This window comes from Arvicanthis niloticus, chromosome 14, assembly GCF_011762505.2.
Source record: "Arvicanthis niloticus isolate mArvNil1 chromosome 14, mArvNil1.pat.X, whole genome shotgun sequence".
Taxonomy (NCBI): Eukaryota; Metazoa; Chordata; class Mammalia; order Rodentia; family Muridae; genus Arvicanthis; species Arvicanthis niloticus.
Window position 1 is genome coordinate 64,059,147 of NC_047671.1, and position 144,179 is coordinate 64,203,325.

At 39.0% G+C, this 144,179-nt stretch overlaps 1 protein-coding gene across 1 annotated transcript; it reads right to left on the bottom strand.

Moving 5' to 3' along the window:
• Positions 1–9,007: 9,007 nt before the first annotated feature.
• Positions 9,008–120,709, bottom strand: Asxl3 (ASXL transcriptional regulator 3). Its single transcript, XM_034518438.2, has 10 exons — positions 120,592–120,709; positions 118,973–119,081; positions 103,296–103,417; positions 93,024–93,141; positions 91,737–91,856; positions 80,611–80,774; positions 32,679–32,775; positions 29,787–29,892; positions 21,378–23,331; positions 9,008–17,295 (listed from the first exon to the last, which is right to left on the bottom strand). Exons 1-10 carry the CDS (start codon positions 120,667–120,669, stop codon positions 13,540–13,542), a joined length of 6,624 nt encoding a protein of 2,207 aa, XP_034374329.1. The 5' UTR covers positions 120,670–120,709; the 3' UTR covers positions 9,008–13,539.
• Between the last annotated feature and the right edge of the window lie 23,470 nt (positions 120,710–144,179).

Here is a 144,179-nt window from a genome sequence, read left to right on the forward strand (position 1 = left end):
TCTCTCTCTCTGACTTTCAGTACTACCTTTTCCTTCACTCCCCAATCATCAGGTCTAGCCTTTATTTGAACAGTCAGAATGGGGGGAATTTTCAGTGAGATCACCAGAGTACATGATCTACTCCTTTTCAGGAGCAGCCCTTTCTGAGGAAGCAGAATTAACATCAAAATACAAATAGCACCTGGGCAGCCCACAACACCACATTTTCTAGATTGCTCTGACCCCTAAAAGTGGGGACAAATTTTACTCCAATTACATTCAAAGTTCCTAAACAACAGGAAATAGTTCAGCCAGTACACAGTGCCCTGCCTCATCCTCACCAGCCTTAATTTTGATCTTCCTCATCTAATTGGGAAGCAAAAACAGGAGAAATGTTGGGAAAATGGGAAATTACTAAGGCCCTGACCTTTGCTTAACATCAGAACTAGGTTTCACAGACTGTATCCCTCCACATCAAGGGGTTGAACCCTTGATGACTTAACCACAATCACTGTACTTATCTACCTCTATGTGTGCAGGCTCCTGCTTACTTTATTTTAATCCCCATCCTGGCTCCACCCACTGCTGACTGTTTCCTACTCAGAGGCAGCCATTTTGTGTCTTAGTTTAATAAATCTCTAGAGTGAGACATTGTGTGTGGTGTGTCTCTGTGGTAACTCTTGAAAAGCCCAAGTATCCTTTCATTCTGCTTCATATTTGCAGGTAAAAATATAATTGATCATCTTCTTTCTCCTGTTATCAAGCTTGCTACTGGCTGCCATGCCTCTCTTATTATTTCAGAATGGTAAACCAAAATAAATTACTTTTCCCTTTAGTTCCCTTGGTCATGATGTTTTATCACAGCAACATAAAAGTAATAAATATATAATTCTAAGTGTGTCACAACAGAGTTTCTTGGACCATGTGGGTTCAAGAAATGAAAATTACATTTTCGTAGTTCTGGAGGGTGACCATTCAAGTGCTAGGTTCAAAGGTTGCTCTCTCTCTCTCTCTCTCTCTCTCTCTCTCTCTCTCTCTCTCTCTCTCTCTCTCTCTGTCCTTCCCTCTATTTCTCTCTCTCTCTTAGTTCCAAGGTTACTAATGAGGCATCTCTTCTGCCTTGTAGATGAAGGTCTCCTCAATGCATCCTGGTATGACTGGTCCTTCCTGCTCATGTAGAGAAACAGATGTGTATCCTCTCTTCTTTTTATCAGATTTTCAGTTCTGCTACATGAATCCAATCCTTAACATTTAGCAAATGTTCATTGCATCCTTTGGGTTTCTACCCCAGATACAGTCACACTTTTGGGCAGGGACAGAAAGAATCCAGTTCCAAGAGTCTTCTCTGTGAGCTCTGCCTTGAGAATGCTCTATACACCCTGTTATCAGATCTGCTGGGCCCCAGTTAACATTTTCAGATATATTACCTATGCTATGTACTTAATAAAACACTTGTTGCTTTGCTCTTCTTTAGTAAACTCAAAAATCACTGCTTTTTTTTTTTTTTTTTTTTACTGTTCATTGCAGTGTTTGTGGCATTTTTTTGACAGAGACTGACACTGAAGATGACATAGCATCAATATTTTCAATGTGCAGTAATGCTGTGTTGCACTTGATGAAAGTGGTTTGAGATACCAAATTAAATGAGATTTCATGCCTGTTCCTGGCTGCTTTCAGTCTATTGACATTTATGTGTCACTATAAACAAATAATAGATCTCTAAAACAATAAAATATGATTCAGGGGATGATCAAAGAGGAAAGCAAGGTCTCTATTATGCACAATCCAGGGAGACATTTACTTCCCATGCAAAGCTCATCAGATTTGAGTAAATTTATTTGTTGAACTACAAGTCAGGAAATCAGAGCTTCCATAAAAATTAATGTACATTCTTGGCAATATATATATATATATATATATATATACAAGCCAACTGCAAATCAGGATGAAAAAAATCTTTGTACTGAAGTGTATTTTAAACATCCATCACCACAGGCATGAGGTAAACAGCACCCATCCCTATGAACACAGTTTAATATTGAGCTATGCTAAGAATAATCACTCAGTCCTGCACTTTATTTCTGATATATTAGTTTGATATACTTTTCAAAAATATTTACTAAATTTTGACCATAGAGATTTCTAAGTCAAGAAGTATCACATTTAATTAACTTGGTAATGGGTTTTTGTTTTAAGCATTTTAGGTTTCATTAGCATCCTCTTATTAAGTTGAATGTAGAATTATTGGGGGTCATGGAGAGAATCTTTATTTTAAAAAACACATCAATATTCTTGTGTGGGGTCTAGAAACAAAAGAGCTCTAATGCATATTGCTGCCTGCTAGTACAATAGTGAACACAAAATGTAGCAAGCAGATGCTGGCTCACCTTCTCTGGTGTATCATGCATGGCATCCAACCATAGTCCTGAAGCAAGCTCAGCCATCTGTGCCATTTGTTCCAGACGGGCTGAAAGAAATGACAGAACTGTTCCCTATACACAAGGGTTTTCTCTCTTTGCATTTTCCATTTTAAATGAGAAAAGTGCAGTTTCCTCAAATATGAGACGTTGAAGAAATTTTTCTTATACTATATTGCTAGTTTTACTTTGAACCTGGAAATTAAATTGTATCTTCAAAACAGATTTATCACAGTAGTTACTCCCATCTCTATTGACAGAACATTGGGGAGAAAACTTATGAGAAGATTTGTTTTGTCTACGTGTCAGAGATTGTTACTGTGGTTGTTTAGATTCTAGTCCTTGGGAAAAATATAATGGTAGTGGTAGCTGGCTAAAGCTTCTCTTAACTCCTGGGTGGATGGGAAGCAGAGAAATAAAAAACATAGAAATGGCCCAAAGAAAGATGCAGGGCCAAGGTCACACCCTTAGTGGCTCACTTCCACAAAGTAGGCCACACCTCCTCCTTTTCACCACTTCCCAATAATGCTGTCACACTCTGAACTCATTGGGAGACTGGTCCATAGATCAATCAGAACTCTTGTGATCTGTTTGTCTCTGGGGGCACCATGGCAGATGACCATAGAGTTAAACTTACATACTAACAGAGTTTCTTCTCACCCCTCCTCCCCAAATCTTGAAGACAGGGTTTCTTTGTGTAGCCCTGGCTGTCATGAAACTTCATCAGGCTGGCCTCAGAATCAGAAATCTGCCTGGCTCTGCCTTCCAAATGCTGGGATTAAAGACGTGTACCTATATAATACCTCTGCTTCTTTTCTTCTTTTTTTTTTTTTCACATTTTATTGGTTCTTTGTTATTTCACATCATGCATTGCAATCACACTCATCTTCCTGTCCCTCATATCCACTCTGCACCCTTGCAACCTCCTCTACAAAATGAAGTAAAATAAAATAAAATAAAATAATCTTGGGAAGTTGCTGCTGAGCACTTGCAAGGAAGCACCTCATCTTAGCGATCTGGAGCAGTAGCACTTGGGGATCTGTCATTGGCTGAGGCTATCTATCAGGTGCTGAGAATGCTTCATTTGCATAAGGAGGAACCTCAGGTGCTTGCTGGGCATGTCCTTATAGGGAGAGAGCAAGTTTAACCTGTAATTTGGCCACCAGGCTACATGACTACCTCAAGCATGGTAGAGGTGGGGGGTTGTAAGGCTTACCTGGCTTGGGTTTTGCAGGGGAAAGGAGCAAGGAGGAAAATAGTCTTACTCCTGCTGGTCTCAGGATGAGATTTGTCTTAACCTCACTCTTGCTCTGACTCACTCCGAAGTCAGACAGCTTCCTGTCTTCACACATCATCAGAGTGAGCTCTCCAGCACTGTTCCTGGCTAGTTCACCAAATGTCACAGCAGGCAAGGGATAGTGTCAGCATTCTGGCTCTTTTCTCATTGGGGCTGGCTCATCTGCACCTTTGCCAAAGGGGGCAGCTCTTCTGTGTTCCTCAGGTAAGGTTCAGGGCTCACTCTCCCTAGTGCTGCAGCCAGTGAGATGATGGTGTCAGCACTCTGGTTCTCATGACCTTGGGGCCATCTTAGCTGAGTGTCACAGGTAGAGGGACAAGGGGGGCATCTCTCCCTCACCCTTCATAGAAGAAAAATTTTCTACTCTAAAAAGCAGATGCTTATCAAAGAACACAAAGGATACAAAACAGCAAATAGATTGGACCATAAAAGAAAGTCTCCTTGACACATAACAGCCAAAACACTAAATGTACAGAACAAAAAAAGAATATTAAACACTTCAAAGGAAAAAGACCAAGTCCAACAGACTGTATTGGCCGACTATCTATATGGTGGCGGCTCTGCTTAGCTCAGGCTGCCATGTTCCACAGCCAGAGAGAGCCAAGTACACCACAGCTGGAAGCCGCCATAGGCCACATGTGCCACAACTAGACCCGGGAGACCACGGCTCTGGCCAAACAGAAACACTGGCCCTGGCACCCACAAGATGCCAGCTTGGGAGATGGCTCTGCCAATTTACCATTCTGTCTCCACAAATCTTGGCTGAATCCCAGAATACCCACCAGGGTACCCAGTAGAATGAAGCCTCTTCCGCTTAAAGATTATCCAATATTACTATATCTGGAAATGCTCAATTAACATGATGCCCACACAATTAGAATTGTTAACACAATTAACTAACCTAGATATGAGTTGTTACCCAGGATTGTTCTTGATGCATCTGTAGTTCTCCATGGATGCTACACCTCCCCCTCTCCTAGCTCCTTCCCTTGCTTCTCCTCTTTTCTTCTCTCTCTTTGATCCTCCCACATTAGCTCCTCCCACATTAGCTCCTCCCACATTAGCTCCTCCCCAGTCACCATGCTTATTGCGAACAATGTAGAAGCAGCAGGAAACCATCCTGCTACACCTAACCAATGCAAGGAGGAGACTCTGGCTTGGAGGTAACAGGTTCCCTGTCCTTGAACTTGCAAGGCCTTCTAAATTTGAGATTCTTAGATGAGATATTCATATACTCTGTGCATAAAAGGGCCAGAGCTGGCACTGTAATTCCAAAGAGCATCCTGATGACATTCTCTTGAAACTGAAAATGAAGTATCTTTTTCTAAATATTTCCTACTAATAGGAAATATTGAATAAACAATGCTCATTAAAAGCATGGTTTTCAAAGTCATACTATCTGCTATGTATTTAAAGGCTATGTATTTGTGTCAAATTAATTTTTTTGTGTCTTTAGTTCAATTATTTAGAAATACTATGAATAGTAACAGCTTTCCCATAGGGCTGCCATATTAATGCATCAATATATACAGAGTACTTAAAATAGTGATTGGATCACAGTTAGTAAGTGCTGGGTGGTCTGATGCCCAGGCTTTGTATGCTACTACTCTTCTTAATGTAAAACATAAAAGTTCTGGATAGTTGATTTCATATCAGCCTAAAGTTCAGGTTTCCATAATTTTATTTGTATGATGATGAATATAGTTCAAAGGGTATTAAAAGTATTTTCCTTTAAAAATTTTAAGTAAAATAAAATGGAATCTACACTGTAAAAATAATCCTGAGAAAGTAGTTTGGTTGAGTATGTAGCTAAAATTTAAAAAAATTTATACAAAGATAAATATTTATGGATGGGAACAAGATTTGTTTATTTTTGAGATTGTATTTTAATTACAATATTTTTTCTTTCTCCCTCCTCTCCCCAAGCAGTCCTGTAATATATACCCCTCTCTGTTCTCCTTCAAATTCAAGGCCTCTCTCTTTTCTTCTTTTTTTCATATACTAAATTATTTTAATAATTATTTTATTTATTTACATTCCAAATGTTGGCCCCTTTCCTGGTCCCCCTCCCTGAGTTCATCACCCATTTCCCTTGCCTCTGAGAGGGTGCTCTACCACCCACCCACCTTCTCCCACACACCCCCAGTATCCCTTCCCTAGAATTTCAAGATTTTTTTTAAAAAGTTTTTATTTTTAATGTTGAATGCTTCCTTTTCAAGTTACCAACTGATTCCCCAAAGCATTTTCTCCACAGAGAAATCTTTGATATAGATTTTATATAAAAATGTATAGTATTGAAACAAACAAAAATATTTTATGTTGAGTCTACATAGGAAGAAGTCTTGTAGATAAAGAAAGGCTATGAAATACCTTAGAGGGTCCTTTGGTTGGGAAACTCTCCCCAGGCCTTCCAATTTATTTTGAGATTTGAAATTATAGGCAGATGTTTATAATATTTAAAATTTATGCCTAGTTAGAAACACGTAGTCACTGCAAGTTTCATGGGCTGAATATATTCAGAAGAAGTTCCTGTTTCCTCATTACTCAGGTAACCCCATTTTCTTAGGTCAGGAAGAATTGGATACCAGACACCAAAAAATTAAGCAAAATATTAGTAGAGCCTTGGTCCTGCACTAAATTTCCCTGTATTCCTTTATTAATGAAGAGTAGGAAGTCTCAACACTGTGTTCCTTAAGTAAGAATATGTCTTGGAATCAGAGATGGACATATGGATCACAAATGAAATCTATTTTCAACTTAAAAGCTTGTGGTAAATTCAGAAAAATAGGTGAACCATATGTCACTTTCAAGTGTCCATGATGTTTTTTGAAAGTAGCCAATATTCTTGACCTTATGAGGAGTCCCCAGTGTTTTACTTACCAAAAGCCCAAGCTGGAGTTTCAAAACATTCCATTGTGGTTTGGGAAGCTTACTTTGAACCATGCAGAAATAATTTCCTTCAAAAGTGAAGGCTGTGGAGGTGGCTCAGCAGTAAAGCTTACTCTGCAAGCATGAGGCCCCAAGTCTACTTCCTCAACACTTGTATAATTTCTTGGGCATCAACTGGCACATGTACACATGTGTATACTTACATACATGACTCCACACATGCAAAAGGAATACACATACACACACCACACATGTATGTACTTCTCTATCTCCTATCTGTGTGCCTTTATGTATGAAGGAGACATCTATGTTGTCTGTGTTGTGAGATAGTAAATGGTAATTGTTGCTTAAAATAGTAGTATAGACATTGACTTTTCTACTAAAACATACAATGCACACAGCATAAGGTCTTCTTACTGAGAAGTGTCGATACAGGAGACAGCTTTGTGCACACAGATTCCCAGCCAATTACACAGGTTTGGTGTCTCAGAGACATTGCTAGTTTTTTTTGTTTGTTTTTTGTTTTGTTTTGTTTTGTTTTGATACCTATTAGGATCGATCATTTCTTGACAGGATTAATGGTTACTTTTATCATCAGTTTTCCTTATGAAGAGGTACCATGTTGGGATATCAGTTAATATAACTACAAAACTATTTGAAGTAAAATGGCCAAAAAGGTAGCATTTGCCTCACAGGTCAGGGTACTCCTCTGACCAGTGAGCAACAATGATATTTAATTACACAAGCAACTTGGATAAAAGTGTTTTGTGGGACTAACAGTCACTGCTCACCCTAAGTTTCTGCATTAGACATTTGTGACAGCTTTTCATTTTTCTGATAATTCTGAATAACAGTGTGTTTGGAAGTTGAGATCTAAGTACTTTAGGGCAAAATATTCCAATTACTTCTGTGGACTGAAAAATATTCACTAGGAGAGCTCACAAAATCATTGTACCAATCACTTTCCTAGTGAGGGTTCTTCTGCTTCTCGTTTTGTGTGTGTGTGTGGTTTTTTTTTTAGATTTATTTATATTTTATGTGTACAACTATTTAGCCTTCACACATGTTTGGGTATCACCTATGTGCAGTGCCTGTGGATGCTAGAGAGGGTGTGAGATTCCCTGGTTCTAAGTTACACTTTGTTCTGATTACACTTGCTGGTAATCAACCTGGGTCCTCTGCAGAACAATGAATATTTGCAGACACTGAGTCATCTTCCTAACCCTGTGAGTATGCTTCCGAAAGTCTTAATTACCTTTGATTATAGTGAGATAGGCGCATTAGAACTAAAGCACCACCAGACACAGGTAAAGGCTATGATTTGACACAAATAATTTACATCCTAAGAAAGATTGTTACTGAAATCAGGCCCATTAATAATTAAAATATAGGAATGTTTACACAAAACTGTGTGTTCATATCCATCTTACAAGAATGAATAAATTAAAGTATGTAAACATTCAAGTCATTTTAGGTAAATGTCAACCTAAGAAATAATAAGCTGTTCAATTTCTAAGGTGAGTGTGTGTGTGTGTGTGTGTGTGTGTGTGTGTGTGTTTATATGTGCCCTTGGAGACCAAAAGAACATGTTGGGTCTGTTGAAACTTGAGTTACAAATGGTTGTGAGTCACCCAGTATTGGTGTTGAGAGGTGAAGAAAGGTCATGTTCCCTCCTAGAGCAGCAGGGTCTCTGTACTGTTGAGCTATCTCTCCAGCCCCATAGTTTGTTTAATTTGATATAGTGGATTTTGGGCTAGATTAGGTCTGTGAAATAATACAACAGAAGCACTTACAGAGGGCCACGATTGTAAATAAGATGAATTACATTAACTTTAACAGTTGCTGAAAATAATAGAGTGCAATTTAGACCCAGGCTCCAAAAGTAAACATCCTCTTTCGCCATCTGGTGGTGAAAGACAATGATTTCCACGTGCATAAAGCACCCTTGCACTCAGATTTAACAGCCAATTACGTTTAATGGTTTCTGATTCATTTTACCAGAAAGATATGCATATTTCCTTAACTTGATGAACATGACTGGAGTAATTTAGTTCTAATGGTTCATAGCACTGGGTACAAATAACTACAGCTCCAATCGCTCAGCTCAGATATAATATTAACCAGAACAACTCTTTCAAAGATTGCTTTCAGTTTGTATTATAAGTTAATTCTGGGCGTAACCATTTATTTACATGAATGCTTTTGATGTAAGAAACTAAGATGCTTATGACAAGACCCAAACATCTCTGTAGACTGTATGCTCAGTAGAACCATCAATCTGATTTTACTATGTTAACAATGGTTACAATCATATGTTGACAGTTCCTCACGCCAAGAATAAGGATAGATAATTCAGCAGTATATGCATGCTTTCCAAAATAGAACTTTCAAACCTCATAACTTTCAAAAATTAAAATGACAAGGATTTCATGTTTTCATTTCTTTATTTTCTCCAGAATATTTTGATACTGAAACCAAATTCTTACTTGGAGAAAGGAAGAAACATAGAAACATAGAGACAGACGTTCCATTTAACTTACATCATCAGGAGCAGTCACTTTTGTAGGCAACACTTTTTATTCTTTGTAGAAAAGAAGAAATAAAAAAAAATAAAACCAAACAGCACCATTAAAGAATGCATGATCCCTGAATTCTAAACAAAACACTGCCTAAAACTTTCTTTTGAAACGCTTGTTGCAGCCAGTCACATTTAGTCAGGTATCAAAGCAAGCATAACGCTATTCCGTTGTCGCAGTTTTATGGACCAACTGCACCTCCTCCTGAGGGTTTTACACACCTTTCTGAGTTTTTCCTGTGGGAATAATATATTCTTTGGTAGAGGACTGAAGGAGGGTTTCACTTTTCTCTATGCTGATAGGAAATGTCTGTGTACAATCAGGGCCTTGGCCCCCAGTCTGTGTGTGCCATGCGTGGTGTGTTCGGGTTGACTTCACATTTTGCTGTCACGCTGGAGGAGTAAATTCCGCCTTTGAAAAAAAAAGGCATTACACGGCTAATGTCAAACAGATGTAAACATTTAGAATACTGACCAAAAGAAGGAACAATACACACAAACACCTTTTAAAAATAAATGGTACTGAAAACATAAATGAGATCCGATTTCTGCGAAGCAAGGAGGGAATACAGCAGAGTCAGGAAACGAGGGGACCCGGGTAAAGCACTTTTCTGGAACATTCGTGAACAGCACAAACACAACAAATTCTCTCTACAGTCTAGATTATTCTGTGACTATAAAATATAGTTCAAAGCTAAATAGTGTATGCTATTAAAAAAAGCAGCTCCTTTAAATTATAGTAGAAATGCCGTTTGCTTGCCTTACTGTGACAAACATGAGAGCAGGAGGCAACACGATTCTTACAGTGACATTTTGGCTACATAGGCCCCTGACAGTTGATGAGTTCTGTTCCAGGACTCTTCACATTGTTCTTGGGGAACACGGATGGACTTGAGACTGAGCTGTGTGTGTTCAGTAGGGTAGGTATCCCCAGGCAGCTACGAGGATGCGAGGATGCTGAGCTTCCACACCAGGCTAGGACCATAAAGGACCAACCTTTGCTTCAGCATCCAACACCTGGGCTGCCTCACACCCCACCTGAAGACGCAGGGAGACTGGCCGCAGCAAATCCCTCTTTTGAAATTGTGCGAGTGTTTGTAAAGGAAACAGGCTTGCAGCATCATGTACTTTTAAAAAAAAAACAATATTTCTGACTACATTATAAAGCACCACAGGTACCAGGTGATTTCTCTATGCTTATTTTAAACCGAGCAAGAATATCCAGGGTTCAGAAGTAGGCTATGCCTCTACAGCTCACCTTGGAAATGGACATTGCTATGAAGTCTTTCTAGGTACCTGGCTCAGCCTCATAGTTTTCAAGTTTGTTTCATTAATGCTAGGCTTTCACAGGGAATATTCTATGTAACCGTGGTGCTCTGGTCACTGGATTTTGCATTCTTACTTTGGGGAAGGATAAATATTTTCATTTTGAAAATGAATTTTGCATCAGAATGCTTTTATTAACATGCCCATTAACTAGCTAAATGTTTTATACACCTCAGGCATATGCATATCCCATGGAGGGGAATAGAGCATGGCAGTTTCCCTCCCTCCCCTGCTCCAAAAGTGCTATTTTGAGAAATACATCCTTTGTGATTAAAAATAAATACATGTTACATGTGCACGTTCTGTTCCTGATAGGGGACTAATAATGTCCAATGATCAGGAAAACGCACACATGAAGTTTGCACATTACATCACCATAATCGCATAGTCAATAACATTGTCAAGTTGCACACACGCAGAAACATGTAGAATCAGGAAGCTGAGAAGCTGCTCGCCTAATTCAGATATGCTGGCTTTTTATATAAAGGTGAAATGCATACCTACAAAATACCTAGCCGACATTTTGCTTCTGAATCTCATTATTGTATTCACCCCGAAGATAATGTCTCAGGAAAATAAGCCGTAAGATAACATCAAGAATTTGAACTGGGGCAGAAAAGAGGAGGTTGTAGAAAAATTACCATCTTTGGACCTGGGTGACAGAATCCATGCACTATCAACATTTGAATTTCCAAACTTACTATGTGAAAAATCCAAACATACAGAAGGACACTTTTCTTTATTCCCAGGAAGCAATTGGCAGGCAGTACTCAACAAAGGTGCAATGACAATAAGCTCAATATCCCTTCAGCCTCAACTGTCCCTCTCATACAGAGTGCAAAGGCTTCGTAGACTTGGGGTTCTTTAACAGGTGTCAGGTACTGATGTTGTAGTTCAGAATCTGCTGGTGTAGACAGTATCTGACGCTGGAATAGCAGCGATTAAATAGGAAGGGGTTGGCATGCAAGTGTCATTGTGTATTGGGGGTGCCCAGCTGTGAGGCTAAGAGCACAATCTTCAAAATTAAAATGATATCATGCCCAAGCAGACCTAAGGGCATCGCTGATAAGCACGGCATGCAGATACACCCTGGCAAGGCAGGCAGCTTACCACCCCGGCCTTAAGACTGCAGTCCTGGGTTGTAGCTGGCTAAGCCCACCGCTGGCTTTCTCCATTGTCAATTCTGTTAGCTTTAATATGGAAAGGCAGTAACAGGACCAAAGCCCTGAATCAGCTGTAGGCAGGCCTTTCTTTGCTTTGTTGTCTTAAGATAAAGGATCTTTCACATTCAGTGATTTTTTTTAAAACAATGTCTCTGTCACCTAAAGAAATTTGGCAACATCACAATAATAAATTTAGAGGGGGAAAACCCACCATAGTTGGTTATATATGTTTTGTTTTTTTTTTTTTTAACGTGGCTTTTGTTTCTTTCTTGACCGTATTTTCTACTCATTCTGGTTAACTTTTAAGATGCGTTTTCAAGGAATGTCAAAAAAGTTTACATTGAAAAGATGATCCCACATGAAAATATCTTTCACTCTTACCCTGGACATGTAATTTTCTTCCACTCTGCATTCTTTTAATTCTATAGGCACAAACAATTGGCTAATGGCACTGAGTTTTGTGCTCTGAATCTGGAGTTACATGGGTGCACGTCTCCTTCCTTTCATCTTCCAGTTGTGAGCCTGTGCTTTTAAGCTTGCTTTTGGAAACTGAGCCTCGCGTCAAGCACAGCTGTCTCTGGAATGCAAGTAGTCAGTATACGGAAGGAGCTGAAATCCTCAGTTTTTACTGGATGAACTTTGAAGGGAACTATGGGAGATGCAATATTTCCTTTCCAGTTCCACTCTCTTAGGTGTGAGGAATGAAACAGCAGGAGGGAGCATTTCTGTTAAGTAAGAGTTATTTCAGAGTCAAAGACAACTGTATAGATTGTGAATCAAGAGGGAATAAATGGTTCTGAAAAATGTCACCATTCATACTGCCTTCCGTAGTCACTGTCATCAACGACACCTGTGAAGAGAGGTGGCCAATCTCTGGAAAGGCCAGGGTACCCTGGCATGACTGAGAGTTGCATCTGCTCCACATACCCCCAATTTCCATGTGGAATTGGAACAGAGTGAGTAGAATGGCTAATATTCTATATCATCAGCTCACAATAATGCATGTACAGCATTTTATTGTATGCTTTTAATATTAGGTAGGGCACAGATTTTCATATTTGCTCTTAAAAGCCACATGTGGAACACCACAATACTCTGGGCCCATGACGATCAGTCAAGGGTTCTTACATTATTGAATATAATAATTGTAGTCCAAGGGCTACAATCAGACCACCTATTGCATGAAGCCCAGTTGTCAAATCAGATGTAATACATATTCAAGCACAATTTGTGGACAAAATCCAAAGCCAGCTTAGGTTTTCTGCCAGTCTCTGGGAAAGAGTAGGGAAGGAGGAAAACGGGCTGGGACAGTGGACTCCACAGACACATCCTTCATGCACCTTCTGAGATCAGAGGCAACAGAAGGAATCACATTTTTAAAGCAGGCTCCCATTCCTATTATGACTTGAACCACTGGGTAAGGGTAGGTCCCCCAGAATCACTGCAGAAATGCTTGCTGTGATGTCGAAATTATGGAAGGACACATGGCCAGCTCAGATTATGCTTATCATAGTTTTTCAACAGCTGAATATCTGGTGATTAGACAACTCACGATGCCCTAACCGTCTAGGCCTGGGTTGAAAGAAAAAAATGTCAAAATTAAAAAAAAAAAAAAAAAAAAAAGAGGCAGTGACCTGTCTACACAGAAACACACCAAGCTGTGAATCGTGACTGAACAGGTAAAAGCCATTCACGCCCATGCTTTGTATCATCCCTGTATGAGAAACGTAAGAAAATAATCACCTAGGAAAAAAAACAAGATAACTTACTTCTCAAGGAAAATATGACGGCACAGAAGCCAGCGCCTTACTTGACTCCTTGCTAATTATGATAGGCTTTTCCGTGTTAAAAATTGGGGTTCAGGTTGGGGGTATTGAATCCTTCACTCTGCTCTTATCGGACAACCAGGCAAGCTACACAAAGTTTGGATGGACCTATGCAGTCATCGTGGCAGAAGGCCCCACAGCCTTTGCACACAATCATGGCTTTGAGCCGGCAAGAACATTTCAGCTCTAACTCGTCTGTGTTGCTGTTGTCTGCAAAGTTCTGAACCGGCATCTGGGTGCTCTGACCTGTCAGACCCGTGGTGGTGGTGGTGGCAGGGCTGGAGCCACTTCCCAGAATCCCAATGGACTTTTCAATGGCAGATGCTGCCCTTTTGAAATTTGTGCTCCCAAAGTGTATTGTCGGGTAACTTCCACAGAGAGGTTGTTGCTGGGGTACTGGTAGTTTTTGAGCAGCTAATTGGGTAAAAGGCTTTGGGGGCTCAGAGAGCAAGTAGGAAGAAAAATCTGCATTTTTTAATGCAAATGCCTTCAGCTGCTCTTTCACTTCATTCTGGTCATATGGAACCTGCTTCATGCCCAGTTCACAGCTGCTGCCTAAACCTTCCTCAAAAGAAAGAGGTTCTGATTTGATATTGCTACATATGCCGGTGGACTGGGGCCAACTAAGTCGCTTAGTGGTTTCCATGGTAACTGGTGGTTGCTTTTGATCGGATGGGATTTCTCCAGTGGGAATAGGTGGAGGTAGAGGAGGGGGTGGAGGGGGTGGTGGGGGCAAGGCCAATGGTGGAGGGGGTGGTGGGGGAGGGGGTGGTGGAGGTGGCAGTGGAGCATGGACCACTGCTTTGCTTGGCATTGTGTGTGTGGTGCCTCCCCCATCCTCGCCTTCTTTTATGGGCATGTTGGGGGACAACATATTGGCTAGTCTTAGCTGGTGAGGTGATGCTGTGGGAAGATTAACATCTCCCAATGCTTTTTGTTCAAGATGCCTATTGAAGGCAAATGCATTGCAGCCCACTGGGGTCTTGGGAGAGTTCTGTAACAAAGCAGCAGTGGGAAGGGGTCCCCTGGTAGCCATGGGCATTTGGTAGAACTGCTGTCTATGTGAGGTACCAGTGTCTGCATGGAAGCCTTCATTTTTGTTCACGTGGAACAGGTTCGGCTGGAAGCTACACGCAGGCAACAGCCGCTTTTGTTGTTTGACCTCAGGGCTGGGCATGATCCTGTTGGCCATGGAGGGCTTATTATGCCGTTCCTGCTTGAACGGCTGGCTGTGTCCTAGCTGACTCATGCCTGGACTGATGACGCAGGGGACCGCTTTGACATCAGGCTCCATTACCATCTTCCCTGGCTCACATTTAACTTGAGCATGGTCTCCCACAGTCCTGGCTGCTCTCTTTTTGGAATGGTTTTCTCGCTTTCTCATTTGGACTGGTGCTAGAGTCCCTGCTAAATAGCCCTTACCGTCTGGATTTGGAGAGCTGGAAGGCATTTCCACCATGCTTCTCTCCAGCCCTGTCTTACCCACTGAGGTAGTTTGAAGGGGCAGAGGGAGCCTGTTGATTTCAAGTTTGGCTCCCAATCTTGGCTGTGGTAACACCTTTTCCAGAGGCAGGTTGCCCTGCAGTAACTGCGTCACCAGTGGGTTATTAGCTTCCACAGAAGACAGGCGGCAACTTGAGCTGCCTGCACTTGGAAGTCTCTTCAGGGTATCTGTAGCCAAGGAAATAGCCTCTTCTACGGGGCTTGTGGTGGAAGGCTTCATGGCCTGTGTTTGTTGCACATTAGCACTGTTCGTCATCTCTGTGGCTGGAGGAGGACGCTCAGGGCCAGGAAAATCCTCAGTGTCCATTCGAAAGCCCTTGTCTACCTCATGAGGCTCGGGCTTCACGGGAAGACTGACATTCGCGATGAGATTCCTAGGGTGGAGATCTGACACGTGTGCATAGTTGGCGTGCTCCGTCTTCACAGCCTTCAGGCCAGTTTGCTCTGGTTGTTCTTTCTGTTTACTTGAGCCTGACTGACTAACCACAGGCTGTGCTGTGTTTCTCATTGGGTCTTCACTCCAGCAAATCCGGTTTCCTGGGTTATATTGATTGCTACAGGCTGTGTCTGTTTCATTCTTGAAAGTACTTGAGTTTCGTGCTTGCTCAACAAAGCCATGAGTAGGTACGGTCACTTCATTGAGTTTATCTGGAAGAGCAAGGGGCAATTCTCGGAGACCAGTGCAAGTGGCCTGCAATGTCTTACAGTCCTGTTTGGCCATAGGAGCAGCAATGAAAACAGAACCATGGTCAAGCCCTTCATTTGTGGCTTGCTCAGGTCTACTGATGACAGACACCTGAGGACATGTCACAGGCTGGATGGATACGTCTGTCCTCATCGACCTAGTCTGGGGCTCCAAGCTTGAGTCTCCACTTTCAATGGAGACAGTCAGAGACAAATTGGAGGTTAGTGTCGTGCTGTGGTCCACAATGACTTTACATGGAATTGATCTGTTTATGGTTGCTGGGACAAAGCCCCCTGGTGGCTGCTGAGGTTTCTCGGAATTGTCAGTTCTGTTTCGAGGCCCTGAACTGTTGTCCAAGCTCTCCCCACTTAGTTTGGGAGGACAGTTGTAAGAGTTTACAGGGAGCATGTTTCCTGCAAACATTGCAATGGGCGGGCGTGGAGCCAGTGAATCAGTGACAGCCACTGAGTCACCACAGCTGAGAGCTGTTCTCACGGTGCCACCCATGGACACGGTGGCCTGCTCTTCACTCCCAGGCATGGCTATCTTCTCGGAAGCAAATCTGTTATTAATTCCTGTGGGGGGAATCAAGACAGAGCTAGTGCAGAGATGGTTTGGCAAATTACTTCCAATGGTGGGAGCTGGCACAGAAGTGTACTGACTGGATATTAAGTTAGCAGCCTTGCTGCTGGGTGCAAGCAGGGCCTTCCCATCCATGGAGTTAGACTGTCCAGGACCTTCTGGAGGAGCTGAGATAGGAGTCCTGTTGATACATTTTGGTACAAGGGTTATGCATGGAGCGTCAGATCCCTGGATGGATTTTAACATGCTTATATTACAAGCAGAAATCGTACTGTTTGCACTGTCAACAGACATGAGGACAGAAGATTTGTCAACAGTACTCACAAAGGGATGCTCTTTAATTGCTCCTGACATAGCAGTGCTGCAGACAGACATAGGGATGGGGTTGATGGGACTTTTATTAAGAAGTATGGGTACACTGCTATTTTCTGAAGAGGTAGATGAAACAATTTTCTCAGTTAAATGTGACACAGGTATGCTGTCATCAGAACTATGCACAGACAAGTCAGTGGCAGTTTCTGGGATCTGAGGTGGATTCAGAGGCTGTTGTAATACAGTGGTGGTCTCCCGGATGTGTGAGGGCTTGCTGCTAGGAGATCTGCAGTTTGGATTGATGATAATGACTCCAGTAGAGCCTTCCATTTTTGTCTCAGGAGTAGGAGAGGCTTCCATGTTGAGAGATTCTTCCTTGGTGCTGACAGTAGGTAACCGGGACTCCTTGGAAGTCTGGAAGAGATGGACTCTGGACTGATGTTTTGCAAAGAGCTTAGCTTTGGTCTGCTCTTTGATGTGGGCCAGGGTTCTCACCTTCCCACCTTCTCCTGGGCTTCCCATGGCTCCTGAGACAATGCTTGCTGCAGCTGCAACTGCAGCAGCTGCAGCCGCCTCACGCTGGGCTCGGGCTTGTTGAGCTCGGGCCTTGATGTCTGCAAGGGTCCTGGCTCCTGTGTTCCTCCCACTGCTGACTGTTGTGCTAGTGGATGCTCGGGACTCTGCTTTGGAGACCGGCTGGCTCTTAATGATAAAAGGTGGCCCAATTTTAGAAAGCTGTATCTGAAAGAGGAGAGAATAAAAAAGATATTAGTATGCAACCAGTGAGGAGGGTAGTGGAGCATTACCTCAAGAGGAGGTTGAGGATTATGAATACAATTCAGTTGGTTCAGAGCTTGTCTAGCACGCATGAGGTCCTGGGTTATATCTCTATAGTCCTAACACTCAGGACATACAGGCAGGCGATTCTCTATGGTTTTGGATCCAATCTGGTCTACAAAACTAGTTTCAGGCTACACAATGAAACCGGATATCATCTTAGGGTATCTACTGAGCTTGAAGCAGGCTGGACCTCCATGACAACCTCTGCCTTAAAAAAATGGTAAGTGGGGTAGGAGTAAGCTGCATTCAGTTACAATGGGGACTGATATATGTCACAGAAAATGTACAGTATGATTGTGACAGTGAGGTTTTTCATCTATGAGGACATCAGCCAATAATTTCATTTAGCAAAATATGAATACTCTGAAAGTCATGTGTGAGTAAAAGCAAACATGTTTCTTGGGATGAGATTACCTTATGGTGGAACACTCTTGTAATCAGGAGGCCAGTGAGAGTCTGAGGCTAGCCTAGGTGACATAGTGAGTTCTGTGTCAGCCTGGGCAACACAGAAAGACCATGTCTTAAAAAATACATGATAGATAGGTAGATAGATAGATAGATGATACATACATAGATAGATGGAATATATATATATATATATATATATGTATATATATTCTTTCTTTGTGTATATATACATACATATATATATATAGAGAGAAAGAATAGGTACATAGATGATAGATAGATAGATAGATAGATAGTAAGAAAGACTTAGATACTTACTTTTAAAATTATCTTCCCTGCTAGAGCAAAACAAACCAACTGAGATGTTTACTCCTAGTTTAATCTTCCTTTATTTAATGAAAAAAAAAAACCCAGCTCTGGTCAAGAAGCCTGGAGACCACAATTCTCATCCTGGCTTTGTACAAAGGTGACCATCCTTTCTTTGGAAGATCATTGTTCTGCCTCAGTGCCTCTATTATCAGTGGGTGGCATAGTTTTGATGGACTCTCATAAATAATCTGACATGCTGCCTAACCTGTGTGCAGTAAGCATACAATGATTGTTTATAAACCCAGTTATTTCTTGTCAGCAGCTTTATGTAGACAGAGGATGCTGTACTTAAGCTGTGTATTGCCCTGACACTTTTAGAAGCAGGGATAGGTGAGTTGACCACTTTTGCATTTCAAAAAAATATGAGTTGGGTGATTTCTTTTAACATTGATCATCTTCAGGGACACTGGACCTGTCCCAGTCCAGCCTGTACTGCTTACGTAGTCATGCTACTTAATAGGCCAAAAAGGCATCATCTCACTGGGAGGCACAAGAGCTAGTGAGGCCCACACAAGAGCTCCCCCATGGTGAGGCTGTGATGGACCACTCACTAAGAACATCCTCAGTTTGGGGGCTGGAAGGGCTGGTTGCTGTTCTCATTTCAAACTTGGAAGTTACCTGCCCAGGGATTTGACAATCAGACAGTGACAGAGTCTATAAATACCTAGTTTGGTTGTTCACAGGTATGTGCTCTGTGTCCTTCTCCTCCCCACTTAGAATAAGACTGTCCTAGATTTATATATTTCTCCAAACACGTATGTATACTGGATTTATAATTCCTGGACAGGTACAGGATCTTTCTGTTATGGATAGCCCTGGTGTTGCTTGTATTCTGATGCTAATTCTGCTTTCCTGGGAGGGGCTGCAGATATAGGTGACTTGTTGTGAACTATCCCCTAATGAATAAGGCAACCAATCACTGGGTGAGTAGGCAGGACTTCTGGGTTGGAGAGGGGAAGAGAGGAGGCAGAATAAGGAGAGGAGCTTTTTCACTGGAATACCAAGAGGACAAGATGTAGCGACAAGTGTCTTCCGGTTTCAATGGTGAATCCTGGCATATTTACCATCAGAGGATTTGAGTTACCACTGTTTCTGAACTAAGTTTGTGTGTTGTTTTCCTTCAAACTGGGTTTCAGAGAGAAAAGTACTGCAGCAAAGCGTGCGTTTGCCAGAAGTGCACCACAAAAGACCTTAGGAGTTTTGAAGTATGGGGCTGGCATGGTATGACCTACCAGAGGGAACTTAGTGAGCTGGGTGGAGAAATGTCAGAGCTCTGAGTCAGAGAGTCTCCATGAAATGAGAACAGACTGGCTAGTGTCTGCCAGCGGCTGGCCGGCCAGCCTACCAGTGCCTTGCTCCTTATAGCACAGGATGGTACCACTTGTTAAAACATTTCCCACAACATCTTCCCTTTCTGGGGTGCATTTCTGAGTCTCTAGATAACTTTTCATCTCTCTGAGCAATTTTTTGCTCTTATGTACAAACTGCTTATAAATCATGTCCTCCAATTCATAGCCAAGAATCACCTATTTGCCAGACAGATTACATTTTTATTTTTAATATTTCCCTCAGTCTAAATCATTAAAATATTAAAATTCTAACTAAATCTGCTTAATCAAGAGGTTCAAGCCAAGTGCTAAGGGTATAAATTACTTTCTGACTTTTTGAAAACACATATTTATCATATATATCTACTCAACCTATTAATATGTATTTAAATAAAGTGCATAGCAGTCTGAACATCAGGTTTTTATTAGAAAAATAACACTGGAATAGCTAACCAAATATAAAAAGCATCTTTATGCTTTTTTTCCTATGGTTTATAAATTAGGCAGCAGAGCGATTTATTAATTGGTGTTTGCAGCAGACCTTTAAATGATTAGAGTCTTATTTAATAGGCACTGCTTTATTAAGTGAAATAACTACAACCACACTCTTAAAACTCAGCCTTGTAAAGATCCTGAATCATCTATAAAATTGTGTGTAACAGAGCAAAATAAAAAAAAAAAAAACTGTACTTTTTAAAAGCTTAAGATGATTTTAATTCTACAGTGACTTATGAAGAGGAAATTATCCATTGTACAAACATAAACTGGAATAGACAAATATGACACGGATATGACAGAGCATAGCAAAATCTGTAAAGAGAGATTTCTTTTGAATCAACCTTAATTTTCATTTTTCTTATTCACCTACAACTTATTTAATATATGTATCTTCTTAAAAGATACACTGATTCAGGACAAAAGTCAAAGTATCTAAAGAGAGTTATCTGTCCAAAAAGCTTTATAATTTGGTGATATCTGAGGGCTCTTATCTTGACAACAAAATCTTGGACTTACGGATGCATTTACTGCATTCTCTCTCACTTCATAATGATTTTTTTTTAATTTCTTAAGAAATATTCCAAGGTGCCCCACAACTTCTTTATCTGCAGCAGTGGCAGTAGGTGTTCAAGGTGTGTTGGGTCTTCACCTCTCTGCTCTTGTCCCAGACCTGTGGAACTTTAGCTGTCTTTTACACTTTCCCAAGTTCCTCGTCACACCATGATATCTACAAACTTCCTGACTTCTCCATGTTACACAGGGTCCTCTAGGCCCCTCCCTTCTCTACACTGTTCCTAAGTCCTGTTTTTAAACATATAGATAATTCAGATCTTCTTGCATAGACTCATTGTATAGCTTATTAAGGTTTTAAAAAATGTATGTGTATGTGTATGTAATGTATGTAAATGTATGTGTATGTATGTACTGCATTGTGCTTGCAAGTACCATAAACAGCAGAAACCTGTAGATCCTCTGAAACTGGAGTTAAAGGTGCTGTTGAGACACCTGATATGGATGCTGGAACTGAATATGAGTCATCTGCAAGAGTAGTTAGTGTTCTTAACCACTGATCCATCTCTGAAGTCTCTACTATGCAGTTTTTAAAAAAGACAACTTAATGTTAGAGTGAATATGAATAGATTAGATTATAGTTTGCTTTGTGAAACACACAAAAAAGAAGTATCTAATTAACTTTTGGAAATTAAGTTTCTAAATAAGGGTATATATATATATGTATATATATACACATATACATATCATATTTATATGATATATACATATATACATATACATATGATATATACACATATATACACACATATACACATATATATGTATATATCATATATATATATCATAATCTATTTTAAATTGCCATACCTTGAGAGGGGGAACTCTGGGCTCCTCTCTTGGAGGCTGCTCTTTCTCAGGAGGATTGCTGGATGCTAGGCTCCGGGCTGACTGATCGTCTTCTATCCTAGCTCTTTTTTCTTTACATATTCCAAAGCTATGCTCCACAGTTTTCCTCTTTGATATCTCTGACTCTCTATTTTCATTTCTTATCCCATCGGGTGACTTGGAGGGCTCTGATGTTTTGGAAGTATGTGAGGTCTCCAATCGATTCAGTGTACTGGTCTGCTTATGTATTTTGGTTCTTGAGCCTTCTAAAAATGTAGCCTTATCTACTGATGGCACATATTGCTTGTCCTGAAGTTTAGCCGGAGGAAGCTCATTTCCCTTGGTCTCTGTTTCCTCAGAAAAGACAGGAACTTCCAATGGTGGAGACACCCCTTTCTTTTCAGTTCTTTGCAGAACACTATGGTTTTTAACTTTTGTCATTTCCGTAGAAGGAAGTTCTGGGATGGAAGTGGCATAGAGCTTCTCCATTTCAACATGAGAGTTACAAGCCTCCTGACTTAGAGTCTGACTGTGAGGTTCTTCAGGTGGAAGTGCTTCAGACACCATGGAAGAACTCATGTTGATGGGTTCTGGAATGGCAGACAAAGGCTTTGGGTGAGAGACAAGGCTCTCTCCCAGGGGCTTGGTGGGGATGGAAGGTTCCTCCTTCTGTGGAGAGATAGCTTCTTCAGATCCTGAAGGTGACTTTCTCTGTTGATGCACCATTCTTTCATTCATGGAAGAATTAGAAATTGGAGAAGTCTCTGCAGGAATTGGCAAACTGGATACAAAAGGCGTCTCAGAGGTGAGAGGCATGGAAGACACTGAGGAAGTTTCTGACGTCAGTGGTAAATCAGACATTGGAGATGCTTCAGATGTTAGAGGTAAGTTGGATACTGGTGAGGCCTCAGACGTCAGAGGCAGGTTGGACATAAGCGATGCTTCTGAGATTTCGGGGGAGGTGGCTAGTGGGGATACTGCTGACACCAGAGACACAGGAAGGCTCTCACAGGCAGAGTTCCTCTGGTTGGACCTATCTGTATTCTCAGTGCTGGACACCTCGGAACAGAATGTTGTTTCCAGAGAGGCTGGAGTGCATGACTCTTCAGATGTGGACTGTGTTTCCCCGCCTGGGGATGGAAGGCTGGCACATGCTCCCTCTGGGCTCTCAGAGGAGAAGGAAGTCTCAGAGATGCAAACGTTTTCTGAGAGCTGCTCCTCAGGATCACTCTGTAGCTCCATATCTACAGCAATTCCCTCATTTGGAAGCTGGCTTTCCAGAGAAGATGGCCCTGCTCTCAGGGCCATAGCACTGGTCTCTATGGTGGTTTCTTGTCCCTTCTGTTCTTCATCAAGGACATGGGTGACAGATGAAGGGCAAGGAACAAGAGAGTCACAGATTTCTAGTTGGTCAATGACAACTGACATTTCTTCCTGGGGACATTCCAATTTCTCATCTATCTTCACTTCGATGTGAGGTAAAGTGTCTAAAATATCATTCATTACAACACAGGACTCCAAGCTATTTTCTGGGGCTGCTACTTGGGGTTCTTCACAAGAGGTGGCAGGACTTTCAGACTCCTCAGAAAACTCGGGAATTGTCTTAAGATTTTCATCTTGGCATTCATAGATACTCGTCTCTACCTCCTCTGCCACTTCCTCCTGAATCACAGATTCCTCCGGGATAAAGATGTCTTCTGTTTCTGATTCTGTCATTACATCCTTTACTGGAACCTCTAACATAGGGCTAACGGTAGTGCTGAGGTCAGGCTCCAGGGAAGCTGAACTTCCCATGATTTTTGGTTGCTGTTCTTCTAAAGCAGTCTGTGTAGAAGTACCAGGAATGCCAGAGTCCTCGTGTGAGGAACATCCTTCAGCTCCTTCATGGTTTGGTTCAGAAGTAAGCTTCATAGATTCTTCTCTGGACAGGCCCAATCTGAGGAAGAAGTAGAGACATCATTGTACAGCCATGAAATAAAAGGCTTGGATTGGATCTCTTACAAGTTCAGTATCCAATAAAGGTAAATGTATCAATTTAATCATACAACTATTAAGCCACATGATTAATTTATCTTATGTAGTTCCTGATATAGCCTCAGTGCTACCATTATACCTAAAAGATGCTATAGCTAATTAAGAAAGGCAATTTTTGTTTTATAAGTAAGGAGTTATGAATCTTAGCAAGTATTAGTAAAGGGAATTTAAATGTTACAAATAATAATGAATCAGAGAATATAGCTAGAATAATGAAAGAATAAATACAAACATAAGTGTTTTTTTTAAGTCAGAAGGCAAAAATATGTCTTTGTAATATAAAATTTATGGAGACGTTAAAGCATACAACGAAAATAATTAAATAAATGGGAGTTTAGAGAACTATATCAGATTTCAAAATTGAAATGATGTTCAAAGATTGGGTATCTTAGAAACAATCTAAGAAATGCTATTCAATCTTTATCTTACCATCTAATTGTCTAATTAAATATGAAGATAATAAAACAATTTTGAGTTATTAAAGTTATTCTACCAGATAACACTTGTGTCAATCAAATGTGTGTGCATGCCTACTATGAAGATCTTCCACATAGGATAGCAGAGAAAAATTGCAAGATTATCTATAGTAATGTTGAGTACCCAAGCAAGGCTAAGTCGATACAGTGAAATATGCAGTGAGTCACTGTTTTCTTCATATTAAGTTGCAGCATCAGCAGCAGATGGTAGAGAAACGTATTGTAAAGGAAGCCAAACTAGGGTGCAGTCAATGAAAAGGTTTGGATAGCAATATTCCTAGGAAACCTTAGAGCAATGAAAAGACAAATGGTGTTAGTCAACTGAGAGGAGTCTGGTGCTGTGGCAGATCTCCTCAACAGTGGGGAGTCCAGGTAATGCAGGAATAGCAAAACAGAAGCTGCTACTGCTGTTTGCCAACTCTCCAGTATGAATTGATAAGATAGTAAAGATCAAAGGACCAGTTACGTGATGTCATAAAGTTAAAAAAAAAAAAGAATAAAAACAACCTAGAAACAGTCTACATCACTGGTTCTCAGCCTTCCTGAGACTATGACCCTGTAATACACTTTCTCATGTTGTGGTGATCCCCAGGCATAAAATCATTTTCATTGCTACTTCATAATTGTAATTTCCCTAGTGTTATGAATCATAATGTAAATATTTGATGCACAGGATATCTGCTATTCAACGGTAAGACAGTCATTTGACCACCAAAGGAGTTAGGACCCACAAGTTGAGACTCGCCAGACTACAGCAAGAAAAGCCTCTAGGGTATGATCTTGTATGTCAGAATGTGATAAAGATTGTGGAAAGTTGTTACTTGTGGTATGGTAGAAGTCATCCGTGACAATGCCTCTCTATCAAGTGTGCTTGGGAATCTGGGAGTATCCAAACTTCGTGGATAAAATGTGCATGCATGTGTATTTTTATTATTTTTTAAGATTTATTTATATGAGTACACTGTCGCTGTTTTCAGAAACACCAGAAGAGGGCATCAGATCCCATTATGGTTTTGAGCCACCAAATGGTTGCTAGGAACTGAACTCAGAACCTCTGGAAGAACAGTCAGTGCTCTTAACTGCTGAGTCGCCCCTCCAGCCCTAAATAAAATTTTTAAAAAATAAGTACTTTGTTTAAAATAATAGAATACAATGCCTTCTTTTCTGGACAATATAGATCAGAGAACTAGATGCAATAGCTTATTATAGAATAATTTTATAAAAATAGCTACTGTCTGGTGGCTCAAGAACATTTTATTCTTCTAAGGGGGTTAGAAACCTCAGGAGTCAGGTGGAGGGGTGGCTTACATAATAGACTACTTGCTGTTGCATAGGCACAGGCATGGTGCTTACAACTGTCTGGAACTCCAGTTCCAGAGCATCTGATGTGCCCTTCTGACCTTTGCAGGCCCTGCACACACATGATGCACATACACATGCACACACACACACACAAGAATACTCATACATGTAAAATAAGATCAAGTCTCCTATATCTATCTTCAAAAGTATTTACTTATTTGACACTTACTTTCTCGAAAGTGTCCAGATACATTCCAACCTAAATTGGAGGTCCTTACAGATTCTATGGATGTGGCTTGGCTCTTTTGGCCAAGGGGTAATCTAAGAGAGTGTTAGGCAGGAACATCTAAGTCCTGAGGGCTAATCTGCAGTTGAATAGTGCAGCCAGCACCTACTAAGCCCACCTTAGACAAGCTACCTACTACTCCCAAGTCTCTACTTTACCATCCATTAATTGGGTGGAATTGCCAAATTTCTTTTTTTAATGGTTTATTTATTTTGTGTGTATGTGTTTGGTCAAGCACACCAGAAGGCATCAGATCTCACGGGACTACAGTTATAGATGTTTGGGGGTAGTTATACGGATGCTGGAAAATGAACTCAGGATCTCTGGAAGAACAGTCAGCTCTCTCAATCACTGAGCATTTCTTCAGCCTCCGCCTCATTTCTTTTGACAGAAAGAGGAAATACCTACAAGACAATAGCACCATGTCACACAGAGGCCGTGCATCTGTTCCAGGCCTTTCGTTTTCCAGCAGAAAACCCATTCCTTTTTATAGTCAACTGCAGTGGGTGTTCCCAACAGGCTAGCATTCAGGTTGTATCCTCATGCTCTGAAGTATCTGTTTTGCCTGGGGGCACCTGAACCAGACCCGCTGACAGTTATGGGTGTTGAGGAAGAGCTTAGACACACACCAGGGCTCTGATGACCTAAATGCTGTGGCCAGTGTTACCTGAGACCTACTTCCTCTTGTGCAAAGAATGAGGCCAGACCAGTTTCTTCCCAAGCCTTCCATTTGGAAGAGAGGCTGACCCTCCTGATGTTACATTGAATCTAGGCAATGGGGCAGAGGTTGTGAGGTGTCCTCTCATTACTCAGAGAGGAACGAAATGCTAGCCCATGCCCACTAAGAGGTAACAGGCTGCTAGTGTGGGCACTAAAGCTGTTTAGTTGCTGTTGGCCATCCCCAGCTCTGGCTAGCATCCTCAATAAAGGCAGTCTCGGAAGGCACCAGATCTTCCCTTCAGCCTCCACAGCGACTGCACACCAACTAGTTTACAGATTCCTGCAAACTTTTTTGTTTTGTTTTTTCCTTTTTTTATTGGATATTATATTTACATTTCAAATTTTATCCCCTTACCCCATTCCCCCCACCACCCAGGAACCGTTTATCCCATCCCTCCTCCTCCTGCTTCTATGAGGGTGTGCCTTCATCTACCCCCCACTCCCACCTCCCCACCCTCGAATTCCCCCCCACTCAGTGTTCAGCCTTCATGGGACCAAAGATCTTCTCTCCCACCTATGCCCGACAAGACTATCCTCCCCTACATATACAGCTAGAGTCATGGGTCCCTCCCTATGTGCTCCTAGGTTGGTGGTTTAGACCCTGAGGAGCTCTGGTTGGTTGGTATTGTTGCTCTCCTCATGGGCCACCAACCCTTTCAGCTCCTTCAGTCTTCTCTCTAACTTCTCCATTGGGAACCCTTGATCAGATCAATGGTTAGCTGTGAGCATCTGCCTCTGAATATGTCAGACTCTGGGAGACCTCTAAGGAGACAGCCATATCAGGTTCCTGTCAGCATGCACTTCCTGACATCCATATCAGCATCTATCTTTGGTAAGTGCACATGGGATGGATACCCAGGTGGAATGGTCTCCAGACGACCCCTCCTTCAGTTTCTGTCCCACACTTTGTCTCCATATTTGCTCCCTTGGGTATTTTGTTACTCCTAAGTAAGACTTAGGCATCCACACTTGTTCTTCCTTCTTCATGAGCTTCATGTGGTCTGTTAGTTGAATCTTGGCTGTTTCAAGCTTTTGGGCTAATATCCACTTATCAGTAAGTAAATACCACGTGTGGTCTTTTGTGATTGGGTTACCTCACTTAGGATGATATTTTCTAGTTCCATCCATTTACCTAAGAATTTCTCGAATTCATTATTTTTAATAGCTGAGTAATATTCCATTGTGTAAATGTACCACATTTTTTGTATCCATTCCTCTGTTGAAGGACATCTGGGTTCTTTCCAGCTTCTGGCTATTATAAATAGGGCTGCTGTGAACATAGTGGAGCATATGTTCTTGTAAAATGTTGGAGCATGCCTATTTTTATGAGAATCATTTGTGGAATTAAGATTTTGAACAACTTATTGAACATTATTATACTGACCATAATATTTAGCTCCACGTTTCCTGCTACCTATCTAACTTTTATAATAACATCCATGTGGATGCATCTGTGGGTGGGCTTCAGACTTATCCACACTTTTCATGCTTCCAAGCTTCAGGATAACCTAGAAAGCTTCGAACAATGTGATTTTCTGAGCTCAGCTCCTAGAGTTGCTCCATCAATACATTTCAAGCAGGTGTTGAAATCTGTGTATACGCTTAAATAAGTTATATTAATTTATCTCTACTTAGTTTTGCATATGTGCATGTGCATCTAAGAACCCTGCTAAAGAAATCAAAGAAAGAACTCACTGTTTAGAAGTACTATGAATGACGGCAATTCACAAAGGCCGGCCCATGCTGAATGAGAAGCTTCTTTGAGTAAGTAAAGAGTGAATGTGTATATGCATGGGTATGTTTTCACATGTGTGCAGCTACATGTGTGCACATGAGTGTGTATGCATGCAAAGAGTAAAGGTCACCCTCCAGTGTTATTCCTCAGACATTAGTCACATTGGCTTTATTATTTATTTATTTATTTATTTATTTATTTATTCATTTACATATGTGTACATGAGTGCAACATGTATATACATACATGTATAAAAGCCAAAACAAAAAAAAAAGACATCTAATCCCTTCGAACTTGAGTTATAGGTGTCTTCAAAATGTGCAGTTTGCCATGTGGGTATCAGGATTTTCATAGTTACATAGAAAGTGCTCTTAATTGCTGAGCCATCTGTCTGACTCCCTGGTTTCGCTGCCAGTGTGCTTGTAGGCTGTGTATGCACACAACTTGGGTTTTGATACTGTTTTTTTTCACTGACCTTTGAGCTTATCAAACAGGTAAGGCCAGCCGACCAGCAGCCCCACCTTCCCAGTGCTGAGATTATAAGTGTGCCATTGCAAATGCCATTTACATTCGTTCTGGGGCTTTACCGAGCGTCACATGTGCTTGGGAAGCACTTGTGGACTAGACCATCCCCCTCTGCACATTTACAGACACCCCCTTTAAGACAGATTCCTTCCGTTTGCAGAAAAGTTCACGTGAGATTCCTGGGGGTTATTTAACCACTGACAGGAGATGTTTATGAGCAGAAACTGAATGAAATAGAAGATGTTACCTGAAACCATCTCTGTACCTTTTATAAAAACATTAGTCAGCACAATTTGCTCTACAAAGACCTGGAGCTATAACTTAATAACTTCTGAATCTCCATTTCTAGAAATCTGGTTGTCTGAGACAGAGATTCTTCCCAAACAATGTCCGTCTGCTAAACAGGATGCAGAGGGAAAACTGCTTTCAGGTCCAGTTCCTACCATATATACATGTGGTTGCTATTGTGTACTTTTTAAAAGCACAGTCAGAGAGAAGGCTCATCAGGTAAAAGCCCTAACCATATAGGCATGATAACCAAAGACTGACCTTCAGAACCCAAGCAAAAAGCTGGAAAGAATGGGGGCAGAACCTGTAATCCCAACCCTCCTACAGTGAGATGGGAGGTAAACACAGGAGACTCAGGTGAAGGCTGCAAGACCAGCTAGCCTGGAGTATACAGAACAATGGCAGAGACCCTCGATGACTCCCAGTAGTTGTTCTCTGACCTCTACACAGGTGCTGTGTCAGAATGAACACATATATCACACACATATATATGCTAAATTGAAAAAAATAAACCCATGTGCATGCTCATTAAAAACATTAAGTCAAATTGCACTGTACACATAGAATGGAAGATGATATCTTAGGCTCTCTCCAACATGATAACTAAGCATACACTAGAATGGACACCTCAACTCACTATTTGCAGGGGATAAGAATGCAAATTAAATGTGCCTCAGTTACGTGTCTTCAGAATATTTATTAATGAAAATACTTAGATTAAAAACTAAGGGAATTTTTATCAAAATCCACTTAAGAAAACCACAATTGACTTCTTCAAGACTTCACGTGTAATTTTAGACCTAAGATGATTATTCATGCACATGTTATAAACCTTGAAAGTACATTTTAAAAATTTAAGTGCTGATATGCCACTATAATTTTACTTTCAATTTCGTTCACTGGGGGACCATTGCCTTTTCTCACAGGTTTATTAAGTTTTACAGCATATGAGGGTGCCATGGGAAGCAGAGAATTACATTTTCATTTCCTTCTAAGAGAAATAAGAGAAAATCTCTAGTACTTACCTCTCTCCATAAAACCTCTCAAAGAATTTTTCTTTCCAAGGTTCTGTTTTCTTTTCCTTCTCAATTTCTTGCCTTATTCGTAATTGCATTTCTGGGGTAAACTCTCCTAGAAAGAAATTGGCAATAAATTGAATTAAAATGTTCATGTCTTCTGTCAATTTGGAAAGACCACATGCCATTCAGATGAGTAAACTTCACTGGATGTTAAAAGTAAGAAGCGTAATGATCACATTTGTAATATTGCCCCTTTTATGAACATCGCTCAAATGCTCATTTCATGTTAGACCAACTCTAAAACATTTGGCATATGTATTACATACTGTGGGCTGGAAATGAAACTGTACATCTACTGTTCTGGAGGAAATCATCCTGATGGAAGCAGAAGGTGCATAATGGGCTATGAAATATTGTCAGAAGCCCTGTACAGGCCATAAGAATAATATATGCATTGAAAGTAGAGACAGGACAGCACTTAATTTTCCCTAAGTCAATTAAAGAGGATTTCACTTAGGAGTTGACTCTTGAGTTAGCTTTTAAAGGATGATCAGGCTTCTGTAAGTGATTAAATCACAAGGCAGAGAGACATGAATATGCATATTTATGTCCTTTTGAGTGGTCAATTCTTAGCAGAATATAGGATGAAATTAAGTAAGAAAGGAAGGCTAAAGCCAGTTACCCAATGCACACTCTAAAGAGAGATTAGCATTTTCTTCAGGACATAGGAGTACCTCATGGCCTGCCATGAAGGAAGAGCACAGACAGGTAAATAGGCTGGAAAGATAGGCGACAAAGTGGTGGAGAAACCAAAGTTCTCCTGCCTGAAGACTGCCAAACAGCATGGAGAGAAAGATGCAGGTTACAAGTGGGTCAGTAACAGTGGGGATGCTAACAGGTATTAAATTAAAAGTAGAGTCACAGGTACTGTCCAAGTTTTAGAGTCCCCAAGGGTGAGGGTAGGGTAAAAAAAAAGCAGAAGGAAGAAAATAAAAGCAAAGGGGAAATCCCGGGTTTAGTACACACTCTAAATTTGGAATTTAGAGTGTGTAGAACAAGCTAGTGATATTTATCAATGCTGCAAAAAGACCAAGGGTGGAGGGAAGGGATAAGTCAGAACCAGAAGGTTATATATGGTAGCATAGACCTGGGTGGTAAACAAGACTGCTTGGAGAAAATGTACTGTTGGAAAGAAAATGTTATGTTAAAAATGTCATTATTTACTATAAAAAAGCCATGGGAAGACTGTGAGACTACAGGCTTAGGGAATAATCTGATATACTACGACCTCTAAGGCATGTCGTCCAATATAAAATAGGGTTAAAGCAAAAGTGCAAATACAATAAGAATAAATGGCCGTGTGAGGAAAGGAGGTAACCTGTGGGGACTGAGAAGGCATGAGCTGGTCGGATTCACTGGAGGAGAAGCTTGGGTTTGCAACCAGGGCCAGCAACTCAGTGAGGGAAGTCATGTGCTGCACTGGGGTGCTTAATCTATCTAAAACTCTGGGTTGAGTTCAAAGGAAGGAAATGATGACAGGGGCTTTGGGCAAAAGGGGGTCCAAGTTTCCTTAGAATCCAGAGCATGGAAAAACACAATGGTTGAAACTATGTTGTAATTTCAAGGAAATATATTATATATGAAAATGTATATGTAAAGTCTATGGTATATCACAAAAATGTACAGTATTAAAAACGCTCTTCATCATCAAAGAATAAGTTTATTGCTTTAGAAAAGGAGGGAATTAAAAAAACAATACTCTCAAAAGAAAAAAGAAAAAAAACAAGGGGCTACACAGAGAAACCCTGCCTTGAAAACCAAAAAAAAAAAAAAAAAAAAAAAAAAAAAAAAAAAAAAAAAAGAAAAAAAACAGGAGGGGGGAGTTGTACTAAGTGAAAATGTGTCTCAGGAGGGAGTGGGGAAGACCTGGAAATCAGAGAAATATATAAAGCTCAGTACAGCATGTGAAGGTGCACTCCACAGTGTGAACATTCTACAGTGTGTACATACACTACAGTGTTCTACAGTGTCTGTGCTCTACAGTGTATGAGTGTGTTACAGTGCTGTGTGCCCCACAGAGTGTGTGTGCTCTAGCCATGTGTAAACTCTAGCAGTGTGTGTGTTCTCTAACAAAGTGCACCACTGCCATATGGCCTGTGGCATAGTATATACATTCTAACATAGTATGTCTGCTCTAGCACAGTACATGAATTCTAATGTATATATGCTCTAACATAGTTGTGGTGGCTTTACTCTGCTTGGCCCATGGGAAGTGACACTATTAGGAGGTGTGGCCTTGTTGGAGTAGGTGTGGCCTTTTTCAAGGAAGTGCATCATTGTAGCAATGGGCTTTGAGTTCCTATGAAAGAGAGCCTCCTCTTGGCTGCCTGCTTGAAGCCGGTCTCCTTCTGCCTGCCTTCAGATCAAGATGTAGAACTCTCAACTCTTTCTCCAGCACCGTGTCTGCCTGCATGTTGCCAAGCTTCCCACCATGATGATAATGAACTAAACCTTTGAAACTGTAAGCCAGTCTCAATTAAGTCTCCGCCCCCGATGAGAGTTGTTTAGGTTATGATGTCTCACAGCAGTAAGACCCTAACTAGTAAGACAATAGTGCATGCACTGTATCTGAGTGTGTGTGTGTGTGTTGTGTTCCCGCACAGCATGTGTATACTAACATAGGACATGTATTGTAGCAGTATGGGTGGATCTAACATCATACATGGTCTTTAGCAGAGCATACAGACTCAGCCTAGTGTGCTGTATGTAGTAAAACTTGTGTATTGTAGCAGTGTCCAGGTGCTCTCGCAGAGTCTGTACACTCAAATGTAGAACCTGTGTTCTAACACACTGCACATACTCTAGCATGTCACATAATAACAGGAAACTGAAATTTACCTTCTGCCAGTCGCTGTTTCCACCCTTGTGCTGCATATGCAAAGAATTCATTATTTAGAGCTGAAGTACTGAGGCGTAAAATTCCATCACTTCCCATCTAGGAAATAAGCAGACAAAACAATATTCCATCAGAGATAATTCAAAGTAAAAGCATGCAAACGAGAAGCAAAAACCGAGCAGTAGTGTGTGTGTGTGTGTGTGTGTGTGTGTGTGTGTGTGTGTGTGTGTGTGTGTTTGCGCGCATTAAGGGCTGATGTAGGAGGAAGGAAAACAAAAGGAACTCAACAAAAGATGACTCCTGAGTATCAATCACATGTATCCTGCTTGCTGACTTCCAGCACAGACACAATTAGTGCTGTCCCTGACTGTAATTGTGGGCTGACTATAGAAGATAAAAGGATGAAGCAGTGTCAGGCAGCTAAGCATCAAGTAACTGGGTATGAAGAAGGCTGAAAGATGAAGGCTGGGGGAAGGAAATGTGTGCAAAAAGTGGAAATGCTGTGGTGTTAAGAAAAAAAAGATGGGGTCTTTTTGCATCTTGTCAGCACCCATACAAGGAGCAAGCATTTAATTTTATCTAGGTGATAGAACAGGAATCTGTCAAATAATTTGTGTGAGTGTGTGTGTGTGTGTGCACATGTGTGTATATTTCTATGTGTGTATGTGTGTGCATGCACACTCACACAGAGCGTGTTGTATGCATACTTTGGTGTGGATGTAGCAGTCGGTGGCATGCATGGTTGTTTCTCTGCTTCCCCCATGTGGATCCCGGTGCTCAAACCCATGGCATCAACGAGTGTTTTTACTTATGTGAGTATCTTAATATTTATTCTTCTTTCTATACTTTATCTTCAGCCACATAAATGACGAGCATTAAAGAGTTAATGCAATGACTGCATGAATGTAACATCAGATAAATTATCTTTCAGGTGTAAAGAGGAATATGGATTCTGAAGGCACACAGTGTTTGTTCTAGGCTGGATCATGGAAAATCAAACTGAGAGAAGGCAGACATCAGGAATGCTGGGAATGCTTAGACGAGATCCTTATTAGTGTCATCATCCAGAAAGAAACTGGCAGCTACTAAATTAGCCAATGTTCTGAACACATTTCATACAAAATTACATTCACTCATTGTTTGCTCTTTGTTTTTAACACTATTTAACAGATACATTTTAGGTGACCAGTATGAGCTTACATATCCGGTCCTTGTGTGGGTACTAGCAATGAAGAAAAAGTCACGCTCCCTAAGTTCTCAATATATGGTATATGGAGCAAATGATTCTGTTTCTTCTAGAGCCTTTCCATTCATTTGTGTTTTGTGTGCTTGGGGTGATTAATACTAATGGTCACTTTGGTAGACTCTAGAATCACCTGGAACACAAACCTCTGGGCATGCCTGTGAAGGCGCTTCTAGGTTGTGCTAAATTAAAGAAGAAGAGTCATTCTGAAGTGTGTGGAATCAATCACCCATGGGTTGGATCCTCAATGCAAAGAAGAAAATGAGACGTGACTCAACATTCACCCGTCTTCCTCCTAGCTGCAGATACTTTATAGTCAGCTGCCTCATGATGCCACCATCATGATGTCTCTACTATGACTAACTCCGTGCTCAAGCTATGAGCCAAGATAAAGCCTTCCAACCTCAAGCTTATTCTTGTCAGGCATTTGGTTACAGCGATTTTTAAAAGTGTTATGGTAGCCATGATATACCTTTATGTATAGTCTTAACGTTTGTGAAAAATATCCAGCCATTCTGTCTGTTGACTGGATAATTATAGAATATCATTTTCAGAATTCAGTTTAACTACCGACTCACTAGTGCTACTTGGTGATAAGTTTCCAATGGCTAAAGTGCATGGATCAGAGAGCTAAGAGTAAAATTTGCTAGTACCAGGACCCACTTGCCTGTGCTCCAAACTCTATGTTCAATGAGATTAGCAGCCCACCTCCACCCTAGCTGAATCACTTCTGCTAGGACATGTTGTTCATTTTGATTCTACTGTTATTTATGATCATGAATGCCCTGTGCATTGTAGAAAAAAATTAGTAGCATGCCTAATTAGTAGAAGCAAGCCCTCTCAAACACTCCAACACACAGCATCTAAAGGTACTTTGAAATATCTCTAAATGTACTATGGAGGCAAAACCACGTTATCAGGATAAAAATATTCGAATAGCCAAAGCACTGAGTTAAGAACATTATGGTAGCTAAGCTTTGCCTGGATACCTTGCATCTTCTCTCATATGGTGGGATTACAATGCAAAGATCTACACAAATGGGATCATCCAGAGGGAGAGAGCTACTGTTCCACAGAGGGGCAGGCAGGAGAACTCCGGAAACACTGGGCATTCACTGCATATCTCCTGGTACATGCAAAGTAGGATCAGAGCAGTGACTAGGAGCAAGACAGCCATAGGCTCAGACGCCTCAGGAGTGGTGTCTGAGTCCTGCCACCAGATCTACCAGCAGAAAAGCAGGTCTGAGGATAGTCATAAATGGGACTTTAGGAAGGATGGAAGGGATGTCAGACAGAGGTTAAGTCCAGCTAGAGCCGGGCACAGGCTGTAGCTAACCCATAAATTATTGCCTTTGTCCTTTTTTTCTTCTTTCTTTCCTTCTTCCTTTTTCCTTCCTTCCTTCCTTCCTTCCTTCCTTCCTTCCTTCCTTCCTTCCTTCCTTTTTCCTTCCTTCCTTCCTTCCTTCCTTCCTTCCTTCCTTCCTTCCTTCCTTCCTTCCTTCCTTCCTTCTTACCTTCCTTCCTTCCATTTCTTTATTCCTGCTCCAGTAACTTGTGACAGAGTAGTCCTCATGTATGACACTGCAAGTGCTCCAGGAGCTAGAATAACCCCGGAGCTGGGAAGCTGCTCCATTGAGGTCCTGAAGCCCATGCAATGCAAATGAGCTAGGAAAATGATTGCCTGCCCTAGTCCTACCCAAGCCTGTAAAGTCTTGGACTTCTGCTCAAGTTCAGAGATCTGGAAAGCAACCTGCAGGAACAATCTGGGGGATAATTCAGGTAAGACATAAGCCAAAGATTTGTGGCTTAAACCTCTGCCCAGGACTTGCCTACTGAGTGCTTCTCAAGTAAATGTAAAGTTTAGGTTAGTGGCCTCCAGCTTCATGTGTCCCCTTTAATTCACATCTACATTTTATGATGTTTTTCAGCTTGATCCACAATGCAGGGAATCCATGAGGTCCTATTCTAGGTAATAGAAAATTCTCTAAAATGGTGACACCTCAGAAAAGTCTTAAAGATCTATGCCTGCAAAGGTGGTCATATGAATGTGTAAAGATGAAAAGGAAGAGTGGATGTGGAGTCATTATTGAATGGTATTGGAAGAGTTAGGGAACAGATGGTCAAAGGAATATAATTTATGGTGATCTTCAGGGCTGATGAAGGTCTTTGAGGTCAAGGAGGAAAGCATACTGTGAGCATGTCAGAAGGAGATCTAACACTTCCCAGAATCACTCTGGCTGGAGTAGGTTAAAGATGTCCACCCTTGAAGCCAAGCAGAACTTCCATGTATATTGCTAAGTATGTCCAGTGATGTGCCTCTAAGCCTGGGTTGTGGGTAAAGGTTGCAAGAGGTCCTCCATCTGTTGGAGAAAAGCTACTGCACAGAGAGATGAAAATGGAAGCAGGACCTTTGCTTCACAGGTGTATTTAAAATAAATTTAGCAGGAGCAGGTTAAGTTTCCCAAAAAGCAAGGGAACTTGTACAGTGAGGAGTCCATTTATATTAGGCACAGTGTGTAAGGTGTGAAGTGTTCTGTGTTTAGGGACATGCATGGAGTGGTTGCAGCAACAGTCTATGCAATGGAGAGAGTCTCTAGTGTTCTTCATAATGGTTTTTTTGCTATGCATATTTTGGTTAGTGAAAGATTTGAAATTTCTCTCTGGCAACAAATATACAGAATTTCTGTTTTACATATTCCACCAGGCTGGGGGCTTGGTTACTAATTTTAAGACACAAAGAAACAGCAGATCAAGATTAACTCTGACAGATTCCCAAGATCTGAGCACATGAAAATGCAAGTGTGATAAAAACACACAGTAGATCATGGAAGCTAGCCCTGGAGGAAAATCATTTTCTGTTCAAATAGAAAGTACATGAAAATTAAGCTTCCCAACCTATGTGAGACAGCACAATTAAACAGTGTAGCTAAAACAGACTTGAGAAATACATGCCAATAAAACTTTTAAAATACACTATTAATTTTATGGTCTTTAAAAATACTGTCTGAAAGATATAACACTTTAATGAACTAGAACAATAAACATTGCTGAAAGGTTAGTTATTTATTGATGAGCTATAAATTCTGTTTTTTATTAGCCATGATAGAAACATTCATTCTGAAAAATGTTGTCTCATGATGAAATGTCTAGCTAAGCTATTGATCAGCTAGCTGTGCTTCCTTTTAAATTAGCAAGAAAAAAACCCCAAACAAAATAATTTCTCTAGGCAAAATAGTAAGATTAAAGAGAAATGTATTTGTGCACAGATACTGGGCTAACACAAAGATTTAAACTCTTTCTTGATGAGTTTATCATTTGGTTATTAAAACAATTTAACTGGTTGTGTTAGTACATGCCTATAATCACATTATCGTAAGGCAGGAGGATTGCTGTGACTTTTAGGACAGGCTAAGCTACATAGTGGATTTTAGGCCAGCCTGGTCTCCAAAGTGAAAGTGCACTTAAAAATCGAAAAGCAAAGCAAAACAAAATACCCACTCAAAGCAATGAAAAAGACAATCAGGCAGGAATGGATGTATGGCAAGTAGAATTCAAAGCATTAAACAAACACTGCAATGTTATGAAATATTTGAAGTCATGTTTAATAAAATAATCTTTTAAGTTACTTGTGTGGGTGTGAGAGAGAAAGGGGGTTATCATCTCATATAGCCCAGGCTGGCCCCAAACTGTAGCTAATGTTGATCTTAGACTATTGTTCTCCCTCCTTCAACTCCCCTGCAATGACATCATAGACTACGAAACCTAACATATTCTTTCACATTATCTTCTTTATTTCTGTTTTTGTATCTTTTCCAGTTGATTTCCCAACACAGTAAGAACATATATTAGCAGAAGTGGAAGGAGGATACTGGGCATGGAAACTGATTAAGCAACAACATTGCATCTAGAAACACAATCAACTTAGACTTCATTCTACAGAGAGAGGAGAGTTATCCAATGTGAAGCCAAAACCTGATGAAAAGAACCAAGTTAGTAGGTAAGCAGCGTGCTGGTCTCCCTGGAACTCAGTATTAATAAGGAACTAACTGTGGTCACTCAGGGAGGATGTGGGGAACAGCAAGCCAAGGAATAAAAGCAGATGACTGAGCTAGGGAAGGAGGAGAGAGGCAGACCAATATTATGGGCAGCATGGCGGGCAACAGGACCTACTGTACCCTGGACTCCATGAAGCACTTAGAATGCCCACTGACAGAGAAAGCTAGTCAGGATAAAATCCGATATTTCAAAGGAACTGTTCAGACATTTTTTATGTGCAAATACATTAGAGCAGAGCTGACAGCAGTAAAAATAATTTTCATGTGTGAATTTAATTTTTGTCTCTTCATTGTAAAAGTCACAAGAAATATGAAGTTATTTCTAAGAATGCATTTATTTATTTATTTTGATCTATCTAAAATGTTATTTTAACATGTAACTAATTTCAAATATTATTTGTGAGATATTTTATAGTCTCCCTGAAAATTATTTGCTATTCAGTTATACATCGGTTCATGGCCTACACATACACACAAAACAAAGCCTCCACATCTCCAGTTATGGGCAGCTGTGTGACTGGCATTGGCTACTATAATGAACAGTAGCGCTTTAGACAAAGACTACTCAGATTCGCTAATATGTAGCGATTGCTATAATTCATGAGAAACATGATAGGAGCTGGCACTGGATGTGATAAATGGTATAGTCATCTACACCTGTAACCCCACCCACACGCCACCCCACACCCCACCCACACCCCACCCCGCAGACAGAGCGCCACTAGGGCTTGTTGCCAACCTAACTAACCCAGGTTCAGTGAGATGTTTCCAGGATGAAGGACACACACACACACACACACACACACACACACACACACACAGGTGCACACACACACACACACACACACACACACACGTAAAAAGGCTCAGTAGTTAGAAGGCAATTAGATTGGGGATTGTTAATTTTAAACAGTTATGTATGAGACTATCCAAGGAAGATTAAGCACAATAAAAGAGGGTTTCTGAAGAGCACTTATGATAAAAAATGAGGACAGGAAAGGCTGATGGGAGGATGAAACAACGTCAGGGAAGAGCCAGAAAACCAGAGCAAGCAGTATCACAGGTGTACAAGAGGGGAGCATTGGGGAGCATGTGCTAACACAGACGTAAGGGGGAGCGCTGGGGAAGTGATGCTGTATCAAGCACGTGGTAACACCCATCAAACCACTTAGAATTACCTAGGTCAAAATAGTATGCAGATCTCTGAGCAAGCTGTTGCTTTCATTAAAAAATAATCAATATGCTCTTTAGAGGAAAGGCAGCCCAGACAGTGGGACACTAAGCAGGATGCTGATTCTACTACAGGGTCATACTGGAAAGTGACCAGCTCTGATGAGCTGTTGTCACTGACTCCCTTACAGATGATTTGGTCGAGAACTCTGGTGTGAATTAAGTGGGAGCACTCTGTTTTCTCTAAAAAGTGAGTTTTCAGTTTTAAACCCAACCACTCAGTTGGATGTTGTAGACAGCTAGGGAAACTGACTATGTATGTTCAGCTTTCACTTGCAAGAGGGTTTTTTTTTTTTCCTTCAGAATTACATAAAGAGACATAAAAATTATGTTGTTGAAAGACAGAGAGGGAGAATCACTAAAAGAAATAGGATCCAGAAATAGGATAAGAATGTGCTAGAGCATGCTTTGAAAGTGATGTTTGAGAATTATTTTCAAAATTAGACTAAGGCAATATTCCCAAAACCGTGCATTCTAAAACAGCTAATATATTAGATAACTTTAGGTAAATGCATCTAAAAAGAACCCTTTTCTTCCAAAAATACAGTTTGTGCCTACTATTAAATTTCATTTGTTTTTACTATAAGCATTTTGAAATATACTAGAATTTTTTATAAGAACGAATTAGGCACTGTCTACAAAACTTATTGGCTTGTATCCTTTCTCAGAGCAATTATCAATAACTTATGGAACAATTACTCTTTGAGAATACAGTTGGGAAATGACACACAGCTATGCATGAGAAAAGTCAGGAGCAAACCATTTAAGTTTAATGAATATGGCTGTGCTTCATATGAAATCCCTGTTTAACAAATAAATGAAAACATTTTAAGATCTGGACTTGGAATAATTGTTAAGATATTACAAGAATGTCAGGATTTAATAACCAAAGTAATTATATGGACTGAAGCTACACCCCTGTCTACAGAGGCAGTTGATGGTATACAGGACAATATGGAGAGTCACTTTTCTTCAGGAATGTGAGCCCTGATAGGCTGCTCATGCTCTACTGGGCAGCCCAGACTCATGCACATATAGGCTGTAGTAAATGCACTCAGCAGGTTGTACAAAAAGGGAACAGGAAGTTGGGAGGGATGTTAGAGAGAGGGTTGTGGAGGAGATGGAGGGTGGGTTAGGAGGTGGATGGGCTAAAAAGACATTATACGTATGTATGAAATTCTCAACAAATAAATAAAAATACTTAAATTTCATTGCAGGCAATTTAATTATTTTCTATTTTTCCAATCTTTATGTGCACAAGCAGCTTCTTGAAAAATGAAAATTTCATTATACAGACATAAAGACATACAAGAATTTTTTCAAGTTATGTAATTTTCATCCTTTTACCCAATTTAAAAATAATGCACAGAGTCAAACTAAAATGAACAAAAGAGAGACTTTGGAGAGAAAATATTATGAAAAAAATCAACATGTAGATGGAAAAGTGGAAGGCTTTTGTGGCATAATTGTTATGACAGAGATTCAAGGCTGATTTTCATAATAAAGGCCTCCCCTGCTCCGTGCCTAGATGATTTCTTTCCTCCCCATAGCCTGCTGCTCTTGTGATAGGCACTCAACACCAGGAAGAACTCACAAGGTACAAAGTTCAGCAGAGAAGGTTGGAACTAGATCTGTTGTGCCCAGGAGGAGGCCACGTGTCACTTTGAACCAGAAGGAATTCCAGCAGGGGAGAGGGCAGGAGTACAGGGCATCTGATTATTGAGATCTGAATACATGCATTGAAAAGGAGCTCCGAAACAGAAAGAGATCCTCCGGTGGCATAAAGGAAATGAGACTCATGGAACATGATTCTCCTTATAATCAACAACATACATGTGTGCATGCATATTGTATGTACATATGTATGAACTCACATGGCTTATGCATTATGTGGGCATGCATTTATAAGCAGATATTATACACACACACACACCTATGTTTCCCTTTGACAATTCACTTTGTAAACAACTTAAGCACCTTGCTAAAATTATGGCATCCAATCCATGCATTCAACTCTCTTACGATGCTCAGCCAGATGTTGGGCAAGCCATTCCGTAGAACAAGACTTGTAGGATAGTAATTTGTGGCCTCAGTGACCAGGAAAATGAAATGTTTTTCTAACAGAACTATCAAAAGTTTTTCTCATAATTTCAGTTCTAAATTTCAGCACATACATAATGGGGAAATGGTTGTCTGAGGAACATAGAAACTTGCAGAAAATAAACTTGCTTTCCTTGAGCAAAGGAAAAGCTCAAGATTGGGTTGTAAACGGGCTTAGTTACTCAGCATCCACTAGGAAGTTTACATGGGGTTTAGTTACTTTCTACAGCAATATTATCAGAAACAACAAATACTGTCCAGTGACACTGTCCTATACTTGTAATATTCTGAGCCCCCTTTAAATAAATCATCTGCCCTCGATTTGCCACACAGTGTGTGCTGATTTCAACAGTGCCTCAGCAGCCAGTTCAGATGAAAAGTAGCCTGTGGGAGAATCAGTGAAAATAAAAAAAATAAAGACATCTAAAGACATACATAAACCCTCTGGCAGATGAAGCTTTAACCTAAAATTAGAATAGAAAGCTTTGATATTCATGGAACATCTACTCTTGACAAATCTGTAGATAGTTGTTCCTCACACCTTGGGGCCATCTGACAAGCATTTATGAAAAGTGATGTTTTCAAAATGACCAAAAGGAGATAACAAAATCTGAACAAATCTTAGCAAATATGAAAATGTGTACATATAACTTTCTCCTGTTTACTTTTTTGTGACAGGGTCACTTATGGACCCCAGGTTGGTTTTGAATCCTATTTATAACCAAGGATGAACCTGATCCTCCTGCCTTCACCTCCAGACTTCTAAGCTTAGAGGGTTACAATACCACATGTAGCTTGTGCGTAGTGAAAGGCAATATCCATTTTAATTTTTATTCAGTGTTCCCTCTGTGGGAGTAGAAGGGGGGAAAAGCAGACTTCAAACAGTCAGCCGTTAAACTGAACATGAGTGTTCTAGCTGGTGAAACGTAAGCTCATGTTCTCACAGAGATAAAAGAAGGTTATGTTATAATGTAGTGAGAACCAGTGAGTCACTGTTTCTATTTGTAATACTCTGAACAGCTGTGTTTAAGGGACTATCTATTAGTCACTCCTTTCTTTAACAAACACTTCATAAGCATCAACTACGTGCCAGGAACCATGAAATGGACAGACGGCTTCTGTTTTCACAAGAGTCTGGGCCCTGGAGTAGAAGAGGAAAGAATTCCATGCTGGCAATTCAAGAGAAGTCCTTAGAGGAGAATGGATATGAGAAGAAGCTCCTGATGTTGGCTCCACTCTGCCTGTGTTTCCTTCTTTGAGCCTTTAAAACATTTTCTTCCTACTGCATCTGCTTCAGCCTATGCCCAGTTTAATGATATCTCTTTCTCTTTATTGTTCAATAAAACCCAGAACCAATAATAGTAACTGTCATTAATTTAATGCATGCAACAACCCCAGTCTCATTTTGTATTCATGCCTATTACAAAATTCCATACACAGGTAGCTTATAAACAACCAAAATTGATTTCTCTATTTTGGAAGCTAGAGAGTCTAAATACACAGTGTCTGTAGATGTGGGTTCTAGAAAGAACCATTTTTTGGGGGGGGGGATCTTATTTCAGTCAATCTAACTTGATCATCATCCAATCATGCTTCCAAAGGCCACACCTAATGCCATCATCATTGGGGTTGGGATTTCAACATGTATATTATATATGTGTGTATACACATACATACACACACCCAAGCACACACATATTTGATATATACATATATGTTATATAATATAAACGTACAGGAAGGATGCAAACATTCAGTCCAAGCATCAACGCAGGATCTAGTCCCTAAAACGCTTCCTTCTGTATTATACATAAGTGCTCTTTTCAGTTAACATGTAGGTATTATAGATATTCCTTTTGGTTGTGTAGATGGATGTGCAAGGATCTGGGAATGCACAGTCGGGCAGGGCAGGGAGCAAAGGACGCTGGTCATGCAGAGCAAAAATGCAAGTGTGTGACAGCCAAGGGGCAGCATGGCAGCAGAGTCATCCTCACTGCTGCCCTTTCTTTAATCCTTTTTGGCTGGGCATCTGTAGCCCACGAAGCTAATCTCTCCACACTTCAATTCCATCATCAGTAAATTTGAATTACTAGTAATTTACTTCAAAGTTTTAGTGAGAAGTAAATGAATAAATACACACAAAATGCACCAAATAGCACTGGTTTATAGACCATTCTCGGGAAGCTGATGAAGGGCTAATGATATAAAAGCCTCAGGTAAACTGAGACGCTCTGGATAAAGGAGCTGACGTCACTGACCACACCTGTGGACTCTTAGGATCCAGAAAGCCTCTGTCATGGCATCTACCACTTTGCAACTGCAAGGATCTAACTGATGAGCTCTTTTATCTGAACACCTTTTGTCCTATAAAACCCAAGTCCCACATGTGACAACTCCTAAGGAGAGACTGGTACCACTCACTCATTGTCCCGAGTAAAGGGCAGTTTGCTTCCAAAGATGCGGCCTGCTTTCTTTTACTTCTATGTACACCATCAGTCCTGATGTAACCGGTCAGGATTATAATAACTATTTAGTGGGAGGCTAGGCAGGAGAAATATGAATGTGAGGCCATTGGTTACATAATGAGACTTTGTCTCAAATAAATAAATAAATAAATAAATAAATATTAACGAGAGGGTGTGGCAGACCTTCTGTACCATTGTAAAGTGCCTTTAATATAGTAGTTGTCAACCTTTTAATATAATTCCTCTATGTCTGGTGACCCCCCCCGACATAAAATTATTTTAACTGCTACTGTAAGTAAATTCACACTATTAATTGCTTAGGGAGAAGAGAATCCCTTTAAAGTGTTGAGGGTTTCACAGACTCAGGAAAACAATCAGTGCACATCTGATATTGTGTAAGGAACCTAGATTTAGAGTGTGTGTGTGTGTGTGTGTGTGTGTGTGTGTGTGTGTGTAGTAAGAAATCTTAGACAAGTTGGGAAACAGAGGGCAAATACCTGTAATAGAAAAACTGGAGGAAGAACAAAGCAGACAAACTCAGGGGCAGAAGCTCAAGGGGAAAGGAGCTTGTCCGGTAAACCCTACACAGAGGCCTCAGTTCTCCTGGGCCAGAGATACCACAAATTTATTTAAATTAAGCTCTTTTTATTATTTATCTTAATTTTTTTTTTTTTAATCTGGATGCCAAGGAATTTGCTGCTGAGTGTCTATGGCACTCTACAACTAGGCATACTTATGCATAGGTGAAAGTGAAGGATCCACTTACTGGCATATGGTATGATCCCGATCAGGTATTAAATATGGGGAAGAGGGTATGTTTGTGTTTTTTCTGCAGGATGCTGAAGGAGAATGGTGGCTGCCAGAGCAACGGGTGAGACATGCTGATGCCAGAACAAAAAATGATGCTGACCTGTGATCTTGCTGAATGACCTGACAATGGTGACTGGGAAGCTGTACTTGACATATGTTCCTGATCCACCATTGTTTACCTATACCCCTGATAGGACAAGCTGCCTTGCCTCAAGTTTTTAGACCTTATGAAACAGAGAATCAAAAAGAGAAATTATAATGACTTTTGTATTGTTCTTAAATGTGACCAATTATGGACTGGTCTAGAAATCAATCCAATATTGGAAATAGTCTTCATTTGGAAGGCTGGTTCTGAACATTTTCAGAGACACATATGGAAGTTAGCTGCAGTTCTCTATGATATTATGTTAGCAAGAGATAAAGTTGGGGCAGGATCTAGATTTCAAACAGTATTAGTTAGCACATGTGTTCAGGCCCTTTTAATTGTCAAGTTAAAATTACTTTTGTTTCTTCTACAGTATTTAATGTAAGTTGCATCGATTGTACACCTTCTAATTTTGTTTCTGTTTTGAAATCTGGCATGTCTGTTACAGAGGTCTATCAACCAGCTCTTGTTTTAGTGCCCTGAGTATCACAGAACCTTAGTATTCTAAAAATAACTTGCAAGTACTAGAAGACGTAAGTTAGGCTTTAAGCAGAAACAAGAGGGTAGTGGGCTTGATTATTGCTGTTATAACAGCTTTAATTACATTAATTGCTAGCACCACTGCTTCTGCAATTGTTTTGACACAAGAAGTTAAGACAGCTACTCTTGTTAATCATTTAGCAAAAAATGTTACTAATGTGTTAAATATACAAGAGGATTTAGATAGGCATGTGGAAGAATTGATTGATATCCTATCCTATCCAAATTATTGGAAGGAGGTTTAGAATTTAAGTGTAAGGAGCCATCTCAAATGTCATGCCAAATACCATTGGATTCATGTTAGTTCTAAAATTTACAGTGGTAGCCATTATAATTAGGAAAAAGTTTAAAGACACTTGCATAATTTAGCATAATTCTAACACCTCTCTGGAAGTTATAATTTTATATAGTGAGATTATGAATTTCAATAATGCTGCTCTGCTGAGCATTGATGTGGTAGATACTTCTAATAAAATTACACATGGCCTGAGGTCAGTATTTCTATTTTGGTCAAGCTTCAAGAATGGCATATATAGCTTGATCATGCTAGCCCTTTTTGTCCTAGGAATACTTTTATTCCTGCCCATTGTGTTAAATCTTGTCTTTAACAACACCAATAGGTTGGCAGCCAAAGTACGTGGCTTGAACCTGAAAACTCCCAGACAGAGTTATTAAATTAGCAGGCTGGCAAGCCAAGGATGAGTAAGATTCTGCTCAGAGCCTTACCAACCTAAGACAGAAGTACATTGCTTTGGATAATGCATATTCCATAAATAGTAAGAAAGGCACTCTTGTCTGAACAACCTAAGACAGACTCAGTCTTGTTAATTAAATAAAAAAGAGGGTGAGGCAGGGAGCTTTGGGGGCTACTTGGCAAGAATCTGACATGGACCAAGGACAAGGAAATGGGCTACTTGGCAGGAATATGACATTGGTCAAGGGCAAGAAAGTACACTTCAGGCAGGAATCTGACATTAGGCTAGAACGAAGAAGTAATTTCAGGCAGGAATGTAAATATTAGGCTAGAACAAAGAAGTAATTTCAGACAGGAATCTAAACTTTAGTCGAGAACAAGGAAGTAGGCTTCAGACATGAAAATGACTTTGGTATAGGACAGGGAAGTTGGCTCAGATATTTTGGTCATCCTGATAAGCCCTTAGAAACAGTGATCATGGGAGTGATTGCACAATTCTGTTTATTGCCTTGCTTATTCTGACTATTTGTGTTTATTGTCTTGCTTGTTCCTTGACTATTTGCATCTATTGTATTGCTAGACCATCAGCCTAGATCTGACTTTAATACATTCATGTAATTAAAATGGTATAAATGCAAAAAGGAGGAGAGTGGATGAGATAGGGTGTTCTAGTGAGAAGAAATGGGGAAAGGGGATGACATCTGAAATATAAACAAATAAATTTTCCAATAAAAACAAAAAAACCCTAAAAAAACCCCCAAAAAACCAAAAAAGCCTAGAACAATTGTATTAACAAATTTCTCTAACATTCTAAAAAACAAGGAAGAAAGAAAGAAAGAAAGAAAGAAAGAAAGAAAGAAGAGAGAAAGAAAGAAAGAAAGAAAGAAAGAACAATGGGGAAGGGGGAAGGGGGAAGGGGGAAGGGGGAAGGGGGAAGGGGGAAGAAGGGGGAAGAAGGGGGAAGAAGAAGGGGGAAGAAGGGGGAAGAAGGGGGAAGAAGAAGGGGGAAGAAGGGGGAAGAAGGGGGAAGAAGGGGAAAGAAGGGGAAGAAGGGGGGGAAGGGGGAAGAAGGGGGGAAGAAGGGGGAAGAAGGGGGAAGAAGGGGGAAGAAGGGGGACGAAGGGGGAAGAAGGGGGAAGTAGGGGGAAGAAGGAAGGGGAAGAAGGGGGAAGAAGGAAGGGGGAAGAAGGGGGAAGAAGAAGGGGGAAGAAGAAGGGGGAAGAAGAAGGGGGAAGAAGAAGGGGGAAGAAGGGGGAAGAAGGGGGAAGAAGAAGGGGGAAGAAGAAGGGGGAAGAAGAAGGGGGAAGAAGAAGGGGGAAGAAGGGGGAAGAAGAAGGGGGAAGAAGAAGGGGGAAGAAGAAGGGGGAAGAAGGGGGAAGAAGAAGGGGGAAGAAGGGGGAAGAAGGGGGAAGAAGGGGGAAGAAGGGGGAAGAAGGGGGAAGGGGGAAGAAGGGGGAAGGGGAAAGAAGGGGGAAGAAGGGAGAAGAAGGGGGAAGAAGGGGGAAGAAGGGGGAAGAAGGGGGAAGAAGGGGGAAGAAGGGGGAAGGGGGAAGAAGGGGGAAGGGGGAAGAAGGGGGAAGGGGGAAGAAGGGGGAAGGGGGAAGAAGGGGGAAGGGGGAAGGGGGATGGAAGAAGGGGAAAGAACAGACTTCTGAAGTATTTGCACCACTCCAGCCCTTCTGTGATCTCCATAGTTAAGTTACTCAGTTGTCACACTGGGATTGGGTTTACAGTAAGAAACATGTGCTGCCAAACTCACTTTTATATCTTCACCATACTCAGAAGACCCAGTGTCTTAACAGGTTTTTGTCCTTGTTTCATTATTCAAACATACACAACTGCAAAATTAATTTGCTTGAATTAACATTAATAAACATAAAACAACTTAGCATCCTGTCCAACAAATAACATCAGTATTAAATTTTATAAGAGTAAAATCACTAGTATTCATTTAGCAAAGGCTTGCTTTGTGAACTCTGTCTTTTCTCTTTTTTCTTTAAATATGTTTTAACTTATGAATGGGGCCACGCCAGGTGCCTCAGCTGCCATAATTTCATGATCACCTAAACTCTGAGCCTAAACAACACCCTTTCTTTATGCCATTTCTGTCAGTCATTTTGTCATAGCAACAGAGAAGTGACTTGTTGATATGAACAGTATTTGTTTTGATGATGTACCGAATTCCCTAGGATATATTTCCTGACTGCCTGCCTTCCTTTTTTCTTTCTTTCTTCTATCTGTCTGACTGATTGAATAAATGACTGTTGGTCTATCTTTCTTCTGTCTTTGTCTCTCAGTATCCATCTTTCTGTTTGTATCTTTTGTCTCTTTATCTCTCTCTAACCACCCCTCTCCCCAAGGGCAATGTCCTTTATAGGCCTGGCTGACCTCAAACTCACAGAGATTTTCCTGCCTCTGCTTCCCAAGTACTAAGATTAAATACATGTGCATCCACATTCAGGTCTTTCCTTTCTTAAAACGACATGGTTTCATGTATCACAAGCTGCTTTTGAATTCACCTTATAGCCCGGATGGACTAGCCATCCTCTCCCAGCAATTATCCAGGGTCAGTCTCTAGTTTGCCAAGATCACAGGTGTGCACTACCATACTGAAATAGTCTGTTTTTCCTTAAATCTCATAATTCTCAAATATGTCCATGAATCCTAACAGAAATGTGATACTATGTAAACAACCAACATATGGTTTGGATCTCAACAGTATAACCAGAGAGACTATCAAATGTTTCTGACTTTGACATTGATACATGATATTATCATGCACTAAGTTTACATTTGGGAACTGTGTAATTGAGTAACAAAAAAAATCACTGTGTTTTTTTTTTAACACTGTAACTAAATTTACTATTTTGTATTTGGCTACCTCAGTGGCATTGTCTGTGCCTTGAAGGTCCCCATAAACTCTTACTGACATAATGCTGCCGGCTATAGTGATTTCTGCTGTTAGGTTTTGAGTTTCTTAACTTTGAGTAACTCTGTCCTACCACCCAGGCTACAACGGATTGGACCAGCATTGATGTTAGTTCTCAGGACAAAGTTAGTCTAAGAGAGTAATTCTGTAATATAAGATAAGTAGGTAGTTACCTCTCCCATGTGCAGGAGAAAGCCACAGGGTCTAAATACCAGAACACAGGCCAGGGGAGTAATAGTGATGCCCTAGAATTAGACAGCTGCAGAGAAGGGGCCAGTGCATTTCTAGAACTCTACCACCCAGCAAATCTCTTTCTTGTAAATGGGCTAGACCAAAGTAACACAACCAAAAAGGGGTACAACAAATAATCTGTTTGAAGCTTACCACTTTAAAGATAGTGTACAGTTCACTGGAGTTTGCAATTCCGTTTGCAAAGGAAACTCAAAACCACAAAGAAAGTTGAACCAGAAACTAACAACAAACCAAGAGCCTAAAAATCTTATAGAGGTAAACATTCTCTGTCTCAAAATACATGTTTAAGTTCACAAAATCAAATGCTACTCATGTCAACAACAAGCAGCTAGATCATGGTTTTCTTGTGTAATAAGCTCTGCTTTCATTGGGAATAGAAACAACACATTATTTGATACCATGTCACAATTAGCACAATAACATGTTGTCAGGCCATTTTTCCTTTACTTCTTCGTTTCTCCAAACAGAACAGCATTCTGATTCTGAAACAGCATGTATGAGAGATGTTCCCAAGAGATAAGGGACTTTCATGACAAATGTCACTGATAGCATATCCCAAAGTTGGGCCAAGCAGATGTCTTAGCTCCCATGTCAAAAACCTGGGCATGGTGACCTAAAATGAGGTGAACTTGGGAACCCTGTAGAAGAGGGAAGAACAGAGCCAGGGCTCATCAAAAACATCACAAGAAAACCCACAGAACCAACTAAGCAGGGCTGATAGAAGCTTACAGAGACTGGACAGACAATCGGGGAGCCTGCGTGGGTCTGACGTAGGCCCTCTGCATATATGTTGCAGCTTAATGGTTTTGTGGGACTCATAACAATGGAAGCACAGCTGAGCTTGACTCTCTTGCCTGCCTTTGGAGGAAAAGAAGGAAGGGAATCTGCAGTCAGAATGTAATGTATGAGAAAAGAATAAATTAATAAAAATAAATAAATAACCTAAGCCTATTAAAAAGAACCAAAAATACAAAACAAACACACAGACCAAACCAAACCAATAACCTGGGCAGGGTAGCATATGTGTAGTCCCAGTCTTGGAGTCACAGAGTAAAGAGGGTACATGATCTCTTTGGTCAGCTAGCACAGCCAAGTGGGTGATCTCTAGGTTCAGTGAGAGACCCTGCTTCAAAAATAAGGTGCAGAATAATGGAGAAAGATAAAAAAGTCAATGTCTGACCTCCACAATCGCTTCTACACACATACACTTGTGTACACACAATACAAGCATATATACAGAGGGAAAGAGAGAGCAGGGTGGGAGAGCTAGCTCTGGATCTTTCCCCAGGAAAATGAATATACCCTTTCCCAAACTCTGGGACATTAGAACATGATTCTTCTTTGAATAAGCTTTAGAACTAGATGTTTGTTACAGAAAATATTACTTTAAAAAATTCAAACTATATCACGTTTGAAGCCCATAGAGTTACAAACCTAGAATAGACTCTATCAGTTAAGCACTAAATAGACATATTTGTAAACTACAATTTAATGAGCGTCAAACTATTAATAGCGAAATTAGAAAGCAGATCTTGAATATTTACAAAATTATTACCAGAGCATTATTCAATATTTTGACATTCTGATATGAAGACTAGTGATTCATTTTAAGAAGAACTGAGGTCTCTGTGCACAAACCATTTTGTTTGTCTTTTCTACTGTTTTTTTGGAGGCTCTGAAGTAAGCATGAAATCACGTGCAGAGTCTGCCCACGGCATTCATGACATAGGGGCTGCATCTGGCCTTTCTTCTTTATGACCTGATATTCCTCTCTTTGCCACTCTCTTAAAGTTCAATAATTAAAATATATGTTCAGACATTTTAAGTATAAATAAATCATAACTTAGAAAATTAAGTTTTAACATTTTAGGTTGTAGATATTTAGCTAAAAATTATTGTTTTTAAAACTAAATATAATAATAGGAAATTACAATTTTTTTGTCACACAAAAATGAGTAATCTTAACGTCACACTAAAATTTTCAATGATTTTACGTCCACATTTGGACTACCCACTCTGACTACATCATCTTCCCATACAGATGCTGTGGCTTCAACTATATCTGAAGGCTGCATGAGATGGGACCAATCTGTACATGTCATTTAAATTGAGTAATGTGACAAGGGAAGAGGTGTTTGTGAGGCTCTTTTAATACATGCATGTTTCTGTGAGGTGGTGGAACTGGGCAAGCCAATGTGTCAGCATTAGGAGTATCTTCAGGGAACTCGATGCTTCAAAAGCAGGAGAAAGAACAAAACTCCTTTAAGAAAGCATTTAGAGAAAATCGTTCTGTTCTTTTCTTTGCTTCTGATCTGCCAAAACTCTTCTATAAAACTCTTCTTCAACTAGCATGGTGGTATCTATCTGTATTCCCAGTAGCGGTAGGATGGAAGGAGGCAGGAGGTTCACTTTGAGGCCTTCCTTAGATTAGGCAGAGTTGCTCATGTGTTGTTTTTACTCCTAGCACTCAGGAGGCAGAGACAGGTGGGTCTGTGAATTCAAAGCTAGTCTAGCATGCTTAGCAGTGAGTTCAAGGCCAGCCAGGTTTACACAGAGAGACTCAAAGAAACAGTATCTTAACGTGATCCTTGGCTTAGAGCAACATGAATTGCCTGAGATGCCTTTCAAATAATGTGTTTATAATAATAATAAACACAAGAACTTGTTTCTGTAGACTCAAACAGATCTAGGATGACTGTGGTGCCTTTAAAGAAAATAGCCCCCACAGGCTCATAGTGAGTGGTACTTTTAGGAGGTGTGGTCTTGGAGGAAGTGTGTTACTGGGGGTGAGCTCTGGGGTTTCATATACTCAAGCCAGTGCGGCCCTCCCTTCCTGCTGCCTGCAGATACAGATGTAGAACTCTCAGCTACTTCTCCAGCACCATGTCCACCTGCATGCCACCAGGTGTCCCCACCATGATAATAATGGACTAAACCTCTGAACTGTAAGCCAGCCCTAATTAAATGCTGTCCTTTTTGAGAGTGGCCATGATCATGGTATTTTATAGCAGTAGAGAACCTAACTAATAAAATGAATAAAAACATATTAATACATGTAATATGTACAAACTACTCACAGTACTCAACAGAGAATGAACACCATGATCTTTTGAAGAAATGAAGACAAGAATAAATAATGACACCACATGACCTTCACATCCTCTCTTATATAACACCTACTGAAAGAGTGTACTAGGGACAGTGAGGGACTCTATGACCTCAAACCCTCCTCCTCCAACCACTTTCAGTAGATATCTGCTTCACTTAATATGTTCCTAGCTTGGACAATTATAAAATTTACCTAATCTTGTTCTCAAAAAAATGGACCAGAGACTCAAAAAGGTTCCCAACTTCCTAGAATAAAACTGACTCAAGGAGATATTAACAAAGACATCTGAGATAAACAGGCATGGGTCTTTGTGAATCCATTGTGTTCCATATGGGTAGAAGGGCCAATAAAGAGGAGGGAAGAAGAGAGTGAAGAGGCTGGAGGGACACTGTCTGTCATGCTTCCAGAGAGGACTAGTGACTCAGAAGAAAAGGCAGGGCTCTATAGCTGAGTGGGAAGGAATTGGTACAGAGTGAAAAGTTTGTCTGCTTTTCAAGGGACACATTGGAGTAATAAGAGAGACCCTTAGATTGTTTTAGAGCTAGCACCAACCACATGTTCTCAGGCATGTTGTTCTGACCATATGGAAGTAATTAAAATACAAAGCCCTAATGTTTCTTCCAGATTCTGAGTTCTAAGATGTAAGGAGAAGCACAAAGAGGACAATGAGAGTTGCTGGGTCCAAAGAAGTTTCAATAGAAATGGTGAAGTAACTGGGTGTATACATGGACAAAACCAAGTGCATAACTCAGGTGATTCTGTGACCTGATGACAAGGACGATAACCTGATCTGGGTCTTGTACTAAGACATGCAATGCACACTGCTAATGTAATCCTCTAGAAGGAGTTTCTACTGACAACCCAGAAGGCAATTATTCTAAGGAGAAAAGCTTTAGGAAAATGAGGAATGCCACTTCGAGGTATTTGTGGGAGGGTTAGATTCCAGGGGTGAGGTGGGTAAAGAGAAAGGAGAGAGGACCTGTGTTTACCACACAGTCACATACCAGAGGGAATAGCTTCATGCACCATATGCCTTCCAAATGACTCAGGGGATATGCATGCAAGTTAAATGCCTGCTGTGGTCAGAAACCAGAATAGAATTCATAGTTTTGCATGGGTTTGATATATACTGAAATTTTATGCTAGGAATGTATGTAATCTGTAGTTTTTTAAAAAGTATTTTGCTATATGTTCAGAAACTTTTACAAAAGTTTATAGATAATGATGTCACTGCAGTAAACACCATTGTAACATTATGGGTATATGTGTCTGTGTGCCTGAATGCTTGTGTGTGTGTGTATGTGTGTGTGTGTGTGTGTGTTTGTGTGTGTGCTATATGAATTCATGTGCATATGTGTGTCCAAGTGCATGCACATGTGAAGGCCAGAGGTCAAACCTAGGGGTCACCTCCTTACTTCTTGACCTTAATTTTTAAGACAGGGTTTCTTCCTGATTATGGGTCTTGCAAGTTCAAATGAACTTTCTGGCCAGCAAACTCCAAGGACTTGCTGTCTTTGCATCCCTAGCACAGCAGTTACACATGTTCTTTATAACACTCAGCCTTCACATGGGAGTAGGGGTCCAAAATCAGGCACCATGCTTTTAGAGCAGGCATTTGCCCCATTAAAGCATCTCCCCAGCCCAAATTATGGCATTTCTTTTTCTTTTTTCTTTTTTCTTTTCTTTTTTGTTGGGGGTGGGGATTGCTGATTTGGATGGAGACTCTGTTGTGTCATGTCATGTTTTTATGGAAGTTTTTTTTTTATTGGATATTTTCTTTATTTAAGTTTCAAATGTTATCCCCTTTCTCGGTCCCCTGCCACAAAACCCCTATCCCATTCCCCTCCCCTGCTTCTCTGAGGGTGCTCCTCCACTTTCCCACCCACTCCTGCCTCCCCACCCTCGAATTCCCCTACACTAGGGATTCAAGCCTTCAAAGAACCAAAGGCCTCTCTTCCCATTGATGCCTGACAAGGCCATCCTCTGCTACACATGCGGCTGGAGCCATAGGTCCCTCCACGTGTGCTCCTTGGTTGGTGGTTTAGTCCCATGGAACTCTGAGGTATCTAGAGGACAACAGTGTAGCAGATTATGAGCTACTCGGAGAAAAGACTCAGAAGTCTATTTTCTACCAGGTAAAGTTCAAAACCACCACGGTCATACACTAAAGTGAGAGGAAAATTGTTGCCATATTTTAGACAGCTTTTGTGTGTGTGTTGGGGGGGGGCAGTTTTTGCTATACCAACATAACCTGCAGCTTAACTAAAGGCACTCACAAAACAAGCCATCAAGTAAATGTGCACACACACACACACACACACACACACACACACACACACACTACTGGTTACCATTTCAGAAGTTTTTTTTGAAGCTCTGAATCATTTCTTAATACTCAGAGATAAACATTTTATGGTATTCTGAGTTAGTCAGGATATCTCAGGAAAACTAGCTAAGGAGACATCAGAGGGGCTTTTGTTTTGGAGCAGTCACAGGGAACCTCATTTTGTCAGCTAAGATTATAACATACAGGTGGAACAGGGGAACACTGTGCAGTATGAAACATGATTAAATGAGTGGCTTTCCCCCAGTGACCTAGATTCTTTCATAATTCTCATCTCCATTCTCAGGCCTGCAAGCAAGCAATCTTAATGAATGTCAAAGCTTATTTAAGTGTGTCACTATAAATACCAGGGGCAACAATCATTTAGACTCTAAAACTATAATGCTGTTTGCCTTTAAATGAAAAAAATATATCATTAAATACCATTATTCATATTGTATTTCTGTCATTAACTAAAAGGAAGATTTCAAAAGCCAACATTTTTATACGAAATAGATGATACATAAAATGAAAAGACACAGACATTCTTTATAATTAAATACCATGAAAAATATGTGTAAGGAATATGAAATTTTTAATAAGAAAATGGCAACCATAGGCTTACCAGTGAGTCTCATGTTCTGGCCAAAATATTGTGAATTTCCATTTTAATTATATATCTCACTTTAATAAGCAAAAATATATCTAAAGAATCATCTGTCACTTTATGAGAGCTTTATTTCACACAGAATTAAAATGTAAGAATGTGGGGTGGCGTTTGCTCCAGCTTCACTGCTATTCTTTTCCCCAGCTGCAGGAATGTATAGAATTTTAATCTTTTTGACAGGAGTTTTGCACTGCAAATGTGGCAGAGTGATCCCTCAGAGGACCTCCTGGGTCAGGGGTCTCTGAGCAATGCCGTCCTGTGTCTGCCCAGATACTCATGTCACTCCCTGGCTGAGGACTGGAAGTATCTAACTATGCCATGTGCTCTCACTCACAGGACACATACAATAACCTGACTGCGTGCAATCAAGTCATCATCTCATTTTGTTCAAACAATCAAGTTTGGGGATGGCTGCTAAAATCCAAGCTGTTTAAAAATCAGTTATCAGGCCACAATTCATTATCACCATAACTAAAAACTGCTTCCATTTAATTAAATAATAACCATGTTCAGACAAGTAAAGCATTCATCATTTGGGAATTTGAATTATCCATGATATGGTATTCATTGTGTAGTATGAATATAATGTAATTAATATAAACAATATGCATAATTGGGAGGCCAGTGAACTTTTGGAAGATTGTGTATATTTTGAAAGCAGGTTTCAGGCATATAGCACAGAATCAAATAAAAGAATTATAATGAAAAAATATTCATCAAATTTGCATATAAAGAATAAAAAGGATAGCAACTGTGAGTGTCTATAATGGACATTAGAAATAAAAACTAATTTATGTCCTCAGAGGAGTAGAAAAGTCATATCAATAAAACAAATATAAACATCTGTTCACAAAGTAAAATGTAATTTAGCTATTTAGAAATCAGTTCAAGGGAAGCCATTATATCTACATTCATTTTACATTGACACAATTGCTCTGTTAGGCAAAAATACAAGAAAACAAATGGAAAATCTAAATGAAATAAAACTTGCAATTTTTTAATGAGTAATTTTAACAATATGGCTTTTGAAACAAGACCTGAAGAAATATAATACCAACAGACATGCAAACATGGAAGGGGATAAATCTCAGGGGACCCTACCCTTAGGCAAAGAACTACCAGCCTAGGAATGCTGACAGTGTAGGAGAAATAGTCTCTGCCAGAGATGAGGACTTAGTTGCTTATCCAAAACCAAATAGTCAATCCTGAAATCATATGAATGCAACTAACACTAAAAAGGCTGAAGAGCTTGCATTTGTATATTTAGACACACATATATGTTTTGATCCTTCCGAACATTTAGTAAAAGAATTCTATGACACACTTTTAGAGCCAACGGGAACGTCCACATTGTGTTTGTGAGATGACCCCACTTTGCTGCCTAGATGATCCTACTCACTGCTATTGTAGTAAATGCAAGTAGAGGAATGTTCTACAGATGGTGCTTATCTGGTCTGATGCTCATGGGCATTTGGGGAGTTTCAAGTTTTGGCTATGGCACTGGTGTGCATGCTGCAGTGCTGCTTGACTCTTTTCATATTTGTGTAAGCATGAGAAGGCTCAACTGTAGTAAACACTACAGTCAAAGCACTTGCAATGCTCCCCAGGACTCTGACCAGCTTGTGATTTCTGTCCCTTTCTCTGGTACATGTACAATGGATGTGTTTCCACAACATCCATCCACCTGAGTAGGAAGTTGCCCTACACATTGTGATTTCATTTAGGTTTCATTTTTTTAAAAAATGTCAGCATCCAAGGGAAATGGAATTTGAGTAACGTATTACACATAATAGTACAAAATAGCTTTGAATGAATAAACTTAAGTGAAAATGATGTAAAATATAAATACTCATGAGTGGTTCTCAACCACTCAGCCCTGGGAATTTGTCCTCCAGAGTCCATGTGAAGGTGTTTGGAAACCATGTTGAACTGTTAGAGATGTAGGAAGGGGAAGCTATGAATATCTGGCAGGGGGTATGCAACTATGCTGTTAAGTAACCTGTCATACACTGATGAGTGAGTGCAAGCCCACATCAAAGAAATTCCTGGAACAAGATGCCAGTGCTGAGGCTATAAAACTGTAAAGTCAGACAAAAAGACTTATTTATCAATAGGGCTACTTTTCAATTCTTCAAATTATTTTTAAATGAACTAAATGTAACAACAGACATCAAAGTTCTGCAAATACTGTTGGATATGAATCTTCAAGTTCTCTGAAAATCTAGGTCTTGGTGATGTTTCCAGTGATTTTTCTCTTTGAAGATTTTGAAATGTTATGATACAAATACTATATAAATGTAAGCATCAAATACAATATATTATAACTCGTTTTAAGGCTGGTAGCCTAGGTCTGTAGTCCCTGCAGCCTGGGTGGCTGAACCAAGAATACAGAAAGTTTAGGAGGGTTCAAAGCCACCTTACAGGACTTGCTCAGAACTGTCTCAAAGTAAAAAACAATGCAAAAAGAGTATGGTTTGTAGCTCAGAGGTAGAAACCTTGCCTAGCATTCACTGAGACTTAGGTTAATCCCCAGTACAATTGAAAATGGAAAGAGGTCAACATTTTCATCACCAGAAACTATGAAGGACATAAGAAACTATTACAGGCTAATCTTTCTTCTATTAAAACTGTAAAACCCATGAACAAAATATTATCAGATCACATATAGATGTAGACTGTTCTTTATCATTAAGAACTAGAGGTTCATTCAATATCTAAGGAACAACTAGAACTTCTTAATGTTTATATAATAAAGGACAAAACCATCCAAACAGATGCATAAAATATTTATGACTAGATGTGTAAAACTGAATAGGAATAGAATAAAAATTTTATAATACAAAGTTTCTATTAATAGAGTTTGATTTAAGAAAGCATGTCTAGATGTTAATATAGCTCCTTATTGCAGAGACTTAAAGTTGTGGTCAGGGGCCAGTGAAAGCCCCAGCAGGTAAGGCCACTTGAAGCTAAGCCTGACTGTATGATTTCAATCCCCAAGATCCATATTCTGTAAGGAAAATCTCAGTAGCTGCCCTCTGATGTCCGCATGGATACAAAACACACCTGAACTTACAATCATACACATCCACATGTATAAACAGCAAGAATAATAAAAATTTTAAATGTTTGAGTTATTTTAGAAATCAATCCTTCTACTTAACACTGTGTTGAATATAGCAAAAGAAGGAAAGAAAAGTACAGACACAATGAATAAAATTACAATTATCACAGTTACAATAATCTCCTGAGAGAATTTACAACCAAAACATGTGTACTATTAAAGTAAATGGATTTTTAAAAAATCCCTAGAAAACTATAAATGTACAAAAGTTAGTGACTCCAGTAAGAAAATCAAGGAACAACTTAGAGTAACAATAAAGAAACAGCAAATCCATTAGGACAGATGTTATAAGATTCCCAAGACCTATCCCAAGGGAACTATGGAATAACACTGAGAGAAATCAAGAGAAATCTCAATAAATGGAAAGACAATTTACATTCATGGCTTCATAGATGCACTGTGCTTAGGTTTAAATTGTCCTGTTTAAATTCTCTATGTTATAATGGCTTTTCTAACACCAGTGTGTTTGTGTGGAAATTTATAAAATTATTCCAAAGGTTCTGTGAAGACACTAAGGACTACTGCTCAAAGCAAAGTGAACAGAACAGGTGAGCTCTCTCTACCTGACCACAAGCTCCCAATACGGACTTGGCTGCTTTGGTACACAATTGGTGTCTACAAATGGAAACATGAGTATATGGTCAGTTGTGTTTAGACAGGACTGACAGAATGTTCAGATGTGGGAACTGGATACTAATTTTGGGAGGCAGAAGAGAAGGAAGAGGGGGGAAGAAGAGGAGAAAGAGGAGGAAGGGGGGACATGAGAAGGAAGAGGAGGATGAGGGAGGGGAAGAGGAGAAGGAAGAGGAGGAAGAGGAAGATGAAGAGAAGGAGATTCTAGTTTTTCAGACTGTATACTTTAAATAACATGTTTCTGCAGCTACAAAGACAGCTCTGTGGTTAAGAGCCTTGCTTCTCTTACTGAGTTTGGGTTTCATCACCCATATTAGGGGGCTTGTGACTACCTGTAAGTCCAAATGTCAGCAGATCTGATGACCTCTACAGGCAGTCTCACACATGTGGCACATCCCCAAACAGACACACTCACAAATACATAGATAAACAAAAGGAAAACATTTTTTTCTAACATTTTATGCATCAATCTGTACTTTGGCATATGTTAAACATCTAGAGTTCAAAACTGTTTTGGGTGTTAACACAGCTCATTAATATAAGTTGAAGGCTTATAGAACTCACTTGATCATGACTTAAATTTAATAAAATGATATATATTACATATGTTAAAATATTTTCTTTTTCTTTCTTTTTTGGTGGTTGTCATTTGTTTTGTATGTACTCACCATGTAGCCTTGACTGTCTTGGAACTCACTATATACACCAGGATACCCTCAAACTCACGGAGATTTGCCTGCCTCCTGAGTGCTTACATTAAATGTGTGTGCCAGCTCAGCCATCAAGAAAGTACTTTTAACTAAATGAAAACTGTTATACCATATTTTCTAGTTTGGGAAACAAGTCTGTCTAAAGTTGGTGGAGTCATATGATATCTTAGAAGCCCCACTTCCCCGTTTCTTTTTTTTCTTTTATTGGGTAATTTCTTTATTTGCATTTCAAATGTTATCCTCTTTCCAGGTCTCCCCCTCCAGAAACCCTGTCCTGTCCCTCCTCCCCCTGCCTCTATGAGAGTGTGTCCCCACCCATCCACCCACTCCTCCATTCCTGCCCTGGCATTCTCCTACACTGGGGCATAAAACCCCCACAGGACCAAGGTGGGACTCTCCTCCCACTGATGTCCAAAAAAACCATCCTTTGCTACATATGCGGCCAGAGGCATGGGTCCCTCCGTGTGTACTCTTTCTCAAAGAAATATAACTAAACCAGATATCTGAAACAATAACACTAATATCATTGTTATAAACTTACCTTGTTTTCTGTGGTATAAAAGTTTCACAGGTATTTTTAAAATATCCAGAAATTTTAAAAAAAATCTGTATTTTTAAGAATCAAATGTGTTCATATACAAAAGTAAATTATTTGTATACATCTTATAGAAGCATCAACCTTATCAAGTAACCTCAGCATTGGCAATAGTTCATTTGATCCTATTTATTATATGCTTTTAAAAATGGTTTCCCTTCCAGTGGAATTTCTAAATGGATAGAGCATTGTGGGAAGAACTGAACACAGTTGTGGGAAGAATGTGAACACAGAGTACAGAAAGTGCCACACTGGAATCGATCCCAAGAAAAGATTAAAGAAAGTTGGGCATCTCAGTACTGAAAGCATTTCCTTGGTCTTTTGTCAATATACTCTACCTTTCATTCACTTATCTTTTATTTAATACATCCTTTAACAGCAACACACAAGACAGAAACAAAACATTGTCATTAACACACAAGCAATATTTTGTAGAGGCTGGATTCAAAAATGACACAAGGGAAACCTCCTCAGTACCGTTAGACTTTCTGATTTGGCTTATCACCAGAGGCAGCATGCTTCTGTCTCCTAAGTTACCACGCCAGCTTCTGACTCTCCTTCCAGGTGTGTTTTTAATTGCTCTCCATTGAGAGCAAGAAACCACAAGACTAACAGTCTCAACAGTTATCATTAGCAACGTGCAATTATGTTGTGACTACTGAAAATCTAAGAGAAATATCATGCTGTCAGAAAAAAATAATAGAAATTACCCCTCAAAATCATTGCCACTGATGACACAATAAATATACAATTAAAAAAAAAGTTCTTCTCAGACAAAACTAGCACAGCATTCATACACACGCTTATCATGGGAATCGTCACACTCATGAGATGTTTTGCAGATCACCAGCCTTTTAGTAACCCCCATTAGAGATTTCTGTGATATAAAATATATTAGTAAAACTAAAATGCCTCTTTGTGACATCTGAATGAAAACTATCCTCTGAAATGATGTGAAGAATATAGAGCAGCTTTGGGGTGGGTTTACTATAAATAAGAAATCATTCCGAATATCGTTCAAAAAATAATATTGAATACTGATTATATTACCACATATATAGAAAATAAGCACTCATTATTAATACGTTGCTTTTGGGAAAAGGGTGGTTTGTTTAGCAAATGGCCTTGGTGTACTATTATAAAAAGTTAAACCAATATTTGTTACCAAAAATAAAATGTAACATGACAAATCTCACTGATGTGTGGCTTGAAGAACTTTATACTGAGGTACCTCAGGCAAACCGCTGAGTGGTGAGATCTATTTTAAGGAATAACCACTTCGAGGCTTTAGAAGTATGCTGCTGGCATGTGGCAAGTGAAAAAAGAGTCAAAAAGAATCAGCTATATTTTGGTAACCAAATATACAGTCCATGTCCACAACTCCTAGGCCACACCCTCTGACAGGCAGGTTCCTGTGGGCAGGACTCCACTGTAGACATCTGTGCCTGGGAGGGCTTCTCTCAGTTACAGAGAAGCAAGGGGGCAAATGAATGAGAGAGGCCTCCCATTGCCCTTCTATCAACTCCAGTTTGTGGTCGCAGAAGCTGAAGTCTTAGCTGTTTCAGCCAAGTAGCCAGGAGTTCCTTTCATTCTGGAGCCCTAAGTTGTTCACTGAATAGAGGCTCTAATAAGACAGGAAAGTCACACTGAGCAAGGTCAAGGCTATCTCTACCATGGAAAGCCTCCTTCCCAGAACAAAACAAACAAACAAACTAGCACCTTTTGTTCTCAGCACCTCTCAGTACCTTCTCCAAAACAGACCATATAATTGGTCACAAAGCAGGCCTCAACAGATACAAAAATATTGAAATAATCCCTTGCATCCTATCAGATTACCACAGACTAAGGGTGGTCATCAATAATAACAAAAACAATGGAAAGCCCACATACATGTGGAAACTGAACAATGCTCTATTCAATGGTGACTTGGTCAAGGAAGGAATAAAGAAAGAAATTAAAGACTTTTTAGAATTTAATGAAAATGAAGGCTTGTCATACCAAAATGTATGGGACACAATTAGCAGTGCTAAGGGGAAAACTCATAATTCTAAGTGTCTACAAAAAGAAATTGGAGAGAGCATACACTTGCAACTTGACAGCACACCTGAAAGCTCTAGAACAAAAAGAAGCAAATACGCCCAAGAGGAGTAGAAGGTAGGAAATAATCAAACTCAGGGCTGAAATCAACCAAGTAAAAATAAAAAGAACTATATAAAGTACCAACAAAAGCAAAAACTGGTTCTTTGAAAAAAATCAACAAGATAGATAAACCCTTAGCCAGACTAACCAAAGGGCTCAGAGACAGTATCCAAATTAATAAAATTAGAACTGGAAAGGGAGACATAACAACTGAAGAAATTAAAAAAATCATCAGATCCTACTACATAAGCCTATATTCAACAAAACTGAAAAATCTGGATGAAATGGAAAATTTTCTAGACAGGTACTAGGTACCAAAGTTAAATCAGCAGATGAATCATCTAAACAGTCCAATAACCCCTAAAGAAATAGCAGGAGTCATTAAAAGTCTCCCCACAAAAAAAAAAAAAAAAAAAAAAAAAAAAAAAAAAAAAAAAAAAAAAAAAAAAAAAAAGCTTTTTTAGTGCAGAATTCTATCAGACTTTAGTGCAGAATTCTATCAGACCTTCCAGGAGAACCTAATGCCAATTCTCTTTAAACTATTCCACAAAATAGAAACAGCAGGAACACTACCCAATCCGTTCTATGAAGCCACAATTATGCTCATACCTAAACCACACAAAGACCCAACAAAGAAGAGATCTTCAGACCAATCTCCCTTATGAAAAAAGCCCTAATTTAATGGAGCGAGTGTGAAGCACAGCATGTTAAAAGCATAAAGCAATCAGACGGCAATTAATGGTCCCTAAGAGCTGGGTATGGTATCAAGGAAGAATTAAAATCTTGAGCCCAGTCCTATCCACCCAATGATTTAGCCCAACTCCCTGCCAAGGAAGGAGAATGATTGACGGCAGGATTACAATGTTCGTGAAAGTCAGATGAGATGACATTGAGACTATTGATAACCTCCTATCAATTAATTGTTCCACTTCCTCAAACAAATATAATCAAACTCCTAAAATGTCTTCTAAATAATGATAAAGTTAAAAGCAAAAGAAACATCCCCCTAGTGTGAAGAAGGGTTGTCTTAAGTAGTCATTATATCTATCATAGTTGTTGATAATTACTCAACAGGACATCAGATAAAAGGAGAAAGAATGTGAGGATGAGCATGCTAGAGGCTATGAGTGATGCATTTGCTAAGAAGTAAAGACAGTATCCCAGGCTCACACAGCAGGGAAAACCACTGCACTAAAATAGTCCAGCCGAGTCTTCAGAAATAAACACGAAAGGGGCTGATGGCTTAGTGGCTAAGCGCACTTGGTGCTCCTGCAGAAGACTATAGAGTTCAATTCCCAGCACCTACATAAGGTGGCTTACAATTGCCTATAATGTCAGTTCCAGGGGACCTGGGCCACTTGTCTGCCTTTTGTCAGCCTCTACACACGTGCCATGTGTTCACATAGACACACATAAAGAAAACTAAAACAAATCTTTAGAAGTAGAAATGAATAAGAAAATAGCAATGACCACAAGCCATGAAATATGCAGACAAAAAGATAATGAAGTGGGGTCAGGAGAGCAGGGGTACGAGGCTGAGAGAGCAAAGAACAGAAATAGGAGGTTCTTGGGATAAGAAAACTATTGTGAATAGTCTTGCTGTGGGACTTACCAGAAAATTGAAACAAGCATTGTTAAATGTTTTTTTTCTTTTTGTCTTTCTTTTTTTTTTTTTTTTCAATACAGGCTGGAGAGATGTTTCAGAAGGTAGGAGCCTGGGCTTCTCTTCTAGAGGATCTGGGTTCTAGTCTTAGCACACACATAGTAGCTCACAACCCTCTGTAGCTCGGGTTCCAGGGGATCTAATGCCATCTTCTAGTTTCTATGCATACCTGGCATGGATGTGGCACACGTACATGTGGGCAAGATACCATATATATAAAGTAAGTTAAAAATTTTAAATAACTAAAGCAAGTCATGCTTAACTATCTGAGCCACAATAATGGTGTCCTATAAATATATATAAAATAGTCATACTGAGACAGAGGCTATGAATAACTAAATAGAAATCCTAGATTGGAATGTAAGGTAAGCAAAATAAAAAAATTCTTGAGGAGCCCAATATTAAATTTGAACAGTAAGATGGAAGAAAGGTTAACACAGCAAACAGAGCAATGGATACTATGCATGTTTGGTGGCTTGGCCACCTCCCCCACCCAGGACAAAACAAAACAAACAAACAAAACCTCATGCTGAATTTATTTCTGTGACACTAAGAGGTAGTATCTTTTAAATTTTTATGTCATTTTTATGTGTACGGGTGTTTTGTAGCATTCATGTGTGTACATCTTGTGTGTGTGCAGTGTCCCATGTAGGCCAGAAGAAGGTATTGGATTCTGTGGAACTGGAGTATATAGGCAGTTGTGAGTCACCATGTGGTACCAGGAAGAGAACCTGGAGCTTCTGGAAGAACAACCAGTACCCTTATCCGTTGGGCTGCCTCTCTAACACCTGGAAGGTAGTCTTTGTAAAAGCTGATTTGTCATGCGGTATCCATCCCTAAGAATGAATTAAGTGCCTTTATCTCATTGAACACTCATGTGAGTTCTCTCCTATCAAATAAATTAAATGGCTTTGAAAACACACATAAAGAAATGTTAGAAAGAAGTACATGAAAGTTATAATCTTTAGTAAGTTAGTTACGTGGTTATTTCTTTATCTGGAAGCTTGAATCTACAATATAAAAAGTAATGAATTATCAATAACATAACAAAATGTCTAAAAAATACTTCAAATATAACTAACATACAGTGGAAGAAAGACCCCTTTGCATACACACACGAGTGTGTATGCATATATACATGTATATACATATTCATACATACATACATACATACATACATACATATACACCAATAGCCTCAATATACCCAATAAGAAACCTGGAGTCTACTACTTCATCCCCGTGTTTTTCTTCACATGAGGGATATTTAAAGAGTCCTATTCAAAACATTCTATTTCCCCTTTTAATAACTCTAATTTGTTCTTACTAGTTCACATCACCAGCAAACTGTATGTGAGAGCTTGTTCTTGGCTCTCACCTCATTGAGTCCACAGTCTGCATAGGAATGAGGGCATGTCGACTTCACCTCTCTTAGCTTCAGTGACAGCCTCTTTGCTTTTCCAGTCCCTCACTTAACTGGCTGTTGCTGTTCAGTCTTCTTTGAAAGGCCATTTACCTTTATGAAGTCATTAAGATATGGAAGACTCAAGCCATAGTCTTCCCGACTTCTTATGTTATTACCCATGTCATTTATATCCAAATGTTTCTGTTTGATTCTAGGGACTGAACTCAAATCCTAACACAACCCCAGACATGATCTATGGTTTTAAATAATGAACATATTTAAATTTTACCTTGTAACTGTAGTTTTGCATCTAAATATCTACAGCTAATTTGTTATTCCAAAGTCTACATAGACTTCTTAAAAGCAATTCATATCTATGTTCAAATTTGAAAACCTTCTGCCTTCATCCATCAGCGTTGCCGTAACAAACTACAGGAGACTAGGTGATATATAAAGAATAAGCATATTCATAGTTTTGGATTCTAGAAGTGTACCTCCAGGCACCAGCAAAGACAGTGCTGCTTCCAAGATGGTACTTTGTTGCTCTGAGGTTACTTGGTAGAAGAGGTGCAAGGGTGGAAAAGCCCTGTGAAACTTCTTTCACAGGGACACTAATCCCACTGACAAGGGCAGCAACCTGAGAATGTAATTACTTCCTCAAAAGCGTGTGCTTTTACTATCATCCTCATCATGGGGTTAAGGTTTAAATGTATGTATTTGGATGAACACATATACTCCAAACACAGAGTACACTCCTCCTCCAGGTTTACATATCACAGAAAGCTGCGTCATTCATTCATTCACTGGGACAAATGCAGCGTGATGGTGAGTGTAGGGTTACCAGAATTCATAGGAATGAGAGACAGTACTAAGTGTGAAGTTTATGAGCCCCTTAGCTGAGCATTAGAGGCGCTTCCTCCTGGAGTATATTTGCTGTGTTTTCTGATTGGGATAGGTAGCGTTCTTAGACAATGTTCCTACCCATTACAACAATGGGTAAGCTGCCATCTGAATTAAATCTCACCATCACACTACAATGCTGTTCCTTTCCACATCTGTAAAAAAGGCTAAGGGAAGTCTATTCTTCATAGAAGACTCTCATTTTCCCTTCCTGGCAAAGGTAAAAGTTAAGCATGTATGCATGAATATTTTACTAAGTGAATTAGAAAGCAAAAGGCAACTACGTAAATGGCAACATAAAGTATAGTAATAAAATATGGCAGTGGTAGTGAATTATACATGGCCAAGGATACCCTTGTAGACCGTGCAGTTACCGTACAGCGTTTGTATGTAAGAAGCAGAGTACAGTTTATTATAAGGAACTATATTTTCCAGGCTGAATGAGTTTGTGTTCCTCTGATAACCATGCTGTGCATAGGAATAAAAGAAGCTCGATTTGTTGAATTGACCATTATTTGTATTTCAGTCTAATCTATACATTATCTGACATAATTTGAAACTAGATACTGATTAATATAATTCAATGTTAACCATGAGTGAGCTAAAAGATAAATAATGTAGATAAAATCAGTTGTTTCTATAAGTCATTTCCATATTATTAAATAAGCTATATATACTCCCATGCTTCCCTTCCCCTACAGTCTGAACGGCAAGCATGGAAATTACGAGCCTCGGATTGCAAGGATATCATTGGGTATATGTGATTTAGTATCACCAGTAAGTGACTTAGGCAAGAAAGAATAATGGATTTCCTAAGTACTTTAAGATATGCTTTCAGAATCAGGGGAAAAGCCAACATGACCATTCCATTAAAATAATTACATTTCAAGTATACACTTACTTTTACTCAAAGGCTTAAGATACTAGTACTTTTCATATCTTTTATAAATTTGAATTTTATAATCTTTTAGGTAAATTGATATTTCATTATATATGCTATTTGTAGAATAAAATAACAGTATAATTTTTAAATCAATATATACAGTACATGGAATGATCTCTAAGAGGAGCCTGGCTTATTGAAAATGTATGAGCTATTTCCATGGAGGAAAAAGAACCAAAAGCCCTTTCCCATTTGCATTTATAAAGGCTTCTTTAAATATATACACTGATGCCAACATAGCCATCAGAAATCAATAAATCACATTCTCGGCTGCAGTAAACGCCTGACACACACATTCATTTTCCTGGTCCAAAATTCGCTGTAAAAGGACTGTGTAAATGTTCCATTTTAGTTTAATGACATTCTCCACAGTTAAAATTATGTGCATTACTGCCAGGGAGTGCAGATAGGATTTTAAAGTGCCTACACTGTACATATTCTTCAGCAGCTAGCCATTCAGCGTACCATAGACACTGGATACAGACTCAGGAAAAAAAATACACGCAAGGAGTCAGAATGGTCTGAAATGCTGCAATTACCGTTTGGTCAAAAATAACAGGTATTTATTGAGACGTTGTTGGGGGATGGTCTGATGAAGGTTTGCAGACAACCCTGTTTCCCCCAATGCCACCAAGTGGAGGTGGTGAAGATCATCACTTAAAAATGATTCAGGTGACAGGCACGGCAACAACGTATTCATCAGCGAGCTTCAATTTGAAAGTGTAATAAAAGCCTAAATATGACTCTACTTTAGGTGACATTTATTCCACCAGCTGCCATATATTTTTAAAAGGTCACAAAATTGTTCTATGTAGACACATTGATAAAGTGCAAATTCTTAAAGGAAGATTTGCCATGCATCATCAGGGAGCCTCTAAAAATTCTCCCAGCACATCTGCAGAGAAAGGCACAAGTGCACAGCTGGCCAAATAGTCAAGCATTGAGATTTCGGAGGCATTTTTTTTTTTTCTTTTTCATGTAGAGACTTGATGTAGGGTGGGTGATTTCCACCTCTTCACTTGCCCTGGCCAATGCTACCCTAGCCCTGACCCTCTGGGGTTTTCTTACTTGAAGTCAGAATCAAAGTTCTGTAACTAAAGCGAATTTCGTTTCATGTTTATTGAGCTGATCATATTCAAACTGCTCTTCTGAACTTGAATACTAAACAGTTAAGATATTTTCTTTCTTGAAACCTACACCCACTTCTTCCGTAGCCTCCATCCTTCCATCCTGCATTTGGTGCAGCTCCATCCTTTCAACCTCACTAGCCTGAGTCCTACAGTCAGTCAGTAAGTATTTCACAAACCACATCTCATCTTCTGCAAATCCATCGCTTAAGACTTAGAAAATTATCTTGCTCTTGAGAAAACTAAGTTCCAGCATATCTGTTACCAAGGTAACTTCATACACAATTCACTAGCATTGTTAGGATATAAACAGGTAAGGAGAGCTTTGTCAAGAACCATTTAACCTCACCATCAACATGACTCAGTTGGTATATTGAATTCTTATCCTGGTCCTTCATGCTGCCTTTCAGACCATCTTCACTCTCTGAGCAGACAGACTCAGTTTGCACTGCACCTCCACACTTAACTATATTCTCACTCTTTTACTTCTCCTCTTTGATTCCAGTAATCAGTATATGCACAGACATATGTACACACACACACACACACACACACACACACACACACACACACACACACTGGCTTTCCCTACCAAGAGCCTTCATTTTGGCTGCTCTGTGCTCTAAGCTATAATCTCAGCTACTAGGGGATATAGCAGAAGGATGATGGATCCAAAGCCAGCCTTCGCTATACAGCAAGCAACACTATCTCAAAAATAAATAAATAAAGTATGCCTGAAGAGAGTTCATGTGAAATGATAGAAAAAAAAAGCGTCCCTAACACCTGCCAGGCCCTAGGTTTAATCTCCAGTAACACACACACACACACACACACACACACACACACACAGAGTATAAAATTAAGTTTCCTTTCTATTGTAATTTAACCTCCTTGAATTCAGAAAGTTTAGTCAATAAATAGAAGCAGCTCTTCCGCATTTAATTTCCCTCACCAATAGCTTCAATTTTTAGTCTAAAACATGTGGAAGTTTACTTTCTCAAATGTACAAGAGGTCACATCTGATACACATCTTCTTCTCTTCTAAACCCGATTATTAAATACTCATGACTTTATTTCTAAAAATGCTGAGATTGTAACCACAATATGACTATTTTATAACTAAAGATTTATATTTTATGTATGCATATGTACATGTGTATATGTCTGTAATGTGTGCAGTGCTTGTAGAGGAAAGAAGAAGGCATTGGATACCCTGAAACTGCTACCCAATCAGAGTGTTGGGATCTGAACCCAAGTGCTCTGGAGGAGTAGTAAGCACTTATAACCACTGAGTTGTCCCTCCAGGTTCGCAGTGTGACTATTATTTAGAGACATGTCTTTAAGGAGCAATGAGGTCACCACAGAGATGTTCTAGCCTAAGATCACTGGAGGAGAGAGACTGTGACGCACTCTCACCATGTAGGCCTAAGTGTGCACCAAGGAGAGTGAGAGGCATTTGGAGAATCAGCTATACCAGTACCTTGGGAATGAACTCCAGTCTCCAGAATCACGAATAAAGATGTTATCATTCTTTGAGACTCTAGGCAAACAGCCATGAATTCACAGCAGCTGTGACTGCTTATGCTGGGTCTGCTCAAGGTTATACCTACCAGCCAATCATGGATAGAGGAAGAGCTTATAAGACTAAACTTCTACCTACTAAATTACTGTCTACTGCTGAATCCCTGGGGAGAGGAGTCTTTAGATGCGCACCCACAGAGGTTAGTTGCAGCCATGACCACTCAAGAAAGCCCTAGAGAAACTTAGTGGATTGGGTTACAAAACAAAGCAAAAAGTCATGAACATAGGGAAGGAACCCACAGGGAAGACAGATAAGAAAACACCTATCATATAACAGATAATAAAGAGGTAAGGAAATATGAGCTGGTGAGAGTCACCAGAATGCATGGTGCATGTGAAGGAAATTGTCAAGGAACAAAGTTAAATAATTAACAGAGAAAGACCTTTGTAAAACAATACCTTTGGCTTCTCATGGGGGGAGAATGATCTGCTCTTGCCAAATGTGACAGCAAACACATCAGAGCATCTAAGACAGGGCACACAGGCAGAAGGAAGAGAGCATGGCTGACCACAGCAAGGGTGGGGACCTCCATCCTCTATCCTCTGACTTCACTTCTCCACCAAAGCTCTTTGTAAAAACACCAGCCGATCCATGCCATACATCCACTAAAATATCCTCGTCCAATTTAAGCTGCTTTGGGGTCCTAAGGTTTTTCTTAAGAGTCTTCCAATTCACCTTTGTAGCCTCCATGTCCTCACCTGATATCCCAACCTTCCTGGGTGCAGCTAGATCACTCTGCCTTTTTTGCCTTTGTGTATTGGGAATGAGCAAGATTCTGATGGGAAATACCTTGAAGTGGTATTTGGTGTTCAAATTCTGACTCCCTGGATTGTGCTTGGAAGAAGTTAGATTGATCTGGGTCTTACCCTTGATCTTGAGATTCATGTATAGGAACTGAGGTTAAATGACACAGATGCTTTATTGTAAAGGTGAATGATTACATATACAGAAAGCTGGACATTGTGAGTGACCCGCACTATTGTTGATACACATTGCGGCCTCTACTTAGATCATCCTCCATGATTCTTTGGTACATATCTGTAGGAACATGAAAGGACAGCATGGTTTCTGGTCAAGCACTGGCTAGAAATCACCAGAGACCTCAGGTGATCCTGAGGGACAGTGTGCATTTCTCCAGGCTCCCAGACTCCAGGCTCCTGACACAAGGCTGAAGACTTCCTTAGAGTGGGGTCCTCCAGTCATGTAGAACAACGCCCCCTAGCCCCTCCACAGGTAGAGAGTGTGACTAAGGCCACAGAGCCTCAAGACAGATCTCCATATTAATGAGGTACCTAAAGTCCAAAGGGGCGTAGCCAATTAAACATTCCTTTTCAGACCCTCCTTCTTCTCCTTGCAAAAAGTATTTAACCTCAGGCCTGCCCTTAAAATACAGGGGTATAGTTTCATCCATTTTCTGCCATGAAAATAAATATCATAAGCCCATGGACTGTTTCTCTTCTTTGAAATCTGCTGTGGGTAACAGTGGAGCAGGTCTTCATCCACAGAACCACTTCCTAATTTCCCACAGAAGAGCTCTCTGTGTTCCCAGCCACAGAGAAAACCAACCCAGCCATCCAAGTCAAGCGAGCAGCCGCCACACAGCCAAGAGAGACTCTGTGACCAAGAACTCTTATCCCCATGAGACACAACCAAAGCTCATCCCTCCCTGTCTCCTCTTCGGCTGCAGGCCAATCAAGCCAGTATGCCCCCACTTCATTCTCAGCCCTTCCGCAGCTCCCCAGTGGCATCTGGGCCAGGGCCCAAGAGCCTGAGAACCAGCCGGTTCCTGGCTGCCTTTTGGCCCAGGGACCCGCAAGCCAAGAGTCCCGGCTCCCTGCAGTACCTCAGACTGTGCTCCCCACCACCAAGCAGAGTCCAGTGGCTTCAGATAGCCCAGTATTCATCGGGTGCCAGCATGGAGTGAGCATAGACAAATTCCTGCACCTCTGTCCCCACGAGAGGCCGTGGCCATGTGGTGAGACAGGGATCTACACATCAACCCAACAACAAGGCCCACGCACTACAACCCAACTCATATTCTGATTCTTTCTAGAGCTCTCTGCCCTGAGACTATAATTAGTTCCTTTACAGCAGGGTATAAACAACACCATTACAGCCTGAGTTCAGGATGACAGGAAGTGTGACTTTTAAACATTATATTACCAGTGCTTAGCAGAGCTTCTTACATAAATAAATATCAAATTAAAACTGGCTGAATAATTATTTGAATTATGTATCCTATTCCTACTCCAAAAACTAGATTGGCTTATGGACAAATGATTCAACTTCACACACACACACACACACACACAAAATGCCTGTCAAGAGCCTGAAAATATAAATCAGTTGTAACACATCTGTCTAGCATGTGTGAGGCCCTGAGCTCAATAGCCAGCAACTCATATACTTAAGAGTTGGGTCAGTCAAGAGTGCCAACAAGCATAGACGGCTCACCCAAGGCTGGGCCAGTAGAGGAGAGTAGTAGATTGAAGCAGCCAAGAGGGAGAAAACTGAAAAAAGAAGGCACAGTAAGCCAGGACTAAGAGTACCAAGTGTATGACTTGATGTGGTAAGAGGAATGCTTCCAGAATTCTGCAGAGAAAAGAGTGTGTGGGGAGGGCCTCCCTGCAGGGGTGTTCAAGGGACCCAGCCTGCACTGGCCACAGAGGGAAAGTGTGGGTATTTGATTCACTTTTCTTTCCTTTTTTTATGCCACAGCTTTGGATCTCAGACAATCAGAAAGCAGACAGCCTCCTCTTTTGTCATTTGAATAATTCCGGCCTGAAGTTTAGTTTGATATAAGCCCCCTACCCCTACCCCGTGTGTGTGTGTGTGTGTGTGTGTGTGTGTGTGTGTGTGTAGTGAGGTGAGGGGTCTATGTAGCACAGCACAGAATTACAAGCTAATGCATAGTGGGGTAGCAGTCAATAGAAACACTTGGACAGAAATGTCAAGTTTGGGACTGGTGAAGAAGCACCTGCATGGGGGGTATGTCCTGACTGCCGGTAGTTATGACAGAGAAGGAGCCTAAGTGAGGTGGGTGACTGGGTGGGGCCTGTCATCTAGTCAGGGCCCGAATGTTATGAGGACTCATTCACATAGGAGAGGTTAACTGGCCAAGGTAAAACAATGGCTGTCTATATAGAGATGACATCAAGTATTTAAATATATTAAGTGTAACAGAAGCCAATTTCTTTCAGAAGAATCAGAGAAGAGACAGGTTAAAAAAATAACACTAGAAATGAGCCACAAAGTATTAGATCAGGCTTGAATCCACAGTTTATGAGTTAAAGAGATTTATAGATTTATAGATAAATGTAGATGTGTACTGTGTACTGGTTATAAACCAGATTCACTGTTCTCTACAGATGCTCATTGAAGTAAATGCATAGTTAAAGAACTGTTCATAAACATGTGTAGGGACATATATGCATTTTGTGCCAACATGTATTTTCCAAATCTGCCACAGATCTACGAGAAGCAATGCCCCAAGAGTGAAGAACACAACTTTCATGAAGTCTGGATTTCTGGATTCCAAACTACACTAAAGAAAATCCTGGTTTCTTGGTGAAAGGGTTCATCCTGGACTGGTACTAAGAATGTACAAAACAAGATCAGAACGCCTTAACTTTGGTGTTCCTCATAGTAAAGAAGAAAGAGCTCAGGCAATAATGGGGACACGTCTGTGAGTACAGGAGCCATCTTTAATGGTCTCCTGCTGCCTGAATGTGGGACAATTTAAGCATAATAACCTATTAAAAACAAATACAAATTCGTAAGTGGGATGTTTGAACAACAACAAGATATTTACATGGCTAAAATTAACTTCCTTAAAATACTATTTAATTTCAAAGAGGGAAGGAGTAGTTTTTCATTAGTGAAATTGAGCATCAACATGCAGAAAAACAGATTCATTCACTGTCCTCCTCCCAAGTCTGTAATCTGATTCTGATCACGAGAAAACATAGCAGCCCAGATTGGCTTACAGTCTTCAAAGGTGTCATGGCAAGACTAATGTCTATTCCAGCAGTGGACAACAGCAACAATATTGAATAGACTCACAGATCTGTACATGACCTTGGTGATCAAAGGGACCTCACTGGCACTCCTCGATAAATTTGGCTGGAGCTCAATTCACAAAGAAACCATTACTTCTAATCTCCGGTTTCTGCTGCTTACACTAAGCTTACGGAAAGGAAGACTGTACTTCTGTGTTTTATCATACAGATATGTCATGGTATTTTTATTAGTCCCCACTGTCCTCTATACTCCTCCTCCTTGTCTCTGACTACCCCTCTTTCTTCACCTAAATAGTCCCCTTTCTGTTTTCCTGTGACACATATTCCACTATCTCTAATATCATAATACATTGGGTGAGAAAGAGTAAATTGCCAGGCTAGGAACACTCTGGAATGCACCTTCTGGAGGTTTATGACTATTTTAGAAAACAGAGGAAGAGAAGAGGGAGAATAAAAAGAAGGAAAAAAAGGAGGGAGAGAACAAGCCAAGAGGAAGATGGAGAAGAGTGCAAAGGGGCAGATAGAGGAGAGGACAAGCAGGAGGAGAAGGAGGAGGAACAGAATAAGGACAAGAAGAGGAGAGTGAGGAAGAAGAGGAGAAGGGTGACAGCAGTGCCTCTTCTCTCATTTACTTATGGAACAAATCAGAGTAAAGGAGTTTGAGATGCCAATCTGAAGGACAAGCCGCCAAAGATTCTTTACTTAGTCCTCATGTAGGATAGAGAGCCAGGGAAAGGACAGCGGTATGAGAAGGGCCAGGATTAAGCTCATTTGTGGTGTATCACTGAAAACACATGTGAGAAGGAAGAGAAAGTCCCTTAGCCAAGAGTCCAACTGAGACCTCTCACTGGCTGAAGAACTCTAGCATGATTAACATGTGCCACAAAGGCTGCTCACACAGAACTAAGATTCCTATGTAGGTGTTTATGTTAAAGTAGCAATGACTCACGCTTAACGCTTGACAGTACATGATTTGGGTGGGGTCCCACTCCTCATGATCTCTAACTTAATTTTGTTTAGAGTAAAGGTAAACTACCTTTCAGAAACCATTTCATCTTATCAGTTACTCAGGATTACACAGCTATAAGACAGTGCTCAAACTCTACCACACTGTCTATTCCTGTGAATGACTAAAGTGAAAGCAATGGCCAGAGTTTCTGCTTTGCATCCTGTTTCATTCTGAGCACAGCCTCCCCAACCTCCCAAATCCATCTGCTCATGCCCACTTTAAGGTATCTTTAACATAATCTCCAACTCTTCCTCATAAACCAGCTAGCTCTGAAGTCTTTTCACAGTCCACGCCCCAAAACCCAGTTTTCCCAGAGTAAATGCTTTTAAAACTCCAGGGGAACCCCTTGGATTGCTGTGGGTAGCAATGTGGAACCCCCTCTGTTACTCCTGTTCTGAAGGTATAGTACATTACTCAGGAACCATCCATTCATCCCTACTGTGCACCATCAAACAAAACTTTAGGAAAAAAAAAAAACCTTCGAAGTGACTGACCCTAATACAATCCTACAACTTCACAGCAGGAGCATTGAACACACGGCTCCAAGTGCAGGGTCTCGCTGATTCAAGCCTGCCTATGTCTTCTATTCTCTTGGCTAGACTCATGGTTCCACTGGAGAGCAGGTGACCTCAGCAGGAACCATGAGTGTTTTTGGGGGGTTTTGTTTTAAATACTGGGATAGATTCATTTTCTTCATGAAGGTGAGGAAAGAGGTAAACATCTTTATTATAGTGAACCTATCACAAAGGGACTCATACTTAAAACATTAACTCACTTACAAAATTCACTTATCCAAAAAAAAAAAAAATGCAGTGGCTCCTTCACAATAACTGAATCCCAAGATTAACAACCATAAACATACACTAATAAAGTAACCCCTGTTGCCTTATGTACCTAAACCAATAAATCAGTTTTAGGCTTTAGTCAGTTTAAGATGGATTTTCTGTTACTTGCTGTATAATATATGAAGAGTCACTTCAAATGTCAAACCAGATGTAACACTGTAATAAAACAATTAGCAGTAACTAATTCATGATTGGAGACAAATAGGCCTCTAAACAGTGGAGAAAAGACAGAACAGGATGGAGAGTTTGTCTTCTTAGCAGCTGGCAGTGGCATGACAAATGGAGAGATATTGGTTTGTATTTAAGGACAAAATCGTGCAATGACCTCTGCTTTGCAGATGTCAGAAGTAAGGGATCCTACAAGGTTGTTTTAGGCTAGTAAAAAGGCAGAAACTTGTAATATTTAGGGAAGAAAAACATGAGAGTTAGAAATTTCAAGCTTTGGGTAGAAGTTTTTAACCCAGTAAAACTCCCAGGGGTTTCATATAATTACAGACCCCTCCACAGGCTCAGACGGATGCAATCAGATCAGATTCCCATGACTTTTCTACTCCCATTAGTCCAGGAAACTGGCGGTTACAGCAATCTGGAAACTTTTTAGCTAAACCCAGACAGCAGTACCTTAGGCAGCTCGTATCAAGTCACCTGTGCATTAGCCTCCCAACTGACTGAGTAAAGGCCACTGTGTTTAGAAGAGAAAGGTGAGAGGGGGAAAGGAAGAGGAAGAGTGGAAGGAAGAAAGAAGGAAGGGGAGAGGGGAGATGGAGATAAATATGGTCCAAATTTCTCTCCCAAATGCTGACAAAGTCAAGAGCAGGCAATATCCTTCCAAATTCCTGAAGATGAAATCTCAGTTGTTTTAAGTGCTTTCAAGAACCCCCACACCACAGGCAACCTGCCATTTGAACTTACTCATTCTGGGGTGAACTATAGATAGAATTCTGTCCTTTGTGTTTCAAAGTTTAATGGCCAATGTCAGGCCACTATCTCCTATCCCAACAGCACTGTCTGTAGGCCAGTCCCCCTGGCCTCACTTTTCTGCCTGTCCAGTCAATCACTCATAGGGCTACTATTTCCTTAGGGAAAATAAACATTGTAGTTAGTTTAATAACCATCTTGTCCTCCTCTCAGTCTAGGCACTAAACTATCTAAGTAAGTAATTGCATGTGTGTATCGCTTCTGATTTGAAAAGTCTTTGATAGTTCCCACTGGTTTCACCCAAAGTTCCAAGAGTTTATGTATCCTGCAACCCAGTCTTTGAGTTTGCTGGGCAAGGTGTTCTTCTTCCTCACCCTCTAGAGATGATATTAATCACACACAGGAGGACTACTGAACCTTCATGTGTACAGTTTGTAATGTCATGTGTTCCTTCTGGAAGATGCTCTTTACTTACAAAAGCATGATCCGGTGCTCTAAGGCTTAGCTCCACAATGATTCCTCAGTATAGTTATCTCCAATACTGCATTTGGATGAACGGTTTTCATTCGCAATGATTTCAAGGGACTTTATGCTTCTATTTTGACACTTATGTGCTCCAGCCGTCTTACTAAATTTGGTGTACACCTATGCAGGCATTAATCTTATTCCCTAATTATAAAGAAAGCCACACAACTCACTGTCTCATAGTTTCTGCATTCATCAAGTAAACAACTTTCAATGTATGCTCTGTAAGTATTTCTTGAATAAATAATCTCCCAAAGGGCTAAATGTTATTCAAGAATGGGTATTGTGCCAAATTTATTTATATTCTTTCTTAGAGTAGCTAAAAAAAATGGAGTAATAGAAACTGCTGCAGTCTGAATAAAATATCAGGCTCACATCATGGTCTCTCGGGTTACTGCATCCTTGGCTAAATCTAGGACAATTCGTTATTTTTTCATTCCACTAGAACTTACTAAGTATGTAGTGTATGCTACATCTTAGTGTACACAAGATAAATCACATGCATGCCAAAGTGTAGAAAACAACTGTACAGGCCACTAAATGAATCTCCAAAGTTTTTTTTGACTCTCGAATCCTCAGTTAAACAAATAAAAAGACTATCCATGGCAAGTTCCTATACCGTCCTTTAAAGATAATGAAGCAAATTTGAAATTATATATATTTTAGGAGGAAGAAGAGGAGGAAGTAGAAGAGGAGGAAGAGCATGATAGAAAAGATGCTGATGACTATATTTTCTTCATTTTTATTTTCTGTGAAATCTCTCTAAAACCCTCCATTCTTAAACTTTGGGAACTGATTCTTCCTGACTATCTTATACTGGTTATTCCTGCTTTCATTTTCCCATGCTTGGCATTCCTTCTCAGTACTGGAAAATTACTGTCTTAAAAAAACAGTGTTCTTCAGATGACATGAGAGAGAAGGGACACTCTTTGGGAAGAGGAAGGCCACCAGTGCGAGGTGAAGGTAAGAATCCAATAGAGGAGAGGTAGGGACATGAATATTAGAAGCAATATTATATATATTCTAATATATAATATATATATATATGTGTGTATAGATTTCATAAGGAAACTAGCTCATCATTTCATAAACCAGTATACACTAGGAATGAGGGGGAGGAGAGGGGGATGTAACCTAACAAAACCAATATGGAAAAGTTTTTAAAAGCCTGATATAACTGTCTCTTTAGAGGTCTGCCAGAGGCTGACATATTCAGAGGCAGATGCTCACAGCTAACCACTGATCTGATTAAGGTTTCCCAATGAAGAAGTTAGAGAGAAGACTGAAGGAGCTGAAAGGGTTTGCAGCCCCACGAGGAAAGCAACAATACCAACCAACCAGAGCTCCCCAGGGTCTAAACCATCAGCCTGGGAGCACATAGGGAGGGACCCATGACTCCAGCTGCATATGTAGGGGAGGGTGGCCTTGTTGGGCATAGGTGGGAGAGGAGATCCTTGGTCCCACGAAGGCTGAACACCAAGTGGGGGGAGCAGAATTCGAGAGTGAGGAGGTGGGAGTTCGGGGAGGTAGGTGGGGGCACATCCTCATAGAAGCAGGAGGAGGTGGGATGGGATAGGAGGTTCCTAGGTGGTGGGGGGAATGGGGTAAGGGGATAAAATCTGAAATGTAAATATAATATCCAATAAAAATACAGGAAAAAAAGGGAAAAAAAAGCAATGGTATTATTAGACTACATTCTACTCAAAAGACCTCAGTTTTCACAGAAGATAGCCCAAGAAAAAGTTAAGACAGTGATTTGATACTTAGAAATATTCCAGAATGCATTCCTGGTGTCTTTATACAGTCATTTCTGCTATGCTTCCTATAATAGAGTCCCACCAGTGAACTCTCAATTTTTGTAATTCTGCATCTCTCTTCTGCTGGTATTTTTCTACCCATTTGACTCCAATTCTGTCTGCATCTGCAGCATAAAGGAAGAATCTTAAGTTTGTCTCTGATACTTCCATTTGCATTTGTGCTTAGAAAAGCACCATGGGCTTTTATCAGTCTCAACTTGTCTATTTCTTCTCATGCTTTGGTGATTTGTAAAAAGTACATGTATCCAAGTAGAGTGTATGTAATCATTCATGACATAGGCATTGATTAAGCACTTACTGTCTATTATGCTAAAGCTTCTAAAATATATCAGATTCGCCATAAAAGATTATGATCTTTTTTGTCAAATAGTGGCAAACTCCCCAATGAAATATGTCTGAAGTCAAATTAATCTTTTTTGGAAAAATGAATACATTAAAGAGCTATGTAAGAATTTTAACAAACTATTAGTTACCATAATGAAATTTATATTAAAAGATGGAAAAATTAGGAGAAAGCTAAACCATTCAGAAAGCTATCAAAATTATGCAGAGTGGTGTAGAAGTATGAAATCAATGTTTCCTAATTCAGTTCACAGATGGACCTATAACATATGAATTCATAAGCACACATATGCTGGTTAAACAATGAACTGAAAAATACACAGTCTCAGGGTTTATTAAGATACAAATTACAGAACTATGAATATTTTATGCCAATAAAAAGAATCACAGAGAAATGTTTTAAAGATAGCAGATAATAATTTTTGTGACATTTAATAAAAATTTATAAAAAGAGTTTTTTCCCTTTTCTTCCCTGACAGAACAGTTTGGAAGTTGATTGATGCTTCATTTACATATCTATATTTGTGTTTCTTTACTTTAGAAGCTTTCTAAAACTATATTTAGGACATCTGTAGTTATAAGAGGAAGATAAAAGGTGATTATTTTTAGACATCATATTATTGATGACAGGCTTGCAGAAAGAAAATGCAAACATAAATTTTAAATGCCTTTTGGAAAGAATCAGAGTAAAAACATTAACATAATTTCTCAGAAACCTTGGCTTTTTTTTTTTTTTATTACCAAATTTCAATATTCCCTCCAGGCAAAGGAGCAGCTACTTCAAAGATTTATTTGATAGTGGAATGTTTGATTTCTCTTTTTTTTTCTTTCCCAATATGAGTTTTCATTCTACCAGAGTGTTCTGTGATTTGAATTTTGAATAGGCTCATTACTAAGAATTTAAAAAATAATAGTTCTATTTTGGCAGACTAAAGAACTTAACCAACAGCAGCCGTCACTAAAAAGATTAAACAAATTATATAGTACATTGCGCTAAGCAGTCCACTCAGACATCAGTCGCCTTGACAACGGACCAGCCACTGCTCTATCTGGTGGGGACTGGGTTGAATGTCACTTACCTGCCTGTCCACTTCTGGGAGCAGAAGCAAGAGATATTGCTGGAAATGCTGAGGGAAGGAAGCAAAGGTGTGCTTGTTTATTAATGCCCTCAGGTTAGTGTTGACGAGAATAGAGCCCGGGGTTTCTATGTCAATGTCCTCAGCTTTGGTCCATTTCAAGTGTCCTGGATGAATAAAGCAAGAGTTATGAGTTTACTACAGAGTGAAGAGACACGTACATGTGAACAGATGTGATCACTGAACATATGTATCCGGTAACGTGTTTATTTCTATCACTTCTAAAATGATTTCTGGAGAAGAAATCAGAAAATAAAACCTTCATTAGTAAGGTTTATGTCTACCTTAGTTATATTTCAATCGATATTTATTTGAGTCAAATTAATACCAGGAAATTTTATTTTTTTTTATTGGTTTTGTTTTTCCAAAACAGCATCTTACACTGCAATGCAGGCATGCCTGAAGCTCACTTAGAATTCAAGCTGGTCTTGATCTTCATGCCTAGGGCTTCTAAGTATGAGGTACAGGTAAGTATAAACTGCAGATTGATCAGAATTTGCAAAAATTTAGAAGCATAAATAATATTTTTGTGTGTTCTCTAAAACTTAACTCCAATAATAGCAACATATTGTTTATTTAACTTTTTATCTTTTTCAGTGCTAGGCATTGAACCCAGGCGGTTTGAAGATGCCCAGCAAATCCTCTCCCACTGAGCCATATCTCTGTTCAGTACTCTTAATTTTAACAAGTAGACAACAGCAATATCAGTTGTGTGTTCCCACCACATTTGGGGCAGTGTAGTAAGCACAGATAGTGTTATAAGATTTGAATCCAAGGTGACTTGGATTGATAATGATAATTTAATAAACAAATGCTGATAAAATTCCAGATGTGAGATCTGAGGAGCAAGTAAACTCTTTCAAATCATTCTGCAATTCAAGGCACTCTGGTGTCCACTGGAATCTGTGTGCAGGCTTCCTAACTGGAAATCACAATGCATGAAACACACTTTAGGTCCTGGCAACTGATAGTTACAACAGAAGGACAATTGTTTGGAACTTGAGTTGTCTATGATTATAGAGTATGTGTTGACTCAAAGGTCAATACGCTGTGGTCTCTAAGCTCCTTGTAATCTAATGCCTGTGCTGCTGAATAAAGTTTTGTACAACACAGCATTCCCGGGGCTTTCCAGATTGTTCTATTTTGTTTTGGTAACACGATACTTAGCAGAAGAGCTGTAGCAGAAATCCAATCCAGCATAAGACTGGTACTACTTATTTACTGGTCCTTTGCAGAAAACAAAGGAACAAGCAGTGGGCTGATCATTGTTTTAAATTGTTTAAGACTAGCGACAAAAATACAAGTAACGTGGGTCAGTTGTGGATCTCAGCATTAATCACAACTACAAAAAGTTCTCTGACAAAGGCTGAGAACAGAATCTATGGGTATAAAGACAACCATTTAGGAGGCAATCTAATATTATGTTAATATAGCAAATAATAGTAGTAGCACCTATGACTTACCCAGCCATGAGTGATTAGCCCAACTGACAATACTACATGTGAATTCTGTCTTGTGGATTAGGTTGAAAAGCTACTGGTAATTGATGGCTGTTGAGAAGAAAGGTTTTGTGTTTGTTTTGTTTTGCTCTGCTTTTTTTTCTTTTAATGGCCGTAATCATTAATAGAAATTCTCATGGATGGCCTTGGACCCATATGTATGTAGGTAATGCTAAGTATAAACAGGTTTAAAAGAAAGCCTACAAATTGAGAAGGCAAAGTGGTGGTAGAAGTGTATGAGGCACATTGAAGGTGGAGGGAGGAATCTGGTGGGATTTGATCAAATGATGACACATATATTGAAATCCTCAAGCAATAAATTTAAAACAAGAAATACAGGGACTCTTAGAAACAGTCAGAATGCCCATCTACAGTGGTTTAAAAATGAGACATGTACTCATTCCTAATTCCATTTGAGTTGAAATCTGTCCAAACATCAAAAATAAAAAGTCTTTGCAGCCATTTTGTCCAAGAAATAATCATGAGGAATGGCAATGGGATAAGCAAAAACTTTGTAATATATAACAGAGAGAGTGTGCGATCTTCCCAGGACCAAGAGAACAGAGAGAGTGTGCCATCTTCCCAGGACCAAGAGAACAGAGAGAGTGTGCCATCTTAGCAGGACCAGGAAAAAACAGAGAGTGTACGATCTTCACAGGACCAGGAGAAAACAAAGACAAACTTGGAATTTCATCATTGCTGAGATTTTTCAAATGTCAACATCTAAGAATATTTAAGTATCCCAAACAGAAATTCTATTCCTAAGAAAATTATGCTGATCAAGCTACAGGTTGTTAATGACCAAGAGATTTTACTAAAGAAGGGAATAAACAACTGTAGCAGCAATGGTAAACTAAAAGTCATGTGATCATATAAGTCATGTACTCTATATAAATGCTAATGGTAGAGAATAATGCCAATGACTAACAAGTTAAAGCAACGCAGAAATAAATTACATGTATGAAACCAAGAAGGTGCATGGGAAGTGAGAGTATGAACAAAAGATGGACACCAAGAAAAACATTAAAAAATTCTATAAATACTTTGAAGACCACAAAGCAAACACATTTTCAAATTAGTGAACAGAAGAGAAACATCACAAAAGCAGGCACTGAAGAAGGAAGAGAAATAAAATTTTGTCCAAGAAAATCACAACCAACATAACCAAAATTTTATGTTAGAGTTAAAACATCCAGATATCTACTCTTTTCAAGAGATAAATTAAAAATCTACCTAGATAAGTTGAAAAATACTAATAACAGATTTAAAATAACAAAAAGAACATCACTGACCAAAAGAATGAAACTGACCATCCAGTCCCTGTGTAAGAAATAATGAACTACGCTTCTGAATACACAGGACAGTCTCAAAACACAAAGCTGAGAGATGTAAGACAATCAATCTTCACAACAGTAGGAGAGGCCTCAAGAGATGTGTCTAAAAACTAAATTATAAACTTAATTTAAAAACACAGAAAGCTTTTATAAAGCAACACCAACACTCATGGAATAAACTGAACACAGGCACCTGCACCAAGCTGTTAGATACAGTCATTGTGCTATTTGTCATTCAAGAAACAGCAAGGAACTACACCACAACTGGCTACTGAGTCTCAATAAATACTGATCTATTATAAACCACATCTCCCCATCCAAAGGAAAAGACTTATCTTAAGCTTCATAGTACCAGGCCATCAACCTTTCAACCCTCCCCACACCTAGTATCGTTGGGACATTCCCAGGGGTTTACAGCACTTCAGAATTCAATGTAAAATAATGCCAGTTTTATAAAAATGCTTCTCCAGTGATTTAATAACTAAATTGCCTATTTTAGAGTGGGAGAGAAAAAAAGTTTGAAAATTCATGAGTTGAGAGCTCAAGTCATGAATTTAAGAAATCAATCACTGAATAAAAACTCAACAGAAGAGTTAATTACATCAAAATTAAGAGTAGAAATCAATGTGGAAGAAAAGAATAATGATATCTACCAATATAAAAAATGATTGATTTTTTTAAATTAAGCTAACCAAATCAGAAATTCCTGTAAAGAAACTACATAAACATAAATAGAAATGACAAAACAGGGACATGTTTCTCAATACATAACATTTAATGGGCAGATAAAATTAAAAGCAGGTTTTAAAAGGAACAATACAGTTTTTTGAATTTTTGACACTCACTAAAGGTAAACTGATTTATTGTATTACATATTTATGTGTAGGAGGGAGTTGGAATGCATGAGGGGACATGTGTGCAGGCATGCACATCAGTGGGCAGCTAGAGGTGACACAGGAAGTCCTTCTCAACTGCTCTCCACCTAATTCTTCTAGGACAGACTCTAAGTGAGCCGAGGTAATCAGCAATTGGCTAGGCTACATGACAACGAGCCCCACAGATCCTTCTGGAAACTGGGATTACATGTGTATGCCCTTCATGGCTAGCTTTTTATATGAGTGTTGGAAACCAAACTCAGGTCCTCAGGCTGGTGCAAGAAGCACTATATCTACTCAATCATATCCCCAAGCCCTAAACTATTTTAAGCTTACACATTTCCTAAGTTAACTTTAAGATAGAAAACAAAATTAAACCTACAAATGTTATCAGTAGGCTTTCTCTCACACACAAACAATTAACAAAATATAAAGAACTTAATAACTAATTTAATGTAGCTGTAGATAATTTTACCTTTGGCCTGAACTCTCTTAATGAAAGGAGAGAAGGAAGAGGAGGAAAAAGAGGAGGAGGAGCCACACCTCCTGTGGCACAGTCATTTATGACTAAACCAAATGAAGATGTGTGTCCAAAATGCCCACCTAAGACAAAGCTATGTTTTATAATTCTGAAGAAAAGACTGAACACATTAACTAAATTTGTTCTTACAGAGAATGTTTAATTCCATTTTAATTATCTTTACACATGTACTCTTAATTGGCTTAAGAACAATCCAATTATATATGATTGTCTTATCTCATTAAAGCCGGCGCTGCACATCTCCCTACAGTGCCCACAGAAGGAAAGTATGAAGTCACTTTAGTGTCTAATTCCCAGAGATTTAGCCTAGAGGGTTGTGGCAGCAGTGACAGGCAGAGAAGACAGGCGAAGCCATGCACTAGGTGGCTCATTCCATGATAAAAGTCATGGCATGTATCCAGCCAATGTCCTGGTTGTCTTCTGTTGTAATGTATTCAGAGTAGATGACCAACACAAAACAAACTCCCTGGCAGTTTCCTTACAGTCTCTTTCATATATATTATATCCTCTGCCTTTGTGTTTTTAGGGGCTTCCTGTGTGAAAGAACATGTGCGTCTTGTGCTTTTTCTTTGGCTCTTTTTCTTCTGTTCATTTGTTTGTTTGTTTGGTCCTAATTCCATTTTTTTGTTTGGTTTTGATTTGTTTATTTTATTGTTATTCTGTAAGTACCTGTTTGTTTAACAGGGAGGGTGTGGATTCCTATGAAAGGGGAGAGAAGAGAAATCTTGGAGGAGTTGGAAAAGGGAAAACCATAATCAAGATATATTGGCTTAAAAAATCTATTTTTAATAAAAGAATGAAAAAAATCTTCTTTCTTATTTATCCTTAAATTAATTATACTTAGTACTTTTAATTAAAATAGAGTCTTTGTATATATAATCTTTGGAAAAATAGATAGTATTAAGCAATGACAAATAATCATCAGGAAACACTGACAATATTTTGAATGAGATATAGAATTATCATCCAATTTCACTTTTATTTCCTGTATGAATTTATTTTTTAAAATATGGAACATTTCCTAAAACCAGCAGAGTTTTTAATTCGTTGTTACAAAAAGATTAAACAAAAAGCATAATGTTGGAATGAATCCCAGACACTGGGCTCAATGAGGACATTATTAAAACTCCCTCAGAGACATCCATGAAAAGCTTGGGCTTGTTTAGAAAACAGTTTTAAACTCCTACTGTGTGACTGGGCAGAAAGGAACAATCAAAAACTGGTTTAGATCAGAGACTCTGAAATTAAGCCACTTACGTTTCAGCTAGGGGGGAAGTTGTGAGAAATTAAGATACACAGAGGAGAGAAAGGTTAAAAAACCAGTGCGGAAGACAGGCCAGCGGAAGCCTGTTCCACAGAATATGATATTGGTAGATGAATATGATTTCATCTCGGGGCACCCAGAGAGAACTGGGTGACAGTAACTGTGAATCCAGGTTCACTGACTCCCACTGCAATGTGATGAGATACATGCTGAAGAAGGTTGTACATATCTCCAAGGACGGTGACTGTTTCTGCTGGTTCACCTGTGACCTCAAAACTCCTCTGAAATTGTTTATTAATTAAAAGAAATGCAAAAGAGTGTACTATGCAGTGACTTGATTTAATGGACATCAAGGCAGTAAGCTGACATGTTACAGTAGTCTCAGAAGACTCACAGGAGAGGCTAGAAGTGAGTGTATCCTTTGCTGAGACGGGAAAGGACATTTGCTAGCCCACCATGAACTATCTCAATCAGCATCAAGGTCCACGACAAAGAAACAGCTCTTGCAGATACTGATAACATTTAGCTCAAAGTACATCAGACTCCTTCTCTAACAGGCTTGATTTAGACATAGAAGAGCAATCAACGAAGCTTTGCTTTGTCTTGACTATAACATCATCAGGAAAACAGGAGTTTGACCATTACTTTTCTTCAGCTGCACTGACTTACACCAGCGTTCCAGATAGATTTAGTCACAGACTGCACAGAAAATATTCAACAGTCTCCACGTAAAACCAAGAACAAAGTCTGCAACAAGAAAGCTGCATCAACAGTAGTGGGTATCCATAATGAGGCCACAACTCTCTTCAGTGCTTAGACTGTGGAAGACTGTCAAAAGCCTATAACTGCTGTTTATTGCTGGCACTGTGATCTAATTGTGTACTCCAAATGTCTCCCAGGGTAGGTGGAAATATGATATGACCCCAGACCTGTAGTCCTTTACTATAGAGTTCTTAGAAAAATGTGCAAGGGTGCAGTATGTATTTGGCTAACCCATTAGATTCCAAGAAAAATGTATACCCATACCTTGTACAGGGCGAGTATCATTCAATTCTTAAAAAAAAATTAAGTAATTGCAACAGAATCAGAGAAAGCACATGGGGGATAATTAGAAGTGACTCTTTATCCAACCGGGGAAATCTCATCATGAGAATGGAAGTTTAGGCTTATGCTATGAAGTCTAATTTTGACTACATTTTGTTTCAGCATTACTAATTTAAATTAGAAGAAACTTATGGTATATATTCTAATTTAGAATGGTTTCAGCACATAAGAACTTGTATAATGCCACCCCTACTGAGAGAAGGTCAAGTAAGTTCAAGCCGGTTCAGAGACTGAAGTGCATCTGAGTCAGGTGAGAAAAAAAGATTAAGAGCAGTGCTCCCAGAGGGCCGGCCCAGGGCCTTCGGGAAGCAGGGAGGCCCGTTCCTCCCCTCTGACCCCCATGGGGATGTCACAGCTTGTGTGTACCTACTCACTACCCACTCACCACCATGCAACAAATAAATAAATATAATTAAAAATTAAAGATATTCTTAAAATCTCAGTGACAGTGGTTTGTCTGAAGATGATTAATCTTGAGATTCTTCTTTTCACATCTCCCCATTTTTCATGTATACTGTTGGCATCTATTAGAAGCTTAGTGGACACTGTTAACTTATTACTGTATGCACTTATATTTGGGTTCATAAAGAATGTTCTTCTTTAAAGACACAGATTCATCCAGACACAAGTCATAGAGAAATTACTTCTTTATCTCGACTGACTGACTTAGCACATGCAGTTGATAAATTCACTCATTCTTTTATTCAATACTATCTCAGCAGCAGCCAACCAGAAGTTATACAAAAGGTACAGAGAGATGACAAAGAAGGGTAGGACAGTCTCTATCCTCAGTTACAGCACTATGACAAGGAGAGTATCAAATATCCTGACTCTTAGGCTCTTAGGGAATAGTTTTAAAAATCATTATCTGGACTGGGAAAATACTCGGCAGGTAAGGATGTTTGCCAACATCCCTAGAGGCCTAAGTCAAGCCCCAGGAACCACATGCTGGAAGAGAGCCAATTACCAGAAGTTGCCCTCTGGCCTCCACATGTACATCATGGCCCTGTGCGCCTACCCACCACCACCCAAGAAATAAATAAATAAAAGAGAAAAATCTTAAACATATTTTTAAAAACTGGATGAGATGGTTGGTCTACAGATGGTTAGGCTGAAGGTTTCCTCCTCCGAATCTGCCGTTTCTCACTTAACCATTGACATATATTAAAAGGTTGGTGAGCACGGCCAACCTCATTTGCATAAAATAAGCCACTGTTTCGCTGCTTGCTACTTTAGTCAGCCACAGTTGTTTCTCAGTCACCACAAACTGTTGAAGTTTTACAGGTTTCTACTTTAGCAGACTTATTTTAAATCCCACGACTTTTTGTTTGTTTGTTTGTTTGTTTGCTTGTTTGACAGAAGGCTGGCCAAGAGTCTTTAGAACTGCTAGCTCTCCTTCCACATGTAACCAGAGTACCTGAACTTTAACACTTAGTCAGACTCTGAACATTATACACAGTGAGTTTGTTCCCCACTGACAGTGACAGTCATTGGATACAGGGTAGACAATCTGCCATTCACTTTCTGTCTGAGATGAATAGTTCAAATTAGACACACACATGCCTCAGGCTGGATATTGGCTGTGATATTTATGAAGATCCTTCTTGACCTTCTGGGCCACAGACTGATTTTTTAACTGTAAAATGGAAATCATTTTATCCTATAAAACTAAAGAATTAAGTGACACAAATTATGTCAAAATTTAGCCAGATAAGTCCAAGTAAAAGGCCACGCGAGGCTATTTGAAGTCCAGGATAGCTTTCAGTGCAGTCCAACGTGAAATCATAAAGTTAAAATATTATGAATATTTTTTTTTGTTTCTTGAATATGAAGTTCTCAAGTTTAGGCCCTGTAGAGGACAATGTCCTGCTTTTGCATTCAAAGGTTGTCACACCTGGCCATCCAGCCCATTAACCGTGAACTATGACTCTCTGCATGCCTCCTAAAATACAGCAGCGTTATTTCTGTTGTTTTGTCCTTGCATGCCAGAAAACCACCTACGACACTACTCCAGCCTAAGTTTGAACACGCGAGTTGGCCGGTGGTGTGCAGGATTGCCTACAGAAACCTCCTGTTACCCTATCTCTCAGTTGACCCTCAGAATAGAACAGCAACAATAAAACAATAAACACCAAAGCAATTCTGATTCTCTCTACATTAGTGTAGGCTTCAAGGTGTCAACTATAACACACAAGAGCCAGATAAAAAAGATCCAGGCGTAAACTTATGCTACCACAACATGACCAAAGCCAGGTATGCCAAGAAAGAGCATTCTGGGCTTTGTGCCTACACCCTGTTTTTGTATATCATTTACTTACTGAAGTTGTAGTGGATTATGAAGTAATTAATTAATTAATTTTGAGACAATGTCTTACTATGAACTATGTAGCTCAGGCTAGCCTCAAACTCGCAAAGATCTGCCTGCCCCTGCTTCATTATTACTGGAATCAAAGTCCTTCACCTTCCCCACCCAGCTTTACTTTGTTTTGGGAGATGGTCTTGCCATGTAGCTAGCCATGGATGGCTAGGTTTTCATTTAGAGTTGAATTCCTGGCAAAGCTCCAGACTTGGACTCCCGAGTGCTAGGATTACAGAGGTGTGTCACCCTTCCTGGCTAGCACACACTTTTTAATGAAATGTCATTGATCTTTAAATCCTACTTTGGTTGGTCATAAGAATGAATGAATAACGTGTGTGTAGATGTGATACAGATGTCGTTGTGAACATGTGATTCTCATTTGAGGAGGAACTTAAAGCACTCACACAGGACAAACTATTTGTGTGTATGCATGCACAGTGATTATCCAGCACACAGAAAGGCATGGGGGTTAAAGAGAACAACTGTAAAAGACTTAGAAATGATGAAAAATAGATAACCATGCAATATTAAAAAGTTAAATTAAAATTGCTACTCCTTCCCCATACATATTTTACTAAGAATCCGCCAGTCCTATTCCAATGCTTTTCAGTGAAAGTATGTCTTAGGATTTAGCAAAATTCCTAGCATACAGCAGGCAATACATAAAAGTACCAAAACGCAACCAATCATCTACATAAATGATGGCTGACTTTAACAAAAAAGAAAAAAAAAAATCTGCAAATAGAGTCCTACATTGCCAAAGAGGTGGCAGGGACAGTCAAAGTTCAGGCCACTAATTTTATGGTTTCTACTAATTACTGTATCAAATATGGGTGATAGGAATTACACACTATCATATGCACACACTCACATGCATACACATGTGTGCACACACACTCTCACAGTCACACACATACACACACACACATTCATGCCTGTACACACAATCATGCATGTACATACACATGCAAACACTCATACACACTCACTCATGCACACACACTTGCACATACAAACACACACTCATGCATGCACACACACACATTATGTGGTTATGTGTATACATGCATGCATATGGAGGCCAAGGGCAGATATACAATATCTTTTCGATTCTTCCTCACTTTATCTTTTGGGAATAAGGCCTCTCATCAAACACACTAGTCACTAACTGGCTAGATTAGATGACCAGCAAGTTTGTGATCTGCCTGTCTCTATCCTTACCACCCCCCACACGCCTTAGTGCTATGGTTACAGACATGCAAGTCCACGACCAGTTCTCATGTAGCAACTGGAGATTTAAACTCGGATCCTTATCCTTTTGTGGTGGGCACTTGATCCACTGAGAAACTTGTGCACTCCATCCATCGCTCAGAAATTCCTGTGCTCTGGGTTATGACCTCATTATCTCTACTCACAGGTGAACTCAGTGGGTCCAGGTCCCTCACCAAGGTGTGCTTGGGTGAGTGAGCTACAGTAGTCATCCCAGGAAATACTCCTGGGTGTCTTAATTCTCATCCTTCAGCACCCTACCTGTAAGTGCTCACTAAAGCAAAAGCAAGTATTCAGAATAAAGTCCACTATTAATAGCAAGACCTTTGAACAGTGTTGCCCAAACCTTTCAGAGATTGTATACTGTCTCCATTTTATAGACAGGTACTAGTGAATATTTCAAGCATCTCAAACAAAAAGAAAAAAAATTAAGGCAGGGCAACCCAATGCAGCACACCCCATGACAATACATTATCCAATTCAACACAACCTTCCTAAGAGCCTTATCCCTTCCCCCTCATCTAGAATATTCCAGTAAAAATGAGGCCACAAGACAATACTGCACACCAGACAGCATTCTAACTAGACAGGTAATTACTGGAGTAGACATTTCATGTGAGTTTTGCTCATTTCCTCTGCTGTATTGAGTATTATCACATTCCATCATTAAGCTTGAGACTCAACTACAACAAGGGTTCCCAATTCAGAATTTTTTTTTGCTTAGATAAATGAAAGATATTTTCAGTTTCCTTGTTTAAATGCTAAAAAGAAAAAAGTTCTGTTTTTAAAAGACACTCATTTCTAAAATGTTAACTGGTACTCACCTAAACCAGACTTTTTTAAGCGTTTTAAGTGCTGACTTGTTTGTTTTCCAGTGGGAGATTTTTGCCCGTGTTTCATTTCTTTATCTGAACCGTCTGCTTCCCCATTTTTAGACTCGGATCCTAAAAAAGGAAATAGTTATTATGCCATTATCTTTCTCTCCCTGCCCTTGACAAGAAACATCTAAAATTGTTTTAAGAACCACAGATATAATCTCCTTTCTCTTTTCCTGAGTTAATATACTACCATACCCACAATCTGATTCCCTTATTGGATATAAGGAGAAAAGGCCAATAAATCAATCAGCTTAGAGAGAAAGCAAGAGCAGATGGCCTAATAGCTGAGTTTGACATGCAGTCACTAGTTCAATAGCTTTGAAATAAAAGAGTCGGGCGTTTTGTAAAAATATATAAATAAGCTTCAACACTACAATGCCATTTAGACATTTAGAGACGATATCAGAGGAGAGAGAGAGAGAGAGAGAGAGAGAGAGAGAGAGAGAGAGAGAAGAGAAGAGAAGAGAAGAGAAGAGAAGAGAAGAGAAGAGAAGAGAAGAGAAGAGAAGAGAAGAGAAGAGAAGAGAGGGAAGGGACCAGACCTTAATCAATATCTTTATGCTGAAGCAGGAACAGAAAATGCAAACATGAATCCACAATGAATTCAACAGTTCACAGATGACACAGTGACAGGAGGTAATTTAGAAGAGCAGGCCAGCGTTACATGGAGGTGAGAGAAATATTGCAAGAACACAAAAACTCATAAAGGATTCTGAGCTTTGCAGCAAGCGCTGAAAAGCAAATTCACGCGCAGAGAAAAACTGCTTTCGATGGTGTTACGCACCAGCATGTGGTCCAGAACACAAGTTCAACATTCAAGGGAAAGCTAAAGCAAGGACAACAAACCCATCAGCATCAGCATTAGCATTAGCATCAGCATCAGCATCAGCATCAGCATCAGCATCCACTGCCTCACACATCCTGACATTAGCAAATTAAGTCATTTCATGATGAACGGGGTGGTGCCTTAAACACAGCAACTGAGAAATACTCAGTTTTTAAATCAATGAAAGAAGCAAAGACAGGTACACATATATAATACATATACATGTTATAAATATATGTACATATGTATAAAATTGAACCTCATGTGAGAGTATCTTCTCAATGTCAAAAGATTTAAAAAAAAAAAAAAAAAAGAAAAGAAAAAGCAAACCATCGAGCCATCTCAGTCGGTGAGGAAGTCTTCTCCAGGGAGACACTGGCCAAGCATACGATATTTTAGCTCTTTACCTGAGGGCGAGTCCGACTGCTCATCAGACACCTTTAATGGTGTCAAAACAACACGAGGGACAGTCTTGTTCACCATCATTGAGACTCCATTTCTTCTTTTCTGCTGCTGCCTCAAAGCCTATAAAACACGATAATAAAATATAACATAAAAACGTATGCACAATGATTTCTGGTGATTGAATTCCATGATCCACTTCCTCATGGCTACCTTCAATTCCAGAGAGCCCCTGATCTGTCAGGATTCTTGGTAATCACCTTTGTCCATTTTCCCTCAAAAGCATAAAATTGAGCTTTGGCAGGGGGGTTTAAACCTGAGAGCATTTTTTGGGCTAATTCTGATAACAAAACACCACAGAATGGTTTATTCTACCTTTGCAGAATGGCTTGAAAGCCGGTGGAACTTGATACTACGGCTCCCAAGTAAAATAAATGTAAAATAAATGTTTCGAAACCAAGATAAAAATATATGTGTCTGCAATTCTCTCGCAGGTGCTTCGTCTCCAGTGCGCTGCTCAGTCAATCAGTTAACACCGGGTGTCATCAGTATGTAAGGCATGTAAGAACTACTGTATTGATGCATTCACTCAGCCGTGGGGAGCGCTGCACAAAATCACCGAACATGGCAGGAATCATTTATTTCTGTGAAGGGAATCAGTCCTAATCTTGGAAAGCTTGCAGCCCTTGGCTTCTGTCTGCTTGACTTTGGCATTAACCTTCAGAACACGAACATGACGGGGTTTGGGCAAATCCAAGGAAAAATAGATAGAAGAATAAATCTCTTCAAATGGGAATGCTTTGTGTTTCATAAATGAATCTGCCATGGCGTTGATGATATAATAAAAGGCCTTTAAATGTTTGAAATACAGTTTTATCTAGTGGATCAGTTTATGCAGAAAATTACCCATAATAAAAAGGGTTTTAAGCACACGGAACAGGAAGAGCCATTAAAACCTGAAGCCGCAAGAATGCTGAAATTCCTCAAAAGGTTAAAAGGCTGACCATGGACTGTCTCGAACCTTTTTATCCCTGGATTCTGTGCATTTTCTACTAATTTTACAATGTCTCAGTCATATGATTAATATGCTTTGAGCAACAGTTGTCACAATCTCCAGAAATAAAGCCTTGACTGTATATTCCTTGGCTGTCAGAAACAATGTGATTTTATTTACACAGGCTATGAGCTGTGTTTGGCTTGCTGACCATAAGATTTAGAAGTCATCTAATTATAGGAATGAAAAACTAACCCTCACTTAGAGGAGAGATGGCAAATTCAGATGAAATTTAAAGCTACATGACAGAATAGTTGAGGAATTTATTATAAATGATACATTTACTACAGATAACATACTAGGATTCTTAAATTTATAGAGTTTTTGTGAAGTTCCCGGCATTGCTGAGGAACCTGAGAAAGATAAATAGTATGCCATGCTTCTCACTGTTAGCCTGCTGTCAATATTATATTTAATGAGGCCACATGTGCTATAAAGTATTTAAGAATTTTCTCTTCCTTCAAGCCGTGTATATATAATTAGACATAAATTGTCTAACATACTTGCATAAATCTTTCTCATCTTTTATATAAGAGCTCAAAGCACTCTATAGACATTAACTTAACAATACAAGAGAGTCAGGCAAAGCGCCGCTTCCAATTATAACTGAAGCCTTCTTCACCCACTGTGTAAATCTCCATAAAAGAATAAAGGCAGCCAGTAAATACAGCAATGAATCTCCACGAGTCTGTGTGTCACCAGTTTCAATTTTTACTGGTAAATATTAACCTTTTAAAATATCCTCTCTACGTGTGCACATAGACACATGTGTGCATGTGAAATCAGGAGATTATGAAAAATGGTGATTAACTGCAAAAGAAACAACTAGCTGATGGCCTAGACATGCAATTAGAAAGTCAATAATGGCATGCTTCTTTTTAATATCTGTGGATGATGATGATGGTAAACTTTTACCCCCAGTTCCTAAGCCGAGAGGATGCTACAACTAAAGATTTAACAACTGGATAGAAAGAATAGAAAATAAAAATAAAAGCATGGCTACTGTGAATTACTGTCAGGTAAGAATAAAGAAAATACTAACATGGAGTCTATTCAAATGATATTTTAAAAATATGTATGTTTGAGCAATATCTCTCAACACAACATTTTTAAAAAATAAAGAAATGCACCACTATGTACTGCAGGCAACACAAATTACATACCCATCACATAGGAAAAAACTGTTTTACGTAGACTTGAAGCATAACAGGGAGGTCCTTTGCTCTGCCCTTGCAAAACAAGTACTGGACTTGCTATGCAAGTATGAAGACCAGAGTTCAAATCCTTAACATCGGTGAAAAGCCAGACATGGCCACATACATGCCAATAACCCAGTGTTGTGTGCTAGAGGCCAATTGTAAAGGACAAAAGCAGAGAACAATAGGGGAACCATTCCCCTTGGCCTTCATATGCAAGCACAGAGACACATGCCCTACATATACATACACTATATATACATACACATCACACACACAGACACACACACACATACAATTATATTTACTTCCAAGCAACACCTGGAGGGGAAAACAACAAAGAGGAGGTCACATCTGTTTTCTGTGGCATCAGATTATAAACTGGAATCCTGATGTTACAAACTACAACACATCTCTTTAGGTCCTATCAGTGGCTGCCCTAAAGAGTCCAACTTACTTTTGAGGAGAAGAGTTTATTTGGTGGTGGATTTGGGTACCTTCTACCAAGAACACAGCATTAACAGAAGAAGATAAAACAATTTGTTTCCACTGAGAATCATCAGATATCTCAGATGTCTGTAAGGATACTTAGACATGCCTCATACCTACTAGGCAGTTGGGCCTCTGGTGGAACAGTGTGTATCCTTCAGGGAAAGACAGACTGCTTTTTGGTAAAGAGGCAGTATGTAAGTGTATGCAGCAATGTTAGAGTCAGGAACTCAAAATGGCTGTGTGTCAACTCCTCCCAGTTCTCTAAAGAGCATTGCAGTATAGAAATGTAAGGCAGGAAGCGAAGAAGAGACTGAAGTGAGCAAGTATTGACATACTCCACTGAAGGGCCTGAAGCTGCCTCAGTAAATTTAATTCTTGTTTGTTTATTTCTATAAGTGCTGGAGATTAAACCCAGGGCCCGACACAGTCTATACACACTAATTCTGGGCCACATTTTACCCTTTTGTAGATTATATTTTGATACAAGGTATGACCACATTTCCCAGGTTGGACTCAGAACTACAATTCTCCTGCTAACAATGTCTGACTCAAATTAATTTTTAGGTCTTGTTTTCCTGCTTATAAATAATGTGTTAAAAAGAGGAACAGACTATATGCAAGCTGAGGTCAGGAGGTCAGCAGCATGTAATATGTACTAAGCGCCTCCATGAACTCATCTGTTTCCCAGAGGATGAAAAGCATACCCAGACTTCTCTCCCCCAGTTCTCTGGGTTCCTGGTGGTTCTTGTTCAAATAAGGAGTGCTTTGCTCATAGAGAAAAAAAAAAGGAAAAGGAAATGTAGCATAAAGATATAATAGAATTTATTTTTCATTTAATTTATTGCAATTTATTCATATCTAAATATTAATTTCCCTTAACTTGAAAGATACATCTATGTGATTGATCATGGGAAAGCGAACAGGAAACTGGTTTTGGTGCCTATGAGTGTGTTTGTGTGTGTGTGTGTGTGGTGTGTAGGTTCCCAAGATGATGGAAAATGCTTTTCCATTGTGACATCTTGGGGACACTTTGTCCATTAGCCCAAGGGTGGCCATAGTTATTCATTTATAGCAAGGTCCAAACCTTAGTGTATAACTGCTTGGTCTTAAATTTTTGGTCTATATTCATTTTAGGAGTACAGTGCCAATGATGTACTTCTAACTGTCAGGCTAGATGCTACTTTGAAATGCAAGCAGATGGATTTATTGACCAACTCTACATCTACTCATTCTGAGTCCATAAGAAAGCAAAGATGGGAAGTCTAGAACAGCCTTACACTAAATGTCCCTTCTAGCTGGTCCTATGTGCAAACTTCTACGTCTGGTTAACAATGACAACAACAGGAGATGCAGTGGTTTGTATGAGAACTGATCCTATTCTTAAGCATTTGAGCACTTGGTCAACATCTGGTGGTCCTGTTTGGGGAGGCTTAGGTGATGCAGTCTTGCTGGAGAAAGTGTATCACTAGATCCTTTGAAATGTGTCTAGTTACTCTCTTTGCTTCATGCTTTTGGGATGTGACCTCCTAGGCTAGAGAGATGCAACAAAGGTTAAGACCATTTGCTATATTTTCTAGAGACCCCCAGTTCAATTCCCAGGCTCTACATGGTAACACATAGGCATCTGTAACTCCAATTACGGAACTCCAGAGGCACCAGGCATACAACTGATGCACATACATACATGTAGGAAAAAATATTAATATACATAAATACAAAATTAAATTAAAGTGTTTCTGTACAAAGTAAAGATAATACTACACTAGCTTCAAGATAGTTGCATCTCTCTATGAAAGGGAAGGGAAATTCCTGGCTGAAAATGCTTTCTCTACAAAAAAAAAAAAAAAATACTGTGGTGTTTTCTTATTAAAAAGAAAGGAAAAAAACTTTTGGATAAACATTTCATTTTAGATAGAAAGCTTTCCAGACAATTCTCTCTCTAAAAGCATGGGGGTGGGGAGGGAATCATCCTCCTCTCTACTCTAACGGGAGTAAATGAAATACAGCTGAAAATCAGGAGCTTTTGTGTTGACTTGGCACATTAAACAATAAGAGTTCACTGTATTTTAGAAGAGAAACAGCAGTGACAATGTAACTTAAGATTGTGCAGAACATAGTAAGCCCTTTATTGAAAATCTGAAAATATCACAGGCAATGAATGCTAACACTAAGATAATTGGAAACGTAAGCACACATGGGGAACGGCTGTCTGCATCAGCCACCAACAGCAAGCATTGTGACTGGTACACTAAACGTCAACATCAGTGATAGGAAACCACCACTGCCACCAGAAAACAGCAGTGTATCAAGACTATATCTGCTCTGTCATGATATGAGGGTGAAGGATCTGTAACCATCCTAAAAAGACTGAGAGATGTCAAATCAACAGAAACAACATGCAGAAGTACCATACTTCTGCCAGAACATAAGGCATTCTTCTTTTACCCATCTTCTTCTGCTTGTTAAGAGTCCAAAATATAGCCTTGCTTAGCTTCTTTGAAAGTACAAAAATCTAATCATTCCACATGGTCTTAGGATCTTAAGAACTAAATACCACAGTACTAGGAAAACAGGGCATAAGATAATGATCAGTAGACAATTCTGAGATTGCTTGTGCAGAACTTTGCAACAAAGTTTCAAGGGCATAAAATGCTATCTATAAAATTATGTCCATTGCATTAACTAATACTGTGATGAGATTTAAATGTGAAAATTATTCTGGGATTTTGGAAAAATGAAAAGGTTCTACCCAATATCCACGGCAATACAACTTCTATATAGTTCACCCTACGGTTGTGATCAGCAGTTTTTAGTTCAGAAAGTGTGCTTGCTAAAGTACCATCTTGTACCAAAGAGTCTGAGCTTAGACCTGGATATTATGTCTGGCTTTGTTATGAGAGCTTTGTTTTAATTATTGTTTTTATATATTTGTGATGCAAAGGTGCCTGGGTTCTTAGGAATTTGTTTTCACCTGCTTCTTTCTATTATAGCTATACCGACTCAGAACACACACACACACACACACACACACACACACACACACTTTAAGAGGTTTATTAAGCAAAGCAAAGTGAATGTATATTTATATACCTAGAGAGCTATTGGAACATGCTGACCTAAAAGGGCACTAGCGGCACATAGGGCTGTGTTATGAGATTGTTTTTAAGTTTACATGAATATTTATGAAGTAGGTTGATATGCATGAAGATAAGGTGATTGTCTCTCCCAAATCATGGTAAAAGAGACTCTATTTTAGGGCATTTCATCCCATTATCCTCTTGAAAAGCCTACAAGGAAGACCTAAACCATAATGCAAATGACATAATAAAGCCGGGTCCTCTGAGGATTTGGACTGTTCTTACTGCATATGTGCATTGATGGGGAAAGTCCCCTGACACCTGGGTTTCTCATAAAGCTGGGAGAACTAACTACAACTTCAGAGATGTTTGACCTGAGAGGGGCAAGAATGAGAATGTAGTTTTAATAAATGTGTAGGGGTGCACGAAACTGAGCATGGAGCCATCACAATAAGCATGTACTTAATAAAAGCATCTGTTTCAGAAATGGCATTTCTAGAGAGCCTACTCTGTTGCTCTCCTGATGCAATAGAAAAACTCAAATCAGTAAATTTCTATGACTTCATGAAATCCACAGGCAAATGGCTGGAACTAGAAAATATCATACTGAGTGAGTGAACACAGTCACAAAAGAACATACACGGTATATACTCACTGATAAGTGGATGTTAGGAAAATAGCTTGGAATACCCGTAATACAACTTACAGGGCATATGAAGGTCAAGAAGAAGGAAGACTAAAGTGTGTATGTTTCAGTCCTACTTAGATGGAGGAACAAAATCATGGGAGGTAGAGAGAGAGTGAGAGGAACTTGAGAGGTAGGGAAGAGGGGGAAGGAATAAAAGGGGTGACAAGATCAGGTGTGGGAGGAGACGGGGGAGATATACAGAAGGTCAGGAAATTGATCAGAAGTGTGTAGCAATGAAGGATGGGGAGCCGGGGGTAGCCAACAGAAAGTCCCAAGAAAGCAAGAGGCTCTCAGGACCCAACAGGGATGACATTAGCTGAAATACCCAACAAAAAGAACCTGTAGAGAACCTGTAGAGACCATATTCAGAGGTAAGGCACGGTCCCTGGTTGAGGGATGGGGCCACCCACGCTTCTCAAAATTTTAACCCAGAATTGCTTCTGTCTAAAGAAAATACAGGGACAAAGAGTGGAGCAGAGACTAAAAGGAAAGGCCATTCAGAGACTGCCCCACCTGGGGATCCATCCTATATACAGCCACCAAATCCAGCCACTATTGCTGATGCCAAGAAGTGCTTGCTGACAGGAGCCTGATATGGATGTCTCCTGAGAGGCTTTGCCAGAGCCTTACTGATACAGATGCGGATGCTTGCAGCCAACAATTGGACTGAGCATGAGGACCTCAATGGAGGAGTTAGGAGAAGGACTGAAAGAGCTGAAGAGGCCTTATCTGGCATCAATTGGTCCTGTGATGGCTTGATGCTCCAGTATAGAGGAATTCTAGGGCGGTGATGTGTGAGGGGGTGGGTGGGGGAGCACCCTCATAGAAGCATGGGGAAGGGGTGGGATAGGAAGTTTTTGGAGGAGAAACCAGGAAGGGGGATAACATTTGAAGTGTAAATAAATAAAATAACCAATAAAATTTTTTAAAATTTTCCATGAATAGTTTCAAAACAGAATGATATACTCTCTGCTAAAAGAATCTAAAACTGCAATTTGAGATTAAAATGTCATCTCTGAGAGTCATTGGCCTGATGGCCGTGTACAAGTTATGCTGACTCTTCATGTCTTGGGTTACTTGGAAAACAGGCATAGGGCTGGGGATGGCGAGGTATCTAAAACGTGGAAACAGGAGAATGAGGAGTTCAAGGTCATCCTTAGCCACATTCTAAGCTCAAACTGAGCTTGGGCTGTCTGAGACCCTTTCACAAACAACAGCAATAAAGAAAAACAAAAATGAACATGAGTATTTTCATAGTTCAAAGGATAAGTAACAATGTAAACATCAGTTTATGCAATCACCATTAAAGTGATTCAGCTGCCTTAGGTGCTATGATTATGATGTGTGTATATACAAGCACATGGAGCATATATTCACATACATGAAATCATGTACAGGCATGTATGTACATGTTTCCATGGTAGTCATTGATAAAAGTTATATCTAATCATAATCAACTGGGCAAAATAAATGAAGGTGCATATTGTTTGAGTAACAAAATAAATGCGTTATGTTCAGGCAAGTTTGCAAACGCTATCTTAATGCCTCCAGCAATTCCCAGGGATCCAGGTAAAATTCTGTAGAGAGTGCTTGTCTCCTGAACATTACAATATGAATTAGTTATTAAAGGAGCATTAGCATATCTGATCTGTATTGAGTCACAACTACTTGGTTACTAGTTTGCTACTTGAGTATAAGATAGAAGTTACAAGAAAGGAATGAACAACTCTTTCCCGTAATTGAGAAGCTCACGTGACACACTTCTACAAACAAGGCTTAAACTACAAGCGATGAAGATATGATTCTCATGGATGCATGGCCTAGTACCAGAGAGAGAGAGAGAGAGAGAGAGAGAGAGAGAGAGAGAGAGAGAGAGAGAGAGAGAGAGAGAGAGAGGCAGAAAGAAACAAAGAAAGAAAGAGAGAGAGAGAGAAAGAGAGGAAGAAGGAAGAAGAAACAAAGAAAGAAAGAGAAAAGTGAGCAGCAACTTATGGCTGCTTCAAGTTTGCATAGCATTAATAATTGTATAGGGTTCAAAGGTCTAAAGAAAGTGAGAAAAAAATGTCACCAAGCCTCGGAGCCATCAGAATCTGTCTCTTCCCACTTATGCACAGCAGGACTCAGAGTTTGCACATCCTCCAGACCACACACTTTGAAAGCATGCATTTCATTTATGACCCCATTTATGTTTTTTAAATGCCACAGCCACAAGTGTCCAATTTTGTACCCTTTGTTCTATGCTGTTTAGTATTTTATTGCCCACATCCTACTTCCTACTTGCTGCTAGAATGAGCATTTGCTTGGGCTTTTCCTACCTACTCCATCTTTTATTTCCTAAATTGAAAAGAGATACCAATGCCGATCACAATTTTGCTCTATAGCATCTAAAAATGCTTGACAAAAAATCCTGATATGAATGATATGTTATCCAAAGGAGATTGAACCCATGCAGGAAAAAAAATATTATCAGTACCTTAAATATGGATAGAAGTACCATCATTTATATAGTTAATACAGAATAGATAAGCAACGTAGCTCAGTATTAAAATGTTCAGTTTACTTTCTTGTATTTCCTTGTTTGAGGCAGAGAAGGTGGATAAAAGCGCCCGAAATCTCTAACTGCACGTGAGCTGGTATGATGATCCCATATGTAATACCAGCAGGAGTAGGAGGGTTGCTGATAGTTGAAGGCTAGTCTAGTGTAAATCATGACATTTTATCTCAAAACAAAACAAAGCAAACAGAGTAAGCATGGAGAGGATGAAAGGGAAGAAGAAGTCCCAAGGGCATCCAGGAGGTGCTTGATTGTGGGGGACTTCTTTAAAATTGTTTTGAAAAACATCATTTCTCTTTTCCTAGTTATACATACATTACAAGAACTGGAACCTTGTTGTTCCCGACTTGATGCAACTGCTAGCTGAATACGTTGAACCAGAGAGGAGTGCAGGATGCTGTTTACACACTTAGTATCACTGTTACTCCCCCATCTAACCATGGTACCTCTTTCTTTCTCTGCACAGTTCAGCACTTGCTGGTGGGGTGACGCCAGCGCACACTCACTTAGTGAGGACTGTGGAGCAGCCATTCTCCATCACAGCTTCCTGCTGCGGACCTTGACTATTCTATAGGCTAATCCCGTGCGAAAAGTATTCTCATTGTTTCCATGAGACTTAAGAGATTCAGAGACAAAAGTGGTTTGCCCAGATTATCAGAATGACAATGATTTAAACTAGGCTGTGTCAGTGCCCAACCCCAATTAAAAAAAAATTGCAAAAATCAAAACACAAGGCCAAATAGGTCAAGGCTACCAAGGTCAGGAGCCTTCTGTGATATAAAGATGAGGTTCTATTCAACATCAAACAATACCCACTGATAGTCACTGTAGAAAGAGCCAGATAAACAGGGTGACCATAAGCAGCATAAACCAAGATATAATTTTCAAATTATATAACAAAATTGTGAATTCAACTGGATTTACTATAAGGCACACATGCACACACACACACACACACACAAACACACACACACACATGCACACACATTCTTGCATAATTCTAAGCACATTTTTGATTCTGTTTTACAACTCAGTTCTCAGTTTAATTCTTGACTAACTTTCAACATATAGTTGAATTATTCTATTAAATATTACAGAAACAGTACCTCTGTTATTTCTTGATTTTAGGTTTCTAGTTACCTTACTTGGTCCCCACTATACCCTTAACCTTTTGTCCGCATAGCTGAGGGGCTAAGTGCAGAAGGCAGTCTCTTACCTGCTTCAGGGCCTTTTTGGTGTGCTGCTGGAAGGAAGACACCAGCTTGCTTTGCACGGCCGTGTTCGTAAGGCTGCAATCTCGAGTGGAAGAGACTTCATCCGTTACCTGCTTCGTACACACTAGAAGCAGAGAGAGATAATGATATTACTAATTTGAATTCCTTTTTTTACACCCACTGTAATTAACTCACGTGGAGCTTTTCTCCAGTTGAAAATGGATACTTAAAATACAGCAAAATAGCACAGTGCGAGGAGGCATATCTGGATTCAAAGAGAAGGGATCCTTTAGTAAAGTGGCCGCAGTTCCACTTGATTGCCATGGACAGCCCAGCTTCCATTCCCACTGACAATTGGGTCCGTGCCCTAAGGCAAGTGTACCACATACAAACAGCTACAAAAGTGCCTTACAAGTTGGGGGTTAACAGACACTATATCTATCTGCATATGCAGATCCTACATCGGGATTATCTCAGTGAATTACATTATCTTAAACAAACCCAAGTCCACAGACCAAAAATGACTCTTGGACTTAATAACTGGCCCCTAGAGAATTCATGGAGGCCCAGGCTGTGTTTCTCTTTCTATGGGCTAAGATCTATGATTCTTGCTATCAAAAGACAATTGTTTTGTCAAACAATTTACCCTCTGCAGATAGCAATGTGTTCTGTCCACTTTGTCAGACTTGGGCCTTCTTTTGGCCTGTCACATGTGGGAAGCTTTATTTCCAAACACTGCTGCTGAGAACTGCTGTCTTTCTGACGTGAGTGGTCAAGAATCACAGAGAGCCCACTGCTCTGAGACTCATTTGTTTGGGACTTCCTCCTTCAGCCCTCTTCCAGCTAGGAGGCTCTGGGCAGGGATTGGGGAAGACCCCACTATCCACGCACTTGAGGAAGGAATGAGATTTTCAGAAGCAAAGTGAGGAGAAAGAAGCAAGACAAGTCACAGAATGGAGGCATATGTCAAAGGCAGGAGGCAGGAGGCAGGAGGAAGTTTCATGGAAGAAAATAACTAGAGAACATATTGTCAAAGCTCCAAACAAGGCTTTTTAAGGGCATGGGGTACAAGATAAGTCAAGACTATTTTCTAAGTGATGCAACTTGGGGGAGGAGGTTCTGAACAGACTTTTAAAGAAAACTACAGAATAGAGACTGTTCAATTATCAATAACCAGAAGATATCCCCAATAAAAGGAAAAAAAGAGTTACTACATAATGGATACATTCTTTGCATAACATTTGCTTTTGAAAGACTTTAACACATATCACCTACACACGAGCATGTAATTTATTGGAAAGTTTTGTTTAAATCAGTGTTAATTAAGTTTTGTTTTAATACAGAAAGGAATTAGGAAGTCAAAATAAACATTTTCAGCAAAAATGTTAATTGCTGTCAATTATTTTTCTAGAAACTTTACATATGGGATCTCAGAGCTTACAGTTTGTTGTAAGGAGAAAAGGTGTCATCTTAGTGTAAGAGAGAGAGAGAAGTAGAGCTCAAAAAGGCTAAGAAAATCACATAGTGTTACAGACAGTGAGTGGACTCACACCTGGGAGCCCAGGCTAGCCCAGTCCTGTAACTGCCTTCCTCAGCAAGTACTGGCTTCAAAAGTGAAGAGCTGATGCAGACAATTCTATATTTTAGTAATTATCATTTAGCAATATGAGGTTGGGTGTACAAAGTGGGAAGTTAATAGGGCTTAAAGGATTATGTTATTCAGTAATAAAGTAATGGAAGTACTACAGCAAGCACATTTCGATACATGCTTCTTGGAAAGATTGCTCAGTGATTAAGAGGTCATTTTGCTCTGTAAAGGACCCAAGTTTGGTTTCCAGTATCTGGGACTTGATGACCTATTCTGATCTCTGCAGGTAAGTGTTAATACATGTTCACACACACTCTCTCTCTCTCTCTCTCTCTCTCTCTCTCTCTCTCTCACACACACACACACACACACACACATGCACACACAGAGAGACAAAAATAAAACTTAAGAAAAATATTTGGATGCACTTACAGGGACAGAGTCTTTGAATTAAAGATCAGATGGCTTTCTTTCTGCCTATAATGTGACAGTTTTCATTAAGACAGTCTAAATATTCCAGTAGATACTCCTTTGTAACACTTCCTGAGTATGATGGTCACCAGGCTTCTTTCCTGGTATGATTGCTAACACTTCACCAAAGCTTCCTTACCAATAAATATTCATCAGATCATACTCCGAAGACAGATTGATTTGTACACCAATTATAAATTATACAGATTGTTGATGTTCTGAAGTCTCCATAGTGAGTGACCAACCAAAGAAGTGACACAAGGTGGCAGGCTGGATATACCATCCTAGTTGGACCAACTAAGCCTATGTACATAATAAAAAGCCAGCTGAAAGTAAAGTAGGCATTAGCAAATACGCTTTATAACTTCTACATTCTTGGTAGCATCTCCACTCAGGAAACTGAAAACGTACTGCCTGGATTAACCTGGAGAACCAAAAGCAGTCCACAGGTCATGAGAAAATCACAGGAAACACGAAATTGCTTTTGCACACTGAACATGTAGATCCAAATTTACTATCAATTTGTTTAGGAAACACTTTTAATACTCTTTCTTAAAAATTTTGTTTTCTTTTTTTTACGTTCTTTATATGTGGATGAGTGTAGGCATGCCGCAGTCCTTGTGTGGAAGTCACAGGACAAGATGCAGGAGTCCATTCTTTCCCAGAGATCTAACTCAGGTCCTCAGACCTGGTGATAGGTATCTTCACTGGTGAGACATCTTGCTGGCCCAGAATAATCAATCTTCCAAATGTTAACTTCAGTGCAGCTGGGTCAAATAATAACAAGTTCTGACTGAACGCTCCTAAACCTGGTGCCCTTTTCATTAACTGCTGTGAGAACCGGCTGCACATGTGTGTCCTTCCAGAAGAGAACAGCTGGGGCTGTTACCATTTTCCCTCTATCTCTCAGACCTAGGATACCACCTGATAGCAGGAAATCTACATTACTCTCAATGTGTATATTTTAGCTCTGCTATTTATTGTCCTGTGTTCATTTGTGGTTATGCATAGCCATGTACAAGGGTATGTTCACTACAAAGTCTCGAACACAGGGGTTGGGGGTTCAGGTCTTATGACTACTATAAAGTACATCGTCCAAGTTAGGCCTTTTCTGACCCTAATCTATGAGCCTTTTCTTTACCCTTCCTTCAAAATGCAATGTGGCACCACCCATAACCCTATGCTTCAGCCACTTTCCCTCTCCTCACACCTCCTTATAGTCTTAACGTTTCTCTGTGTCAAAATGGTTTTCTCTAATTATTTGCTACTGATATATATATATATATATATATATATATATATATATATATATATATGGAAAGGAGATGTGCTCAACAATAATCTCTATAAATCAGTGTGCCTTGAATTTGGGTATGGACATATCCAAAGATTCCAAGCAGTGGCTGGCTTATAAGAAACATGCTTTATTTTAAAGTATGGACAAACATAAACCTAAAGTTTCATATGAACATCTCAATTAGTTTACTCGTTCTTTTGCCAAACATATGACAGAAGGGTCGTAGAAATGAAAATGCCCATCCACTGAGTAAATGGATTGTGCAGATTCATATTCCGACAAAACACAAGCCTTTCATTTTTATACTTACCTTTACAGCGGTCCTAAGAATAGGTGTAATAAATAATTGGAGGTGTAAATATTCATCTAAGAGGTGTAGCTTGGTTTGTGAACTGCAAACTGAGGGTAAGTTAATGTTAGAGGAGAGATCAGAGGGAATTCCCTATAAGTAGAATTCTAAAAGGAGCTAGAAGACAGAACAACTGGGACAGATGATTTAACCAATAAATATTAAACCTTGACATGCAGCTTAGAACCTGATACCTCCTTGGCGTTTAAGAGAGAATGGGAGCTGGGAATTTTTGTTTAAAACTACATCAGTATGGTCACAGAATTAATAACAGGCCTTTGCATGTCAAAACTCAATGAGATTTGAAAACAAGCTAGCCTGCTCTTCTCACAGACGACATTGATGAGCGCACCCGAAATGAGGAACAGAGATACTACTGTGCTCTGAATTTTGCTGCATTTTGGTACATGTTGCCACACTTTGCTACATTTTTGCTACATGTTGCTTGCCTCCCCAAATTAAGCATGGTTTGACTTAGACCTATGCTTAAGCTTCCCCATAAACTATCATTCCACACACAAGCTACCCACTCCTTACTCAAAAGTTCTAGGGAACCATGAAGTATTCTGAACAACCAGAGACAAGGTGGCAATTTTGCAGCAAACTGTGGATTTTGCTCTCTTTTCCTAAGTGTCTCCAAGTTGTCCTTGAGCCTCTTTTTCATACATTGACCTTGAAAATGCTATGGCAATAACTGATGTCACACAGACTATGCATTTAAAGTTGAATGGCACTGTGATGATTCCTTTCTAATCCATGTTAGTTTACTGACTGAAGAACAAGAGGCCCCACAAATCTAGCTTTGATCTTAAACCAAAGACAGAAATGAGGGAGGCATTACTGGCTTCTTCAACTCTCACCACCTCTAAGTAGCCAAGAGGGCAAAGAAAAACAACTCGCTGCTATTTGTTGCACTGGCTTTCACTGTATCCTTGCCAAAGACTTTTCCTCATTATGCTGTCAGGTAAACTTATCTTGGAAGATCAGACTCCAACAGGTTCTCCCTAAGTTCCCCTAACAGCCTCTAAGGCAGCCTTGCTTCTTCCTGCCTTACATCCTAGGAAGTCAGTGGACATGTTTCTGATGGTCCCTGCAGTGATGGGAGGTGCAATTCTGCTCACCCCAGCAGCCCTGAGCCTAGCATCTCAGGACTGATTTACAAGCTCATTACATTGGATTTTTTAAATTTGATTTTCATTAAACCCATTTAAAGTATCTATTTTTACAGTTAACTTTTAATCGTTGTGCTTATCAAGAACTGAAGGAGAGGAAAACAAAGGTAGTTTTGTATGATAGAAATTTATATGTAAAACTTTTTAATTAAAAAAAAAACCTTTTGAAAAAATATATATTGACGTCAATTAAGACACATAGGAAAGCAGACTCCAAACATGTGCTGTACAAATGGATTGAAAATTGCACAAACAGGCACTAAGCACAGATGTATTTCCCTGTGCCAGCCTTACTCAGTACCTTACATTAAGAGGAATGGCACAGTTTTATATTTTTATTTATTTCCATAAGAAAATAAAATCAAATTTTCAAAGTCAAAGCTATAGTCATTAAGCTACATAAAATGGCAGGAGCAGTGAAGGTAAAAGCCACAGTGCATGCTGGTTCCTGGATTGTATTCAGCCACTGTCATGCAGGCCTTTCATTCTGGTCACTGGTGTATGTCTTGCTAGACCACGCCCACAAGCAACAGGCCATCTGAGAGATCTATGCCTCAAACACCTCCTACAAAAAAGGGTGCTGACCTCAACCATTTTTATTTCTATCCATTTTCTTCTAATGTTTCCTATTAGTTTCCTGAAACAATCAGAGCTGATACCCTCAAATGCCAGCACATTCCTATAGAAAAGCCACTGATACACACTGTCAGCTAAAAAATACTGCAATGAGTAGACACCAGAGAACTGGGGACAACACTGTGGCCACCCATTTAGTCTCAGTAATTCTCTAGAAGTGGGTTGGGTCTTATTGTTAATTTAATAATTGTTAGTTCAGTCATACAGCTTTTATTAAACATAGAGCTTTTTCTTCATGTACAAAAGGATATGAGATTCAGAAAAGAACAGAGTAAAAGGTGTTTTAGTGATGGGTTCATAATGACAGTGTCATGTACACTCATGAGACATTGACCAGATCCCCCCTCACACCCTTGGGCTCCCCTTCCTCTCCCGACTTTAAGCCCTTGCTATTAGTTCTTTCTGCAATCCTAATAGTTATGTTCCTATTTTTTATGACATAGCTACATGTATGTATGCATGTATTATCATAGATAATGAGGTAGAAAATGGAGAGAAAATGTATAATTTTTCTGAATACATTTAATTTGCTTGATATGATAACCTCCAATTGGCACTATAGACCATTCTCAAAAGATGAACTAGGAGCTAATAAACTTACAAATTTTTCCATGATTCTATTGTGGGAGTATGAGGTTTACCTTCAGTTAAATCACCATATAATGTGTGAGATGCCATTATGACATTTCAATGTATGTGTTTATGGTTCCTTAACCTTTCTTCCATCTCTCCTGCATCCGTCACCCTCATGGCTCCCCACAGATAGACATTTTTCCTCTCTCATGTCCATTTGCCCCGCTGCGCACCTCACCCCTCCTTATACCCCACCTAATCTTGGCCTCTCTTGATCTCCTTTCTAGATTTGTAGATTTTGTCCACACACACAGCTCATCACACATACATGCACACACTATAGAACTGAAAGGCCTAAAGAAATACTTTTCTTCAAAGAATCATGGTGTAGAATAACTAATTCCAACAACAACTCTGCCAATGGAAACATAATAGTGATAACTATACTTTGTCTTGACAGATCAATAAGTGAGTGATTCCAGAGTAGTAGCCACATGGGAAATTGCCCAAAGGTCTCAGCATGGATTACAATGTGTTCTGTGCATAAAACTTACATTGGAAATTGTGTAAGCAGATATTCTGGATCGATGCAGCAACTAAATGCATGCCAGAAAGTATAAAAACTGACATAGAAAAGAACAGGAAACTCAGTTGACCCCAATTAAAAATTTCCTGGACTCCAATTCTTTCAGAGAAAGGTAATTCCTTAATCCTTTTTGGATCCTGCCTATGGAGAGATGTCTGCTGTAAAATGAATCCTGTGCCAAGGTGAGGGCAGTCAACTGGACCTAAGCAAGCTTTCTCATTGAAAAACACAACACTCCAAGATATGATATGCCAAAACAAACTAGCAACAGGACTGCTAGCAATAAAGTAACAGAAATAGCAATTTTCCAAGGAAGCCGTTAAAAGTGTCAACATTTTAACCATTGAGAATTTGATATTTCTCAGCACAATAGTGTGTATGAATAAAATACAGCCGAGAAAAAGAACGTCTTACTATGTTTCCAACATCCGTTTCACTGACTCTGTGGGGCCTTATCGCAGAAAACAAAACAGAAATACAGCCAAAATAAACCAAAAGTAATGCTGAATAAGGTTTTAATATTCTATTTTCTTAGTTTGCTTTTCTATTGCTATGATAAACTCATGTCTAAAAGTAACCCGAGGAAGAAAGGTTTATTGTATCTTAGACTTCCAGGTCATAATCCATTGCTGAGGGAAGTCAGGGTAGCAACTAAAAGCAGAAATCTGGAGCAGCAACCATGAAGGAATGTTGCTTTCCTGGCTTGTTCATGGGCTGGCTGTCGTAGACATCATTTTTGTTCAGGTGCTAGGGATGGCACCACCTACAGTGGTCTGGGTTCCCCTATGTCAATCAGCAATCAAGAAGGTGCCTTATATACATGCAACCCAAAAGAGGCAATTCTTCATTTAAGGTTCCTTCTCCCCAGATGTGACAAGTTCACCATAAAATCTAATAAGCACAAGCACGTGTGCACGTGCGTGTATACGTGTATATGTGTGCTCATGTGTACATACGTATGTATTGGGCATGTGTGTGCATGCATGTTTATATTGTGCATGGGTGTATATTCATAAGTACACTGCATGCGTATTTACCAGCTTGGTTGTCATATAAGACAAACTAGTGAGTTTCTTTCACGATTTTGTGGCTGATACCAACTAGCAAATAGCAGCTGCCCATCACACAACTGGGTATACCACAGCTCATTCGTTATGTCAAGCAATGGTTAATAAATACTTTGGTTTGTACTCAATGAAACACTAAAGTACCAATGGTAACTAAATATTTCCCACATAGATGTAGCGACAGGAAACACTCCTTCCAAGTATTGATTCGTCTGCCCTTCCAAGTTAATCCTGCTAATATCTCTGAGTATCTGTCAAAGCATCCCTTTAAACATGGATTAAACAAAGAGAAAGCATCAACTTAAAATGACATACTTAACAAGAAAAGCATACCTAAGAAGTTCCAGCTTCTAGCTGCCTAACTCGCAAGCATAACTCTCAAATCATACAAAGAATTAGGATTTCTCAGAATAAGGAAAAAAAAAAAAAAACAGAACAGATTCTGTTTGAATGGGGTGAAACCCATTTTATATTGCCCTCTGGCAAGGTATGTGTGTGTGTGTGTGTGTGTGTGTGTGTGTATACATATGTTTGTGTATACATGCACAGTGTATGCACATTTCTGATGTCTTTCCTCGGAGACTGCCCACCTATTTCTTGAGACAAGTATCATACTGGAACATGGGATCCACTGATTCTGTCAGGCTTGCTGGCCAGTGATGCTCCCATCTCAACCTTCCCAGTGCTGGAATGGTATTTGTCACTGCACACTGTGTGTGTGGCAATCAAACTCAGGTCCTCACACTTGTGGGACAGATGCTTTACCACCTGAGTTATTGCCCCAGCGCCCCAGTTCTTTCTTTTATATTGGCATAACACCAGGGGTCTTCCACGCTACTCAGTTTCCTGGAATAGCTGCATAGAAATAGACCCAAAACAATAGACCCAGAAAATTAAACATAGGAAACTCCACAGAAAATCTAAGAGCAAAGGGCAAGTGTGGGCCAAAGGCAAGGGCTTCACTAATGAGCGATTGCTAATCACATGTCAGTATGTAAGAATCGGGCAAGGCACACAGTTGCTTGAGAAACACTTATAAAGAGTGACCTTACAGACAGAAAATGGATTATCTGGCACCAGGGAGAACAGAGAGTCTTTAAAGAGCAGGGCCACCTTATACAGATGTACATGTCTCAGACAATATAAATCAAAATTAGCTCATTAAGATGAATATTTGGGGGATACCTTTAATTGTATTTTTATTTGAGGGAGCTTGTTTTTCTTATGAGATCACACTCCTCATCTTTCTCGTTTTATGAAAATTTCCCCCTTGTAACACAAGAGAGGTTAGGAAATGATATGTAACCAGAGAACTTTATCTGTACTGAAAAGCAAACTTTCTCTTCCTCCACGGCTCTGAGCTGTTAAAACTGACTAAAACCCATTTATACATGAACAGAGTTCAGAGTTCAAGTAGGGAGATTTAGGAAAGAGAGGCCCCTGATGGATGAAAGAAATGGAAGGAATATTTAAATCATCTTTAAAGGAGGGGGAGTGAGTCATTTGGAGAAGACAAGGGGGTGGGGAGGAGATGGTAACCAGCTGTTCTCCATCATGGGGCAGCAGAAGAAAGGGGAAAACTGTTTTAATTAAAAGCACAAAAGACTCAGCATAAGGAAATCCTTCTTTGCTATAAAGGTTATCAAAAGCACAGAACAAAAAAATGTAAGAACTGACTGGAAGATTCTTTCCCTCCCTGGATATGTTGTTAGAAAAATGTCTCCTTAAACGGACTGTGTTTAAGTCAGAGCACAGTGATCTTTGGAAATCTCTTTTATTTCTTCATGAACTATGAAATCTGTGGGCAGAGATGAAAGCCCGAGGAAGGGGAAGGCGTGGGCAGAGGAAGTTTTCCATCTCACCAGTGGTCATTTCTCTAAAGAGTATTCTCTTTCCTGTGTACTGTCTTCCATATGTAGTGAACACAACAAAATTTTCACATACTTAAGTTCCTGGAGCCCACCAGCGTAGAGCAGGTGTCTCCATTAGTTAACAAGCTGTTGAATGAAATGCACAGATGCTGGACAAGGGACAAATTTATTTACCACCCCCCCAAACAACAACAACAACCCAGGTGGCCTCCTCCAAACCCAGAAGAAATTTCTTTTACATGCCCACAAAGTTCTTAGGAGGCAATGCCAGATAGATCATGACCATGCTATCTCTTCTTCAATGGACAATTGTAAGCCTGCTTAAAATATCCTACATATCCCACCCCAAACACATGTGCCTTTTTCAGGTATTTTTGCCACAGCAGTAGGAAAAGGTAACTAATGTAGTGAGTAGAACCTAGTTGCTCATGTCATTCCCTTGAGAACCCTTCTACCTCTATCCCCAGCCTACAGATCTGAATATGTTATAGCAGAAGTACACGTTGCGGCCACTCCTGAAAAGAGCCCGAGTCTTCATTAGAAACTTTCCATATAGTCCATGAAGCTCTCAGTCTCTGTAATTGATGTATTAGCAGAGATCGTACCCATACACTTGAGCCATCTTAGAGCACTTTTCACTTTCAATACTTTTATTACACACGCACACACGCACGCACACACACACATGCACACACACACGCGCGCGCACACACACACACACACACACACACACACACACAAAGACCCCCTTAAAGTGTAACTTCTGAGCCAAAGAAAATAGTGACTTGAATAATGTTTCATTACATTAACACAACCCTGCCAAGAATCACACAACCAAAAACCCACTTATAAAACTAGCCATAAAGAATAATGAAAAGAGGTCATATAAAATTCTTGAAACAGTGAAATCATTATACACACTGGGATTTAAGGTCTAAATATTGGATACGTGTTTGTGTTTCTCTCTGTCCCTCTGTCCATTCTTCTCTCCTTCCCTCTCTCTCTCTTTTCCTGTCCCCTCTCCTATCTTCTCCTGCCCTTTCCTCCCCCTTTCTGTAAATGGAAACTTCAAAAATACTAATTCCCTGGCTTGAATGTGGCTTCCTCCCTGTAGCCATTAGGGTTAATAGCAAGCAGAACATTTTTTTTCTTTTCTCTCCCCCCACCATGTTTTTGATATGAGTAGATGAAAATTACATATTCTCCAGTTTCTTCATTAAAGGGAGTGCTTTGCTGTTTATCTTAAGCATGAAATGTATTATGGCTATAAAAGAGACACTTTTTCTCATTAATAATAACTTTTAAGTAGAAGATGAAGAGGGTAAAGACTGTACACTGATGGTATTATTTAATATAAAATATTATGAGTTCTTTCTACAAGAAAGTAATGCATTGTAAACCAACTTAATATGTGAGGAAAACCATAATATACCTGTGTATTATGCTCAAAAAACAACTCAGACACAAACACACCCATAAATCTCTGCTTAAAGTAGACCATAAAATTCATAATATTTTCTTTGTGTGACACAGATCTATACTTATGTAGGCATAACTTGTCATGGCTTGTCAACACAGATATATCAGCCTATCCACCTAAATCACTCTTTGATCTCCAGAGCTTAGCTTATAAAATTTGAGCAGTTTACTTTTTCAAGTCTATGTGTTCAATATTTGTTCACTTCAAAGACTGCTCAGAAGTCAAAAATACCTGTATGCAGCCATAATTCTTTGTCGCATAAATTCTACTATCGAAAATATACTTCTTTTTCCAACTATAGACTGTTTCAAAGAAACTTTAATAAATGTATCTTGGAAAAGCAGCTGTAATTTTCTAAGAATTGGTTCTTGTGGTCAGTTGACTCCAAGAGAAGGTTAAGGTAGGCGTTCAGTGCTTTGAATTTTACTAAAAGAGCTGGCATTCAGATACTATAGCACTATAGTATATATTGGTTGATTTAGCTTTATCCATAGGATTTACTTCATTTTAAAGTTAAGCATATGTGTGTATATCTGTTCACATTAATACAGGCAAGAAGGGGACAGATACTCTGGAGCTGGAGTCAGGAAAACTGAGAAGTGAACTCTCGAAGATCAGTAGGCTCTCTAAGGTAGTGAGCCATCTCTCCCATCCTAATTCAATATTAGTCAATGACAGACACTTGCTTACATCTTTGCTTCTCTTTCTGATGGAATAACAAATGCCAATTTATCCTTATTAATTTTAAATAACTTGGTGATACCAAGCTGGTTCTTTCAATTGTGCCAAAGGTACCTTACCAATTACTGGTTATTATCCACCTAGATCTTTTCAGTCTTTACAGGAAAGACGCAATGTGAGGAGCTGCAGACAGATGGACCAAAGGACAGATTGAGGACCCATCTCTCCTCATCCTTCTCTGCTTTTTTCTAACACTTCTCCCTAATATCCACAACCATACATGTAGAAAACTTTCTCAGGAGGATGATGGGAACATATCAGGGCTCACACCAGAAGGCAAATTATCTCTATCACTGGCTGATATCTCCTCCCTGCATTCCAGTTAGAATTTCAGAATACTATGAAACTGGCTTGTGGTGTCAGGTACACACCTGGGCTTGGATACAGTGTGAGAGAGATATTTCTAAGACTGTTCATTGAGATCAAATCAAATAACAAGACCTATAATGACTGTCTGCATCACAGAAATGCTGTGAATATTAAAAGTATGTGTAAGAACATCCAAGGTTTGCAAAGGCAGGGCATAGCCCACACTCAATAGATTTTCACTCTCTAGGTTTTCCACACTACACATGCTACTTTTTTTGGATAGGAAATATGCTTGTCCTGCAAGAAGCAATTATGGTTTGCAATAAGATACAAAGGTGGGTGAGCCAAGGAGTACTCAAGGAAATAAGCTATTTACTATTCTTTCAGTGATTTCCCCAAAGCAATTTCCCTAATGCAACTTCAAAGGCGATGCCAGGAAATCTAATTTGGGTCACATTTGCTGGATATGTGTGGGTCTGAGTTATTCTGTGAAGTACCTAATCACATGTCAAATTAGGGAAGTCTGCTTATCCCCGCTTTGAGTTAATTACTGGCTGAGGGTTTCTCCCCTATCTTCTATCCCTGCCCAGTCACTAAAATCCTTGTCTCCCCGGGAATTCAGGGTCAGCCATTAGCAAAACTTCTGCAATCTCAACGTTTTCTCTGAACCATTACTTTGCATTTTGATTGACAAATCTTGGCTCTCTACCATGTGTACCAGGACCATGATACTACCACATGTCAGACCTTGTCTTCTGCACATGTCTTGCACCACTGGGCCTGGAAATAGGGGTATGGCGATCTAGCCGACCTCACTGTTCCTTTGGGCCATTCTTGGTCCCTGTCCATTAGATTTTTTCAGTGTTGTGTTTTGTTTCATTAGAGCAAATGTATCTGTGTGATTTACTCTGAGAGCATGAAAAGGTTCATTTACTCATGGGTCTGGCCATGTCCAAGCTGATGAACCAGTAAGTTCACTGTAATTCATTACAAGAACACAGATGACTCAAAGACTGTTAGACCAGAGTAATCCCTTCCCAGCCAGTTACTTTTCTCTTATAAAGTGGCTGCTAGACTCTTAGACAGAGGGTCCATTATCAGCCTCCTCTCTCTCCTGTTACTATGCTCAAGCTGGTGAGCATTGCTCATGGGTTATCCCAGCTGTTCTGTGTCAAGGTACCTTTGACTGTGCCCAATCTGGTTAAGGTAAGTATGCTAGTTTCAAACTTCTGTCCCTAGCTGTACTTTGTATTTTCTGTCCAACTCTTGGTTGGGTTGGGTTACCTTCCATTTCTGTAAGAATTTTAGCTCTTACTTGATACACTTTATCAATACTGTTTCTATCATATTTTTCACCTTCAATATTCATGAAGATCACTCTTGGATTCCATAATCAGGGCGCCTGCCAGTTTTTACATCTTTCTTCAATTTAAAAATGGCAATCTTTGCTCTAGGTAAACTCATCTATCAAAGGTACTAGCAATGCCTAGCTTAAACACTGTGGAAACCATAAATCTCTTCTCCATATATTCCCCATTCCTTCATTCTTATGTTACATCACCAACCACACTTGGCAAGACCCAACAGCCATAGAATCTACCTGTGGTCCAGAATGTTAACTTTCGGAAACCACAGTATGGCTGCTGTTCCATTATACCCAACATTGATAAAGGGAGGAGCATGGCCTTAGTGCTTTCAGATGCATAGGCAGACTAAATTATTCTTTTCCTTATGCATGTAAGAGTGCTTCTTCCACCCACACTTTAGCACTAGACTGACATTCTTTCCATAGAAAACGCTGCAACAGGAAGAGCCAACTTCTTTAGGTCCCTTCCATACATGTTTAAACTCAGCTACCTCCTCTTCTACTGGAAGAGCCCGAGTTTTCAGGTGACTGCTTTCCAACATGCCTGTGCCATTAACTTGGAAAGCCAGCCTCCTCGTCTGCCTAGGTGTCACTCATCTTATGCGGCACATGGTAGTACAACATCCTTCCCATGGGGTCTGCTTATCCTCCACTGGAATTTTCCTACCAGTAAACAAATAATGATTCTAATAATTGTTCTTCATTAAGCAAAAACTATTGTATTGATTATAACCCACTCCAAGCATTTCCCACGTCTTTTTCTCCACTTCCAAGATTCTTAAATTCTTGAAATTGTCTGTACTCCCCGCTAATTTCCTTTCTCTAGCTTTCATGTGCCAGTCACTTGCAATCTATGCTTGAAGACCTTGAAGCTGTCTCTTTCCTTATCGTGTTCATCAAAAAGGCATAACTCAGTAGACATAACCCATTCTCCACCATTGTTTCCACCCCTCTCTTCCCTCTCCCCTTACATACCCCCCTATCTTGAAACAAAGTTTCCAGCTCAGACTGGCATCAAACATTCTGTGCAGCTAAAGATGACAATGCACCTGTTCTTGTTTGAGTCTAGAACTAGGCAGGGTTGGAGCGGTTAGTTCTTACATGGGAGAAAGTACTGTCAGTTTTCAATCTCTCTTCACAGAAACACACTGTTCTTTCAGCTTCCCATACAAAAAAAGCATGTTCAAGATGCATCTATTTGGTGTCTCACTCACCTTTTCTTAGAGTCTCTCCAACCTCTTGAAAGTCAGCTGCCCTTGGGCTCAAGACTTTGACCCTCTTTTCTTTGTAACTTACTACCCCAGTGGCAGAAGGGGGGCTCAAAAGGGAGAGGAGCATAGACACTAAGTCAAGTGCACCATAGTTAGAATTTATGAAACACTGTGGCCATTCTAGTAAAGACAGAATCTGTTTCAAATGTTGTGCTCACAAGCTTGCTTACAGTTCAAAGAGGAATGAAGTGGCTCTTGGCTTCTGGAGCCATTAAGAGCACATAAACAGTGAAGGGGCTGGGCTGTTCACTGTGCTAAGAACTAACTGGATGACTCTGGATTATTACTGAAATGCTGTATTTCTGCAAGATTTGTTTGCTTAAAGAAAATTAACTAATTCCTATGAGTCCACAGATGAGAATTTAATGTAAGAGTCTTCCTCCCCAAGAAAGATCTGTGGCCATTTGTGGGACCAGACTTGGCTGAGATTCAGCAAAGGAGCATCTGTGGAATGAAAATCTACTTTACATTGTCTTGATTCTTTGAGGAATAGCAACACTAAACTTAATTTATAAGAAACAAAGAAATAACAAAAACTAGAACCACTACGCATAAGACATATGTTGATCTCAGTCCATCATAAAAATAAAAGTATAAATATCACCCAGGAGCCCTCTTTTACTATATGGCAGTATATACTATATTGGATTCTGGTAACACCCAAGAAAGTTATTCAGGGAAAAGTGTTGTTTAAAATAAACAAAAGGGAAATGAATGTCATAATTTTCTTGAGTACTAAGCTTTTAAAAGAAAAATGACAGTAAGTCTTAAGTGATAAAAAAAAAAAAAGTACCAGAAAATTGTATCTCTAATGGTGGAGTAATCCAAGTAGTGACTTAACATTTAAATGATACCACTTTCAAGACAGCGAAGGTGTGTATGCTGGAGTCAGGTACACTCACCCCTGTTCTCCTCTCCATTGGCACTGGCCTCTGCCATCTCAGTGCCATCCAGGTCTGGGTCACAGACTAGATCCAATGTTCCATCCACTGGGCATGATGACTCCTCTTTCTGTATGATTTCGAAAACAACAACAACAACAACAAAATGATTTACAAGTATATTAGCAACTGAATACAACTAAATAACGTTTTCAGAATCCTGAGGTATCATCAGAGTTATATGTGAGTAAGAATTGTAATACCAATTGACTTTTAATGGAAATATTAGTCGTTAGGATAAAAGAAGAAAAAATAAAGCACTGAAAAAGCACTGTCACCATGGTAAATGATTCTAGATAGTCTTCTAACATCTATACATAGGGATGGAGGGAAGGCTCAGCACTTAATACCATGGCCTCCTCTTCCAGATGTCCTGATTCCATTTTCAGCACCCACACAGTGGCTCACAATCATCCATAACTGTAGTCCTATGGGATCCAACACCCTCTTCTGTTGTGCATACACGCAGACAAAACACCGTATACATAAAACAAACACATACATAAATATGAAAGAAATCTATACACAAGTTTTCCTATCAATATATACAGTTTTCACTTTTCAATCCTATGTTCCTTCTGATAAAGACCAATGGATGACATCTTAGAATTTTAACCAATAAATTAAACACCCAGGAAGCTACCAAAAACAAATGGACAAATACAAGTAATTTTAATGTGCTTGTGTTGTTTACTATAACATACATTGTAAGAAGAATTGGGGAAATTACTTATTAAGGAAGAACTACTTTGCCAGGTATAACTCTGGGCATTAAAAACAAACTTTTCAAATGAAATTAATAAACTTTAAAAACAATCCATTACTTATTAAAGCAATAACTTGTTTTAACTTAGCCAATATAGTAGAATACAGTAAACCCAATTATTCTAGTGGATTATAATTATTCTGGTAGATCATATTCTTAATTATTTTGGCAAAAGCTGCTGTAAGGAGGAATTTTCTATTTCAGATGTCACTTTCCATTCTCAAGAGCAATGAGGAGTCCATGAAATAATTAAGAAGCATTCATCCAAAGTTTCTTCTAATATTTATCTATGTACTTCATAGCTTAGATTTTTATTTTCTATACATATATGTTACACACACACACACATGCACATGTGCATTCATTATTGGTAAAAGCAAAACAAAACAAACAAAACCCCCCAACTTTCCCCAGCTTATCATTTGCTACGACACTAAATACCTGATTTAAATCATTGTAATTTCATACAGGTGCAAAGTGCACAGGACTGACTGCAGTAAAGTCAAGATGTGTATGGTAACTTTGCTCACCTAACACCCCCAGCTGATGCTCTGGGACCTCCCCCCTATAAATCTCAGAGTATGGAGTGGTTCCTCAGAAGCCACAACTTCTTTCCATTCCCCCGTGTTATAAAGGAAACTCTGAGGTTTTCCTTAAAAGAAATCTCTCACCGTTTATTATTCATACAAAACCCTTTTTATGGCATCTGAAGACCTTCTGGGCACAGAGGTCATTCAGAAAAATTCAATTGTATTTACCTTCATGTATTTCAAAATATGTGTGACACACAGTATGCTAAAACAATCCAACTTACTTTGAGAGCATAGAGGCCTGACTTTCCAGGGATTTTGAAGAATGTTCCATCCCCTATTCGAGTGTTAGTGTGAAGCATGGCATTCAGACAGGCTAAGGGAGAGGTTCCACTGGAAAAAGAAATGTGCGCAAAACATGAGTCTAGCTGAGACACAACTTATTAAGCAAAAGCATTCTGAGAAAAAAAAAAAAGAACCGCTTTACATGCCTTCTTAAAATATCTTCCCACCCTTGAAACATCTACATTACAATAAAGGGCCAGTCTAGTTTCCCCAAACTTAATAAGATTCATCTGTTTTACAGGCTTCAGGCAAAAAGTCTCCTAAACACAAATTTTGTTTTTATTCACAAGGCAACCAACATTGTACTTTAAAGAAACCAAGGCTCAAATTTTTTATGTGGTGCTATTTTGTAAAATAGCACAATAAAGCCTCAGTTTTAAAATATTTCAGATAACTTAGTGGTTGCACTTGAACAATCAAAAGAAAAAAAAAAAGTTCAAGGCCTGCATGTACTTTCTCATAGGCTGAAAAAAATAACAAAAGAATAATAAGAAACCAGCCGAGAACTGATTTGAAATTGTAAGTATTTTAGACTGTTCCTACTATCAAATTGCTCACATGACAAATGAAGAATTTGTATCTATGTTCATATCTCTCCTACAGCTTCTACAATGTCAACTTTTCCTTGGATATATGGAATAAAGAAATGAGCGTTTGAGCATTCTGTCCAAATAACAATTACTTCTGTATTAAAGATATGATGAAGTGAATTGTTACAGTAATATTTACAAGAAAACAAACTATGTTACCAGTGCACACAGGCACAAACATCTGTGGATTATATTCAAGGCCTTACAAAGATGTTAATAAAAAATACTGCATGTGTATTGAAGTGTGTTTGCAAGTCATTACATTTGCAAGCTATAATTGAAAGGTATAACCACTGCTTTGTTTTAATGTCTATGTACACAGAGACAATGTGACTATGTGCATTTTATTTCCCACTATTGCAAACGATCAGTATTTGGTCAAATCGGTGTTGATTATAACTGCCCTGCCCTACTCCACAATCCCCTTAAGACTTAATAAGATTTTAACCTCAAATATTTTGAAACAAAAGAGCCTTTAAGATATGAACTTTCAAATTCTGGATTATTAGGTTAAACTAAAATTGTACGCTACTAAATTTTTCTAAAAGCCAAGATGATCAAATCTCTTATTTATTATGAAAGCTTGCTGGTAAAAATTAAAAAAAAAAAATTGCTGAATTGCAGGAACACACTATCGCAAGTCAGCATGGATAAGCATCATGCACTGAAGGTTTGAGAGCATTATAATAATGTGAGTCTTTATTATTTTAGGAAGCAGCTTTTCTGTGCCAACATATAAATATAATTCCATTGGGTTTGACAGGAAACAAGAGTCCTAATATAAATTTGGTCAGAGGACAATGTGGCTGTAACAGTTGACTCACATGGGAACAGTACTATGGCCTTATGTAACGTCTCTCCTCATGAAGATCCTACAGGCTCACTGGCCTCATTTCATTATTTTCCCTCATGAAAGATGCTTGCTCATATGTAAGTGGGCCCAGCCATAGCTATAAAGACAAAATAGATGCATCTCCCTAGAACTATCTCTGTACAAATGAATTCCAGATAAATAATGCAACACGCTATACTGAACACCGCAAAATATGTAATTTTTATATTCCACTCTCCAGACAAAAGCACAGAAAAAAAAAACTGATGCTGGGAATGACTGTGCCAGATTTCAGGAGTTTTAAATTAGTGAAACTGTCAGAAATGCAGACTTTCTGCAGGGATGTGACAAGATGTTAACATGACAAGTCATATAGAATCCAATCCACAAAAATTACACACTGTAGATCTTTAAAACTTAATAGAATTGTCCAGATAACATCAAACTCCACAATAGCCTTCCTGCTCTTCATACCACATTCCTAATGTACACAATTCCAAGTATGTAGATTTAGAACATTTAAGAGGAATGCAGACTTAAAGGCAACTAGGAATATAGAACAAATACAACACCATTCGAGTTTGCCTTTTCTAAGGTAAACATGATCACAGATGATAAACTGACTATTTAGAAGCAGCTTCGTGCTATGGTTAATGTCAGCTAAAGACTTCACGTCATAAAGACAAAATGCTTTAAGGAGCACAAGTACATTAGTGAGTTATATTGTTTACTAACTTAATAACGGCTCAAGATTTACCAAAGAAAATATTTAAAATACATAATTCACAATTGTAAGATAATAAAACTCTAAAGGTTTCAACAACTGTTTTAATTTCCCCAAATATTCCCCAAAAGAAACAGATGAAATGTTTTGATTTAAAATTACATTTACATTCTTGATGAATTAAAATGTTCTTGCAACTCAAGTCAGTCTGATTAGTCATCCTTATTTAAGGTTTTAATTGCATTTCTACATAAAATATTATCTATATATCATTATTGACCTACCTTATTTAAAAACAATAAAATGTTTTCATCTAAAGATACCAATGTTTCTTAAAAGGAAGTAATAAATGCAATGTAATATATTCAGTGGAAAAATACACCTTTAAAGTATTCTAGCCTACATCTTCACTTATGGCTATTAATCTCAATTCCATATTCTAGATAACCTACCCTTCTTTTCTTGAAAAATATGTGTGTAATCTCACTTAACTGTTGTACAAAAAAAATAAATGAAAGCCTTATTTGTACATTTTTATTATTTTATATTCATAAAACAGAGTATCACGCACACAACTATGGCTATGAAGGAGGTTAAAACACATCCCCAGATGTTTCTGTACAGTTGGGACGAACATTAATCTTTTTCATCAGAATCCAACACATGAGCTCCAAAATAGAACATATATTGTGGGCAAAATCACAAAGCATCAACATTTAAACAAAATAGCCAAAAAGTTTCAGGGGCTACTTACTTTCTAATGGGATGGGTTGGAGGAATGGTGACATCCATTTGTGAAAGAAAAACAAAGGACAAAGAAGAAAATAAAATTAGTTTTATCATACAAAGAACAATTTATTTCAGCGTGTCAATAAGTGAGACAACACTCAAGAGTGAACTACAGTCTTGGATTTGGCTGCCTGGGAGAGGTCGGGAAGAAAAATAGAAACATTGGGCTACAGGGTGATTGTGACTTCTTCGCTAATATTTCTAAGATGTTTCCACTTTACTGATAATGTGCATCTATTTCCTTATGGAAAATATAAGAAGAAGTAAGTAAGAAGGTTATTTACGCCATACTTCTGCCTTACAGACCCTGTACCTGGGCCGTCTCCTATCCACCTGCCAGAGGAGACTTACTCTACTTGCTAGATTTCCCCCCTGGATTAAAGGTTTGTGGAACCCTTCTGGTTTGTTTCATTTCCCACAGCCCCTGAAGCAGAACAGGGGTGGAATTTGGAAGGAGGGAGCAGGCATAATTTAAACTGTCTAGACATCAAAGAACCCCCAGAGACACTTTGCAGAGCTCCAGTGAAATACAGAAAAACCATTTCTTTCTATCATCAAATTTCTGATGGAACACATAAAATTTACTAACAGTGACTTCTGAGTGCTAAGAATGGACAGCTTGTCTATTTAAGTAATGAGAAAAACCAGGAAGGATGCTGGGAAATGTGATAGAAAGAATATTCACAGATCTGACAATGACTATATCAATCACAGGTGTCCATTCCTTCACACATTAACAGTATTTCAGAAGAATATTTAAGTCATACAAATCTTACTTTATTACATTAATGTGGCTTTTGATAAAATGATAGAATCTTCTTCTGGTAAATGTTTTTAAATCTCATTTTTCAAATCTATGACTATGAAAAATTAATGCTATGCAACATAACTCTACAAACTCAAGGAGTTCAGTAAGCAATTATGTGGCCCCCTTATTAGAGAGAAACTACGATAAGTGCTATTAATATAAATAATTATATGCTCACTCTCCTTTGAGAAAGGAATTAATAATAACTTCTTACAAATATTTTCACTGTAAGGTTTGAGAAAATATCTTCATTTTATAAAGAACATTTTTAAGAATAAATGATGTCATATCTGTTGATACACTTTAGAGTTTAAATATAGATAGGGATTCTTTTGGCTTGGTTGGTGAAAACTTAACTATTTATGCTCAGAAAGTGTACAGTCAAAGCTATGTAATATTTTAAAAATCATATTCTTAAAATATTAAAGAATGAATAATGCATCTTTGGTTATTTTGGCTATGTCTATGCTTACTAGGTGCTAGTGAAGAAGAATGGGTCACATTGCCAGTGAATGAGTTGCCTTGTAGGCTCCCTGACAAACACAGGGTATGTTGATGATACATCAGTAATGTAGATGATTGAAAATACCCTAGAAAATCAGGAACACACTAACTTGCAGCTGTGAGATATTACTGCCAGTAAAAACTGAAATACTTTCAAAACTAGATACCTGTGAATACATTACGTGACTAATCTATGCATGTAAAATATCTAGGCAATGACAGATGAATAACCCTACCACTGAATGTGCATTTCACAGGCCTGCAATAACCCTGACATTTGGATTCTGAGAAAAGAATCTACATGATTTGTGGAAGAAAGTCTCCAGGGAGCTCAGTGGAGTCTGAGAGGTAGAGAATAACAAGACTGGAATTCAGAAAAGTATAAAATAAATAGGAACCAAAGTGACTCAAATAAGAGATGGCTTAAAGGAAGACATGTTGTAAATTTATATGGGAACATATCTACATCATAATTTTTCAGTGAAAGGCATCAAGCCCAGAGCTCTGTGCATGTTAGGCAAGGATTCCACCACTGAGTTATATTTCCAGCTCTTCCATGATTTTCAGTATTCATTATATATCTAAGGAAAAGTTACAAATGTAGTCTTAATGCTCCTTTATCAAGTAGAGCCACTGAGGCGAGAGATAATTATCAAATAACATGATTTAATTGTGTTCCAACTTAATGCATACATTTTAAAAAGACATTTCAGATTTAAAAATTTAACACACAGCTCTAATTACCTGTTGGCTTATATGGAGTAATGTCTTCTTAAAGCATTATTCTAAGTTCCAGAGGCAAGAATTTTCTCCACTTTATAAACCTACAAGTCACTGTCGGTGGACTGTAGAAATCCATAGAGACACTTACTACACTGACATGTTATCGTGGAAAGCAAACTCTTCAGTGGAAGGACAAGAGTTTACTTACTATTTTAACTTAGTATCTATATGAACAGCAAGAAATCTTCAAAATTTAAAAAAAAAAGAAATCTTCTAAATTCATTCTAAATATAATGAAAAGATATAATCTATTATATAAATTTCAAAGACTCTGCCTAACAAAAGGCAATGTTTTTCCTGCCAATTAAAGACATTCTGTGGGGTATACACCACAAGGGCAAATTGATACTGGTAAATGGCTCACACAACTGTACGTGTGACACACTGCCATAGCCCCGGACTTCTACAAAAAGTAGTCAATCATAACAAGTGAGACTCCAGACATAACAAATAAGAGATAGTCAGTGGAGGTACAACTGAAGTTGGACTATTTGCTAAATGTATCATATTTAATTGGATTATCATGTTGTAGGTCCTTCAAATACAAAATGGGGAGGGCAAAAGCTACTATTTCATAAGACTACTCTGAGATTGAGCTAAAGTGTAGACAGATCTGAAGATCGTTGGTAAACTGTAAGTATTCAAGGGCTAGCTGGGCTACCGTTACTACTAAAAGTAAGCAACTGTTTGATGTTCAAATAACATCAACTGGGAAGAAACTGACATCTCTCAGCTCATGTAAATCTTGGCTAGGTAAATTTTTATATAATTTCTATTTTTTTTTACCTCATAGTAAAAATTAAGGTAACACATGCACATGGGGAACTTGATGAATAGCTTGTTCCACATAATATAGAAAACAAATGAGGAGAAAGATAGCAATGGATATCTATTATCATGGCCAACATATATTCAGAGCATCTGTAGTAGGTCTAGGCCTATTCAATTATTTTCCGTATTCCTTACGGTCACCATAGAGTGTCAGCACAATTCTCAGCTTTACAGCTGTGACTGACGCCTGGACACTAAGAAAGATATCAAGTAACAGCCAAGTATTAGACCAAATTCTGATTTCATTCCCAGGCCCATGCTCTCTCAACCATCTGGTGCTCAAACCACAGAATTGCCCCTTCCCATAAGTACTAAAAAGAGGAAGGAAAGACACAAAGAAAAGCCAGATACTGTAGATGTTAAGTGAGCTGAGCCTGTCGCCTGTGTTCACTTAACACTGCATATGACAACAATTTCCTAAGGGTTGATTTCAGATGTTATAGAGAGCTGGCCTGTAGGAGGTAACGGTTGATGTCTTCCTCAGGTAACACTAGTCATGAAAATTAAGAAAGAAAAGGCTTTGGGAATACAGAGTGGAGAATCCAGACCCATAATTGAGATGCCTCTGTAGAACTAGATCATTAAAGAAAAAAATTCTATTCATTGAACAAACATTTACACAAACCCTATATAAGTCAAGCTAATCCTCAAATAAATTTACACTCTGACAGTGCTTTGCACATAATAGAAATGTATGCTGAGCTGAGATGAATTTTCTGAGTACATATGAAAGGACAGGGGACTCAAGAGAGAGGCAGCCTTGAGGCATGTTTTAAACCAGAAATCATTTGGAATTTAAATACTGCCTTTAGTGTATTCCAAACAGATGACTGCCCCTAATCCAAAGGGAGCTTCAGTCAACCCATGGACACTTTGTACCATTCCCCATCCACGACACGCCAAAGGACATATTCCCAAATACAGATTTCAAAATTTGTCTTCAAAAAATAAAATATTGAATTCCATATAGCAATGGGCAGATTAAACTCAGCATGATAGATTGGTGTCATTATAAACTGAAAGCACACATTGTGCTCCACCCATAGCTCTCATCCTTTCATACCATGTGACAAACAGTTAACACAGTAATGTCCCGCATCCACCTATGTGATACTAAGCCATGCTTCAAAAAATATTTCAAAATGGTGTTAGAGAACACATCTTTTTGTCTTCCCTCCTCCAAATTAACCAAATAAATCAATGATACATATCAAAATTACAAAAAAATACACTTTACCTTTGTTTCCTACCCATATAATAAAAGAATACCTCAAAACACAACCCTGAGGGATAGCTCCTATTGTGGTATGACAAAACGTGACACAATTCTACCTATATTTTCATGATTGGAATCACTAGGGTAAGTACTTAGGAATATTCACTACCAGAGACATTTAGTTTTATTGCCAACATGATTACATTATTTTTGAAAGCATGTAAAACATTTATTTTTAAAGATGTGTTTTTTTATTTTATGTGTATGAATGTTTTGCCTGCAAGTGTGCATATACACTACATGTGTACCTAGTGCCTGTGTAGACCAGAGGACAACGCTCGATCCATTAGTTCTAAAGTTTGGGATCTTTGTAAATCTCCATTTGTGTGCTGGAAACCATACCCAGGTCCTCTGCAAGGGCAACAAGTGCTCTTAACCACTGAGCCATCTGTCCATCCCTAACCACTGAGCAACCTCTCCAACCCTAACCTCTTAGCCATGTCTACACTCCCTAGCCACTGAGCCATCTTTCCACTGCTTAAAACATCCATTTTATCACAAAACATGATGTAATGTGATGATTTCTCCCTATACAGATTTTAAAAATTAAAAGATAAATATAGCCAAGAACTTTAGGTAGCACTGATAAATGTACCTATTCTAAACCAAGTACGGCATGTTTTCAGAATTACCTTTATAGGAGACACAATGGGCAAGAAAACCACCTTCCTCCTGATTCCTGTTGGTTCCTTCTCATCACCCCTGACTAAAGCACTGGATTATTCCTTTCCTTTCCCCTGTAGGAAGTCTTACTAAATTCACATTCTTTACTTTCACACACTCTAATCACTCTGTCCCTCACTGACAAGAGAAACATTCCATTGTCTCTCAATGTCCTCCCTCATTTCTGTACCTCCTGCCTCAATTTGTGCTCAAATTGAGCACAAGTAACTTTTCTCCTCCTACAGCCAGAGCGATCAAGGACTGATTTTGCTAATTGATGACTTTCCCTCCCCTACCAGAGGAAAAACCAAGCGCAGTTACACTTCAGCCTCATATGATGTACTTGACACCTGTCTCAGCTTCATCTGCCCCAACTCCGACTGCTCACCTATGCTCAGGAGGCTGCCACGTGTCTATGGCTCTCAATATTCTGGTTCAGCCCATGGGAAGTCATTTGTTGGAAATCATCACTCACCAACAATACTTAATTTTTGCATTCAAAATACAAATTCTAAAAGACAGTCAAACCACCACACACAAGGTGATAATTTTGGGCTCTAAGTAGATTCCCCTTCCTCTGGGACAGTCTCAAAGCTATATTTCTTTCTCATGCTTTGTCTTCCAAAGTTGTTTACACAGTTTACCTCCCGAGCTTCACCACTTCCAATCAGTTTGAAAACCTCATACAAAGCCCAAAAGAAAGAGCTGCTATGCATGCAAGCATAACATATCTACCCTAGTCGGCTTGGTATCTAGAAGGTTGGCTTCCTCCTCCTTGTTAATGTAATTCCTGCATAGCGATCAATGAAAACAGTCTCGTTTCCCCACCAGGAGTGACAGCTGGATGAAACCATCTCTCTTGTCATAGTGGTTGGGAGTTTTATATACTTTCATAACAGTAATATATAAATATAGAAACAACGTAAATAATTTTCAGTTGGAATATTATCTGTGAAAACACAAATAACTCATGTATGCTTAGCCTCCTCAGAGCCCACTGAGAATAAAGCCAGCCAGAGAAAAATGAAACCAACCCTAGAATGAGAAGAGGCAAGAAAATTAAGTTCCCAGAATCCCCTGCATCAAATATTGAAGATGAACCACGGGATGCCTAAGTTAAATAAAGCAAAATGGCCCTGCTTACATCTTTACTTGAATAATAGAAAGCCTGAGACAAGATAACGTCACCCGAGCTATGACTTCCTCACCTGTCACATAAAAAGAGCATAGGTGTAGGGTCCTTTAAATTATTTTATCACATTTACTTTTAACTTCTTTTGCATATGTAAACGTGTGTGAATGAGTGCCATTAAACAAATGTGGAAGCAGGTTTTCTCTTTCCACCACGGTGGTCCTAGGAATTGAACTCAGGTAATCAGGATTGGCTGGAAGTGTCTTTACCCCCTGAGCAATCTCCCTAGCTCAACCAATGCTTTAAGGATCTCCTAATACATTTATAGCTAAGGCTTTAAATCAACCCGTAACTGTTACACTGCTAGCTTTTCAAAGTGTATTCCGACTGGCTATTTGACTGTATGTTTCTCTCACGTCAGTGTTCTTTGTTAGCAAAAGCACTGAAGGCTTCTCCTGTCTATCATAATCTTCCTGCCCACTACAGGCATTACAGCTGAATCTGATCTGACAGTGTTAGCTTCTGGCCAGTCTAACACTACATTGCTGCTGCTGGCAGTCAGACCCTATTAATGATTCTCTACGTTCCCTGCACATTCAGGAATAGTTGATAAGCTTACATTTCACAATTCACAGAAAAGAACAAATTTGGAAGCTTGGCAATTCCAAGAATTGGCTGAGGCTATCCAGACATGGAGATTGTGAAATATTCTTCTGAGAATATAAGCTGATATAACCTAATTTGGAAAAACATTTGGCAATATCAAGTGAAAAGAATTTATCTACATGTTCTGTAGGTCAACAATCATATATTTTCATATAACCTCTAGAAAAAAAATCTTGTTTCTACTGAGAGATAGTAGCTACAGGAAAAAATTATAAATGATCTAAATGTTTAGTACATATAGCTATTAGTGTAGATAAATATTTATATAGGTAATAACATGAAAATATGGAGTATACAGTATAATAATACTTAGCAAACCTTTGATATCAGTTGCTTCTAAAGAGAAAAAGAAGGAACTCAATGAGAAATCAGCTGCTTTTATTGGAATTTCTTTAATGAATGAGAAGCAAACATGAAAATATGTCCACATGTGAATTATAAGTCAGTTTTTTCTTTAGTATAGAAGTATCTACTTATTTTAATTTTTTAAAATAGAAAAGTCTTACTTTTATTGCTACTTATTCACAATTTTTTCTAAAATTATATCATATATTCTCCCTTGATTTTCTTTTTAATGGTTATTTTATACAAGAAAATAAGTATGTATTGCCGTGGGAAGTATATAGGTACCTTATTATAAAAAATTAAATCCTCTAAACACTTCCCCACACCGAAAATAAATTCCACACATTGCACCAGCAGTAGTGAGTACTACATCTTTTTATTAAAATTCATACATTCAGTCAATACTATGGAATAGGCATGTCTTCTGGTTATTACCTTATAACAGGCTTGCCTTTTTGCTGTGACTGAGACATTTTAGATAGAAATGTCCTATTTGGGGGGGTTAATAAGTAATAAAATATTGAATGGTTTTTAAAATATTTTATTATGTGGACATACTATATAACAGTTTAGGTGTTTACCATAGAACACTTAAACAGTACAATAATATGGAATGTTTGTGTGCATGTCATCTTAACCATTCACACAGTGAAGAAGAGACTTGTATACACTGATGATTATTGTAGAGTTATCTGTCAGAAACAAATGTCAAAAGCTGAGTTTTTTGTTTGAGGTGTTCATCAAAACTTTGGAAGCTACTTTCTAACAAAAGTATCTAGTCAGTGATGGCTAATATCAATCTTTCAGCCTATGCTAACCTAATAAAGGGTGGAGATGAGAGGTTGCCCCAAATAGATGGAAAAACATAAAGGAGAAAAAAATAGACAGGATAGAAAACCCCACAAAGCACTTTGATGCAGTGCTGGAAACCTAGCCAACTACCAGGGCCTCATGAAGACATGGTCTTTTTGTTTTGTTTTATTTCATTTTGTTTTGTTTTGTTTTCAAGGTGGTTTTTTTCCCCTGTATGTCCCTGGCTATCCTGAATCTTTCTTTGTATACCAGCATGTCTTGAACTCAGATCTGACTGCCTCTGCCTTCCAAGTGTTGGGATAAAAGATATGATCCACTGTGCCCAGCTAACATGATACAATCTTTTAAAAGTCATGGAAAACAGACTCCTCTTACTGCAAAAGATGGCAGTTTACCTGAGCGGATTTCAGCATGAGGACTGATTTCAACTTAGATAAACCTAGAACAAGATAGATCAATGAGGAATCCGTACTATTGGAATTCAGTAGAGATGACAAAGAACTTCACTGCCTCTGGAGGACAACACAAAGAACTTGTGGATAGAGAAGGCGTTTAGCTCCCTGCTAAAGTATATACCTAGCAAGGGTGAGGCCCTGGGTTCTATTTTCAGCAAAATGTAAATGCAAAAGGCACTGACAGGATAAATGTTGGGTGGGGGAGATTTAGGATTGTCTCCAGTACTGTAGGTAAACTGCAGTAATGTTTATTAAGGCAGACATCACAGAAGAGGAAGTTTTGAAGCAATGGGGAATTTACTTCTAGACTTGAAAGACAGGCAAACAAAATTCATATATAACATCAGAGTTGATGTTGGGATTGGAGATTAACACTTGGACATCAACATACAGAAGACCTTTAAGATGGGGACACCTGAGTCATCTCAGATAGAGGAAAAAGAAGAAAAATAATTCACTTGCTTTAATTATATTCCAAACTCCAAAAAAACAAATTCAAAGTATTCCTGACATCAAAGAAAGTGGAAAATTATATAAAGATTTCATTAAATATTATTAAATATACCTAATAAAGTATATGATCATTTTAGAAGCCGGAATAAGTCTCAATTTTCCAGTACAAATAACCTATGCATAGGAAGTAACCAAAAAGATCTTGCCAGTAAGATCTTAATATGATTTTGCTTTTGAAAATAATACAAGCATGTATCTATTTGCCAATGGATAAAAGAGAAAAATCACTCCAGAACACAATGCCTTGAATATTTTAAAGTCTGTATTTTGCAAACTTTCTTCTAGACTATTTTGCTTTCTCCCATTTCAAAGTTATATTTTATCTAAGTACTGCACAAGAATATTTCACTTTTATAACATACACTTTTTGATACTGCTGTAAAAGTGCCATAAACTAAATGTTAAAATGCTGATTGGTTAAATATCCTATCTGCTTGTTTCTCATTCAGTAGTCTTCAAACCTTTTATACATTAGAATTTTAGGGGAATTTTTAAAATGCCAACTTCAGGGTTGTATATCTACTAAACAATGGCAACAGCAAAATACCAGTGAGGCCCAAGAATGAGTGTTCTCTCTGATCTTTCTAAATGATCTTTGCACGTAGTTAAGTGTCCCTCCAATGACACGTGTGAACATCTAAATGTATGCACCACTGAAATATGTGATGGTTGGAATCTCTCAGTCTTTACCATTTGTTATAACTAAACTGATATTCTTAAAATGTTTGTAGATATGAAATAATTAACTCATAAGAATTTGGGTTTTGTAAAGATCCTTCTGTGAAAAGTACCAAGAAGTTTTGAAAAGGATTGTTTTGGTTCCACCTTTACCAATAACAAATGAATGGCTAGGAGTAGCATTTGGAGATAAAAGTGCATGAAGAGAATAATTAATTAGATTAATTAATGAATTAACTAATTAAACACATAAACAAAAAATCCCTAAGGGTGGCTAGTAGTAAGACAAAATGGTGAACCACATACCCGTTTACTCCTGTGTTTTATACATCAGCACACCTTTGTGCATGTATCTGGGCCATGAACTTCCATGGCCATTACACTCTTCCTTATTATCTTAATAATTTCTTCTAATACATTTAACATATCACTAATATGTCTTACTAAGAGTAAATTGCCATTTGCGGCAATTCTTCACACACAGTAATGAATGAGAAGCCTCAAGATGTTTGTTCTTGAGTTTGTATTTCACAACCATTAAAGGTTATTTCCCCATCAAGGATAGATCTTATAATTCTTCACCAATAGTATGACTGTCTGCAATCTGAATTTTCTACCATATCTGTATCTTTGCCAACGTCAAACACACTAGTACAATAGTTTAATAAGAATGCATCATTTGCCATGGCTCTCAAGCTCTGAAAAGAAGAGAGGCACTCCCCTGTCCATTTCTTCCCATCTGTTCTATCCTAGCATTCTCTCCCTGGCTGTCCTCATCTAAAATTCCTTCATCAGCAGAATGTCAGGAGAACTCAGCTCAGAATTTTGCTGGCTATGAGAAAATTTTTACCTTTAAATGTTTGATAAAGGAAACAGCTAAAAATAATTAGAACAGCCATTGCTGTTTAAGACTGGTGTTCATAATGATGATTTAAGTTAGCTTTTTTTTCTTTTTATGACCAATTATTTTCAAGACACTTTGTTTACTGATATAATTTTTTATTAGACATATGTGCATTTTTAATGAAAATACCTTAATAAAATGCTTGATGAAATTTAAGTGTCATAGCATTATGTTGGTTTAAAAAACATCTGTAAAATTTGAGTATAATTATATAATAAAAACAGACTATTTTACAAAATTCCTAATTTCAGGGTAAGGCTCCTTATAAAAACTATTTTTGAAAGGAAATATTAATACAAAGACATGTGAATTCAAGTGTTCTTTCCCTTCCCCAAACTTAGTATGTAGCACATAAACACAGCAACTTAAGTTCAGGTCTAAATAAGCCATAGTTCACATGATTCTTGCTTTAAGTCCATCATCATGAAAAAGGGATACAGAAGAGACAGAAGTTGCCTGCAGGGATTTTGGAAATGCTTAGGCATGGCACAATCTGACAGCAATAGTCTTAATTCAGAGGTGGAGAATGGGTACCCAGTAAGACAAAGAGGAGTACAGAGAAGATCAGTTGCAAATGCTTAAAGAGAATAGATAGTAATTATGGCCTGTGTGTCTGTGTGTGTATGTATGTGTACTTGTGTGTGTGTGTGTACATGTACAGGTGTGCATGCATTTGTGTGTATATAAGTATGTGTGCAATTGTGTGGGTATAATTGTGTGTGTGTGTGTGTGTAATTTTGTATATGTATGAATAAACAAACTGCTTTACAATAATATCTTCCTTAGGAGAATATGTATTTTGATAACTCCATGGAGACAAATGCAGTTTTGGATAAAACAAACATTTGAAGACTGAATTTGACAGCAATACCATTCCAACCTGGTTCACAAAGAATTTCCCAAGAGGACAACTCACTCCAGCCAGGTTGACGGAGAGGATGGGTAGAAAGCCAGTGGATGACAAGCTAAAGTGTGAGTGCAAGAAAAAACACTGCAAACCTGCACTTCCACGTCAGTGACCAATGGCAACTGATTTAATAGCTGTGAATATTCTAGAATACTACCTCCTTATGTAAATGTAGGAAAAACATTCTTATCTGCCTTGATCTTGTAATCTTCCTAAACACTAGGACTGGGGATGTCATGGCTTCTGGCCATCTGTCAGACATTAAGTACGGAAAGATCCAGTATACTCACTGAACGTGAATTAATATTCCGGAGGCTACACACTGCCAATTACTTAAGCTTTCAGGAAATGGTTCCTTTATGCACTTGCCACCCACTTCCACGAAATCAATATTTCTCTACAGCTAAGTCAGGCTATCACAAGGTGCTCTGTCCATCTCTAAACACCACATCGTAGGTTGCCAAGATACGGTAGATGATAAGCAGATCTCAGTTTAAAGAGCTTTTTGGGTGAATCAACTGAATCCTCAGGTGCCAGTAGTATGAGCAGCATCAGCATATAGTGAGTGGCTAACTACAACTTAAACACCCTCCATGTACCTTCCTATTGCCAAATGACAGCTTATCAGTACAGGGTATATCAGCTCTGCTTTTATCAGGCGAGGGAGTTAGTGAATCCATTTTGATGGCGAGAGCTATCCAGCCAACATCAAAACAGAAACCTCCTGGAAGGCTCCAAACTTCATGGAAATGAAAAGAACCCAATGAAAAGAACCATCATAACATCTGCAAGCAGAATACCCAAATTCTCTACACTTTGTTCCACATAGCTCTACATGGGAAAAAAATGTGCAAATATATCAAAAACCCACTTCTATTATGAACTGTAAACACGTGGTGTTTGCCTTCAAGCACTGCATTTGCTTGAATAATGACTTTACACATTGATTATTAGTTTCCTAGAATACAATATAAGGTATCATTACTTCATTTTCAATACACACACAGTGAACAACTGTCAGAGCAAAGCCATAAAATCCAAATTCTAAACCTGTTCCTCTCAAAGGGAAAACATTTGCTGACCCTAAAATGGTTCCTTTTGTCAGGGCTTGTCAAAGGGGAGTCTGAAGCAAGCTCTGGAAGTTTTCAAAATAAACAGTCAGCTGGTACATTCCTGTGTCTCCCATTTCCTCCTTGGTTTGTTCCTGCCTCCTAATATGCATGTTTTTCTTCTTTTCCCCCTCTCTGGGGATCTGGACTTGAAATCTTACATGAGATTGTAGCCTATTGTGATGGAAAAAACAAGCCAAGGCTGACAGATCATCTCTTCCTAGTGAAATGGTGAGAAGTTGGCCTCATATCTGACTTCGCTTAGCACCAACTTCCTCCTCTAGAAAATGAAGAAACAGCACCTCCATGCTTCTGTGAGGATTTAATGAACGATAAAATAGAAAGATCTTGGCCCTCCTCCTAACACTGATCACTCACTGCACAAATGTGAGTTTCCTGCCCTTTTGCCAGGATGACATTCAACCAGCGGCTCTAATGATATTTACAGACACACACATCTGTGTTTCCTTTCAGGTCTCTACCTGAACTTCCTGGATGTTCAACACTCAACACACATGTCATACTCCAAATGGAAATAACTAGAATAATATTATGTGCATAAATAACAACCAAGGAGAAGCACCAAATTTCTAAGAAACATATAGGATATGGAAGAAATTATAGCATGTTCTTTATAAAATCTTACAGTGCTTGAGCAGCCCAAGAAATAGTAAAGGCAGGTTGAATGCTACAATATACCTTAAAGGTACCCAATTTGGTTCTTAGTATAGCAGCCAGAATAATGATGTGCTTTTGGTGAAGACAAAAACAATACATGCACTCTTAGCTACAAAGGCAATTATTAATGTAATAAGGCTACTATCCTTCAAAGAGTCCTAAACAAACAAGGAATAAGCAGACTATAACTTATAGAAAGAGGACCACGGTGATATAGTCACTGTTCACAGGGAAGAAGACTTGGAGTTATTCTAGGGAGAAAAATAAACATTTCTACCTAATATTACAGTAGGATTTTCATTAGATAAATTCGTGTATAACATAAGGCCACAGTTGACAAAGACGTAATTCAAGCAGAGATATTAAAAAGCACTCTAAAGCCTTTCATATTTCCACTTTCCCAACACATCCCACTTTCTGAGTTTCCATGCTAATCTGCATTGTCACACTAGAAAAGCAGAAATGACAGATATGAATAACTTATGTTGAGGAATCTCTCTCATCACCTTTTGAACCAATCACTCAGCTCGCACCACCTGGCTTTTGGGCATCCTGTGACTCTCTCATGTCCACTAAATATAAACAGGGGAAGTGAGTGACTGTTGTGGGGTTCCATACAGGAAGTCCCTAAATGTCCATTTCACCCACAATGCTACCTGGTACCTACCCGGAAGGAATGAACGGAACCACTCCAATGCAATCCCAGCCACTCCTGCTAGTTCAAGCATTCGGTTCAGCATCACCTCATGACCACCACGAAAGCAGCTGAGGCTCTAATACAATCATCATGGAAAGGTGTCCCAAATCCTTCATTCCAGGAAGAGCCTTCATACACACCAACGCTGTCTCCAAGCCATGCCGGGGTCTGAAACCAGACTGGAAAATATTATATATGTGTATATATAGTAAAACTCCCACAAACCACTCTTCTACTTTGTCATATTTATTTATAGCCACTAAACCCATCTCTATGTATCGCCTTTTCAGGGTGGAGTTATGAACATTCAAGGAAAGGTCCTTTCCAGTAGAAGGGAAGCAATAAGCCCAGGAAGACCTGATGCTGCCTGGTAAGGTTCTTGAGGCGATCCCAAATGGAACATACTTTGTCCTGAAGGGAAGAGAGAAAACACAATGTAGGTTTCCAAACCTGATCTTCTAAACTCATTAAACAGGATCAAACTATGCTTATATATAGTTTAAGAAGGCTTAACTTTCCCAGAAAATAGCTATGGTAGATTAATTCTTGAGGTTCCATTTTTTACTAAGCATCTCTTGACTTGCCCTGGATCTCACCTTGTGGGCAACTCTTTCATAATCCTAACAACCAGTGTTTCAACGGCACACCTAGACTGTCCACTGTGAAGAGCTTTAGCTTTATCACGGCACAGGGCTCGGAATCCTAGACTGAGCAACAGCTTCAGAGGCATAGATGACTGAGGGCTACCCCAAGAGCTATTACATCTTAAAAAGTAAAGAAGAACTAAAACTAAAGCAATATCATTTTTTTTCTCATTAGTATATAAATTTCTCTGCAATAATATGAAAGACATTGCACGGACTCTCAAGGATTTAGCCGGTGAGTAAGCTAGTCATATTGTCTTGGGTCCTTTGTTGAAAGACAGAAAGAAGACTGTCACCTTCCAATATGTCCCTTAGCCAAAATCATGCAATGCTAACGACTACCTATAAGTTTTAATCCCACCACAAAATTTTGTGAGGTCCTGTGTTACTAGGAAATGTTCAGAATAAGCATAAATGACTTGGATCACACAAGCTTCAATGTCTATGTATTTACCCTACATTTTTTTCTCTAAAGTGAACTGTGATGTACAAACTGTCTGTCATAAACAATTCTTTTTAAAGCTAATAGAATCCTGCCTCTCTGTCTCCATTTCACTTCCTCTACTGGCCAGGCTCATCTCAGTCTTGTGAGTAATATTCAGTTTACGTTAAAATGAAAGAGCTTTAAAATGGCCACGTGCTCTATTGTCTCTGCTGCCCACCTCACATACGCATTCACTCGTAGCTCAGTTACTCTGTATTTGTCAAGTCTCCAGAGATCTTTTAGACAGATCTGGACCTGAGATATCTACCAAACATTTTACTCGTTATGTTTCTCTACATGGTCTTCAGAAATTTCATAACATCTCGTAGAAAGTCATATGTCTTTCACTAAGATTCATGTGAAGAATTACTGACTCCTCTAGATGGAAAAAAATCAGAAAATAATATTTTAAAATTTATAGAGATATAAAAAGGGGTAATTGACTAGTGGCATAGTTCAAATTTTCAATAAAGTGGAAACTTAGTCACTCCCATTGTATATCCTGTATCTGATCTATCACAGATTCCTGGCTGCACAACCCAAGTTTCTGACCATCCCACAGGCAGATACTTGTTATAGGTGTCTACAAGTAATAGGTATTTCATCAAATAAGTCTCTGCTGTAATGTGCCATCATCTGGGAATAATAAGGAGAACTGCAAATATGAAGGGGTGTGTCAACAACTTTCTTGAAATTCATAACTCAGCTGGGTTTAGAAAGATATGCAAATAAAATAACAACAACTAAAACAACACTTTAAAGACTTCTCATTGGACAGAAAAGAAAGAAATTAATTTTTGCCAAGGTCCTACAGAAAACATACCCTAGGGGAGGTGGCAACCTGAATCTTAAATTGCAAACAAGAATTATGGTAATGGCCACATCAGTCAGCCAAAGTTTAGATCTATGCAACTAACAAGAATTTTAAAAGGCACTACTCATAACCAAAACATATTCTATGTTATGTGCGGTTTACTGGGCAATAAATCTACTTCACTATCAAAGAAAACTCTTAACATGCTGTGAGCATTCGATAAATATTAACACGTGAGACACAGAGACAGGACACAAATAACTGGATGGATTTACCAAGTAACGGCTCCTCACACATATAGAGGTAGACTACCTAAGATGCTCTTCTTGTTCTCTCTTGAAATCTATCCTCCTAAATTTCATTTTCTGTGCTTAAAGCTTTATGACCAAATCTCTAGCAAAACTTGGATGACTTTAAAAATCTGGTTCAGTGAAAGATGTACTTGCCATTAAGTTGCTCACCAGGGAAATCCCTTCCGCTAGAATTCGAAGCACTTGGCTTCTGTACCACGCAGAAACAATTGTTTCAAATGTTGTTGTGGAATCTTAATTAAGAATACAAACTAAATAGCACCCCCCTTTTAAATGCTAACAGAATTTTCTATAAAATAAGAGGTATAAATGTATATTTTTCTTTTTGAAATTTGAGGCATTTGCTGCCAAGATGCTACTGCATATTATTTCAGAATACAGGTTGGACCCCATTCCATCATGATTAACGGTTTCCAAGTCAGAAACAAAGCAGCCAACAGTGAAATTTTCTGTACTAAATATCTTAAACTTGGCGGCACATTTTCCAAGGTTTTCCAAAGTACTTTATCTTTGTAACAGCCTTATGATGCAAATAAAGTTGAATTTAGGCTATTTTACTGAAAAGACAAGAGAAAAAATACTGACTGACTTATCTAGGATAACACATTATGTTTGAAGCAGAAATAGAGCTAGAATCCACATTTCCATTCAGTCAATCAGAAAATTTCATCAGCCTATTATATGAAGGGAGCCACAAGAGAAAGAAAAATCAATGAGACATAAATTCCTTCATGAGTGAAATGGCAGTCCTATTACAACAAGGGAAATTTAAGAGCTTATTAGAAACCACAGTAAAAGAACACACACACATCACATTAGCAGGAAACAGCGAAGATAAAACGATACACGGAGGCTAGTGGTAGAAAGCACCACATTTGAATTGGGCCTTGAAGGTGGACATAGAAAGGAATCTCACAAGCTCAGTAGAGTTAAACAGACCTAAAATAGGTGGAAGTGTGTGTCATGTGTAATGGCGACATTTTAAATGTAAAATGTTGATACATGTTAAGTCAAACCTGAAAAGTAAATTTGAATGAAAAACAAGATGTAAGAACAGCTGGCGCTATTCCCACTTTAGGGTCCTTCTTTAAGACTGCCTCCTCTCCTCTCCATCATTTTTATCTGGAAACACACCTATCTCACTCCTGAGTTCACCAAAATACATCCCCTAGCTTCCCTTTTAGATTGGTACAACTGCGCATCAGACTAATGGGGCATAGGGACAATGGATACATGCTTCCGGAGCATGCCTTTAGAGGGATTTCCCATTTTCAGCTGTAGGTGCTCTCGGACCATTGGCTTTAAAAGAGAAGTGCACAGATAGGAAAGACGTGCTGCAAGGACCTGGCTGCATAGTATTCAGAAAGAGCAGAGGCATCCACCTCACTGCTCCTTGGATTTCCTCTGTAGTTGTTAACCTGAGAAGTTAATTTAAATGTGACCAAGCCATTTGTTCTAGTAGCCCACACTAGCATAAGAAACCTATGTATTTGCTTATAGTTTAAAGAGCAATCAGAAATCATTTGTTTGGTCTCAATTTTCAAAATGCATGAAAAATTATCTGACAGTAATAACTAAGTATGGATATCTTAAAAAACTCAGCAATACACCTTCAGAAGATGCTTCAAATTTTATTATCCAATTGTAATTTATATTGACTATATATAACTATTCTATAATTAAGGAAATAAACAGTATATTATAAATTTGATAGCCTCAAATGAAACTGAATTTAATCTTATTTAATCAAATTATATACATACACATACACAAACACACACACCTATCCCATGCCACATTGATAACTAAAAATCCACTCATAAGAAAGATGCAAATGATTATTGCTACTAGAAAAGCCTGACAAATGATTTTGCTTCAGTTGTCATTAGGTGACAAATTTCCATTCACCTTTTTGGCTCTTCATGTCCTATTATACACGCGTAATATTTTATTAGAATTATATCTAATATATGTAATTGATCTAATATATAATTGGTCTTCAGTTTGTTTATATACCAATAAGGAGGAGATACAAGTAAAATAAAATAGCAGCACAATATTTTAAAACATGAATACATAAAAATCACAAAAAGGTTTGTTGGGAAAATCCGAGAAAAAGAAAAATATGTGTACAGTAGAACCCCTTTGATTCCATCACTCTGTAGGTCAATAATTTGTCCCTTGCCTCTTGTATCTTATCCTCATATGGCATTGTGTATCTTATCTATGCCCTTGAAAAATAATGGGCTAAGGATGGTGAGGAAAAAAATGCTCTTTCCATTTGGTAGACTCACTGACCCTGGCTGGGTTCATCTGACTCTCTAATCAACCCATGAAGGAAACACAGGACCATCTGGATCTGTTCTGGACCTCCCTTGTCCTTACCTTCATGTAAGATCTTGAAGCAAAACAAGAGCCCACAAAACCAAACCCAAGAAATTTAGTTACACATATAACTTTTCAATGCTATATCTCTTTTATCTTATCTCCTGCCAACTAGTTCACAAGCATGAACTGCTGGAGGTCAAGCCAATGAGCCACAGGTCAGTGGGGCTTGTCAGTGGAAACCCATCAGTGGAAGCAAAACACTAGAAGGACACATCTGTCCAACCGGAGCTTAAACAAGACATTTATCTTTCTTCTTTGAACAGTTCTGAACCCTGTCTCTACTACTGAACTTTTGTAGAGTAGCCTCATATTCTGAAATGACCATTCTCTTTGAGGTAGAGAGAAAAGACGAACCTTCGCCAGTTTTGTTAATAGAGACAGAGCATATACTTTTTACAAGACCAAGTTTACTTGTCTGTAAACACAAGAGCCAAAGGCTATATGGTATTTCAAAACAAGAAACAAAACACTATAACTCCAAGTGAAAATCCACTCACAGCTTAGCTTATCGTGAAGCAGAGGGACTTTGAATGATCTGACTAAAGGAAGGTTGTGCTCAGATTAAGTCCCTAAGCTGTTTTCACATTGTAAACAGTGTTGACCTCAGTAAATGTTCTTCTGTAGAAATCAGTCCTAATCCCCTCTCCCATATAGGGACACAACTCCCTCCATTATCCAGGACCAGCCTCCCATACATTCTTGGGTTGGGGCAGGGGAGCAGTTTCTAAAACAAAAGCTAGACATTACTTGAATAGGTGAACAGGGAAGATTGGGTTTTAAATTTGAGGCAATCATTATTTCAGGTTGTTCAGAAATGCCTCTGAGATGTTTTTCAAAATCTTTCCTCTTTTTCACACAATATTGAAAAGTACTGTATCCTATTATACAAGGTAATTTATGAGATGCTGAAAATGAAAAAATGTAACTTTTTTGTAATATGGTACTCTAGAAGACAATAAATTAATATTAATCTAAGTAATCAAACTAACATATCCAATACTATAGTTGGCCTTCAATTGGGAGCAATGAGCCAGGAGTGGTGGCACACACCTGCTAACCTCAGCATTTGGAATAAAGATGCAGAAGGAACAGGAATGCAAGATGAGCCTTGGCTATAGGTCAAGCTTGAAGCCACTGTGGATTCATCAAAAGAAACAGAACAAAACCAAAAAAGTCTGAAAATTGAAATCAAAAGTGAGCAGTAATAACAAGTTTAGTAACTCCTAACAGAACCTTTGTGCTCCCGACTCATCATTTCCCTTCTTAGAAGGAGAGGGTTGGGGATTCCAAATGGAGCCTCAGTGCCAACTCCAGCAGAGAACAACTTCAGATTTCAGCCGCTCTCTTGGCTACTCATTAGCAACAAGCTGTTTCAGTGCCTCGTAGTCAGTGTTGTCATTCTATATCCAGTAGCTAGCAAGTCACCTTCAATGAACACACATTGGATAGCCACTGAACAAAATTCATTACAGAAATGGCTATATTTCATGTAGGAATGGTAACAAACAACACAGACATGAATCCTAGAGCACTACAGAAAATAAATGGGTGGCAGCAGTGTCACCGCCAAATGGCCCTAGTTCAGATTATAAAACTGGAACATTATACAATGATTCTTTGCATAAGGAAATATTCTAAGGAAGGCAGGAGTATCACTTCTAAGATTGTACTCATGCATTCACTTGGGACTTCTTTTCTTTTCCTATCCACAGCCCTTAAAAGAAAACATAAGAAGAACTCTTCCCTCCATATTTCCACTTACATGTGGTTCAAATAAGTGTCATCCTTTTTCATTCATTTCCCCCACAGGAACACAGACTACAATCACCTAAAATCAGTTTTTACATTATATATACATACTGCAAGCAACTAGGCTTTGCCCATAATTAGCTCATACCCTACAAACAATTCTAAGATAAGAGGAAAAGGTGATTGCTTTTACAGAGTTCTAGATCTCTCGCCACCAAAGCACATTTTACACCTTTGTAGCATTCTTTCTCTAAAATGGTAAAAAGTTGTATCTGAAATATGTACTGTGATTCTGTAGCCCAGATCTCCAGTGCAAGTCACCACCTTCAACTCCATCAGGAATGGCATTTAGCACATGCCCACGGCTTGAACATCCACCAAATCTATATGAACTATGAACTGTCCATCCCCCACCCATCTACCATACTAATAATGGAGCC

What these genes read in the sequence shown, in the direction of transcription:
- Asxl3 (XM_034518438.2), bottom strand. Translation starts at nt 120,669, where the DNA reads ATGCTTCACACTAACACTCGAATAGGGGATGGAACATTCTTCAAAATC. An exon ending in CTTAAAAAAGTCTGGTTTAG is followed by an intron (nt 80,775 to 91,736) that starts GTGAGTACCAGT and finishes TTATTCATCCAG; the next exon opens with GACACTTGAAATGGACCAAA. An exon ending in CCAGAGTTCCCCCTCTCAAG is followed by an intron (nt 17,296 to 21,377) that starts GTATGGCAATTT and finishes CTCCTCTTTCAG; the next exon opens with ATACAGCTTTCTAAAATTGG.